Source organism: Bidens hawaiensis, unplaced genomic scaffold (assembly GCF_021521415.1).
Source record: "Bidens hawaiensis isolate Kalapana, Puna unplaced genomic scaffold, B.hawaiensis_p1.1 tig00000636_1, whole genome shotgun sequence".
In the NCBI taxonomy this organism is placed as follows: domain Eukaryota; kingdom Viridiplantae; phylum Streptophyta; class Magnoliopsida; order Asterales; family Asteraceae; genus Bidens; species Bidens hawaiensis.
In genome coordinates, this window is record NW_027491038.1 from 4,634,234 (window position 1) to 4,778,412 (window position 144,179).

At 36.6% G+C, this 144,179-nt stretch overlaps 7 protein-coding genes and 1 pseudogene across 8 annotated transcripts; 4 read left to right on the top strand and 4 right to left on the bottom strand.

Annotated features, from left to right (window-relative positions):
* The first annotated feature begins 5,537 nt into the window (after positions 1–5,537).
* LOC143530137 (putative serine/threonine-protein kinase PBL19) lies at positions 5,538–40,894 on the top strand. The gene is made up of 5 exons (XM_077025759.1): positions 5,538–6,084; positions 6,877–7,137; positions 7,230–7,352; positions 7,939–8,355; positions 40,816–40,894. The coding sequence occupies exons 1-4, from the start codon at positions 5,731–5,733 to the stop codon at positions 8,347–8,349; spliced, it is 1,149 nt and encodes a 382-aa protein (XP_076881874.1). The 5' UTR covers positions 5,538–5,730; the 3' UTR covers positions 8,350–8,355; positions 40,816–40,894.
* A 3,108-nt stretch (positions 40,895–44,002) lies between these two features.
* Positions 44,003–45,767, top strand: LOC143529408 (uncharacterized). The gene is made up of 3 exons (XM_077025217.1): positions 44,003–44,122; positions 44,201–44,307; positions 45,494–45,767. Exons 1-2 carry the CDS (start codon positions 44,055–44,057, stop codon positions 44,301–44,303), a joined length of 171 nt encoding a protein of 56 aa, XP_076881332.1. The 5' UTR covers positions 44,003–44,054; the 3' UTR covers positions 44,304–44,307; positions 45,494–45,767.
* A 1,628-nt stretch (positions 45,768–47,395) lies between these two features.
* Positions 47,396–49,776, top strand: LOC143529412 (subtilisin-like protease). The gene is made up of 2 exons (XM_077025220.1): positions 47,396–48,588; positions 48,621–49,776. Exons 1-2 carry the CDS (start codon positions 47,414–47,416, stop codon positions 49,660–49,662), a joined length of 2,217 nt encoding a protein of 738 aa, XP_076881335.1. The 5' UTR covers positions 47,396–47,413; the 3' UTR covers positions 49,663–49,776.
* Positions 49,777–50,065: 289 nt separating this feature from the next.
* LOC143529684 (lipoamide acyltransferase component of branched-chain alpha-keto acid dehydrogenase complex, mitochondrial-like) lies at positions 50,066–52,004 on the bottom strand. Its single transcript, XM_077025423.1, has 6 exons — positions 51,787–52,004; positions 51,373–51,704; positions 51,049–51,296; positions 50,784–50,872; positions 50,440–50,667; positions 50,066–50,179 (listed from the first exon to the last, which is right to left on the bottom strand). Exons 1-6 carry the CDS (start codon positions 51,982–51,984, stop codon positions 50,066–50,068), a joined length of 1,209 nt encoding a protein of 402 aa, XP_076881538.1. The 5' UTR covers positions 51,985–52,004.
* Positions 52,005–60,481: 8,477 nt separating this feature from the next.
* LOC143530148 (protein DETOXIFICATION 55-like) lies at positions 60,482–63,094 on the top strand (annotated as a pseudogene). The gene is made up of 2 exons (XR_013134802.1): positions 60,482–61,432; positions 61,506–63,094. The product of XR_013134802.1 is annotated as a protein DETOXIFICATION 55-like (transcript).
* A 3,120-nt stretch (positions 63,095–66,214) lies between these two features.
* LOC143529423 (dynein 8 kDa light chain, flagellar outer arm-like) lies at positions 66,215–67,781 on the bottom strand. The gene is made up of 3 exons (XM_077025228.1): positions 67,569–67,781; positions 67,376–67,481; positions 66,215–66,396 (listed from the first exon to the last, which is right to left on the bottom strand). Exons 1-3 carry the CDS (start codon positions 67,743–67,745, stop codon positions 66,314–66,316), a joined length of 366 nt encoding a protein of 121 aa, XP_076881343.1. The 5' UTR covers positions 67,746–67,781; the 3' UTR covers positions 66,215–66,313.
* Positions 67,782–71,952: 4,171 nt separating this feature from the next.
* LOC143529689 (uncharacterized) lies at positions 71,953–81,600 on the bottom strand. Its single transcript, XM_077025427.1, has 7 exons — positions 81,441–81,600; positions 81,156–81,314; positions 73,678–74,148; positions 72,773–73,099; positions 72,523–72,593; positions 72,293–72,384; positions 71,953–72,175 (listed from the first exon to the last, which is right to left on the bottom strand). The coding sequence occupies exons 1-7, from the start codon at positions 81,598–81,600 to the stop codon at positions 71,953–71,955; spliced, it is 1,503 nt and encodes a 500-aa protein (XP_076881542.1).
* A 53,627-nt stretch (positions 81,601–135,227) lies between these two features.
* On the bottom strand, positions 135,228–136,037 carry LOC143529708 (uncharacterized). Its single transcript, XM_077025444.1, has one exon. It carries the CDS (start codon positions 136,035–136,037, stop codon positions 135,228–135,230), a length of 810 nt encoding a protein of 269 aa, XP_076881559.1.
* Positions 136,038–144,179: the final 8,142 nt, after the last annotated feature.

Genomic DNA, 144,179 nt, shown 5'->3' on the forward strand with positions numbered 1-144,179 from the left:
TACAATACGTTTACGGTTGTGTTGGTCAACATACCTAGTTTATCAATAATCAAAATTAGTCAACGCCTGCCTGTAAATCTTGACAAAGCGATATAGATGTCCGTGTGAAAACACGGGTTTTTTCAAGTACAAGCCAACCATATATAATAAACAAGATTATGTATTAAATCTTAATTTTAAATATACATAAACGAAATCTTCTTAAATTCTCTCAAACCACCAGATTGCTTTATTTGTAAATGAAGGTTTATTATGCATGTAACTGAATTCACGGGTACGGGTCTCACCAAACCCAGATAGTCTTTTAAACGGGTTATAACATTTCATTATATTAAAAATTAATCTAATCAAATATTTTATATGAAAATCCTATAAAATGGGGATATACTAAAAATTAGTATCCGTTTTTTTAAATATACTATTTATAATTAAGTGACAATTTTTTAGTAAAAAAAACGGGTCATAGATCTCACCAAACCCATAAGTCTTTTTTAAACCGGAGAGACGGGGGAGATGATAGAGGGAAAGAGAGAGGGAGGGAGAGAGAGAGAGTATCATATATATCTATATTATATTTATATAACATATTAAGTTTTTTAAATTGTTTATTAAAATTAAAAAAAAGTAAAAAGACCAATATGCCCTCATGTGACATGAGTTATTGAGAAATACTAACTGAGTTAGGGCCAAAGGACAAACGGTATAAAATTTGAAAACGTAAAGTACAAATTATGTTACTTTTAAAGATAAATGGTAACGACTGAAATTTAGTGCAAACATAAACGACAATTTATGTACTTCTGTCTATGATTAATCTATCTTTCTATGTGTTTTGATTAACTAAACAGTTGTTTATCCGGGATTAAGGTTTACCATTAATCGATTGATTGTGTTCATCAACATTTAGAATTAAGTTCTTATCGTCATTGAACTGTTACATTTGATCATTGATTTGCTTGACATCTTATATTAACGAACTGGTAATAAGGTATACCACGTTCAATTGTGCTAATTAATCGGATTGGGTTATGAGAATCAACATAATCAAACTACTGTGTCTATTAATTATTTATTAATCTTAATTAACGAATCATGTCTACGTGATTATCCAATTGGTAAGAGATATATATAGTTGTTTAGTTGATTGCATAGACCAAATATGAAGTGTAGTCACCTTTATCATAATTGTTTACAAACAGAAGTTAACTGCTTTTCAAAGTATTTCACAATCAAATCAATCTTTAAACGGCTTAACATCGATTGTCCAACTTTAATTAATGAGTTTGACTTGCATTTTTCATTGATTTCATGTGAATACGACCTTACTTACTCGCACTAGTTATAAGTATTTATGATTCATAAATACTTGTTTTCGATTATAGCATGATATCTACATCAGTCGTTTACATTGACACTTCGAATTATCATATATATATATAGGGTGCAGTTACTGTACGCTAATGTCTTAACGTACGGTAGGTACGCGAGACGCTCAAAGGCAAAAAAACAAAGGCGAAGACCTAAACGCTCAATAGACACTCACAAAAACTTAAACGCTCAGCCAAAAACCTAAAACGCTCATTAAACGTTAAAAACAGTCTCCGTGAAAAATGGATCGATTAACCATCTAAAACTGTTTTTTTCGGTGAACCAATGATTTATTGGATGTGTATTGACGATTCCGAGATGTTTGGATGTAATTTCATGGATCGATTTTTGAAAAAATGGATCCGCGTACGTATTGTACGTTAAGGCATTATTGTATTGGATCTTTTCAGTATATATATATATATATATATATAAACGAAAACATAAAAATCCTACGTGTCGCAATGTGGTCGCTCCCCATATTTTTGGATTCATCAGATTTGCTTGATTTTTAAATGGGGGATTCTCATGCATTTGACCCGAATTCACGAGTATGGGTCTTACCAAACTCAGATATTCCTTAAACGGGTTATAACATCACATTAAATTAAAAGTTATTCTCACTAAATTATTGGTGTGAAAATCCTATAAAATAGGATGTACTAAAAATTATTATATGATTTAAAAAAAATATTATTTATAATTAAGAAACAATTTTATAGTAAAAAAAATAAGCGGATCTGGGTCTTACCAAACCCAGATAACTTTTAAACCGGGTTATAACATCTTAGTTATTTGTGAAACCTTATAATTATCAAACTCTAAGTATATTATAAATTACATTACAATAAATAAAATTAAACCCAAAAATTTATATAAATATTAAAAACAAGTAATGTAAAACAGCCCCCGTAATACGAGGGATAAAAACTAGTATATATATATATATATATATATATATATATCCTTTTCATTTTCTTTATAATTTAAAAATAGTAGTTAACATAAAACATATATCAACATTAGAGGAGATAGAAAAAAAAGAATATGATAAGAAAGCATAAATGAAAAAAGTAGTAAGAAGCAAGGATTATAAACACGTAGGAAGAAAGACAAAAACACAAAATGTAGTACATGAAAATACACAAACGCTAAGCTAAGGCTAATTACATTATTTACATGTCCCCTGAAAATCACTAACATTTATCCAACCTTTTAAAGAACTTTTAAAATCATGTTATCAAAGAGATTTAAGTCTAGATCTGAGTTAGTATGCATATATATGCTAGTTTAAGTATCATAAGTAATAACGTAAATCTCAACTATCTTTTTTAAAATTGATAACATGAAAATGTGTTTGTATAAGTTTATCTTAAGTAATTCAAATAAGAGAGAAAATGCATTTTAGTACGTAAACAAAAATAAATGCTAATTTCTCGAAGAGGTGACGGTAACAATGACGTTGGTGGCAGCGGTGTGCCCAAAGGTGACTACAATGATGGATGCTAATATAGATTATCATTAAAAATGAGAAGTTGATGATCATGCTACAATTTCTTTAACCCATTTAATATTTTTTTCTCTTGATACTTTAATATACCGTTGTGGTCATTTGTATTCAAAAAATACCCACTTGCAAATGGTAATAATATATTTTAATAATGAACAACAATAAAAAATAATTAAGAAAATGACATATCATCTTCCTAACTTAATATTTTATGTTCCCCAACGTTTATTTTACCCGATAATATAAGGACCGCACCTCATACAAGTAAATAAACTATTACACTTTTAACACAAACATAACGTATATTGATATTACATGTAATATACTATTTCTTTAAACTACAACACATTGTCAAACAAAGTTAATATTAACAAAAGCCAAGTCGGTTGACAAAGGCCATATGTGTTATTTATAAGTACATGGCTACGTTAATAAATAGAAATAGAGAACGTACTCTATGAACTATTTATGGAATTAAATGTGACACAATAGTACAATACCTCACTAAAGTGTTAGAAATGGTTTTTGATACAGTAGTATCAATGTGTTAGATAAAGTTTGGTTTTTTTAAATGATAAGGGTTCGAATCATAATGAACACAAAAAAACAATGTTTTCAAAACCGGGCTGGACAACGAACCGGACGGCCTACCGGTCGGATCGACCAAACAAATTTGGTCAAAAAACGATGGGTCGAGTTGGAAAGATGATTTTTCAAAAAAAAAAATTAATAAAAAAACCTGTTCAACCGGTCCGGTTTTCTAGTCCGACCGGCTGAACCGGTTTGGACCGGCCGATCCCTGAAAGCTGAGTGAACTATATAGAACCGGACCGGTCGATGGACCGATTTCTAGTTGGACCGCTTCGACCGGCTGGTTCGGTCTCAACAACACTGCAAAAAAGTGCAATTTAGTAATGTAATTAGAGAGTGTGAGTTGTTTTATAAAGAATACGTATTTAAATATATGTGTAATGTTCGTATGAGCATGAAAAAAAGTAACACCATATATACGGGTAGGTGTGTATGCCCAACTTTCTTATAAGCGGTAATTTTGATTACTGACGGTCGTTGGCCTACCCAATCATCTCCAGTCCGCGAGTACAAATCTAGGGCTCTAGGTTGGCATGCCCATGATGGGAAGCTCCTACATTAGTCCCGAGCCCTCAAGAAAAAAATCCACCTTATATAGGGCTGTAAGCGAACCGGACGTCCGGCGGACGTCCGGGCGTCCGTTCGACAAGAAGTTAGTTTATATTCGTCCGTTTAATAAACGAACCGGACATGGACACAAAAATTTCGTTTGGTAAGCTTAACGGACGAACACGGACAAGGGCCAAGTCCGTTCGATAGTGTTCGTGAACGTCCGGTAACGTTCGTCCGATTACGTCCGGTAATGTCCGTCAGGTATCGTTAGTGTTTATATCTATCCAGTATTGTAATTTAACTGCAGAATTCTAGTGTTATTAATAACACTTTTATATTACTACACATGTTTGATGTCTCTTATATTATAGTGATCCACTTTATGTTAATATATTAAGTGTTAAGTATATTTGGATGTTATATGGTGTAATTCCTAATTTGTATATGAAATTGTTTAGATATATGCTTGGTGTCAATATGCAACCGTTTATATTTGTCCATTAGTGTTCGTTGTCCATTAATGTTCACATGTTTGTTTGTCCATTAATGTCCATTAGTGTCCGTTTGCCCATTATTGTCCGTTAACGTCCGTTTAAAATATTAACGGACGGACATGGACGGACACAGACAAACTCAATTTCTTAATGGACGGACACGGACATGAATTTTCGTTCGGTAGAGTGTTCGTGAACCGTCCGTTTGTCCGTCAAAAACTTAACGGACGGACACGGAAACGGACATGCTCTCGTCCGGTTAGGTCCGGTCTGTGTACACCCCTAACCTTATATAAGAAAATCGCATTTCCTAATTTGAAACCCCTATAATGCCAATGGTGCGACTAAATCCAACTACCAGTTGCAAAAGATATAAAACAAATAATCCCTTTTTAATTTATATCTTTTAATACCTACCAAAATTTTATCTTCAAATTTCTTCTAACTATTTTTCACGCAATTACATGCAATTTCATACAACGTACTTCAATTTTTTATCTCAATATTTCTAAACATTCTAAACATTTTGCTCCAATCTTCATACAATAAATCCATTCTACTTTAGTCTTGCTTATCGCCTATGGTTTAAAACCGACCCAAACGAACCAATATCAATCCACTCGTGTAATATTTTTAGGGATTTGTTTTGATGCATTTATTATGTTTGTCATTTATTAAATGAGTATATGTCTTTTCTTTTCACACTTTATTAAATTATTATTGTTAGTATTTAATTATCAAATAAAATATTAAACAAATATAATGACAATAGTTAACTAACCACTTAGTTAATTAGATGTGAAATATTAAACAACCCACTACATATATTATGTGACATCAATATCTTTTTTTTCTCTTCACATCTTACACTACCAGAAACAGATATCTTAACATATAACCTAACTCATAAACTTTTTATTTTCTCCTTTTCGCTATATTTAATCAGCTACTGATTCTCGCGGTTATAATGATATTCCTATATAAAAAATGTCATAGTATTCAACTTCGTAATATATATCACATGTGAACACCACTTGGGGTGGTTTGAAACTCGGAATACATTAAACTCACCTAGTAAAAGTTCGGTTGTTTTTGGTTTTCTAGTCAAACAATAATCTCACTGCTGTTTCTGTCATCACCTATCCATTTATAGCACAACAACTCTCCTTATTTATCCCAAACTCTGATCCTAGTTTTCTCACAAAGGTTTCAATTATGGGATGTTTTAATATTTTCAATCACAAAACCAAGCGAAGAGCGAAATCGAAGTCTTCACCTGAGCTAGGAGAACATAACCAATCATCAAAAACATGTACACGATCAGTAAAGTCAGCAGGATCATATTCTTCACCAAGGAGCATAAGTGAATTGTACAAAGAAAAAGGACATAATAATTTGATCAAGTTTTCGTTTTTGGAGCTCCGAAACGCGACGAATAATTTCAATCAGTCGTTAAAGATCGGAGAAGGCGGGTTTGGGAGTGTTTATAAAGGAGAGTTTAGACCCCGTGGTGGTCATGGTGATCCTGTTGTTGTTGCCATCAAGAAGCTTAGGAGAAATGGCACCCAGGTGTGTATATCCCTTAGCAATTATTTTGATTTCATATTTTATGTTTTTTTTTTGTTTTAATTTTCGTGATCTTTGAACGTTTTGATTTTTGTTGTTAGGAAATATATGTTTTGACTTTTGTTAGGAAATAATATCTAGGGCCCTACACATATGAAATCTCATAAAGTCATGTTACAATTTATATCTTCTTGATATTCGTATTTGGAGTAAATGTTCGGTTTGGTCAAAATTCATTCAACGGTAGATAGGTGGCAGCCGTGACGGAAATGGTGACGTCATTGACTGTGTTGGTGACGTGGAGACCGGTTGGCGGTGGTGGCATGAACGGTGCTGGCGGTAGGGCCGTAGGGGTAACATGGCGCTAGTGAACATGTTAGTAGGTGGTATCTGACAGTGGTGTGGGGCGACAATGGTAGGCAATAAGTAGTGGTGATGCGGTGATGGTAACTACGTAAACAAAGATCAATAAGTGGTAGCGACGGTAATGTGTGGCGGAGGTGGCGGATAATGGCAGTGGGTGGTGCTGGTTTATTTGTACTTGTCCTAAGTTAGAAAGTTCTATTAAAACGATAGTTATATGATTTTTTTAAGTAAACTCACATCATCACATTTAACAAAGAAAGTTGACATGTATTAACACAGTGTTTTTGTTTTAATAGATCATGATTACCTAGGTAAACTACTATGTTAAGTGTGTTGACTTAATCATATGATTCTGGAAAACATGATATGGTACAAGTTCTAAAACACAATTCTTGTCTTGTACTTATTGTTTTATTGCACGATATTTAGGGGCATAAAGAATGGTTAGCAGAAGTTCAATTTCTTGGTGTTGTGAATCACCCTAAGCTGGTTAAGCTTTTGGGATACTGCTCGGCGGAAGGTGAACGGGGGATACAAAGATTATTAGTTTACGAGTACATGCCAAACAAAAGTGTAGAAGATCATCTTTTTAGCCGAGCAATGCCACCAATTCCTTGGATAACACGATTAAAGATCCTCCTCAGTGCTGCTGAGGGTCTCACTTATCTTCACGAGGGTTTGGAAATTCAGGTACATCTTATCGAGCCATTGTTTGTTACAATTATAAATTACTCACATGGTTGTGTGTCAACACTTCATTTGACATTTGTATTTTTGGAAAGGTGATATTTCGTGACTTCAAATCTTCGAATGTGTTGTTGGATGAGAACTTTAACGCGAAACTTTCAGATTTTGGTCTTGCTAGAGAAGGACCACAAGGTGACCGGTCACATGTGTCTACAACGGTGAGCATTTTATATTATTTTTATACCATGTGTCATGTATTTAGCTTACGACATGTACACATGTTTCAATGTGTTGGTCATGATCAACTTGTGCCATATGAAAATTAACTTTCATCAAACCAATCATGTTGTCATGTTAAGTTTGTTATAATTAGAGTCGTAAATGGCACGGACATTCGACTAATTGTTCGATGGGATGTTTGTTTATTTATTAAACAAACGAATATAAGTAAGTATTTATGTTAATTTAGTTAATGGGTGAAAACAAAGAATATTTTTGTTTGTTTATTTACATTCGTGAACATTCATTTTACTATTCATACATATACGTTCGTTTAGTATATAATATTATGCACAAACTAACATAAAATCTTGTTCATGCACATTTTAAAAACTTCTAATAGTATACTTATACCTAAACGTGAACAAACATATAAGAAAATAAATATTATCAGTATTTTAGCTGTTTGTAGGCTATTTTTTCATATATTTTGTATTTCACATGTATGCTCATTTATACGCGATTGTATTTTTTCTTCAAATCTCAACTTTTTATGCTAATTTGATATCATTTTCGTTGTTCCAGCCTATTGGGACATACGGATATGTTGCCCCAGAATACGTTGAAACCGGTCATCTAAAATCAAACAGTGATTTATGGAGCTTTGGAGTTGTACTGTATGAGATCCTAACGGGTAGAAAGGCGGTCGACAATAACCTACCACAATCTGAACAAAAATTAATCGAATGGGTGAAACAATTCCCGTCGGATAGCAAGAGGTTTAGGATGATTATGGACCCTCGCTTAAACAATCAATATTCACGTGGAGCTGCCCAAAAAGTTGCAAAATTGGCTGAGAGTTGCCTACGAAAGAACCCAGAGGAACGACCTCCGATGAGTAGGATTGTTGATATCTTACGACAGACGATTAGAGAGTCAGAATTAACCAGTAATATTTCTGAGATCGGGAGCCCGTTGCCGGAGCCGTCTACATGAAGAATGGTTTGTGTTGCTTAGGTAAGACTTAGTAATTTGATTAGTATAGTTCTAATTTACAATTCAATTTGATTAGAAAGTGTGATTATCCTTTTTTTTGAGTGACATGTCAGTATTTGATGATTATTTTTTCAACAAAATATTTTGATGAATTTGAAAATAACAAGTTTGGTGTATTTGGTTAATAATGTGTGTTTTCTTTTTCTGGCTGTGCTTTTTTATTTAAAATTTAGATAAGGATAGCTTTTAGGTAAGTTTTGAGCTTTTATTTGGTTAGCAGTGTAATTAGTTACTCATTTAGTCATTTCATTTTGATAGGTGATATGTAGTTAGGGTAAAGAAAAAGAGACCAATTGTTCAATCCCTAGAAAGTGTTACATTTAATTAAAAAATAAAAAGAACTTATTCTACTTGCTCCAAACGGTAGTATCTGAACTTTGTGGGCCACTCATTCCCTGCCATCTCGCTTAACTAGACGAGTAGACGTTTATGATAAGGAGACCCAAAAATATGTCAATTCTGCATATGAATTCACTCATTATGCAAAAACACAGAAAACAATAAAAAAAAAGGTTATCACATAACTACTACATTTTACATTAATTGTTAATAGACCGTGTAGGTTCCCAGCCGGATCTACACGGAATATCTCGTTCTACGTAGGTGCGGAATCCCTACGTAAGACGATACGAGCGTAGAAGACGATATACGTTAAACACGATCAAACACACACGTTACAATCAACAAAGAGCACGTTGTATTGCAACTGATAACACGTGATATCAAATCACCGATTACACGAAAACTGAACAACTCTAAAACCAATCACTAAACAAGCCGTAACCTAATCGTTTATATCAACGACAACTTCGCCTAACATGTTTAGGCGAAGTTGTCACTAACTTCGTTTGTTCCACAAGTTCGCCTATATAAGCGAACTTGTGAGACAACTTCGCTTAATCCAAAATACAAAACAGACTAACTCGATTACAGACACTCTATACTGAACTACTGACATCATGTACCAACAGACTCCCCCTTGGCAGTAGCTTCATATCTCTATCTTCAAACACGTGTCTCGTAATCCAAAAATCTTGTATCTTCCATCTTCAAGCATGAACACCTTCTCGTACACAAACCGAAACTACTCTTTGATATTTCTTTGCTTCTTCTTTCCAAGCAAGAATGTAAAATATCTTTTTTCTCGTTCAGCACCTGCAGATCAGCTTGAGACAGATTCACTAAATGAATAGGATCATATACTCTCATCAGCTCTTGTTCATCCTCATCTTCCATTACTGCTTCAGCAGTTTCACAATCAACGTACCACCATTTCAGATCTTTGAGCACATCCTTGGAAATTTGTTTCATCGGCACTTCTTTTAAACACCGGATCGGCTTATACTTCATGATCATCCAAGGCTTGCCATCTGCTCTCATTCCTCTGTCTTTGTCTTCAACGAGTTTTCCTTTCTGTGGTTTCAACAGCTCGAACTTTTTCTCCTTTATACTTTCCTTCCAGACTATCTTCCCAATGATCCTAGCCATGTTATCATCACTCCTGTTTATCAACCCCAACCTGGCTAAGTCCTTCACTTCACATTCAGGCAACGTATTCAACGACCTCAACAACCTCTTGAAATACTGAACCCCATCATACTGTTTAGTCACAAAAAGCCTCAACTGCTCATCATATAACCAGCATATAATCCCCTTTTTCGATTCAGCATAACCCCTGATGTTGTAACTTTTCTTGAACATAGTAGGGACCCCCGGTTTCTTAGTCTTTACGAACCACTGAGCGTAGCCTTCTTTCCATCTTGGCTGCTCCTCCCATTCTGTCTCATCACATCCCATATCTTGACCCATATCTGACTTATCAACTTCCGGTATCTCGTGCTCAACGTTTTCCTCCACAATCTCAGCCTCTTCAATCTCACTATCAATGACAATCTCAGCCCCAATCTTCTCTATCTCCTCCAACGGTAACACATCCTCATCACACATAACGTCATCATCTAACACCTCCTCAGCATCCACAACCACCACATCATCACCCCATAAACCGCCAGCTGCACTCGTTGACTCCCCTGAGATGTGGAAGTCCCAAGAGCTTGTTCAGTTCTTGGTAACTCTCCACCTGCATCTTTCGATGCATTGGGATCATCGTCTCGATCATTACGCTCCTTCGTCCTCAGCTCGTCACCCTTACAGCTCGTCTCCCCCTGAGATGCCAAGAACTGTTTCAAGGCATCAATTATAAATTGAACATTATGCCATTAACTTTTAAAACTTCCTTCAAAGAGTTAACTGATCCGATCAAGAAGCAAGTAACCAGGTATAAAATCATAAAACGACATAAGTAGAATAAATGTTTAGAAATAAAGTACACGGGATCAAATTTCAGTCTCGACAGGGACTACCACGTTTTAGAAAAGATCAGAACAGGAATCATACTAATTAAGTGACTGTCACATAGATCCATGTTCAGCTGTATTATGACAAAAAGAAACAGGTTGTAAGCAGGTAAATAACTTAAAATGGTTTTCATCGCTTCTGTGATACGGGTTAGGTTCAATTAAGCTCAAAACTTAAATGGGCAACACATCAGAGATTGTGATGCCTCCTATCTATTCTCAAAGCTTATTTGGCTTTCCCCAAGTCACCCCGAGTTGACCTCGACCCGTAGTGTCTAATTAAATTGTAAGTACACGTCGATCTGTAGAGTCTTCTTCCCGTTCTCTTTCTTGCATCTTGATTGAGAAGTATTAACATTATAAGCTCTAGAATGTCTTAGTAACACATAATAATTTTTTTTTTTTTTAATATTAAGATTTACACAGCTTCAAGTAAACTACTGCAAGTCCCGAATTTGGATCACTGCAGTTTCTTGACACACCATCTTCTCGGGAATCAGAACACTCACGGGCTCGTGTATGACTGGGTAATCGCTTTTCTGCCTATCATTCGGAAAGATATATATGGAGACATGCACAACTCTTAAGGAGTTTCCACGTAAAATTGAGGAGATTTAGTTAGTATCACTTCTACTTTTACGCACCATAAAAAGCTACCATGACATACAATGACTGTTCTAAAGTCTTTTAGGCCTAATAACTTCACTAGTTAAGCGCACAGAATCAATTTGTCTATCACTTTCCAAGGTTGGATCAATTTTCTTTTAAACATAGTATAGATACTTCTTACGAAGCAGTAGACTTGAAAAATTATCTCATCTCCCAAAAAAAAATTTCAACTTCTATCGCCCCGATCAAGTCGAAGTCTTCAGGTAAACGGCTATCCTGAAGATCCAATGGATTAGCTGGACCGACCACATACGAGTATGTGTCCTTCTAACTAAGTATGAACGACTAATTTTCAGCGAAAGAATAAAAAACACATCATAAACCGCCCCGGTCACTTTCAGTCATCTGGTTAATGGCTATCCTCATACTCTACAGGTAGAAATGAGGACCAAACATATCCGAAGATATGTCCTTCAAACTGAAGCAACCGACATAATTCTAAGCGATAGTGACGTTTTTTTTTTTTTTACACAAAAGTAAAAACGAAAAACATGGTTACTCGGGATTGATCATCCCTTTTAGCTCAACTTGATGCCATAACTCGGACTCCGATTCAGTTGCTTTTGACAGAAGACATGATTCTTCTGTTGCCATCTCAGTCGACCTCATGTCCATAACATATGAATTCTTTTCCCTTGGAGCCTTCATTACCATCCATTCCTCTGGTATCTTGAAACCTAGATACAGTACGATCGCTTCATTTTTGGTAAAGTGCACAGTGTAATCTTTGTCACAAATCTGAGATACACTCAGCAGATTATGCTTCAGCTCTTCAACGAAATTTACCTTTTCTAACTTCATTTTACCATTAGTCACCGTCCCAATTCCAGTAATTTTACCACCACTCTCTCCAGCAAAACTTACTCTACCTCCCTGAACAGGTTTCCATTCGTGTAACAAATTCTTGTTACTGTCATGTGCCGGGAACAGCCGCTATCCACAACCTATAGATTGTTTGCAGCCCTGTTCAACTGTTCCTGCACGATTAAAGCAAAGGATTAAAATCTGGGGACCCAAGACCTATTGGTCTTGGGTCGATTAAATCTGTTAAAAGGCATCCCGTACTTTGGCTGTCCAAAGTTAGTGTTAGAATGATTTATGTAAGTCCTAAAAGGATACCTTCTAGTAGATTGACTATGAGGCCATCCAAACCTTCGTGAATTAAATGAATTATTACTAATGATTTGGTTGTTAACAGGGAAAAACTGAGATCGATTTCTTTGAAAACCTGGATTAGTCCATTGTCTGAACTTTGATGAGTTTTCATTCTTACCATTATAGTAATTACTGTTAGTTCTATTCTCAGTTTTCGAAGGCCTCATACCTGATTCAGAGGGCAATCAGCAATCAGGTGTCCTGTTCGATTGCATCTGAAACAGCTCCTGTGTTTAACTTTCGTCTCAACAGTTGTTTTAGATGTTGAGGTTGCATTACTGCCCGTTTGTCTAACATATGGTGGGACATACGGGTTTAGTGGAGAATTCTTTTCAGTTGGTTTATGTTCCTCTCCACGTTTTAGTAACGCTGCCTCTTCTTTTGTCTCACTAGACTCGGATGTCTTGTCCGAATTTGATGAGACAGAACTAGGAACATAAATCTTAACACTCGAAACAGGCTTACTCGTTTCGCTTTTACTAACTTCTGGATCTTTAATCGTAACCTTAACAGGAACTGTCTGACCAATTTCAACATCAACAGATTTCTGATTACTAGGATCATAAGTATAGTTATGATTATAAGGTGGTGGGACTTCAGAATATCCAATTCCTCCCCTTTTAACTGGGGAACGTTGATCACTTACGAGGTGATCAACGAGGAATTTCTAAATTGCTCAAGCTTTCTGTTTAGTTCCACCACTTTCACCTGGTAATCAGCTATCTGTTTATCCCTTTCAGCAATTAGTTTGGTTTTCTCTTCTAACACTTCATAGCTAAGATCAATTACTTGTATTTTTTCAGCTAGACTGGCTTTAAGACTTCTGATATCTTTCTCACTAGCTTTTATTTTTACCTTGTAACTGTTTTCTCTTGTTTTAGTGTAATGACGATCTTCTTTTATTGTTCTAAATTGAGCATCCAAACTAACAAACTGATCAGTTATTGTTTTCAACTGTTCAGACAGATTTTCACATTTCGTACAAGGGAGTTTAGGACTTACCTCAGAAAGCTGATCGTTCACTTCTGCCATGTAAGCTTGATTTTCTCCAGTCACTTTCTCACTTCCTGCAGTTTCGATGTTCACCAAATTGGCCTGTTCGAACACTTCCTCAACTTGCAGATTCCAATTGTATTCCCCGTTCTGTCTGGATATCATAGCCCTATTCTCGTTACTTCCCCCATTCGGTTGTGTTGGCCTGTTCTGACTACGTTCTACTCGTTCATTTGTGCATTCTTTAGCAAAGTGGCCATTCTGTTGACAGTTATAACACCGAACCTTTGACTTATCAAACCCTGGTCTTTCACTAACGAATTTTCTACCAGTCTTCTTCATAAACCTTTTAACTCTTCTTACTATCATCGCCATCCGCCACTGCAGATCCATTTCCTCCAGATCATCAGCATCGATCTGATCATAGTCTTCGTCTAAAGTTGCAGGGTCAACAATTTTACCTTTAATGTAATTTTCGTACGAAGCAATGAAAGATGCATAGAGAGCAAACTGCTGTTCAGCAGATTTAACACTCATGGGCATCTGAGAGTAGTTGTTATTCGGAACACTTGAAGAAAAACTACCCTTTGTTGTTTGAGGTTTAGCAGTGTTTGTTCCACCAGCTATGAAACACACATCACCGTCCATGTTGAGAGTTACATGTCCATCATGGGTTGAGTTAGAGCTCGAGTCTCCCTTTGAGTAGTAAGCAGATGATTCTGACTTCGAACTTGAACTTGAATTAACTTTTGCACCATACATTCCCGGATCCTGAACCTGATCAGTTGGTGTCTCTTTTCGAACCATGTTAAGTTCAAAAGTTCGTAGTTTGTTGACTGTTGTTTCCAAGTCAATGTTGGCAAACTCTTTATCTTCTCTCATCAAGACAGTGTACATCTCCCATTTCGGTGGGAGAGCATCAAGGAGTTTTTCTACGATCTCCTCTTCTTTGTAAACAATGGAATAATTGCTGAGTTCGGTCATCAGGTGATAATATCTCGTGATGACATCATCAAGTGATTCATTCTTCAAATACTTGAACACCGAGAATTGGGTTTTGAGTAGCTTAATCTTGGATGCACGTATCCCCACATTACCTTCAAATCGGTTTTCATGTGCTTCCCACAGCTCTCTAGCGGTTTTATATTTCCTGAAGGTGTGAAGAATCTCTTGTGGAAGAGCCATTGTTATCGCAGCATGAGCTTTGCTTTCAGCCTCATACATCTTCTTTTCTTCCTCTTCCATCTTATTGTATTTCTTAATTTGTTCACGACCCTCATACAAAGCCGTTGGTGGAATGTATCCATCTTGAATGCACACCCACATCTTAGCATCTTGATATTTAACATACTGCTCAAACCGATCTTTCCAAGCCACGAAATCGGTTCCCTTAAGCATTTTCGGTGCCTTAGTAGCTGAACCTGCTTCCACCTCCATTTTCACCAGTTCCGTAATATTTATAGAAGTCATCTTTGGAAGAAATACAAACGAGCACTCAAAGAAACCAAAAATAAAAATTTTATTCTGAACAGTACTGTAGGCGAAGTTAAACTTAACTTCGCTTAAGTCTTAACTTCGCTTGAATTCTTAACTTCGCTCCTTTTTAAATTCGCCTGATTATGCGAAGTTGTAGATAACTTCGCTTAAGTTAACAGACTTGTGAGGTAGGCGAAGTTGTTAATAACTTCGCTTAACCTTATATCTTTGCCTAAACCCTACAAACAGTGACGGCAACTTCGCCTGATGAACAATTGTTTTTGCAGGTTAGATTTTGACGTTTTGCGAGGTATGCCAAGGTGTAATGGGTTGTATTTGATGGTATATTAACGTAAACTCGGTATATTAACGTAAACTCGTCCCGCGAATAGTCGAACGGAACGATTTCTACACCCGTGTGATAATCCCGAACCACACAATCACGAGCAAATGCTCTGATACCAATTCCCAGCCGGATCTACACGGAATATCTCGTTCTACGTAGGTGCGGAATCCCTACGTAAGACGATACGAGCGTAGAAGGCGATATACGTTAAACACGATCAAACACACACGTTACAATCAACAAAGAGCACGTTGTATTGCAACTGATAACACGTGATATCAAATCACCGATTACACGAAAACTGAACAACTCTAAAACCAATCACTAAACAAGCCGTAACCTAATCGTTTATATCAGACGACAACTTCGCCTGACATGTTTAGGCGAAGTTGTCACTAACTTCGCTTGTTCCACAAGTTCGCCTATATAAGCGAACTTGTGAGACAACTTCGCTTAATCCAAAATACAAAACAGACTAACTCGATTACAGACACTCTATACTGAACTACTGACATCATGTACCAACATACCGTTTTATATTTTAATAACATATATACTTTGAAAAACATACAGTTGGTACATACGAATATGTTGCCCCAGAATACGTGGAAACCTGCCACTTAAATCAAACAACGATTTAAGGAGGATTGGAGTTTTATTGTATCAGATCATAATTCCTAAGGGGCAAAAAGACAGTTGGCATAAACCTACCACAATCTGAAAAAAAACTAACATAATATGTGAATTGTTCCTAACCAACAACAAGAAGTTTAGGATGATTATCGACCCTCCATTAAACAACCAATATTCATATGGTGTCATTGAGAAAGTTGCAAAAGTGGTTGATAGTTGTCTGTGAAAGAACCTAGAAGATTGAAAACCCCCCAACCCCCAAGAGTAGAAGAATTAATATATTAATGTAAGAATAAATATATTTTATATATTTATTTATATGGTCATCATTATTATTTATATAATAATAGATCAAAATAATTAATTATATCTTATTATATATTAGCTTAGTAATTGTTGATGTGCCATATTACTCTTAATAGCTAATAAAGGGTTTCCCCTTTGATGTATATATAGAGAGAATAAATTAACATCATAACCTAATCTCACACACATAAGTAAATCATGTGCCTCCTCTCTCTTTTAAACCGGGTTCCTCTCAAGAACCCTACCATCCTTAACTATACATCCTAAAGGGAACTCAATCAAGATGACAAGCATGTCGACTACATCATACTCTGCTGCGGTTACTACTCTTCATGCTGTAACAGGTTCATAGGTTTAATATTTATCATGTTTTATATTACTTACATGAAGAAGTGATCAACATGTGGTATCAGAGCGATGTTGATTAATCAGTTCTTCGTGTTTTCCCTAAATCTGGAATTGAATCAGAAGGCATGGACTAATACTTGATAAACCCTAATTTTTTCGGTTTCTTTTTCACGTTCTATTACGAAAACAATATATGATACTGTTTAATAAACCCTAATATTTTCTAAATCTATTAAAATCATGTTTAAAGATTTCGATTCTAGTTTTTGTATATGTTTAATAATTAAAATTTTCAACGATGTTCTTCGTGTTCATCATAATTTTTTGAAAATTATAATATATTTTGGTTCAAATCTGGATTAAAATCTGTTAAAATTAATTTAGGGATATAAATTTTCAAATCTTGAATTAATTAAAAGTTTTGGTATTTTCTAAAAAGATTTGAATCCCATTAAAATAGGAAATAGATATAATTGTTAATCCTTAAAAGATTTGAACCAAATCTTATTATTATCATTTTAGATTTCGAAATCAGTTTAGGCAACTAGTTTATGTAATTAATTGTATGGGTTTTATTAATGTTTTTTGTGTTTTCAGTTTAATTAGGATAATATTAATTTTTGGATTTTAGAGTTCTCAAATTTTAAACTTTATGGCCTTATACGGGATTTTTTTTTTGGAATAGTTTTCCAATCTTTTTCCCGCAAGCACACTAATTTTCCAAAAACTCATTACTTTACCCGAAAACCCATAATACTCGAAAACCTATTAACCAAAAACACATATCATCCGAAAACTATAATTTACCCGGAAACGTTATTTCTCGAAATCCTTAATTTTACCCAGAAAGTTTTTGCTATTAACTCATTAAAATGTTTTGTAAATACTTAACATTATAAAATTTTACAAAACATAAAGGCTTAACTTGAATGAACTTTTGATGTATCACTTCTGCCCAAAGGTGATGAGTTACATTTACCATATCATTCAAGTCTAATTGAAAGCTTTTGTTAGTTTTTGCATAACATGATACAAATGTCTCACTTCTGCCCAAAGGTGATGCGTTACATTTATATCTAGCAAAACTAACCCGTGCATAATTAAAATAATTGTATCACTTCTGCCCAAAGGTGATGGGATACAATTGTTTTGCACACATACTTAAATAAATTTTACTTCTGCCCAAAGGTGATTTATTTTTTTGTTTAAGTAGAACTTTTAATTACAGTCTATTAGTTTGATGTTAATAATATACATATCACATCTTCAATAAAATATAATGATCCTCACATTAATGATCCTTCATTAATCTAATGATCATAAGTTTTAATATGTATTATCTTAATATCCCATGACATTACTCACTATAAGTTTATTCTATAAATAACGATCTCATCCAAATCATTCACTCTAATCTCAAAACACAACTGAATTTTATCTCACAAAGAGTTTCAATAATATTTAGCTCTTCTCAGTTTTAGTTATCCCTTAAGACATGATATGACTATCTTACTGCTCTTTATAATAACAATCATTCCATTGAAAACCGGAGCATAACAAATAGAATGAGTCAATCATAATGTCTCTTACGATAATGATAATCAAGAACTTATATAAATAAATGCTATCAATAGAGTTATTTTAGATTTAGTTTTTCCTAAGACTAATCAAAATAACTCCTAAGATTCATGCACTCCTTAAAAGTTCTAACTATAAGGTTAAATGACGTTACCGAATACATCATAATGTATAATACCATGACCCATAAAGTTAAGGGCTCACACATGGAAATAAGTACACTTTTCTAATGCATTACATACTAAAAGTTTCTATTATTACAATTTGTTGCCTTAAGTATCAACTATAACACTCATAAGTACAAAAGGAAAATGATTATGTTGATTAGCAACACATGTAAAAGAAAACAATATGACAGTGGAACATAAGATGTTATTCAACTCACCACCATTTAAACCTTAAAGAGGATAATTCTAAGGTTCATAGATAAAATACAAGTATTACTTCCAGCTTTAAGTTCTCTAAGGAGAAGTCTCATTGTAAAAATATGTCATTATATTAGGCATAAGTAACAAGACTATCCATAATTCAAAGAATATCTGGCTAAAACAATAGTCGTATATTAATGATATTTAAGTATGCTAATCCTAATATTCCAAGTAACATGATAGGCTGAGTCTAGTTCTATAAGTTTCTTTACTGATATCAACAAATAACTAACATGAGTGTTAGTGACAAAATTTAAATGTTAAAGCTATTATAACCATAAAAAAAACTGTCTTCTAATTATGCTTTATGATACCTTAAATATTCTAGAGATTAATCAGAATTTAGAATCATACTTAAGCTACAATATGACAGTTATGAGGTTCGCATAGCCAACATAAAGTCACTCTTACCTTAAACTATCAGATTATTTGTTATCAATATCTGGATTGAAACAATTTTAAAATAAAACTAGATGATATCATATACTTTTACAACTTTTGTTATCATGCAAATAAAAATTTAACAAAAGACAAATGAGACCTATAAAATTCATCCATTAAAACCAAATTTCATGAGAAATTATGACATGGTTTATGAGGGTGATTTTTCATCTAATTTCATTCTTAGTGATTTTAATCATGTGTAAGATGCCCTAAACATTACTTGGCTTAAAGAATAAGTATGGGTCCACCATAAGTTATATTTCACCGACATTCGTGGAACTTATCCATACAGAATATTCAGACATAATTCTTTTATCATTTAAAAAGCTATTTACTTGTATCTAATATAACTTCTATGATCCATGGTTTTAAAGAGATCCATTTATATATAACTAATACGATTTCTTCTAAATATGTCCCTAAGTTTATTATGACATTTGGACGTTAATGAAATCAAATCAAATCTAGCACATATATATAACAGATTCCCATGACACGTACATCATTGAAACTTCTCTTGTATATTTCCTAGAGATATTAAAGATCAGTGGGAGCCTTAAGTGTCTCAATCATAACACTATTCCATTAAAACTTATCTCTTTAGAATTTGCTACTACTCTTACAAAAGTTTCATTGTTGCTTAAACGTGGACAAATTCAGATTTCTTACTAAATTAATCCTCACCAAGAGAAACTGCAACAACTTATATTATTAACTTGTTTCTCTGTTAGAATCTATTGGTCTTTAAATACTGACCCTAAGTATGCTAATTTCCTAAGGGTTTCTAAGGTCAGTGGGAGCAGTAAAAGTCTTTATAATGATTTGACAAAAGTACAAGAGACGGGGGGAAGAGAGTCATTAAATTTTACTCCGAATTTAACTCCGATTACACCTCTTGTACACCATAATGTACCAACTCTTACACACTTAGAATCCAGAAAATGATAGCAACCTAACCAAGAGCTAATTCATAAAACTGAAACTTCAAATAAACCCAATAATCAACTCAGGAGGTCATCTAGGTTTTAAAACCTACTAACTTTGATGATTGTGTAACCTCCCTAACTAAAGTTGAACTGGATGTTGGAAAGTTTAATGATCATACCCCTTCTAATTAAACCATTAAATCAATCAATATTCTAAATGGAATAAAGCTATTATTAGCAAATTAAACTAAACTTCATAAGTCAGAATAACGCTTAAGATTTTGCTGAAACACCTAAGGGTGTTCATAACTAAATTAAATCCTAACACAAACGTTAAGAAACAAAGAAGCATGATTGATTGTTAAAGGTTATATTCAAGGAGAAATCAACTATCAAAGAAACTTCTTACCTATATTACAAAAGATTTCTTTAAGTATCATTATTGTTCTAGTAGCTTATAATAGTTAAGAGCTACATTAGATGAACATTAAAACAACTTTCCCTAACAATTGACTTACATATTTATGTGTTCATAACACAACCTAAAAGTTATAAACTGAAGGTTAAAGAACATTTAGTCTATAAGTCAATAAAATCCATATATGGGTTAAATCAAACATCAAAATGTGATGAAATTTTTATACAATTATTTTCATCAAAAACCTAGCGGATTAATGTACCTACCTCAAGATGAGTGGGAGCAACTAAAAACAAACTTGTCCTTATATAGATGACATTCTTCTGACAAGTATATGTTACATAAGTCAAAGCATTTTTCCTACATACTTTTATGTGATAGATCTCAGAGATATCCCTTACATAATAGATTTCATAACATTCTGAGATAGACCCAAGGGGACGTTAGTTTTATGCTATAATTTTTATCTTAAATGGGTCCTTATACATGTAACAAATAATATTGCTCTATTTAGAGGATAATAGGATCATTGAGATTATTACTTTATGCTTCATTAAGTAGAAGCCTTATGTAGGTTCAAGTCTATACTCGTTCAGATATTACTCAAAATTGCAACACACTAGATATGTCTAGATTAATGTGAAACATCTAAAAAGAGTATTAAAATATCTTTAAAAGAAACGAAAGACTATAATTTAAAAGAAGAAGTGAGAATTCAAACCGGTAGATTACTCTAAACTTTGTCCTATTCAGAGATAAGATAAATATTCTTATGTCAGAAGATAAATATATCTCATGGAGGATTCATAATGAACTGATAACAACAACCTAAGTCATAACGCCATAATATGTTGATTAATTACAATGTTGTTGAATATTTATTAGTGAACTCAGAAGTTTTATTAAACTCCAGATAAATTATATATTGAAGACTAATTGTGATAAAGTCAGCTACCATGTTTTCTCAAACAGTAACAGTTTGAGAGGTGTTGCATTAAATTTCGATATGAAACCAATTATTCGTTTATGAACGAATTGAGGAATCTAAATTTTCGTATCGAATACATTCATGATATGCTTAAGGATCCTATAACTAAATGTCTACCCGTAAGTATTATGAAAGCGCTTATAATCATGAGGGGTTTATTAATGACCATGTACAACGGCATATCGTACTATGAATGATTAACTATTAATATTTCCTCACTAGTTTTGATTTTGTATGTCTCTTAATATGTAACATCCCGAAATTTCTAAGAATAAAAAAGTAATATATTATAAATTTAAGATGGAAAAGTTTACTTAAGTTAGTAGAGAAATAAAATAATAAAGATGGAAGGATAAGTAGGCTAATTAGATGGAATTAATTATGGACCAAAAAGGAAAGATGGGCATAAGGTCCATGGGCATAAGAGAGTATAAATACCCCTTAAAACCCTAATCCTTTCCATTTTCATACATCTTCACACCATAGCCTACACCATCAAAACACACACTTAACCCAATTCCCGTTTTTGAGAAAAACACCCACAAAGACACAAAGATTCCTGGAGATCTAGCCGTCGGATCGGTCTCAGATATTAACCGAGTATTCATGATATATAAATAAAGTTTTCCACCAGAAAGATCTCCGATCAGAGGTCGGGAAGTCCAGTTTTTATCAGTAAAACCACAGCAGCTCAAAAGTGAAGATTCCGCTGACTGTTCAGCTGTTCCGGCGACTGTAGCAGCGGTTTCCGGCGAAGGTGATCTGATGGGTTTGTAGATCGGGACGAGACGGTTCCATGGCCCTTGAATCACTCAAATCGGAGTTCGTTTGATATGGTTTTGAGCATCTCGAGTGATTTAATACAAAAACCTCAAAGGTACGTTTTTGTTAAAAATGCTTACTTTTCATGAACGGATTTACATGAAAATTGGTAGAATGATAGATCGGGTCATGATTATTGAAAAAGTAATGAACTTAATAATAAACGGGTTAGTTGGTTCGTTTCGGGTAAAACGAGTAGTGTTCGGTTTGTGAAAAGGACGGGTAAACGAAGTCGGTTTTGCATGAAACTTAGTAGGATAGTAAATCGAGTATAGCTATACCATAAAAATGCAAGACGAAATGGACTCATGGGTATAAACGGTTCTTAAAGGAAACCCTAGATCTAGCCTAGAACGTTTTAAATCTATAAAGGTCTAAGCTTTATGCCTAAAACGGGTTAGATCTAGATGATGATATAGTGACGGGTGTAAAACGGATTGAATGATGATGAAAGGGGTTAAAAGCTCATGATTTAAACCATAGAACAGTTAACTGAGCAAGGTAGAAACATAAAGATAGAAAGATGAGCTGAACTGGGAGTTCCTAGCCAGGACTGAGGGTTCTCGGCCAACCCATGCTTTCGGCTAGATATGGGATCTCGGTCAATACGGGTTCTCGGTCAATGCGAGAACTCGGTCAACATGAGTTTTCGGTCCATTGGAGTTCTCGGTGACCAAAGGTTCTCGGTCAAACCTGATACTTTGGTCAAACCGGAGTTCTCGGTCAGACTGGAGTTCTCGGCCAGAACGGGTTTTCGGCCGACAAAGCTCCCTGTTGACTTTGGGTCTGGTCAGTTGGGCTCAAAGGCTACATTAGACAGTGGACCTGATCTACTTGATGGACCCATATGTGAGAGCTAAACAAACAAGCCCAACTTAGGAAGCATGTTGGTAAACTAAAATACCAACTTAAGTAATTATACGGTTAATTAACAAATATATATTTAACAGTTAGCCGAGCTCAATTAAAGAAGGGGATAACGATTAACGGCTAACGCAACAGGATCAAGGTGAGTTTCTAGCCCCACTTCCTTGTTATGTTTTCGGGGCTGTGTGTATACTCGATGTAATAGTTAATGCACTTACCTTAAGTGGTAAGTGTATGCCTTGTATAAATTATGTATGATGATTGCTTGATGGTGCATGAACGATCTTCGGATATTGCATGGACCGTCAGGTGGTAGTTAATGACATGATTGATATATATATATGATGTATGAATGTTGTATGTATGAATATATATGATGTATAAATGAGGTATGAATGAATAAGTATGATGCAAGTATGATATGTTGCTGGTACGTGAACGCTCTTCGGAGATTGCACGTATTGTCAAGGAAAGTATGTAAAAGACAGGTAGGTTATAGTAGTACGAATGTAGGGAACCGAGCCTAATAATGTCGGCGAATGTGGGGAACCGACCCTAATAATGTCGGCGAATGTAGGGAACCGACCCTAATAATGTCGGCGAATGTAGGGAACCGACCCTAATAATGTCGGCTAATGTAGGGAACCGAACCTAATAATGTCGGCGAATGTAGGGAACCGAACCTAATAATATCGGCGAATGTAGGGAACCGACCCTAATAATATCGGCGAAGGTTTTAGGGCGAAAAGCTCTTTAAAACGTATATGTATGAGTGGAAGTATGTATGTAAGTATATATGTAAGTATGTAAGGAAAGATGAAAATACGTGTCTTCGGATACGTATGTATGAATGTGAATGTAATGTATGTTGCCTGATTAAATTAGAACTCACTCAGCGTAGCTGACTTTTAGTATGCACGCAGGTGAGTAGGATGAAACAGCTCGCTTGAGGGGAACACGTGGCATTGAATAAGAGGCTGGCATCGGAAGACTCAAGACGTTCATGTTTAATGTTTTGTTTTTTTATGAAAGACAAGATGATGTTTTAAAACAAGTTATGGATGGTTGTGAAATGTTTTATGGAAGTTTTTATATTCCGCGTATGTTTTTATTAACTCTGATTATTAGAACTATGTTGATGAGTAAATCCAACGTCTAAATGTGAGGCACTGGTAACGGGGTCTTACAAGTTGGTATCAGAGCAAAGTTCGAGAGATTTATGTAACACCCCGACCAAAGGCGGATTATACATCGGGGCGCCACATATTGCTTCATTACTCGCGACACTATTGGTGTCAATATTTATTAATACACATTTTATCGCGCACGCGCAGCGGGGAAAATAAAGAACATAAATCAAACATAAATCAATATATTATAAATTATAACATTCAAACAACATTAACTTGTCTTGATACATTTTAATTCTAGGTCCAAAAGTAAAAACGTCCTACGTGCCCACAAGCTCCAAAACAGCTACTGCAAACCTGAACATGTGTTAAAATAAACGTCAAACACTTGCGTGTTGGTGAGAAATCAAGTTTAATAGATAACCATAGATAATCATAGATAATCATAGATAATAACAGCAAATCTGCGCACAACACGTGTATGTCTAGAGTTTAACAAGGGTGTAATCAGATTGTGATCAAGCCTAAGATAGTTCATAGATCATAGTTCAATCCATGCTCCCAATTGAGCATAAAAACGAGAAAACATCTGTGCAAGTGTAAACAAAGAAAACCGTAAACGATAGGTCTCCCGTGTTCAACTAATGGTACCAACGGAACTGCGGAATAGGCCGAACAAAGCGGTTAATGATACACACATACAAATAAACAGCCAAGTAAACATCCTCAACACATGGGATACTGCGCGACTAAAATTTCATAAACAGTTTAAGACTCGGTTTTGTATGAACACATGAACATCCCAAAGCATTTAAAAATAAAAAGGGATTAGGTACGAGATAACTCACTTGGTAAAGATGCGATGTAAGATAATGCAAGAACCAACTCTTAAACAAGCAAAGTTAACCTATAATTAAAGATTATGTTTCAACGATCGGTTTTAGGTCTAGGTAATAAGTTAGCATAATTAATAAGTAAATTATTATATATAATATATTACCGGAAAAGCAGGAAGAACAAGGAGAAAGACGGAGGCAAGAGAGGAGGCGGCAGGAGGACAACGGCAGAGAGCAAGAGGGAGGAAGAGATAATAAGTGTAGTGTGTGAAGTGTTAAGAAAATAGTATTATATTTATAGGCAAACCCTAGGGGACATAAACCCTAGAAAAGATCTCCAAAAGTAAAAGAAAAGATAGCAAAAAGATTCCAAAAGCAAGATCTCAAAAGATAACAAAAGATATCAAAAGCAAAAAGTAAAAGATCTCAAAAGATATGGCAGCAGGAAAAGAGGAAAAGCAAAAGGGAAAGCTGTCAGGGAACAGTAAAAAGCATGGGCGGAGACAGAAAAAGGTACAGGTTAAGCATGGCAAAAGCAGATCCTCAAAAGATAATGTCAGTCACTTTATCTGTCAACCAATGGGGTTGGTGCGCATGCTGCGCCGAAAGTAACTTTTCAGACAAAGCAGATTAGGTCAACAGCTCAAAAGATAAGACAACACAAAACATACAGGCTGGAATAAACAGAAGATACAAGGGTTAAGCGCGAGAAGGCTGACACAGAAGGTCAAGAGAGCGCGAGCGCGAAGGCAGACAGAACTAACCTTAACGCGTCGCGGAAAGAACTACATTTCTAAGCGCGCCGCGGGAAGAATCACATTTCTTAGCGCGCCGCGGGAGGAACTAAAATTCCTAGCGCGCCGCGGGAAGAACTATAATTCTTCGCGCGTCGAGGGATGAACTACGATCCTTAGCGCGCTGCGAGAAGAACTACAAATCCTTAGCGCGTCGCGGGAAGAACTACCGTCCTTCGCGCGCTGCGAGAAGAATTACAATTCTTAGCGCGCTGCGAGAAGAGTTCGTCTCGCGTATCGCTGAAACAGGTGGTCTTCACGCAGGATTCCTTGTAAGGGAGTCTGGCGCGTGGAGCTGCGCAGACAACCTTAGGCGGGAAGGAACAAATAAAATAAATATATTTAATTTACTCAGTTAAATTTACAAAGATTAATAATAAACTTTAAATCATAAAAAGAAACGGATCAGAGAAACGGGTACCTGGGTCGGGTCGGATTCGGGCAGTTGTCACAGTCTCCCCTACTTTAAGAAATTTCGTCCCGAAATTTAACTCGTAGTAGGTGGCGCAGGGAAAAGGTACGGGTACTTGATCTTCATCTGATCTTCCCTTTCCCACGTGAACTCGGCTCCGCGCTTGGACTGCCAACGAACTTTAACAATAGGGATGCGACTGCGCTTGGTTTTCTTCACCTCGCGATCCATAATCTCCACGGGCTTCTCAACAAAATGCATAGATTCATCAACTTGAACTTCATCAAGAGGAATGTGAAGGTTCTCGTCAGCTAAACACTTCTTGAGATTGGATACATGGAAAGTTGGATGCACATTGCTGAGCGCGGGCGGCAGGTCAAGTTTGTAGGCAACTTTTCCTATACGCGCGAGAATCTTGAATGGTCCAACATAACGAGGCGCAAGTTTACCTTTCTTCCCAAAGCGGACAACACCCTTCCAGGGCGACACTTTGAGGAGAACAAGATCACCAACTAGAAATTCGAGAGGCTTTCGCCTGCGATCAGCATAACTCTTCTGTCGGCTTCTGGCAGTCAGCAGATGATCACGGATCTTGGCGATTTTATCGGTTGTCTCTTGAACTAGTTCGGGTCCTGTGATTTGAGTTTCACCCACTTCGTTCCAACAGATCGGGGAGCGGCACTTACGACCGTAAAGTGCTTCAAATGGGGCCATACCAATACTAGAATGATAGCTGTTATTATAAGAAAACTCGATCAAAGGTAGGTGTGAATCCCAATTACCTCCAAAATCAAGAACACAAGATCGGAGCATATCCTCAAGAGTTTGAATAGTTCGCTCAGACTGACCGTCAGTCTGAGGATGATATGCCGTACTCATGTCCAAGCGAGTTCCTAGCGCAGATTGGAGAGATTTCCAAAAGCGAGATATAAAACGGCCATCGCGATCGGATATGATGCTCAAAGGAGTACCATGGCGGCAGACAATTTCCTTGACATAAAGCTGCGCGAGATGCTCAACACGGTAGTTTTCACGAATGGGCAGAAAGTGAGCAGATTTAGTCAATCGATCCACTATTACCCAGATGCTATCATGTTTGCTTGCTGTCAAAGGTAACTTGGTAATAAAGTCCATCGCTATACCTTCCCATTTCCACGTAGGAATTTCTGGTTGTTCGAGCAAACCAGATGGGCGCTGGTGTTCAGCTTTAACTTTAGAACAAGTCAGGCACTTAGCTACGAACACAGCAATATCCTTTTTCATGCCAGGCCACCAATAAGTAATGCGCAAATCCTTGTACATCTTATCAGCGCCAGGATGAATAGAATATCGAGATTTATGCGCTTCACTCAGGATATCAGCGCGAAGATTCTCATCACAAGGGATCCAGATGCGATTGAGATAGCAGAGAATTCCACTCAGATTAGGGACAAAGAGTGCTTCCGCGCCACACGCTAACTCGGCGCGAAGGTTACCATTACTGATGGATGCGCGCTGCGCGTCACGAATACGCGATTCAAGGTTGCTTTGAATCGGCGCGAAGTGAAGCTGGGTGCGCGGCAAGATACAGTTAAGTTGGCAGGGTTTTCGGCTGAGCGCATCGGCTACCACATTAGCCTTACCAGGATGATACCGGATCTCACAATCGTAATCGCTGATGAGTTCGTTCCATCGGCGTTGCCTCATGTTAAGTTCCTTTTGATCAAAGATATGCTGAAGGCTTTTATGGTCAGTGTAGAGGATACACTTAGTACCATAAAGGTAGTGTCTCCAGATCTTCAAGGCAAAAACAACTGCACCAAGCTCGAGGTCGTGAGTTGTATAATTCTTTTCATGAACCTTAAGTTGCCTTGATGCGTAAGCGATAACCTTGCCTCGTTGCATAAGAACACAACCGAGACCTTGGTTAGAGGCATCACAATACACAACAAAATCATCACTTCCCTCAGGTAGCGCTAGAACAGGAGCTTTACACAACAATCGCTTGAGCGTTAGAAAGGCTTCTTCTTGCTTCGAGCCCCAAATATACGGTTTACCTTTGTGCGTCAGAGCTGTTAAAGGCAAAGCGATCTTTGAGAAGTTCGAAATGAAACGCCGGTAATAACCAGCTAAGCCCAAGAAGGAACGGATTTCGGTAGGAGTGGACGGTGTAATCCAGTTCTTGATTGCTTCAATTTTGGATGGGTCGACATGAATACCCATCTTGTTCACAATATGGCCAAGAAACTGTACTTCATCCGACCAGAAATCACACTTAGAAAGCTTAGCATAGAGTTGCTCAGCTCTAAGCTTTTGCAATACCAATCGGAGATGTTGCTCATGCTCGGCCTTGGTCTTAGAATACACCAGAACATCATCGATAAACACGATCACGAATTTATCCAAGAAAGGCCTACACACCCGATTCATTAGATCCATGAAAACGGCGGGTGCGTTGGTTAAACCGAAGGGCATGACCAAGAATTCAAAATGGCCATAACGAGTACGAAAAGCAGTCTTGGGAACATCTTCATCACGAACACGCAACTGGTGATAGCCAGAACGGAGATCGATCTTGGAGAAACAAGAGGCACCTTGGAGTTGATCAAAGAGATCGTCAATACGCGGTAAGGGATACCGGTTCTTAATGGTGAGTTTGTTCAACTCGCGGTAATCAATACACATGCGAAACGATCCATCTTTCTTTTTAACGAACAACACCGGAGCACCCCAGGGAGAAGAGCTAGGGCGAATGAATCCTTTAGCGGTCAACTCCTGAAGTTGGCTTGCTAATTCTTGCATTTCAGCGGGTGCAAGACGATAAGGGGATTTGGCTACGGGGGAAGCACCAGGGACAAGATCAATACGGAACTCGACTTCACGAGCGGGAGGGATACCAGGAAGATCATCAGGAAAAACTTCAGGAAAATCACGCACAACAGGGATATCGCGAAGCTTCTTTTCTTCAGCAGGTTTAACCACATGAGCTAAGAATGCAATACACCTTTTTCGCATGAGTCTTCGGGCTTCGGCGCAAGACATAAGCTTAAGACCACTGGAGGGTTTTTCGCCGTAGATATGAAGATCACCATTTTCACGAGGAATGCGAATCATCTTCTTAGCGCAAATAACTTCGGCGCGATTATGCGAGAGCCAATCCATACCAATGATAACATCAAAACTTCCAAGAGGCATAGGAATGAGGTCAATTAGAAAATCGTTTTCGTTAAGGTTCAGCGTGCAATCTTTAATCACAGCGTTTATTAAAATAGTTTCACCATTAGCCAATTCAACTGAAAAATCTTCTTTTAAATCGCTGCGCGGTCGCGCAAGCTTCCGCTCGAAGGCGCGAGAAATAAAACTTCTATCGGCGCCAGTATCAAAAAGTACAGATGCATAGTGACCGTTAAGTAAAAATGTACCATTAACTACGTCATTATTCGCTTGCGCTTGGTGCGCTGTTATGTTAAAGGCTCGGCCTCGCGCCACTTGGTTCGAAATTTGGTTCACCGGATTCGCTTGAGTAATCTGGACTTGTAGTCTCGGGCACGCGTTCCGGAAATGACTGGGATCACCGCAGTTATAGCACGACCTGGGTCGTGGATTCTGGTAAGTTGGTTGTGGGTTATGCGGGTAGGCTGGTGGTGTTTGCACAATTGGGTTTGCTGAAGGGATTCTACAGTACTCAGTAGTGTGACCAGTGCGGCCACATTTGATACATTGTCGACACGGGGTTTGAGGTGGGTGATGAAGTCTACAGGTTGGGCAGAAGGGTTGGTTTCCTGTGTAAGGTTTCTTAGTTGGCGGGGCAGGAAGTGCTGGAGTGGTTAAGGCATAGTTGTGGACTGCAGGAGGTGCTGGGTAGGTTGACAGTGGGTTAGGCGCGTAAACTGGGGATTGATAAATGGGTTGCTGGACAATGGGAGGGTTGGTAAGCGCATAGGCTCTGCGCTTGCGTTTGGGGTTATTATGGTGTGAGGGTTCTGGTTTGGTTTCTGATGGTTCAGGGACAGTCTTGGTGGGTTTGGTCTTCTCAGCTCCCCGCAGGAACAGGGTTCCTGCTCTGACATGGTTGTCGCTGAGCACAGCGGCCAACTCGATGGCGTCAGAGAGGGTTGCTGGGTTTCTGGCCCATACGGAGTCTTGAATTTCCATGGGGAGGCCCCCAAGGAACTTCTCGATGGCTCGGCGGGTAGGGGTAACAAGGTGAGGGACCAGTAAGCTTAGCTCGTGGAAGCGCGTCGCGTACTCGCGCGCTTCGCCGCTGTACTGTTTCAAGTTCCAGAATTCTTCTTCCAGGCGCTTGACTTCGTTGGGAGGGCAGAATTCTCGCATTAGGAGATCCTTAAATTCTTCCCAAGGTACGCTAGAAGCAGCTTCTGCGCCACGCGCATGAGCTACTCCATTCCACCATGTAAGCGCCCTAGATTCCAGGACACTTGAGGCATAGAGGGTTCGTCTGTCTGAAGGGCATTGGGTATGGAGGAATGTGTTTTCAATTTTCTCCAGCCACTGGAGCATCACGGTGGCTCCCTCGAGACCTGTGAACTTGGGTGGTTTACCCGCATGAAAGGATTTAATGTTGTATCCGGAGGTGTTGGCATTGTTTTGGTTTAAGGCTTGGGCTATTGCGGCGGCCATTTCCTGGGAACGTTGCTGTTTACGCCTGCGCGATGCTTCTCTCTGGCGATAGCGAGCTGATAGTGGAGGCATTCTATAAAAGTTTTAGTTTTAGTTAATAACTTGGTTTCAGCGCAAAGTATAACCTTATAAAACTTGTTTCGCGAAGTTACATGCTATCAAATGCTGAGGTAAAACATGAATTTAAATGCAAACTTAATACAGATAACGAATTCGAATTTGGGAATCGACAATTCATGTATCACCATGACTTTCCGAATTCTCAATTTAAAATATACGAGTAAATATGTATTGGAGATTGACGATTCATGTATCACCATGACTTTTCAATCTTCAATATAAAACATACAAGAAATAAGCATTGGAGATTGACAATTCATGTATCACCATGACTTTTCAATCTTCAATTCAAAAACATAAAGTAAATGGGAATTGAAAGTCAACTATTCATGTATCACCATGACTTTTCGGATTTTCAATTCCAACAAACGAATAAAAATCGAAAAATCGCGAAATAAAACATAAAACCATACGCTGCGTAGGTGCCAGCATATCAAATAAATAACGAGTAATTAACAATAAGCGCGCGGACATGAGATTTCTCTCAGGCACGAGAGGGGACTCTTAGGTTTTCTAGGTCGTTACGTCTAACCACCTATCCTAAAGTCAACGAGCTCTGATACCAATCTGTAACACCCCGACCAAAGGCGGATTATACATCGGGGCGCCACATATTGCTTCATTACTCGCGACACTATTGGTGTCAATATTTATTAATACACATTTTATCGCGCACGCGCAGCGGGGAAAATAAAGAACATAAATCAAACATAAATCAATATATTATAAATTATAACATTCAAACAACATTAACTTGTCTTGATACATTTTAATTCTAGGTCCAAAAGTAAAAACGTCCTACGTGCCCACAAGCTCCAAAACAGCTACTGCAAACCTGAACATGTGTTAAAATAAACGTCAAACACTTGCGTGTTGGTGAGAAATCAAGTTTAATAGATAACCATAGATAATCATAGATAATCATAGATAATAACAGCAAATCTGCGCACAACACGTGTATGTCTAGAGTTTAACAAGGGTGTAATCAGATTGTGATCAAGCCTAAGATAGTTCATAGATCATAGTTCAATCCATGCTCCCAATTGAGCATAAAAACGAGAAAACATCTGTGCAAGTGTAAACAAAGAAAACCGTAAACGATAGGTCTCCCGTGTTCAACTAATGGTACCAACGGAACTGCGGAATAGGCCGAACAAAGCGGTTAATGATACACACATACAAATAAACAGCCAAGTAAACATCCTCAACACATGGGATACTGCGCGACTAAAATTTCATAAACAGTTTAAGACTCGGTTTTGTATGAACACATGAACATCCCAAAGCATTTAAAAATAAAAAGGGATTAGGTATGAGATAACTCACTTGGTAAAGATGCGATGTAAGATAATGCAAGAACCAACTCTTAAACAAGCAAAGTTAACCTATAATTAAAGATTATGTTTCAACGATCGGTTTTAGGTCTAGGTAATAAGTTAGCATAATTAATAAGTAAATTATTATATATAATATATTACCGGAAAAGCAGGAAGAACAAGGAGAAAGACGGAGGCAAGAGAGGAGGCGGCAGGAGGACAACGGCAGAGAGCAAGAGGGAGGAAGAGATAATAAGTGTAGTGTGTGAAGTGTTAAGAAAATAGTATTATATTTATAGGCAAACCCTAGGGGACATAAACCCTAGAAAAGATCTCCAAAAGTAAAAGAAAAGATAGCAAAAAGATTCCAAAAGCAAGATCTCAAAAGATAACAAAAGATATCAAAAGCAAAAAGTAAAAGATCTCAAAAGATATGGCAGCAGGAAAAGAGGAAAAGCAAAAGGGAAAGCTGTCAGGGAACAGTAAAAAGCATGGGCGGAGACAGAAAAAGGTACAGGTTAAGCATGGCAAAAGCAGATCCTCAAAAGATAATGTCAGTCACTTTATCTGTCAACCAATGGGGTTGGTGCGCATGCTGCGCCGAAAGTAACTTTTCAGACAAAGCAGATTAGGTCAACAGCTCAAAAGATAAGACAACACAAAACATACAGGCTGGAATAAACAGAAGATACAAGGGTTAAGCGCGAGAAGGCTGACACAGAAGGTCAAGAGAGCGCGAGCGCGAAGGCAGACAGAACTAACCTTAACGCGTCGCGGAAAGAACTACATTTCTAAGCGCGCCGCGGGAAGAATCACATTTCTTAGCGCGCCGCGGGAGGAACTAAAATTCCTAGCGCGCCGCGGGAAGAACTATAATTCTTCGCGCGTCGAGGGATGAACTACGATCCTTAGCGCGCTGCGAGAAGAACTACAAATCCTTAGCGCGTCGCGGGAAGAACTACCGTCCTTCGCGCGCTGCGAGAAGAATTACAATTCTTAGCGCGCTGCGAGAAGAGTTCGTCTCGCGTATCGCTGAAACAGGTGGTCTTCACGCAGGATTCCTTGTAAGGGAGTCTGGCGCGTGGAGCTGCGCAGACAACCTTAGGCGGGAAGGAACAAATAAAATAAATATATTTAATTTACTCAGTTAAATTTACAAAGATTAATAATAAACTTTAAATCATAAAAAGAAACGGATCAGAGAAACGGGTACCTGGGTCGGGTCGGATTCGGGCAGTTGTCACAATTTAAGCATCCTACATGCTTAGATTCGAACAGAGAATGAGATTTAAGTAAGAAATGAAAGAAGATGCCAGTTCAAGATAGCCATGTGTCACTCAAGTAAGCTCGGTAAAGGTAAAGTATATGATTAATTTCATGTATAATGTAAGAATGTGTAAGGAAGTTGGCTTAGTTGCAATAGAAAGAATATTTGAATGTTAGCTTAACTGCTAAAGAAAGAATATGTGTATGCTAGCTTAAATGCGAGGGATAAGGATGTAGGTTATATGTATGTTATGATTGTGTGAGAAATAGAAACTAGCACAAGTGAAATCACAAAGGGAAGTATGTAGAACCTGAGGAGTAATGCAAATAGTTAATTACACTTGGCCACTGTCATTAACTACTTACCTTACGAATCATGTGCTAAATAATTCCTAGAGTGATAACGTTTGTGTTTTCTTAGAGATAAGATAGATGACTGATACAAAGGGACGAGCGTGAGGAGGTCGTACTGGACGCTGTGGTAAGACACGTGCCAACCAGACACCTGTTGAAGAAGATGTGACAAAGAGATATACGGAAGAAATAGGACTTAGACTTTAGGAAGTAATGAAGAAGGACCACCCTGGGAGCTTCTAGTCAAATATTAATGGAGTTGCTAAATTGTTTCGCATTACAATGCCAACAGAGTTCGCTGAAGCATCAAATGCAGCCTGAATTGGGAAGTCCAAGTGGAAGCAACATGAGAGATGCATAAATAAGCCGACTAGAGTGAGTCAAGACATGTACTATGCCTGCAATAGTTAACTCCATAAGGGAAATTGATGGGATCGTGAGTAACGAAGCGAATGATGATAAAACAGAGATGATCGAGAAGGACGGGTGAATGTCAAGGCATCCTAATTGAAAAGCAATGAAAGGACAAGGCTACATAGTGTAGAGAATATGAAAGAAGACGCTAAGAAGAATGTAGTTGTGTACCTGAGACTTTATGGAAGAGACCACTAGCGATACTTTCATTAAAGTATGAGAATGGTTAAGAGTTGTAAGGTAGAACTAGAGGAACGTAAGTTCCTTGCTACTCTTTATGATTGACCTTAAGAGAGTTCGATCTCGTTTGCGAATGGATTTGACTTTTGAGTTTAAAGCTCGTATAGAACGTAAGAGTAAGTTGATAATGTTTGAGTCTTTGGATGGCGGTACAGTGACGGTTTATGGTATTAAGGAAAGTTCAAGGCTTAACGTCATTCCGATGATAAGAGCTAAATGTTTGTTAAGGTGAGGGTGCAGTGCCTACCTAGCGTATGTTGTCAAAGCTACGGCAGACACGAAAGAAATGAAAGATGTTCATGTAGTGTGTGACTAACCAGAAGTGTTCCCAAAGGACCTTTCGGGGTTACCGCTGGAACGAAAGGTAGAATTCGAGATAGAGTTACTGTCAGGAGCACAGCCCTTCGCGAAAGCACCTTACAGCCCGGCGTCGTCCAAGATGAAAGAGTTAATGTTCCAATTACAAGAACTCCTCGACAAAGGTTTCATAAGACCATGTGTTTCCCCATGGGGCGCTCCGGTGTTGTTCGTGAAGAAGAAGGATGGAAGTATGAGAATGTGCATAGACTATCACGAGTTGAACAAGCTGACGGTGAAGAGTAGATATCCTTTGCCAAGGATTGATGATCTGTTTGAACAACTGCATGGTTCAAGTTGGTTCTCATGAATAGACCTCATATCATGCTATCATCAGTTGAAAATGAAAGAGGCGGACATCCCTAAGACAGCGTTTCGGACGCGGTATGGACACTACGAGTTTCTCGTGATGTCATTCGGTCTAACAAATGCTCCTGCAGCATTTATGGACATGATGAATAGGATATGTCGGCCGATGTTAGACAAGTCAGTTATCATTTTCATAGATGATATATTGATTTATTCTAAGAGTGAGTCTGATCATGCTGAGCATCTAAGAGAAGTGTTGGAGAAATTGAAGGAAGAGAAGCTGTATGCTAAGTTTTCAAAATGCGCGTTCTGGTTACGAGAAGTGCAATTCCTAGGTCACGTGATAAATTCTGAAGGGATTACCGTGGACCCAGCTAAGATTGAGGCGATAACGAATTGGAAGACTCCGCAGAACCCGACTGACATACGAAGCTTCTTAGGGGTGGCTGGCTACTATAGGAGATTCATCGAAGGTTTCTCCAAGATAGTCGCACCGTTGACCGGTATGACCCGAAAGTCGGCAGTATTCAGTTGGGGTAAGTTTCAAGAAGAAGCTTTCGAGGAATTAAAGAAAAGGCTCACACAAGCACCAATCCTTGCCTTGCCCAATGGTGACGAGGATTTAGTTGTTTGTGCTGATGCCTCACATCAAGGGCTAGGTTGCGTTTTGATACAACGAGGAAAAATGATAGCTTACGCATCTAGACAGTTGAAAGTCCATGAGAGTACCTATCCGACGCATGAATTAAAACTAGCAGCAGTAGTTCATGCTCTCAAGATATGGAGACATCATCTGTATGGTACTAAGTGTACTATTTACACGGATCATAAAAGTTTAAAGTACTTCTTCGAGCAGAAAGAATTGAATACGAGGCAAGAAGATGGGCAAGGCTGATAAAGGATTATGATCGTGAACACAAGTATTATCCCGGAGAGGCTAACGAGGTCACTGATGCGCTAAGTCGTAAAGTTGAAGAGGCTATCACGACATCTAAGTAGTATAAATTAGTTAGTACTTCTGATTGCACGAGCGAGATCCATGAGACACCGTTAAAAGTTACAAAGGATGAGAGCAAGATGAAAAAGAAATGAATTCTCTAGTTACACATAGAGTTGAAAGATAATACTTATAAGGTGAAAATCGGATTTGGTTGGCTGAGGATTTCACGTCATGATATCTTCGAGGCCAAATCCTAGATGAAGGTCATAAGTCTAGATGTCGGTTATAATGAAGGCATATACTAATAGAAGTGAAACGCTTTAGTAGAAGTCAAATGAAGATAAGTCCATGGTATGTGACAGTTATGGATAGACATGATACTTTGCCAACACAGATAAGAACAACCACAAGTGTTACGGATGTGGAGCCGAAAGTCACACTGCAAGAGAATGCTAGAAACCAAGGACAAAAGGTGGAAAGACATGCGAGGAAAGCGTAGATATGGTTTAGACTTATGTCTACCTGAATTGAGTCTTGACACAAATGGTTAGTGAGTAATTGATAATCATGTAATCATGGAAGGGAAGTCATCTGGAATGGAAGGGATAGAATGGTATTATAAAAGAAGGTCAAGACATACCGGAAAGGAAGTCGGTTAAGGTAATTGGTTAAGATAGATCTGACAGCCCGATATGCAACGACAAACAACAATGGATTCATAGGACAACGTAAGGCTTGATTAGTCAAGAAAGAGGGAGATGTATCATCATGGACTTCATGATCAAGCTACCTTGGACGGCTATAACTCATGAACCTTACATGTTGATGCAGAGCTGAGAATGAAAGAAGGTATAAGTGGTGACTTAAGGAGTCCTCCAAGAAGTTATGAAATGGATGCGCTCAAGAATTGCAAGAAGTGTTCTCTCTCAAGGAATAGACAAGGGGATTTCAAGAAATAATCATTAAGGAGGAACTGGGAGTGCTTCCTTACGTTTTGAATGAATCGCAAACAGTATATTTGCTCAAGGTTGCAAATGGACAGAATGGTCATTCAGTGCTCAGTGTAATGATAGTAAGTGAAATGTTTCTATTTAAAGGACAAGAAAGAAGAGTACGCTTGTGGAAGTGATATGAACTAGCAAAGCCTAGATAAGGAAATGTATCATCAAGGACTTCATGGACAAGCTACCTAAGAAAGCTAGAACTAATTAACATCACTCGTTGATTATAAAACAAATGATGAACCGATAAGTCAGGAAGCTAAAGAAAGGATGTGAATACAGGAAGTATTCCTTTTTACAAGGACTAAGCAGATTTTGAGGACGAAACCTCTTATAAAGAGGGTAGACTTGTAACATCCCAAAATTTTTAAGAATAAATAATTAATATATTATAAATTTAAGATGGAAAAGTTTACTTAAGTTAGTAGAAAATAAAATAATAAAGATGGAAGGATAAGTAGGCTAATTAGATGGAATTAATTATGGACCAAAAAGGAAAGATGGGCATAAGGTCCATGGGCTTAAAGGAGTATAAATACCCCTTAAAACCCTAATCCTTTCCATTTTCATACATCTTCACACCATAGCCTAGACCATCAAAACACACACTTAACCCAATTCCCGTTTTTGAGAAAAACACCCACAAAGACACAAAGATTCCCGGAGATCTAGCCGTCGGATCGGTCTCAAATTTTAACCGAGTATTCATGACATAAAAATGAAGTTTTTCACCGAAAATTTCTCCTATCAGAGGTCGGGAAGTCTAGTTTTTATCAGTAAAACCACAACAGCTCAAAAGTGAAGATTCCGGTGACTTTTCAGCTGTTCCGGCGACTGTAGCGACGGTTTCCGGCGAAGGTGAGCTGATGCGTTTGTAGATCGGGACGAGACGGTTTCATGGCTGCTTGAATCACTCAAATCGGAGTTCGTTTGATATGGTTTTGAGCATCTCGAGTGATTTAATACAAAAACCTCAAAGGTACGTTTTTGTTTAAAATGCTTACTTTTCATAAACGGATTTACATGAAAATTGGTAGGACGATAGATCGGGTCATGATTATTGAAAAAGTAATGAGCTTGATAATAAACGGGTTAGTTGGTTCGTTTCGGGTAAAACGAGTAGTGTTCGGTTTGTGAAAAGGACGGGTAAACGAAGTCGGTTTTGCATGAAACTTAGTAGGATAGTAAATCGAGTATAGCTATACCATAAAAATGCAAACTTGATGATTAAAATGGACGAAATGGACTCATGGGTATAAACGGTTCTTAAAGGAAACCCTAGATCTAGCCTAGAACGTTTTAAATCTATAAAGGTCTAAGCTTTATGCCTAAAACGGGTTAGATCTAGATGATGATATAGTGACGGGTGTAAAACGGATTGAATGATGATGAAAGGGGTTAAAAGCTCATGATTTGAACCATAGAACAGTTAACTGAGCAAGGTAGAAACATAAAGATAGAAAGATGAGCTGAACTGGGAGTTCTCAGCCAGGACTGAGGTTTCTCGGCCAACCCATGCTTTCGGCTAGATATGGGATCTCGGTCAATGCGAGAACTCGGTCAACATGATTTTTCGGTCCATTGGAGTTCTCGGTGACCAAAGGTTCTCGGTCAAACCTGATACTTTGGTCAAACCGGAGTTCTCGGTCAGACTGGAGTTCTCGGCCAGAACGGGTTTTCGGCCGACAAAGCTCCCTGTTGACTTTGGGTCTGGTCAGTTGGGCTCAAAGGCTACATTAGACAGTGGACCTGATCTACTTGATGGACCCATATGTGAGAGCTAAACAAACAAGCCCAACTTAGGAAGCACGTTGGTAAACTAAAATACCAACTTAAGTAATTATACGGTTAATTAACAAATATATATTTAACAGTTAGCGTAGCTCAATTAAAGAAAGGGATAACGATTAACGGCAAACGCAACAGGATCAAGGTGAGTTTCTAGCCCCACTTCCTTGTTATGTTTTCGGGACTGTGTGCATACTCGATGTGATAGTTAATACACTTACCTTAAGTGGTAAGTGTATGCGTTGTATAAATTATGTATGATGATTGCTTGACTGTGCATGAACGATCTTCGGATATTGCATGGACCGTCAGGTGGTAGTTAATGACATGATTGATATATATGATGTATGAATGTTGTATGTATGAATATATATGATGTATAACTGAGGTATGAATGAATAAATATAATGTAAGTATGATATGTTGCTGGTACGTGAACGCTCTTCGGAGATTGCACGTATTGTCAAGGAAAGTATGTAAAAGACAGGTAGGTTATAGTAGTACGAATGTAGGGAACCGACCCTAATAATGTCGGCGAATGTAGGGAACCGACCCTAATAATATCGGCGAAGGTTATAGGGCGAAAAGCTCTTTAAAACGTATATGTATGAGTGGAAGTATGTATGTAAGTATATATGTAAGTATGTAAAGAAAGATGAAAATACGTGTCTTCAGATACGTATGTATGAATGTGAATGTAATGTATGTTGCCTGATTAATTAAAACTCACTCAGCGTAGCTGACTTTTAGTATGCACGCAGGTGAGTAGGATGAAACAGCTCGCTTGAGGGGAACACGTGGCATTGAATTAGAGGCTGGCATCGGAAGACTCGACGTTCATGTTTAATGTTTTGTTTTTTTTTTATGAAAGATAAGATGATGTTTTAAAACAAGTTATGGATGGTTATGAAATGTTTTATGGAAGTTTTTATATTCCGCGTATGTTTTTAACTCTGATTATTAGAACTATGTTGATGAGTAAATCCAACGTCCAAATGTGAGGCACCGGTAACGGGGTCTTACATAATATGTTCTGCATGCATAATGACATATAGACAAATTATTATACAAATAAAACGTTCTGAAGGACTTACTTGAAAATTTTGATCATAACTACTTAGGTTTTAAATAAGGACTGCAGTATGATTAATGGAGTTCTTGAGCTGATGTTCAATTCAATGACTATATTTCTTTGCTCCAGTTTAAGTTTAAAGCTAAAATGAGTGTTAACTCCTGATCAGGCTTATCTAATACTTATAATAAATGATTACTCGGCCAAATGGGAGAATGTAAGAATAAATATATTTTATATATTTATTTATATGGCCATCATTATCATTTATATAATAATAGATCAAAATAATTAATTATACCTTATTATATATTAGCTTAGTAATTGTTGATGGGTCATATTACTCTTAATAGCTAATAAAGGGTTTCCCCTTGGGTATATATATAAAGAGAATAAATTAACATCATAACCTAATCTCAAACACATAAGTAAATCATGTGTCTCCTCTCTCTTCTAAACCGGGTTCCTCTCAAGAACCCTAACCATCCTTAACTATACATCCTAAAGGGGAACTCGATCAAGATGACAAGCATGTCGACTACATCATACCCTGCTGCGGTTACTACTCTTCATGCTGTAACAGGTTCATAGATTTAATATTTATCATGTTTTATATTACTTACATGAAGAACTAATCAACAACTAAAACTGTCGGTTAGAGAGTAGCAATTATATGATGAAAGGTTGGTGTTGCTTAGGTGAGACTTGACAAATTGATTAGTATAGTTCTAATTCACAATTCAATATAAGGTCTTGATAAATATACAAGTTGTGATAGACACGACACGCTAATATAAGTGTGATCTTGTTTTCTTCTTCTTTTTTGAGTGACGTGCCTTATAAGTAGGGGTGTGCGTGGGTCGGTTTGGGACGGTTTTTGGCCAAACCCATAACCATAACCGATATAGCGGTTAATAGATAACCATAACCATAACCGATCCGTCATGGCGGTTTCGGTTAGTTGGTTTTAACGGTTATAACGAGTCTGTTATGGGTCGGTTAACCGTGATTAAAATAAACAATCCTTCTTTTTGATTGTGAACACTGAATAGTCGCTAATTGTATTGTGGAATTCAAATATATTTTCTTTTCTATTTTTACTACAATTTACGGAATACACATATCTAATTGACATATTAAATAATAGAAATGACAATTTGGATAGAAATTTAGAACGACAATTATGGAACATTAGAATGAATATGGTAACCAATATCACCAATATTATTATTATTTGCCTAAATCCTAGTAGGTGTGGAGAACTTTTTTCTGTAACGGCAATAAGTGTAAAAGTGTAAAAATATTCTGCTCATGCACTAATTCTAATTTCCAAACCCATATTTTTCGATTAATAGTTACATAAATGGGGCGGTTCGGTTATGGCGGGTTTGGAATTAATATTAACCAAAACCGACTCACATTTGGCGGTTTTCAAAAATTTATTAAACCAACCCATCGGTTATATTGGTTAAAACCGGTTCGGTTATATTGGTTATGGTTCAGTTTGCAGTTATGACGGTTAATTTGCTCACCCCTACTTATAAGTATACATGCATATTGGTACATGTCATTATCTAAAAAAGTAATTTTTTGATGACGAATTTCTGTCATTCGGGATATTTGAACTCAATGCCTTTCAGTCTTGATGATTATCCTGACAACAAATTTTTTTGATGAATCTGAAATAAAGGTTTGATGCTTTTCGCTAATAATGTGTTTTTCTACCTGAATTTGAATAATGATGCATTAAAAAGGAGTTTTGAACTTTTCTTTAGTTAGCATGTTAGAAACTCATTTTGCTTAGCTTCATGTGCCATCATTTGATCTATAAGGACCACTCACTCCGTCTCGTCCGATCTAGTCTCTTCCTGTTTAGACTGGCATAGTAAGGAAATTTGAAAACACGTCTAATTATCTGATATATTAGATAACCAACTATCCTGTAAAAACACTAAACTATTCACTCAATAAGAAGACATAAAAACACCTAAAAAAATTGTTACATAATTACAACATTTTACATTGGTTTTTCAATTAACTTTTATTTTAACAAAATATTTATTTTTTAAAGCATAATAAAAAAATAAAATGTTATAATAGTGCAAACTATAAAAATATTATTTCTTAATTATCTAAAGTTACATAATTAAAGATATAATAAATTTATAAACCTTACGTTTATAATATTTAAAATCCGTACACAAAAAAATGCTTAAAAATGACTTATTGGGATGGCCATATGATCATACATAACTGGTTTTGTTGTGACACAAATTCAGCGGGAGAGTATACACGAAGTCTGAATAGTGAGACGGTTAGTACAATATTGCAAACACTGATAGTAACCACACATTTTAAAGAACTTTTGAGAATATATAAGCTCTCTAAACATTCAACGCACCACATTCTTTCACTATCAAACATGTATTTCCTCGTACATCATTACTTATCCACTGTAACATGATTTGATCCCTGTGTATAATGATCATTTAGGCCTGGATTGTTCTCTAGTGTCCATGACTCTTTAAATAACCCATTCAACTCAACACCCAACCATGATCCTTACATTTGGGATGGTCCTTTTATCCGTTTTGTGGATCATTGGTTCAACTAATAATTATTAGAAACCTATAGTTGAAATACGATATTCTTATAGTTGCTATCTATGTGTTTTTGTTTTTGGAAACCTAGGAAAATATCATCAATATAACAAATATACTCATCACTCAAATTCTTATCAGTCACACGCCCACACCAAGTCCATTATGCAAATAAGACTTCATGTACTTCATCGTTGAATAAGATCTTTTAGAACTTATTGTCCCAACCAATATTATGCCCATATTACTTCGAGAACTGAAAACACTTATGTACAAATTCACACTGTTATGCAAATTTAGTGAGAGAGTAAGTTAATGAGATAAGTAGTTAGAAAAATCAACTTAGTACTGAAAAATAAAATAATACTTTCAAAAATTATAAAATTAACAATAAAAACAAAAATAACAAAGATATTAATAAAATTATTACCGGTCTTTGGATCCTCATATATGTCGACCCAAACTCCGAGCCAATGCAACTACTTCTTCCGCATCAATATTGCATTTATATTAACAGTTCTTCCGGGTAGAACTTCTTTCTTTCTTAACTCTTCCTTTTTGTGATTTCAGTTGTGTTTCTATAGCCACTTTGGGTTCGAGTTGTGAATCGGGAGGAACTTGTTGGTTCAAACTGGAGAAGCCGAGATTTGAAAAGTCAAATTGTGGGTGGTAAACATTGGAATCGCTTGGATTACACCAACTGTTTGGGTTCATGGTGATGGTTCTAGATTGAAATTCTACAATTGTTTGGATTATACCAATTGTTTGGGTTCTAGGCACAGTGTTACCATGATCGTTGATCTAATGCGGCAAGACCATGCCCTCACCCAGGGTTGTAAATGAGCTGTGCTGAGTTCAAACTCAACTCGTTTTGAATTACTAGAGCTTGAGTTCAAGCTCAACTCGTGAGTCGTTATTCAAACCTGTCTGGACTCATATTATTTATTAATTATTTTATAGATGTTTTAATTTATTTTTATATATCTTGACATTAAATGAGCCCGAGCTTGGCTCAAGCTTTGCAGTGTGTGATTAATACATAGAACTCTAAAATATGTCAAATTTAAAATACACATAAGGCTTGCCGAGCCTAAAGAGCTTCACATACAAGACTTGAGCCCATGCTTGATAAGTAAACGAGCTTACTGGAGACTCTGGCTCGGCTCACTTCAATCTTTTTATGGATCAAATGTCGAATAGTTAGCTTGACATAAAGACGTAAAGAGAGAAAAAGAAAAGGGAAAAGAAAAGAAAATCCTCAACATTAAATAGAGTCTTTGCTTGGGCGGATCAAAATAAAAAAGCGCGTGTATGGTTGAAGAATGGCGAAGAGCTTCACACTCATCCAAACAGTCGCAACAGCCGGACTCTTCTCTGCCGTTTCATTCTGGTATATTATTATTATTATTATTATTACTATTACAAACCCTAACTTCTTCTTTGATTCCATAAAATAATCGTCTGTCAGGTATGGATTCATGTTCGGTAGAGAAACTTCACGGAAGGAATTAGGCGAATTAATCGCAGATCTTCGCCGCCAAAATCCTGATTCCAATCCTCCACATAATTGATTCGGTATTTTATTTTTATTTTAAGCCGATTGCTGTATGAAATTAGGTGCAATTGTAATATTAATATACATTGAAGTTGATTAGTATTCTACTTCCTAATTGCTATATATACATTAATGATGCTTGCCAATGTTGTAACCTTCTGTAGACTATGATGATCTAGAAAGACCTATACTTTAAATTGATGGTTGCAATTTGTTTATATTCTTCTAACCACACTGAATTTGAAGCTAAGCAGTTAATGCCGAAAAATATCTGAGATAGCGGTTATTTGGTGGGATATCGGAAATTTTAATAAATAGCAATTTAATACTAATAATTCAGTATACTCTCCTATCATTAACAAATTAACCTTTTGCAACTGCCAAAACACTAACAATCGTAGCAATTCGGAACTGACTAATATTTAAACACTAATATTGAACACTAAAAATTGTTAATCAAGACTTAAAACACTGATATCCGGAATTCGGTCAATATCGCCAATATTATTGGTATCGACTATCGATATTCTGACAGTGCCCGATATTTACCAAGGGACCGATGACGATGTCGACTGCATAGATTTGAAGACTAGTTGTTATCAACTTAATGACAATGCAATTATAGCTCTAGAATTCTATAATATTAGATATGTTTACTAGTATGCTATCATGTCAAGTTGAGATGTGAAACAGTTTACAAGATTTGTCTTTGTGGACACTGGAAAAAACCACACGCGAAATGACTGGTTTACATATTGGCGTTGAACAATCAGAATTTCAATTGAATCAACATCGAAGAACTGACTTGATGAATAAAAGATGAATATGAACGGATCAATAACAAAAAACCTCACATGATTAGGTTTTATCCAATTACGATGAAACGAAACTATTGAATCTATTACAGAGGAAAATGATTACAAAACAAGAGAGAATTTTAAGGATTTATCTAAACTAGCCTTTGATGTTATAACGACCTGCTTCAAGCCCTAACAAACAAAAGCTGAAGTTGTCACGTATAACTGAACTTCCTTTATTCACTGTTGACCAGTATATCCCTAGACATGTAAACTGTAATAGCAAACTGTTAGACCAGCTTTGACTCAGACATGACATCTAACAATTGGAATTGTTCAACTACTTCTAGATTGTATGTGGACAGTGGTTTTAGTTCATGACATGCCTATATGCTGAATTCACATGCAGGTGTGCTTTGAGTTAGGGATTGTAGCTTCAAGTAGGCTGCTTTGAGAAATGGGAAATCAACTAGTTTAAAAAGTAGATATAACTTGTATTTGAGATTTTGAGGGAGCTTTTATTTATTTAGTTTATTTGGGATTAGCCCGGTTGATTCTGCAGGCTTCATAGTTGTATCAGTATGTTATATTCAAAGGCATTTATAAATTTAAAATTTTACTGAAATTGGAAGTGATTCTTGTCAATTTTTCTTTCCAACCGTATCTCATAGTGTTGTTCTACATTTAGCTGTTCTATGTATTTCGGTTTGTGTCTCTTTTTTCCTGCATTCATAAATATGGGAGGTGGTCTGTACTCTGCATCTATTTTATGTTAAAGAGTAAGTTACAGTAATTGCCTTTGTGGTATATATAAACTTATGGATTTGCTCTTTTTAAGTATAAGTAATTACATGATTAGGCTTATTTCAACAACTCTACTCCCCACCACAACACCATGTTGGCCCACACTCGCTCCGTGATAGATCTAGCATTATTGGTGCCTAATTTTTGGAAAAGATTCGATAGACTTCTGTAGTCATCATTGGTGCTGGTGTTCCGAACACACCTACACGAGTTTCAATTGCTCTTCTACTGAGCAAAGCTGTGAGCTGCCTACCCTTGTTGATCCTACAAAGCTTGTGCCCGTTGAGTCTAAAATCTACATTAAGCAAAACAAGATTTGATCTTTCACTCTTTGTGGAGCACATCTCATCACACGCGGTGAATGAATGAATTGAGTAGAGATCTTCCTTCCCGCTTGCTATTTAGCACGCAGTTTGTTTTTTGTTATATGAAAAATAAATAAATATTAGAAACTAGAAGTTGGATCACGATACAAATAAAAAACTACTAATAAGAAAGCATCGTCAATTAAGAGCATATAAGGGACTAACGAACCATGGATTATGGGTGATAGCAAACAATCAAAGTAAGACAAGATTTATGAATAGTTTCGATAAAGGACTGTATATATAATTTAACCAAACAAGAATCAGTTATATAGTTAGGGCGCGTTCGCTTCACGGACTTTTTTTAAAGGATTTGGAATTGAAATAGGAATTGGAATTTGAATTGGAATGGAATGTTTGAGAATCCCTATCATGTGTTTGGTTGGTTAATATGTATTGGAATTGGAATCTTCTTCATTTTTTTAAGAACGAGGGCAAAGACGGAAACGTTTTAGGTTTTTTTACATTTTTCGTTTTTGATTTATATTTTGAGTTATGATTTTTTATTAATTTTTTTGAACTTTTTTTGGAGGGGTTTTTATTGTTAATAAGAAAATCCTTAACAATCCTTTCAAATAGGTGGGATTTTAAAATCCCATGAAATGTGGGATTTGATGGGATTTAGTTTCCATTCCCATTCTTTCATTTTAGTGAAACGAACATATCAATTCATGGGATTTAAAATCCCGTTCCTTAGAATTCCTTACAAATCCTTGAAACGAACAGGCCCTTATAGTAATAAAAGTAATAGCTATAAAGGTTTATAAAATCAATTAAGTTTACCAAATGAAGAAATAAAGGGTAAATTGTAATTTGGTCATTATTCTAGGACAATTGGCTATAGTAAAAAACTAAAAAATAAAAAGTGTTGACAGAACTATGTGAAAAAATGTTGAAAATAGATTCAAAAGATTAATACAATGCCTGCAATGCTTATATCCCTTGGTTATATCAAAATTATTAACTGTAGTTCAAACAATGCTACTTAGAAATAATCGCTTGTTACAATGTAAGAAAATGAAATCATCTCAGCCCATTCCCAAAATCCAAAAACAAAGATAAAATATTATGAATTTACACAATCAATTCCATCCCACTAGTTCTATATATAGTTTCTTCAACCATCTCATGTAATATATTGCTCAAACTCTCCAATAAACATGGAGAGTAAGAGCTATAATCTTATGTTGGTTCTCACTTTCACCATCATCTTTACCATCGCTTCCGCAAATCCCGACCAAGCAGAAACCTACATTGTCCACTTAAATGCTCCTGATGGCGTAACGTTTAATAAACACGCCCGTCAAAGCTGGTACAACTCGTTTTTGACCTCAACCAATGCCGACTCAGATGTGAAACCAAGTTTGATCCATGCATATCACCATGTGTTCACCGGGTTTGCAGCTAAACTGTCTCCAAGCCAAGTAAAAGCAATGGAGAATAAGAACGGGTTCGTGTCAGCAAGACGTGAACGCGTGTACAACCTGCACACAACGCATACTCCAAACTTCTTGGGGTTGCATCAGAATCTAGGATTATGGAGTGGATCGAACTACGGGAAGGGAATCATTATCGGGGTTTTAGATACCGGAATCACCCCGGGTCATCCGTCTTTTGATGACAAAGATGTCCCTCCACCTCCTGCAAAATGGAAAGGCAAATGTGAAGTTGCTGGGTGCAATAATAAACTCATCGGCGCAAGAGATTTCACTAACGGCGGTTCTGGTTCGGGCTCACCGCTTGATGACGAGGGACACGAGACCCACACGTCCAGTACAGCTGGCGGGAACTTCGTGGACGGTGCAAATGTTTTTGGAAATGCAAATGGGACCGCAGCGGGAATGGCCCCACTTGCCCACGTGGCAATGTATAAAGTTTGTGATAGTTTCGGGTGTCTCGACAGTGCTATATTAGCGGGTATGGATGCGGCTATTGAAGAGGGTGTAGACGTGCTTTCGCTCTCTCTCGGTGGAGGCTCGATCCCGTTTTATGAGGACGGTATTGCTGTCGGTGCGTTTAGTGCGATTCAAAAAGGAATCTTTGTGAGTTGTTCAGCTGGTAATGAGGGTCCAGTGAACTCAACATTGTCAAATGAAGCTCCATGGATTCTTACAGTGGGTGCTAGCACTGTTGATAGAAACATTAGAGCAACCGTTTCTCTTGGAAACCAAGACTTGCTTGATGGAGAATCTTTGTACCAACCGAAAGACTTTCCTCAAACCCTGTTGCCACTCGTGTACCCCGGTTTGACCGGTGGTCAAAATGTTGCGTGGTGCGCTCTGGGATCATTAGACGGCATCGACGTTAAAGGAAAAGTCGTGTTGTGTGACCTTGGCGATCCGCTGTCGAACTTATTCCAAGAGAGCTCGGTGACATAGCAAGAGTTGCCAAAGGGCAGACTGTTAAAGATGCGGGTGGGGCTGCGATGATTCTTGCAAACGAGGAGATTGACGGGGATACTACCGAAGCAGATGCACACGTTCTTCCTGCATCGCATGTTGCTTATAAACTCGGTGTGGCAATTAAGACGTACATCAACTCAACCTCGTCCCCACTCGCTACAATAATATTTAAGGGAACGATAATTGGTGTAAATTCAGCTCCCGCGGTGGCTTCTTTCTCGTCCCGTGGCCCGAGCTTGTCAAGCCCGGGAATCGTGAAGCCCGACGTCATCGGTCCTGGAGTTACCATCCTTGCAGCCTGGCCCGTGTCGCTTGACAACTCGACAACAAAAGCGACATTTAATATGATATCCGGCACTTCAATGTCATGCCCACATCTTTCAGGCATATCCGCATTGTTAAAAAGTGCACATCCTGATTGGTCTCCGGCCGCCATCAAGTCTGCAATCATGACTACAACCGATAGGCTAAACCTTAACGGTCAACTCATCCAGGACGAACGGGATCTCACTGCAAGCATCTTTGCAATCGGTGCGGGCCACGTCAACCCATCGAAAGCTAACGACCCGGGACTCATTTTCGACATCCAACCCGACGATTACATACCTTATTTGTGCGGGCTCGGGTATACAAGCAAGCAAGTTGGAGTCATCGTGCAGAAACGAGTCACGTGCACGACAGTTATACCCGAAGCACAACTGAACTATCCTTTGTTTGCGGTTACTTTAGGACCCGGTGATGCAAAAACATACAGTAGGACAGTGACTAATGTTGGTGCTGCAAATTCAACTTACACCATAACAGATCTTTCTTTACCGGTTGGTCTAGATTTATTTATCTTTAATACGACTTTGGCGTTCAGTGAGGTGAATCAAAAGTTGGCGTATGGAGTGAGGTTCATACGTGACAAGGAAGCGAAACCGAAAGCTCCATATGCGGAAGGATATATGACTTGGACTTCTGATAAGTACACGGTGAGGACCCCGTATTCGGTCAACTTCGTGTGAGGAGGACAACCAGAGCCTTGAGCCAACATTTTTCTAGATTTGTTTTGAGTTATGGTCTGAATCTTGTTTGTTTCAGTTTCAGTTTGTTGACAATTATTAATAACACTTGTTTTACTTCACACCAAACACATTTATAAAACGTATTTGTTTGTGGTATCTTTCTAAAACCTTTTTAATACTTATTTTGTAATTAATGGGTTTTATTTTTTCCCAATATAAAGAATATTATAAGACACAAATTGCTGAACTTAAGTTTTCAACTCATTTATGTAGCAAATTAATGAAGTTGGTGGTTTTGCACTTCAACTCATTTAATCTAAACTCTGATCAACCTTAAACACGAACCGCATCCAGAAGCTTGATTCACCGCCCAGTCAACCACTCGCCAGTGTTGATAATTTGATCACCTCGTATGGAGCAAGAGCAACTCGGGTTTTTCAATAAGTTTCTTCCATTCATTGCAAAACTGTGATACAGTTGCTCCATCAAGAATCCTATGGTCCGCCGCGATGTTTGCCTGATCAAAACAAAACATTAGGTACTATGATCACATACAAACAGTATACGGGTAACTAACTTTATACAGTTAGTCGGGTCGTGATTAAATAGCTGAACCATAACTATCTTCATGTGTTTGGTGATTAAAAAACAACCAAGTTTCGGTTAGTTTAGTAGTTACACAATTATGATTTATGACACTTGGTTGTTAAACAGCTAACTTTCTTAGTAACTACAAAAATGGATGTATAACTAAGTATGCAAACGAAAAGGAGTCACCGTCATGAGTGAGACAGGGTACACGTGTCCATTATCACCAAAGCAGGCGACCTTTTGGATGCGACCAAGGGCTATGATTGCAACTTCAGGAACATTAATGAGCGGTGAACCAGACTTCCCACCAATCGCTCCAATATTGCTCAAAGTTATGGTTCCGTCACATATATCTTCATGATTAAGCTTATTTTCTTTAGCCAACATTTGTAGCCGTGCTAGTTCCTTGGTTATCTATAAAAAAGTTTCAATATCATACTTATAAACATGCTCATTGTGTGTAATATGTTAAAGAATGGTTTAGTTTTAAACTTTAAAGCTTCTTAATGAAAGGTATATTTATTGCTAACCTCCAAGATTGAAAGAGATTGAACATTCTTTATGTTTGGTACCACTAAACCGACTGGTGTAGCCATCGCGACTCCAATGTTATGAGAGCCTAACGATAACGATAACAAATACGAAAACCATGATTAGCATTTGAGGAACACCAAAACATAGGAACAGATACGGTTACCTTAAAACTAAAACAAACTAAATGCAGGTTACTCTCAATCTATAGAAAATCTACAAGATTATTATATTGAACATGAAGATATAATAAAGTTATTAAACCTTTTAGATTGACTTCATATTTTTCGAGATTTAAGGTACTATTTAGCAACGGATGTGTAGTCATCGCCATCGAGAGAGACTTGATCAGCATGGGGAGAAATGTGAACTTGATATCAGGGTTGGAATTCTGTGTTTGGAAAGCAACTTTAAGCTTCCCCAGCTCATCACAATTAATCTCCTCGATATAATGGAAATGAGGTATGGTTGCAGCAGCGGTCATAGACTTCACCATTGCTCGTTGATAACCCCTGAACCGAAAACCAACACGGTTAATTCTTGAAAGACATATATAACCCTATTCCAACACAAGATATGACTAGATACCTTATGGGCACTGTCTTGTCTTGATAAAGAGATTCATCTGTCATCTTTAGGACTATTTGCTCTGCTTCCAATGTTTGTTTGACATAATTGAGGATATCTTCTTTTTGTACCCTTCCAAGTTTCCCGGTTCCTGGGACATCATTTACATCAATACCATGTTGTTTTGCAAGGTTGCGAACAGCAGGAGTCGATAATGCTTCGCCTTTTGGAGCTTTTATTAGCTCCAGTATTTCATTACTAGGTTCGATAGGATGAGAGTTTAGCGGCGTCTCACCAACATCGGATGGGACTTGAGAGCCATCAACACTTATGCTCAAAAGAGTTTCGCCAACCTTATAATACAGTGGCCATAAAAACATTAACAAAAAACTACTAGTATAATTGAGAACAAAAATAAAACTAAAGTTCGGTTACCTTTACAATGTCACCAGGAACATGAAGAACATTAACAACTTTTCCCTGGTATTGGCTTGTTATTTCTATTGTGGCCTTGTCACTTTGAACTTCACAAAGTTGTTGATATTCCTCGACTTCATCTCCCTGCCAATGTAAACATTGATATTCTTGTGTGCAATTATATCTCGGGTCAAATAAAATATTTATATGTTTCATGATATGTTTATCACTTGTATACATAATTCCTAAGTTTTAACAAAGAGAAGAAGGCTTTAGTAATAAGTTCAGTGACCAACCTCCTTGACAAACCATTTGAGAAGTTCACATTCTGCGATACCTTCACCTGTTTGCGCCAAGGGTATATCGATTATGTTGTTCTTTGGTTCAACAGCCAACACGCTCGTTGACAGGTAATGCATCTTGTTATTGTTAAACTGCAAATCAAACATTTGACGAACAAAAGTTATCAACAAAGTTGTAGCAAAAGCTATTAAGAGTCAAGACCAATAGTCAAGGGGTGACGCGATGGTAAACAATTTAGTGCGTCTCAAGTGACAAATCTATCTTCCACTGAGCAAACTGTGTTTGCATTAACGGGTTTTCACGGTTAAAGAAAACTATCAGGATCCATGTATACCATATGCCTTTAAGTATTAAACTAGGACCGTAAATGGATAGAATCTTGACTTTGATTTGAATCATAAATCATAAATGACGCAAGGATTTTGTAATATGCAATTCCCCCTAAAAAGAATGACATGACTGATCATCCAATAAACCGGCCCATGTGGGTTAGGCCGTGCGGGTCAATAGGTGGCGGCGATTGACCAGCGAGATGGATGGGTTGAGTAATAGATATTTGGGAGAGAGAAAAATATTTACTAATACTTTACTTCTTTACACCAATAAATATAAACTACTCTATTACTCATGTTTGAAACTAGTACCTCCCATCTAAGAGACACGTGTCTCTACCAAGTTAGCTAGTTTAAATATCAAGGCTGAGCCACTAACTGTAAGTTTTTACAAACAGTAAAACAAACGGCCCGATTTAGACAATTTAAGGTTAAGTTTGGAGGTTTTAATTTAGCCTTTTGTATTACTTTTAAAAATGATATGGTTCATGGATTTAATAAATAAAAATGATATGATTTATGAATGTAATATATAATAGACATTACAATATTCATTGATTCATTAAAAATATGATATGGTTCACGAATGCATGTAATAATACACATAAGATATGATATGGTTTAAAATAAAATATTGTTAGATGGCATGCAGGTTATTAAAATAGAAAAATGTTATATAGCCGGTTCAACATCGTTGGTTCCAACTTCCAAAGTTTTAAACCGTAAAATGTTAAAACCGAACCTCCACATTTAACACCAGCTAAACCGGCCTCGGTTCCATTTATACTGTTTAGTTTGCTAAAAAAACCACCCAAAGAAGCTTCATCAAATCATCAAAACAAAAGAAGTAAAACACACACACACACACATAAGAAAATGAATGCATGTACAAATTAAGTTGCATAATTAATACAGAATTATAAACCTTATGAAAGCGATCAAACGTTGGGTTGATAAGAATTGGTGCACCACTAGAGTAACGGGCCACTACAGACGACTTCAACTCGGTAGCAACCACCAGCGACTGTCGGCAAAAGAAGGCATTACAAGACCTCCAGCAACATCTTTTCTGGAAAATATTGTTGCGTGCCAACATTATGAGCATAAAAAATTAGGAACTAATGAGCCGAAATTATGTGTTTTAACTTTTAAGGTATTTCAGTATTTGTACTTGTAGTTGGACAGACGTAATAAATTCATTAATTTTGTTTTGTTACTACCGGCTGCCCTATAAGTACCCACCACGTGTAGTTTCTGAATATACGCATGTAAGGGTGATACAAACAATAATAAATGGTGACATTTGACGTAAATAAAACTAACTGATTGCTTTGTTTTTGTTAATTAAAAGAAGTGAAAACTAATATTTTTGCTCTTATCCAAATAGGTTCGATACATCTTTAACACGGGAGAGTAATGGAACCGGTACACGGAAATGAAATTGGTTTTAAAATATTGCTTTTTATCGAAACATGACAGTTTATGTTGTTAGGCTATGCGTAGTGGGCGACAATTTTGAAGCGATAAGGGCAACGAGGGGCGACAATACCGCCCCCGGGTGCGATAAAAAAAGACATGTATATCCATGTATTTGTCACCATTTCTTATTTCAATTATTATTATTTTAATCTCATATGTGTAGCATATATATGTATGTATATATATATATATGTTTAAGTTCAGGAGAGAAATCGATTTATTGCGAGAAATGCGAGAAGTGGATCCAGTCCAGTGTTTTAAAAACCGGTTCAAACCGACCGGTTGAACCGGTTCAACATGATTTCGCACAGTAGGCCGGTATTTTGAGTCCGGCATTTTTGGCCGGTTTGCTAGAACATCGTACCGCCGGTTTTTGTCTAAAATACCGGTTTTGTGTCCGAGAAATTTTTATATTCGCGGCCCATATTTTTTCAAAATAACTTTTAACCCAACAATTAACATTCAATCGTGTAAACTTTAGAACCATTTTTTAAAAAACCGAGTGCTTTAGCATTATTTTTTTAATATAGATTAACTTTTGGATTATTTTTTGTTACGGAATCATTTACTTTTGGTTATTTGTGGATAAGTTACATTTATATAAAATTATAAGGTAAATTATTCAACCGGTTGAACCTTCTGGTATAACCCGGTTCAACCGGTTGTACCATTTTTAGCCCAATCCGATACAAGTAAAATACCGGTTTTTAAAACATTGATCCAGTCAATAAGAAATTTCCTATTCTTTTTTCTTTTTATTTAAATGGAGGGGTAGGATGGTAAAATCCAATAAGTTTTTTATATGGAAAGTTTTTTATTTGTTGCTGAAAATTTATATTTGTTTATTTAAATAATTTATATTCTATTATTATATGAAATTTAAATAACAGATCCTGTTATCCCTACATTAAGGTGAAATCATAGTATCATAATATCGTTGTTTTGCAATTCAATCCACAACGCTGAATATTCTATTATTATATGAAATCATAGTATCATAATACTATAGCTGTATATGAAGAAATGGAAGTTGTGTGAGAATAAATTACAATATGTAGGAAAAATGTAAAGATGTGTAGAAAGAATTTGAAGAAGTGTAAGAAAAACTTGAAGTCGTGTAGGAAGTAATTGCAGAGATATAGGAAGAACTTGATGTCTTGTAGGAAGAATTTATGGATCTGTATTAAAAATTAAAAAGTTGTTAGAAGAACTTATAAACTTTAGAGTGATATAATTTGAGTTAATTTAGGCATGAATCATCAATCATGGAAAACGTATGTATGTATACATAAAGCTTTTACTTTATTTGATATATACACTCATGTTTCTTAATTTAACACAACTAAATTACAAGACTAACCTTTTTAATTAAAACTCATTAAAACTAGTTACCAATATTTACAAATCTGCCATAACTAATGTAGCCCATTGATCAATTTAATCAATGGTCATAATTCATTTCTCACACTTGTCGGAATAAATTGACTTCTCTCATGAACCATTTTCTATATAGGGTAGGGTTAATGTAAAAAACAATATTTTTGTAAGAAGAATAAAAATATATCTAGGCCCTTGGATCTATGATCTAGTGGTTGAGATTGGTAGTTTCTAAATAATTGTATTGTTTCATATTTACATTGTATAGTGTCATATTTAGGTGGTTTTTTTTTATTTTAAAGCTCTTCTCACACTTCTCACAAAACACTTGTTTTTTATTTGAACTCTTTTCTATATATATATATGTGTGTGTGTGTGTGTGTGTGTGTGTGTGTGCGCGCGTGGAAAAGATCCAATACAATAATGCCTTCACGTACAATACGTATGCGAATCCATTTTTTTCACGAATCAATCCATGAAATCACATCCAAACATCTCGGAATCGTCAATACATATCCAATCAATCATTGGTTCATCGAAAATAACAGTTTTGGATGATTAATCGATCAAACTTTCACTTTTTTCGATCGTTTTTGAGCGTTTAATGAGCGTTTAAGTTTTTGTGAGCATTTTAGGGTTTTGCCTTTGAGCGTCTTGCGTACCTACCGTACGTTAAGGCATTAGGGTACAATAACTGCACACACACACACTACACCCCAAAAACAAAAATCCACTATTTACTGACTGGACGCCACATGACAAAAATCACCCACAATTTATAGCCCCCACTACACATAGCCATAGTCACTACCTATGGTACTATCGTGTACCTGACAGTTATGAAACTCCCAAACCCGTCCCATTGCTTGCTATCTTCAACGCCTCTTCTTTCTTTAAACTTCATAATTCTCTCATTTTCCGCTCATCATCCCGATATTCCATCTAAACCCTTTCAGCTACGTTTTTCATTTTAATAAAATGACATTTTTATCTACGTTAGAAGGGTGTCATTCATTATAATAGAGGTTAAAGTTCGGTATAATTGTAAAGGGATATTGGTTTTTAATACTCACAACTTTCTCTCATTGGTATATAGCACTCTCAACTTTCACTTTGTCTCTCACCACTCCCAACTATCAACCTATTTGTTTTTATCACACCCTCGTTAACTTATGGCTAACGCCGTTAGTGAAGCCCCAAACGTGGCTTTCTTTATAATATTTTCTTAGTTAGTCAGCTAACACATCATAAATTGTTTTTTTTTAATCAAGTATCAATTAAACACTTATTACACAAATTATTATTGATTTTCCTCTAAATACTTTGAGATAACCCTAGATCTGCTAACAGAAATTGACATACCTCATCATTCATGTTCAACGAATCTATATCATGACCTAACAAATAAACCTACTCGATTACTAACAAATAAAATCACAAATCCATCAGATTTAAAGCATAAATCGTCATAGATTCAGCAAAATCAAACGAATTAAACGTGCCGATCTAAACGAGACGATAGCAAATCACAACGATTCTAGATCCGTGGCATGTATATGATGTACAGGATCATAATAATATATACAAAAACATCAGATCTAAATCGAAAATGAAAAGAGAACTTGTTTGTGGCCAGCGGCTTTCACGACGGTGTGACATTGAGCGCACTTGGTCTTGAATATCTTCTCGCCGGCGACGGCATTTCGAGCCGGAGCCTCCGCGAAAGACGCCATTTGCAGATCGATTCCCGATTGAAGTGTTTGAAGTGAGATGATTTGCTTATGTATTGTTTTAATGTTTGATATAATATAATAAGTGTTAAATTGATGTTTGATTAAAAAAAAAACAATTTCCATGTAGGCATGAGTCATGACACATCAGCTGACGTGTCAGCTGAGTAAACCAAGAAAATATAATAAATTATCACTTTTTTAACCAATATTTCAATCGTTAAATCATAATATATTATCACTTTTTTAACATGTAATATATATTTTATTATATAACCCTATATAATGCATGTGAAACAATAAACAATCAATGAAACATTGCTCGGACATTCAGATCTCCTAATAATGAATATTGAGATTACATATTACTATAACACTAAGATTGTGTGTAGTTGATGAAGCCTCTACGAGACTTTTTTAACATGTGACGTCATAACACTATATAGGCTTTTTTGACAAAAAAAAAAGATGTAGTGAATGGAGGCCCTTCCGATCATTACCTTATTATTATTAATTTTTTTATTAAAAATAAAACAATAACCCAATCCACAATTCATTTGTCATCTTCTTCCCCTCACCCGCACTTTGTAGAAAACAACTCCTGCCCAAAAACAACCCAAAACGCCCCCCAGGGTAGTGTGCCCGGAGACTATTGGGCTTTTTGGGTGGGTATAGCGCCTACTACGCATGGTCTAATCCACATACGAAAAGAAAGTCATCCCCTATGAACCTAGCCTTTAGACCTTTGTTTGTTAAATCTTATATTCTTATATTAGTGAAAGATTAGATATTTCATTAGTATTTTTGCGGTTGTTTAATAATGTTATTAACAAATACTTTTTCCTAAAATAAACAAATGTTTTAACTTAAAGCAAAATCTACCGTGTTTGAAAATAACAAAAAGAAAAAAGATTTCTCAAGTAGTCAAGTTTTACAAATAATAAAAACATACAAAATGCCTTTTGTGAAAATTGCTAAAGAATATAATTTTATAAGGGATTAACGGACTGGCCCAACTAGACTTGGGCATAAATCCTGGTTCCGTACCTGAACTGCAGGATACGAACCATGTTTCAGTTCATCAGAAAAACCGTACCTAGACCCGGAACCGAACCGGTTCCACCTCTACCCGGTCAAAATCCGGACCCGACCCAGCCAAGATTTGATAACCCGGCAAAACCGGTCAAAAATCCGACCATACTCGGAACCGGTTCCTACCCAACCATGTTCTTGGCTTTGTTGACCAAACGCAGAACTGCTTCCGGTTGGAAACATATAACCGATTTGTACACCTTTTAGCCCCAGCCCTCATGTACAATTGCCAGCTTAGATACAGGTATGTAAGGCCCATGTAATGCCTTATTGGCCACTAGGCCATAGTAGATTATGAACACAAACATTACAAGCCCATCATCTATCAGCCCGAAAATTTTTTCCTATACTCAAAAACAATATGACGCAATCAGCAAGTAAAAGTATAAAATATAGCTTAAATGGGCCTTGTTGCAGGTATCTTGACTACTGCAACTAGCAACAATACTTTGTCCTACACAGTTCTCCTTTGCAAGAACCCCGGATTATTCTTTTGAAGCTTATCCTCTAGATAATATCATAAATGAAATGACTGAATACATCAATTAGCGTATCAAAATGTCAAAATCAAAGTCAAACGTCTAATGTTAAAACAATACATGTGGTCTATTAGACCCACTAGATAATGTAAAGATTTGATGGAGTTCCGAGCAGTTAGGAGGAATATCAGAACTGTGATGTGATAAGCCACATGGTATGTAATGGTCTAAAAATGTTTGTGAATCTCATGCTTCGTATTCTCTGTCAAACACTCATTATCCACACGTTTTCAAAAGTACTTACATTTCACCGACTTCAGTAACATATGAATTGACATTTCGATCTTTTCAAAATCGGATTCCACGACAGTAGCAATTAAACACCTATATAAATAAAGATCAGAAAAAGTAAAAGAATCATGATGTGAGGTGATTTATACACTACCACAAGTTACAACCACACGCCCAATGTGGTGTGTGAAGCGTTTGTGGCAGTGTACACAGATCACCTCAACTGATGGGGTTCAGTGTAACTACGTCAAATAAAAAAGGCTTGAAGATTAGGCTTATATAAATACAATTTATACATATATCTAATATGATGCCCCTCAAATGAGTCGAGTCTTTTCCAGCCTACATGCAGCTGGATGTACAAATAATGATGACATGAATGCATGATAGTAAATTGCAAAATTAGGAATAAGTGAAAAGTACATGTGCCGATGCAACAAGAACATTCATATACTCAAAGTACGCTTTTAAAAGTATAACAGCGCGAATAATGGACCACTCACACACAGAGTGATTGAAACATCAGCAAATAGGGCAAATGAATAGCATATACATATACCATCGATAAAGATACAGAAAAAAGCAACGAGTAATTCATATACGGATCGATGAAACTCAGCAGTCAGTCAGTCAATCAGATTATCCTATTTTGATAACCATGAATTTTTTCTAGAGTACATGAAATGCTAGTTTTAGATTCAATCCCTTTTCTCTATCCCCCACACCCCATCAAATAATGTTGCATTCTTGTCCCTACATGCATGTGTGTAACTTGGAGAGCAAAGATGAAAGGGGGTCACAATTTACATACCTAACTAGCCTTTTTAAAAATATCCCATTTCTTTTTAACATAATATTAACTCTTTTTTTTAATGTGGGACTACCTACAGTTATTCATTAACTACTTGACTTTAGATCATACTTCCTGTGGCGGTAACAAACCGCAAGAACATCACATGGAGACTCATCATTAACTATATGCTTTTTGCATGTGTTAATTCATTTGTTCCATCAAATATAAAATCTTTAAAACATATACAGATAAGAAATTAGGAACATTTGACTCGATACTCAGTTTTAAAACAGAGTTTGACTACTTACAAAAGTCAAGTAAGCTAATCTTGTGGACAAAATCAATGACACCAATAACAAGAAAAACAAAAGTATATGTGAGTTAAGAACTTTCCAAAAACAGAAACGTTTCAATCTTCGTAGGACATCCTAAAAGGTTGGTGTATCATGACAAGAAAAAAAACCGAAAGTAAAATGAAAAGTTTAGTATAAAAAATATCTACACTAACAACGGTTATTCTAGTGAACTCACAAGTTACAAGCATAACTTAAATTTTTTAATCATGGTAGCCCATAAATACACTCACGATCATCATTTGATCAAATGATATTGTACCCGAAATAGTTTTTGCTAATACAAAAAATAATATGAATAGACAAGCATGTAGTGGGGTAGTGTATGCAAGTTGTGTGACTTAAGTGAGTGAAAGATTTCTAAATCTCAATTAGTGGTTGGTAAAAGAAAGGATTTCCATTTCAAGACATGAAGGGTATCAACTTTCCATTTAATCATTTTAATGGAGTATTAATCAAGATTCAAATTCTTGAAATGCCTAAAACCTTTTAAGACCAAAAAGCCACAAAAAGAGTTGGATTATGAAAGATGGTTGTGTTTTGTGTAACCAACTATATTATGAGAGTTGTTAAGGTGGGATATAACTGGATGGTATGATATCTCTTCCATCTGCTTTCCTTAAAGTAAATAAAAAATCCATCATTAGATGAAGTAAACAATAATCATTTTTCTACATGATAGTCATTGAAAGTGGGATAAGTTTGATTGATGACAATTGATTTATCATGGGTTGTAACCAAATCCACATGCATGGTTTTTCATATACATTTGATTTGAGATTTTACCATATGGGTGATTGTCAACTATTCATGTGCACACTCACACACATATAGAGATAAAGATGAGAATAAACTGGTCAAATTTCATAACATGTTATGATTATGATACACTTTCTTAACATTTGATGCTAACAAGAAAATGTGACATCTTTTGAATACATAGCAACTTCTAAAGTGGTCCTTGAAATAAACAACACGGTCTTAGTTTATAAATACAACTCTAAGCTTCACATTGTTCATGCTGTCGAATTAAAGACTGTCACATGTGGCATATGGTAAGACACCAACATAACACGTTCGTAAAAGATGATGTATAAAATAAGTACATATATCATGTGTCATGTGTTGATGTAAATATAATTAACTTATACTATGGCCTAAATACATTCTTTGCTTCTAAAAGTATGTTTCCTTTTTTTTGACATCTGCATGTATCCCCACCACCTTTCACTACTATAAAACCATGCCAAATCCTTTCTAAACACCGACAACTAAGCATCTGTCCTCTTATCAGTTCTCTCTCATATTCTAGATCATTATATTTTGTATGCATGAAGAACTGAAGACATCAATGCCTTGTATCAAATCCTATATTTCAATGTTGTACAAGATAACCATGCCTGATTACACTCAAATCAATCTCATAGTTCCGATGGTTAGCAACTGTGATCATTATTGTTTTAAATGTAACTTTATAAATATGTTATGTTTTATGCTATGACTTGTAGGTCATTGAAGAAATGAAGATAATAACAACCATAGGTTTTCCACTCTTCACCATGGGGTTGGTGAGTTATGTTAAAAATATGATTTCAGTTGCATGCATGGGAAAGCTAGGTAGACTTGAGCTAGCTGGTGGTGCACTAGCCATAGGGTTCACAAACATAACCGGCTACTCAGTTCTGTCAGGGTTAGCCATGGGGATGGAGCCACTTTGCAGCCAAGCTTTCGGTTCAAGAAACTTACACATGGCTAACTTATCCCTACAGAGAACCGTTTTTATGTTATTAATTGCGGCATTACCAATTGGGATTCTATGGCTTAACCTTGAACCAATCATGCTGAAGTTACACCAAGACCCTGATATCACACATATTGCTAGTTTATATTGTAAATATGCAGCCCCTGATCTTATTGTCTATTGCATTCTAAACCCTTTATCTATATTTTTAAGAACCAATGGGAAAACATGGCCATTAATGTGGTGTAGTTTACTATCAACACTTTTACATTTTCCAATAACCAACATTTTAGCCTTTAACCTTAACCTTGGTCTTCAAGGGGTTGCACTTTCAACAATAATAACCAATGTGAGTACATCGGTTTTCATTCTCGGTTACATGTTTTTCACCAATACACACAAGTCTGAACCAATGACTGAACCCGAGTCGTCACTAGGTGAGGGGTGGGGTGTGCTGTTTCGGCTCGCTGCTTCTAGCTGTTTAGCGGTTTGTTCAGAATGGTGGTGGTATGAACTAATGACACTTTTAGCTGGTTATCTTCATAAACCGTACATTGCTTTAGCTACATCTGCTATAGTAATCCAAACGACTTCGTTAATGTACACATTACCATCAGCACTTAGCATGTCGTATCGATTCGGGTCGGGAACGAGTTAGGGGCAGGAGAACCAGGCCGGGCCCGTTTGGCAACACTGGTGGCAATCGGGCTGGCGATTTTAACATCATTTTTTGGTCTTTTGGGGATTTTGTTTGGAAGAGAAGCATGGGGAAAAGTGTTTACTAATGACAGCGAAGTTTTGAAGTTAACGATGACTGCTTTACCTATAATTGGAATATGTGAGCTGGCGAATTGCCCACAAACCACATGTTCTGGGGTCCTACGTGGCAGTGCAAGACCGTCTATTGGTGCAAGAATTAACCTATGTGCGTTTTACTTGGTGGGTACACCAGTAGCCATATATTCAGCTTTTGTGTGGAAATTAGGTTTTTTGGGATTGTGTTACGGGCTTTTGGCTGCACAGGTGGCGTGCCTACTATCAATCTTGACTGTGATTTACAGGACAGATTGGGAAAAAGAAGCATCGGATGCAAGACAGTTGGTAGGAAGAAGCAGTGAGTGCACATATGAAGATCAAATGATGGAATGTGAGCAAGCAATTGAGTTTATTTAGTCATACACATGTGCTATGTGCTTTTAGCAGCACATGTGGCATGTCTATTATCAATCTTGACTGTGATATACAGGACAGATTGGAAGAAAGATCCGGAGGACACATGAAGATCAAACTATGAAATGTGAGCTAGAATTGGGTTTATTTAGTTAATAGTTAATACACATGTATGTACAGAAATTGAAGTCTGTTATAATATTTCTCAAATCATACAACGTATGGTATGTACTAATATTTCCTATCTATATATCTACTTTTAGTCTTTAACATCATCATCATCATCATCATCATCATCGTACTCAGTATATCCCACCAATAGCAAAGCTATGGTAGGGTCTGAGGAGGGTAAGATGTAGACAGCCTTACCTCTACCCCATGGGGATAGAGAGGCTGCTTCCGGTGAGACCCCCGGCTCGATAGTAGTTTTGCATCAAGCCTTGGACATATTACATAAGGCACATAGCACTCAATCATCGGGACGCCGGCTGATTGGTGCATGTACCCTTGTCTTTCGGCTATCAACGCCACCACATGATGCCTGATTAACCTTCCATCACTTTTAACGTTATTTTCACAAAATTAGTAAAATAACGTCAAAATTAGTGCAATTTTACTTTTGCCCACCCGAGGGTTCACACATATATACATTATATGCGCGCACCGCAAGCAGGGCACTACTTTTAGTCTTTAACATTAACTGCAAATAAACATAACACTATGTGTTGACTACTGTTGACTGCCTAGCTAGTGACATGGACTTCCAAGCCAAGTAGTTATTTGGTTAAAGATAGTTATATAAGTTGTTAATCTTATTTGCTTGTCTATAAGACTAGGGTTCTGTAATTAGCGATCTTCAAGTAAACTTCAATAATTTCGTTTCTTCTGCCCACGCCCATTTATGTGCTTCAAGTTCCTAGGCCCTTACTTCTTGAAGCTGGCAACACCTCTATTGGTATCGATGATAAATCAAGAACAATGATCATTTGAACCTTTACTATTTATTATTTTTTGAACTATTGGTTTCATGTTTTAAACTTTTGGTACTTTACTAACATTTTGTTATTCAAGTTTTGGAATTATATTTTAATCTTGACTCTTTTAGAACTTTTGGTATTAATTAGGCGATATTACACGTTAAATAATAGCTTTTGTTTGTTTTATATGAAGAATATTATTATTTGTCTAATACATAGTATGTTTTATCATTTTTTTATTTAAGTGCGCTTTTTTTTCTTAGGCCCTCACTTTTTTGCGCCTAGGCCCTGGGCGAGGCCTATGCGTCTAGCACCTTTAATAACAATGCTTACAATATGAGGTTTGGTGCAACAGTAAAGGGATGAAAACATTTCATATTAACTATTACTGAAGGCGTAAGAGAAAATGAAACTGAAAAAACATTAAATTGTGTGAGTTGCAATCAAAAGAACAGAGGCCACATGTAACCCAATGCATAGATAGAATAGAACCAAGTGATGTATAATAAGCTTGTTTGAACAAGCAGATAACTGAATTTGGAATCAAAGGAAGATATAATAATACTGTTACTTTCAGTCATCCTTGAATTACATGAATTGTTAGGGTTTATGACATGTAAATCGGTGAGAAATAATAATAATAATAATTTTTAACCTAATGATTATCTATTGAAACAATGGAAATTGAGAGGTGATGATAAGTAATAAGTTAATAAAACAGCTTGTAGGTTGAATCGATTGGGCAAACGTAACGTACCTGAACTTGTAAAAATATGCAAAATCATCATCCGGATACAAGGCGTTTGTTTAATGCAACCTCCACACTCCACAGTGGAGCTCTGTTATTTTAATGGCGGGATCAGATAGATAGAAGAAGTTAATTGGTACCAAGTGAAGGTAAAATATGAAAACCCCTTTTTGGTGAGGTGGGAGGTGAAAATGTGAGCTATCTGGCCGTTAACCCATTTGCATGTATCTGACGACGTGCTCGTTGTTTTTCTCCCTAAATAAACCCTACTTCTAATTCTTAAGCCCCATCACATGAGAGGTTGGGGTGTATTTGGGAAAAAAAGAAAGAATAAAACTGTCTCTCATGTGTAGAGCACACTGATGAGTTTAATGAACAAACTTAAAGGTGAAAACCCCTTTCTAGGTAATGACTGAATTCGATTGGGTTCAATAGAATAGAATGATAATAACGAAAACTTTTAGGTGTAAGCTAAGAGCTAGTTATCTCGTCATGTTAATGTCATGTAGACGTCTAGGTAATAACTTGTTAGTATGTCACCCGTCAATTTTAGCATTGTAGGTTAACTTGGTTAACTAATATTTAAAATTTAAAAAAAGGTAATAAAAAGTAAATAAATGTGTGTGTGTACGAGTTTAAAGTGAACCCCATTTACCAAGAAGGGATGGCGCCGCCATAGGAATGGGGCCGGAAGGTTAAAAATGGATGGCTATGGCAATAGCTAGGTGGTGGTGTGGCTTGGCGTCTTTTTTGGTTACTGACTTGGCCTATGACGATTGATAAAATGCTTCATAACGGGCATCCTTGTAAATGATGCTACTACCTTTATTTTTTTGGTGACAAAGATAATTTTAGAAAAAGTAACTTTGAGTGTCCTAATGAACAATTAACTGATTTTCATCTCAGTCATGATGTTTTGAAACGTCTTAAATGAAAGTTAAGAGAAGACAGAGTTGCTTTTAGTTAGAGTGGTATTGTCATTGACAACAATAGTGAAAGTCTAGAGTATCGTTTAGGACATAAGAAAGAACGCTAGCAACTGTTATTAATCCATTGCAAATGATGCTACTATCTTTATTCTTTTGGTGACAAAGACAGTCTTAGAAAATTGGGATTATTAAAATTCAATTTTTCAGCTGTTATTGATCCATTGCAAAGTGTAATTTACGTAACTTGGGTTACTTTAAATGATCCACTACGAGCAAGTAGATTTGGCGTTATTAATTTTATATATTAGTTGAATATTCTCTGTCTAAGCTAATTTTAAGATTTAATATCATATTTACACTAAAAACTTCCAAGATATCACGTTGCCAATTTAAAAGAGTAACCTTTAATACATTCATTCAAAATATTTAAAATATGAACATTGCATTCTTCTATTTCTTGTTACACTCATACTGTCATATAGCAAGTTCTGATATTATATCAAGTACTAAAGAAGTATATGATGAATTTTTTTCTTTTAATTTGGATCACTAGTTGGCTTGACAAATCTTGCATCATGAGATAATAGTTGAGCTTAAGAGATTCATGTGTGAAAGAAGTAGGCTTAATTAATGTAAATCATTCAATCACGATTATGGATTTATAGCGGAGACTAATACAATATCACAAGCATATTCAGCTACAATTGGTAACTTGAATACAGTAATAGGTACATATATAATGGAAGCATGCTTAACCGGATTTGAACAGCAACACCGCCTTTGATTCCAAATAGAAATACACAAAGTGGTTTGTCTCATGAGTCACGTAAGACCCTGCAAAACCGAACCCATCCGAAAATTATGTGCAATTTGTGTTACATCCATTAATCTCTTCAAATCTTATAATACCATCACCAAGCTTTTATGTTATATGAACAACTTAACCTGATAGATTGGTACTCTGGTCATCTATTTTTAATACATATAAATAAAATCAACAGTAACTCTTCTTCACCTTTGGTCTTGTTTAGGCTCACAACATAACTTTAAGATTAGAAAACTTATAATACATTTGACTTTCTTGGTCTTTGACCGTTTTAAACTCTGTGTATAACTCACTAGAGACTAAAAACAAAGAGAAGAATTGTACAAGCAAAATATGCAGCAACAACAAGGAGGTTGAGTAAAAAGGATCCAAAAGAACTTGTAGCTAATGTAAAGCAAAATTACACCTGATTTGACAAGTAATTACCATCTCAATAGCAGGTTAACACTAAATTAGAACTGAATCACATACATCTAAGGGGTGTAAACGATCCAAGCCAAGCCCGAGCTCGCTTGGCTCATTTACATATGTATTTTTAAATCTCAAGCTCAGCACATGAGTTGTTTGTCAAGCTCTAGCTTGGTTTGTTTATTATTTATTATTTATTTTTATATTTTTTATAATTATAATAATGCATAATATTATTTATTTTTGTTTATATATAATAATAGTTATTATACAAAAATATTAAATAAGAATTATATAAATAAAAACCTCGTTTATGTTTGCGAGCCAGCTTAAGCTTGACATGTGAAGCTCACTTGTTAAACAAGCCTTATTAAAAGCCCGAGCTTGTCTAAGCTCAGCTCATTCGAGTTTTAACGAGTCAATCTAGAGTAGCTCAACAGCGCGTTTACACCCCTATACGTCATACCCTAAATTTGCACCACATTTATACAGTCTACAGTTCACTAGGATCCCAACACACTGATTTAAACCTAGATCAGTAGATCTACACATTGCTAATTCAAAAAAAATAGAAATTACCGAAGTTCTTGCCGACGATACAGTGCCACGTAGGACCGTGATTCTTATCAAATTGCTTCTTAATCTGCTCCGCTACATCCTTCTCCACACTGCAATTCTCAAACGCCTAAACACACGATTAATATTATTATTATTATTATAAAACATAACTTCATAACAAACACAATCAATTAAATAGAAGAATAATAATTACAGCAACAGCAATATTAACAGCTTCGGTTTGCATTTCTTCCTTCATATCGGCACTCTTGATTACGACTTTCCTGCTGCCGGAAGTAGAGGTTGACAACGCCGATACGGCGGTGGGTTTCCGATCATTCGCCGGAAATGCGACACCGGAGGGAGACTTCTTCATCTCTTCTTCAGTCATGTTGTAAGTGAAATTGAGGGTGCGGTGTATGGAGCTTTATGTGTGAACAGTGAATAATGCTACCAAAGTTTCAATAATTAATTAGCGAATCTCTTTTTTTGTATATGAAAAGGTTTTGTTTTATTAAAAGTGAATTCACAGAAATGGCAACAACGTAACAAGTTATCATAAAATTGTCGGCGGGTAAAGTTGTTGAAAAAATTGACATTCATATTCTACCTTTTTTTTATCATTTTAAAAGAAAGTAAATAATATTCTAGTATTATCAACGTTTTCATTACAAAAGTAGTATATCTTTGGATAATATAGTTAATCATACTCGATAGATAATAATCAAAGTAGATGTGAGAAAATGTAACCGTTTTATATATCACATTCAAAGCATTTTGTACTTATATATTATGTGATACTTAATATAAAATGGTGCATAATATATGTATAAATGGTATTTAATAGATATAATGAGTTAGAAGAACAAGAACAGTGAGATGAATTATTGTGATTTACAATTGTCTATGTATCACGACTCAATACAACATTATCATGATTCACAAAATATGTATGCTGACATCATCGTCTCGAATAATAGCATTCACCTTGCGTTGGGACTTGGGACTTTTTACACACATCCAAATCCAATAGATAAACATCTTAAATAGTCCCCTTAGTTAAACATAAGACAATTTAAATCTTTACACTAAATTTCTTTTATGTTTTTCTTTTATCGGTAGATAAGTCACTCAGTCATATCATGATGAGAAACTTTGTCATGAAAATTCTTCAACGGTTTCAGCCTCCGAGACAAATGTCTCATTTCTCTTTCATAAGGGGGAGGGCGACTTTTCTTTTAACCCCCCTATAAGCCTAAACTTCTTCGTGATTCTTCCCTTAATTAGGAAGTTACAAGCCATTTGATTAATGTAATTATCTTTTATAGATGTTGCAAGGGTCTACCACGTACATAAAATGACTAGCCACATTTTCGAATAGGGCTATGACCGGCTCATGATGAACATGACCAAAACACATTTAGGATAACATGAGTACATGATACTCTAGGCGGCATGAGTAGAGCCCTTCTAGCAGGCTGCTCCAAATCGGGTAATTAGGGCGGGCTTGACACGCGGGTTAAATTAGTTGAGTTCACCTCATGGCATTTAGGGGTGTACACGGACCGGACCGAACCGAACCGGACGAGAGCATGTCCGTGTCCGTGTCCGTCCGTTAAGCTTTTGACGGACAAACGGACGGTTCACGAACACTCTACCTAACGAAAATTCATGTCCGTGTCCGTCCATTAAGAAATTGAGTTTGTCCGTGTCCGTCCGTTAATATTTTAAACGGGCGTTAACGGACAATAATGGGCAAACGGACACTAATGGACATTAATGGACAAACAAACATGTGAACATTAATGGACAACGAACACTAATGAACAAATATAAACGGTTACATATTAACACCAAGCATATATCTTAACAACTTCACATACAAATTAGGAATTACACCATATAACATCCAAATATACTTAACACTTAATATATTAACATAAAGTGGATCACTATAATATAAGAGACATTAAACATGTGTAGTAATATAAAAGTGTTATTAATAACACTAGAAATTCCGCAGTTAAATTACAATACTGGATAAATATAAACACTAACGAAACCTGACGGACATTACCGGACGTAATCGGACGAACGTTACCGGATGTTCGCGAACACTATCGAACGGACTTGGCCCTTGTCCGTGTTCGTCCATAAGCTTACCGAACGAAATTTTTGTGTCCATGTCCGGTTCGTTTATTAAACGGACAAACATAAACGAACTTCTTGCCGAACGGACACCCAGACGTCTGCAGACGTCCGGTTCGCTTACAGCCCTAATGGCGTTTGAATAAAAAGTTGAGGTTACCTCCCACTCTAAAGTTGATGATTAAGACACTTCTAATATTTGTAGCATTTAATATTTATGTGTTTGACGATTTCTATCAAACTTATCTCCAGACTCCAAGTCTCGCGACATTAATGGTTGTAGACTTTTTCTTCAAATGACTTATAAAAACTTGTGAGTTTAAAAAGACTAGCATGATGCCCGCGCAATGCAGAGGGTGTACGCGCAACTCAATAGTGAACGCACAGTCCGTGTCGGTACATACGTCACCTGATGACAGTGAGCACGTAGCCTAAAATTGGTCGTGTAACTCGTGCAAAGCCAGTTGCGTGTAATCGAAGATTGAACACGCGTAACCGGACGGGAATGCACGTTACCGACATTGAAACTTGCCTAACCAATATGCAATAATTTAAAATAAATCATTATACAAACCAACCCGTTTTGGCCCCAAACCCGTTCCGACTCGACAACGTTCTGACCTGACCCATTTCTACTCGAACCCGAACCATAACTATTTTTTACTATCGACTTATTCCGACCCTATTGTACTTTTACAAATGACCTGAACTCGCCCGACTCGACTTGTTTCCAGGTTCTAAATGGTAAGCGCGTAACATGCTAACTTTTTAAAACTAAAAACTATAGCAATATTATAACCAAATTAAAGAGAATAAAATGCTCGTTTTTATGACGTAATGTTTTTGAAAAAATATTAACGTGTGAAAAAGTTATGACCGTTAAAAAGTCGTGGGGTAGTTGGTTTTGAATTAGGGGGCATATGTGTAACTATTATTAAACTTTACAAAAAATGTAGTGAAGTTAAGGGACCAAAGTTGTAAGTATATTGAAAGAATGAAAGTTACTTAAGATTTATGTATAAAGACTTAATTACCTCTAATTTTTTAAATTTTGATGTATTATGTGTTGTATATAAAACAATGAGTTTGATACCTCTTAAAATTTAAGAGGTCCCTAACTCATTTTATATATAGTATAGATAAGGATCCACGTTGCCAAAGCTATCTTGGCATCGTTGCGTTTGCAATTTTGCATGAATCTTTTTGGGGCCACTCGACGACCAAAGCTCTCTATATCTTTCTTAGATACTACCATTCAAAACCTAAAAAAGGACAAGATTAATTCCTACTATAAAATCAACCCTTTATTTCTCCCCAACATCAAACAATTCTCCCAACATAAGAACAAAAGGAAAAAAAATGTTTCTTAAGTTATTCACCAACAATACCATGATTTCGTACCAATATACCTGCCACATCCTTAATCGGGTGACAAGAGCAATACAAGTTGCTCTAGGGGCACCTCTCCGATACCCATGGGATCACTATTATCAGCGAGCAGTATTTGTGGAAGAACATATCGTCATGCCCCATTCTTCACTGAACTTTATCATCAATGTTCTTCTTGCTTTAATAGAAATCAAGTCACAGAGCCAACCTGGTTTCCCTTTCAAAACTCACCCTCACCCCGTCAGGGTCTCGGTTACTAGTGTCCTTATGTATGGCTTCGCTTGTGCAATGGAAATTGGTGTTCCCGTCGTAGGTCTTGACCGCAATTCGGTTTATGCCATTATTGCTCGATTGGGAAAAATAGGTTTCTTGTGAATCTTGGTTGCATCTTTGTCATTTTTAATATATTATTGATTATAGTGATACTACCATAGGTGTAACAAGAAGAAACATGTAATATGCAAGTCGTTATCACCATGAATGTGATAGTAATATGATCTTGGTATCGAGTCACCAGTTACTATATATTCAGTGTACCTTAAGTTGCCTAGGTCTATCTATCTTTCTTGGGCATATAAGAATTAAGATTACATTTGATTTGTTGGGACTATCCACTATCTTATGGCTTTCTTGTTGGATAACTGGACGGTGGCTAACTAGGGTGTATTATATAATGGTGATCGGGATTTTCGTGTAAAAATTAACACTTAAAAAAATCTTAATAGAGGGCAGCCACTCTAGTCCCATCCTATACAGCCACTGACCTAGTGACCTTAATCATCCTAGATGATCATTTCAGATATATATATCGTTTAGAAACCACCAATTTGTGGAATTCTTGAGTTGGGCTTATAAACCCGCCATAATTTGATGTTGAGCAAATATATGTTTTTTAAGGCAATGTGGTCAGTGGCGGAACTTGAACAATTACATTGGAGGGTCAAAAATTTTAGATTAATCATAAGTTCATACATATAAAACAACCAAATTTTTATCACAAAAAAAAGACCATATCCAAAAAAATAACATTTTCTTACACATAAATGACAAAAAAAGAAAAATTACAACTGAGCCTCACGACCTTTAAGGTCTTTAAATTCATCGATTACTGATTTCGAATCAATCTTTTCAGCAATTTCTCTTTCGATGTAAACCACCAAGTTATTCGCAAGAAATTCATCAGGCATCCTATTACGAAGACGATTCATTACTATTTTCATTGCTGAAAATCCCCTCACTGTTGTTCCGGTAGAAACCAGAAGAGTCAAGATCAGTCGAACCACTCTATCAGCAAATAATATGTCTCACGTTTTTGAATTTTCACAAGACTTTGGCATAGTTGATACATCACTTAGATTGGGATTCTTTATCATTTCAATATTAAAAAGCTCCAATTGATACCGTCGTTGAATTCCCTCTTGCTCCGTAAAATCAGCGGGATAATAATTCTCAACAAGAAGACAAATGCCATCAACATTATTAATCCCTTTAGGCTGTTTTTTATAAACTAAAGCAGAACTAAGACTTAACAACTCAATAGCTTGATCATTGAATATGCTATTCAACTCATGTAATTGTTTGTCCAAGGCAGATGTAAACAGATCTACTCGATAAAAATGTTCAAAAGTTACCTGATTAACCTTTTTACGAGGCCGATACCGATACCGAGTAGAAGTATACAAAGCATCCATCTTCAGCATATCTATTTTATGTTTTTTCAAAAAAAAAAAAAAAACAATTTACTTGTGTAAATAAAGAATCCCATCCATTGTTTCTGTAATCATTTAGATTCTCTTTTGTTGCCGAAACTAACTCCATGGTATTAAGAATATCTTGGGATTTATTTTGTAGGGCTTGAGAAAGAATGTCGATCTGTTTTACCCATTACTTTCTTTACCAAGTGAAGAATAAACACAAACTCGAATGATTTAGTGTGAGAGTAAACTGCATCAGCATCACTACGATGAGAAGAACTAGCATACGTGTCATTAATTATTTCCTTGAGAACAACATGGGTACTATGAAACATGTTAAGCAAACTGCAAACATAACGATAATGGGAACCCCAACGTGTATCACCGGCTCTTCTTAATGTGGTTGCTTGATTTTCACCTTTACCCAGTTTGATTTCACCAAGTTCCAGTAATTCTTTAATCTCCACTCCCTTTGCATTTTGTAACTCATCATGACGCTTACTAGCAGAACAAACTACATTGATTATAGACACTCAGTTATTAAAAAAACTAATTTATAGGAATAATTTCCTCTGAAGCAACAACCAAGGCAAGATGTAATCTGTGAGCAAAGCAATGAATATAATACGCATAAGGACAATCCTTAATAACAAGTGTCCGTTATCCTTTCCATTCCCCTCTCATATTGCTAGCACCATCATATCATTGGCCATGAATTTTGAAAACATCAAACTCATACCGCAAAAGTTGTCTCCACAAATTACTTTTTAGAGTTAATGAAAATGTATCCGTAACATGAACCAAATCCAAGAACCTCTCTCGTATAATCCCTTCTACATCAACAAATATTAAAAACTATGGCCATTTGCTCTCTTTTAGACTCGTCCCGTGACTCATCAACCATAACACAAAAGTATGAATCCCCAACTTCACTACGAATGTGCTTTCGAACGTTATTAGCAATAATTCCAAGTATTTATTTTTGAATTTTTCCAGAAGTATACTTTGAATTGTAAGGAGCATTTACTAAAATAACTTTTTCAACTTCATCATTACAAGAGGCTAGAAGTTTTAAGAGTTCAAGAAAATTACCTTGATTTTTGGAATTAAAAGTTTCATCATGTCCTCGAAAACCACAAGCTTGGAATGTCAACCAACGAACAGTATCAATTGAAGCTTTTAATCGTATATGGTTCTTCAATAATTCCTCTTCACTTTGTTTATCTATGGTATTATCAATGTGTGTAGTTTGGTTCAACAAGTTTTCACTGAATTCCACAGCTCTTCTATGTTGTGAACAATCAATATGCTTCAAGAATGCACACTTTTTCTCATCATTAACTTTTTTCCAATTGTCAAATCCTTTAACAGTAAATGCATCATGACCATTGCCCACATTTGGTGTATCATTAAATATATAACAAAGAAAGCAATAAGCAGAATGTGTTGTTGGAGAATACTCTAACCAATTAGGGAAAACAGCGAACCAAGAATATTGGAATCTACGAGGATGCTTATTTGAACCTTTGGCACGATACTCATTGAGATGTCTCTGGAAAGGTCCTAAAGACAAATAAGCTCGTCATATTTGCTCCCTTAAATTAACCGGATAATTCCACATTGTTATTCATTTTGCGGGATCTCTTTCTAGAAGTTTAATTTCCACTTCATTGATATTTGCTTGTGGTTTTGGAGCTTCAAAATTATCACGTTGTTGTTGATTTTCATTCTTTTCGGGTTCACTCGTTGAAGCTTTGTGACGTTTACTCTCTTCATTTGCTTTATCAATATCGTTTTTAACCTTTCTTTTGAAAAAAAGAATCAATTGTTTTCATCTTTCCCATATTTTTTTATATCTACAAGATGAAAAAATTAAACATTCAAATCAATAAACCCTAATTTAATTTTTCAATTGGTTTAGTAATCAAACATAAAAATATATAATTATATAAATCATTTAAACTAAAAATTTCATAACATTAAACATAAACCAATGGAAATAATAGATGAATGGTTTGGTACAAACCTTTTACTAAAGAAAAGATAAATGACTAGCGATGATGAATTGATATTCTCTATTTAACTTGGCAATCACCGGCTCCTGCTGTTCTATAATTATATTCGACCATTGGTTTCTAGTTTCAAAATTTCAGTAAGAAATCAAATGGCACTATGGCAGCTTCCCTAGTCCTCCACCCATGTTATTGTTTTCATTAGTTTATTAGGCTTTCAAATATTGTTTCATTAGTTTATTTGGCTTTCAAATAGGGGGGGGGGGGTGTTCAAATGGATACAATCATGGACATACTTATATATATGTATGGGTTATATAATATATTTCTAGTCCCAAAATCAGGGGGGCCACAACCCCTCACTGCCCACCATATGGTCGCCCATAAATGTGGTATAATATAATCACTCTTAACTTCACATAAGATCATATACACAAAAGGAAGAAGATGATTGGCTGCTTTATTTTCTTTTTCTTTTTAATATAAAAAATAATAATAAAATATTAATGAGAAAATGATTTGAATGAGCTCCATCCACTACACCTATTTTAACCAAAAAGCCCATATAGTGGTGTGGCGCCACATGGAGCAAAACGCCCCCATATGGGCTCCATCCACTACACACGGTCTAAGCACCACGTCACTCATTTTTCTCTATTTCACTCAATCTCACCCAATTTAAATGGTTTAATCCATTTAACTCCATTTAACTTCTATAATTGTTAATTTAATATATTGTTCTTTGTCTTTTAACCCCTGAAAAACATAATTCATGATCTTTTTTAACAAATTTAACACAACTGGGATCAGAGTGGTTTAATCTATCTTTTAAGTGTCATGTCATCTTAATTTATGTTGGGCGTTAGAGTATACCATATGACCTAAGTTGATTCCAAATGATACTAATCACGTGGAAAGATTAAAGAAGTGATTTAAAATGTATTAGCAACTTTAATTGGCCAGGGATTTTCTCCTCCTTATAGGTTTGGCTAGGAGTATGAATTTTAAGTTGGGTTTAACAAAATAAATGTATCCAACTACTTTTAAAAGAAATAAAGAATCAAACTTTACTCGTAAAGTAATTGGTCTAGACTATGGCGTTGATTTTGAACATGGTGTTGGTGGTGGCAGAGCTCGATGGCCTGGCAGCTGTGGAGGAGATCGGTGTAGCTTGCACTGAGGTGGAGTTCGATTAGATTCGATTATTTATTTTAAAGGTGGTTTGGTTTGTTTACTAAAAAAAAGTAGTTCGGATTGTTTATTGGAAAAATTCCCAAAATATTCCATACTAGAGAGAGATTCCAACTTTATCATCTTCAAATTCTTTTTTCCAGCCTTGTCTCTCTTCTATCGCATCGCCGTCGATGTGTTAGTTGTCCCACCGATGAGTTAGCAAACCAATCACGACAAGACGCGTGGCCGGAAACACATCATCACCGACGTGTTAAACACCCTATCTCCTCATCCACGATGTGTTATGGCCTTTAGTATCTCCTCAACGACGATGTGTTACGGAAAATAATGCATCACCGACAATTGCATTCATTTGCTAACGCAAGGTCTCCGACATGTTAACGTAATGCGCCTCCGGCAACGTGTTAGTGTAAAACACATCGTTAAGTACATGTGTTTACATCCAATAAGTCGTGGCAGTCATGATTTGCTAGAAACCCCATCATCCCAACACTAGATTAGATTATATGCTTATTTAGTTAGGTTATAAGCTTTCTTATTGATAACTAGGTTAGAGTCTGTGCTCCACACGGTGTAGAAAATATAATAATAATAATAAAGATATTATATGTAATACGTAAATTCAATTATTTCAGAAAATAATGTGTTAACGAATGGTTCACGAATACTTACCGAACGAGACTTTATGTTCGTGTTCGTTCATTAAGGAAATTAATATGTTCCATGAACACTTACCGAACAAGATTTTCTGTTCATATTCGTTCATTAAGGAAATTAATGTGTTCACGAACACAAATAAAATTGGCAGAGCTTAGAGATTAAGACCGATGTATTCATTAATATGAATAATGAAAGCATGTAAACGAATTGAACGAACACGAACAATGACATGTTCGTGTTCGTTCATTTAACTTTAAACGAACACGAACACTTAATCTAACAAATATTTATGTCCATGTTCATTTATTTAAAAAATGAACATTTTGTGTTTGTTTATGTTCGTTTTTTTTTTGGTAAATCTAAACGTATATAACTGAACAAAGATAAATGAACATATATGAACACAAACAAACATAAACGAACATAAATGAAAACACTTAAATAAACACAAATATAAAACTTTAAGTAGATAACTCATCCAAATAAAATTTAATTATTTTTTGTTAACACATAAACAAACATAATTAAACATACATAAACGAACATAAACGAACGTTCATGAACATAAATGAACGAACAGCACATGTGTTCATGTTCGTTCATTTAATTAAACGGACACAAACTTTTTGTTCATGTTCGTTCGTTTATTAAATAATTAAACTTTGGCCAAACAATTCACTGAACGTTCATTTCGTTTACAAGTCTTTGTGTAATCCTATTGGGTTGAACCTCTGCCCCCCCCCCCCCCTCAAACCCTTCTCCCAGAAACGATGATTCATTCCCGCGTCCGCCGGAAAAATTAATATTCTGGTTGCCAACTTACATGCCACACTTCCTGTATTCTTCACCTACTCTTATTTGATTTTGTTCCATACTTCAAATTCCTTCTATCTCAAACTGTAAGCTGTAATACAACACCATGTCCGGGAACAATAATAAAGTGGATCTTGCATCACAAATCGGGATAGCGGCAGGATTGGTTGCCATTAAATCAAACAAATCAGAAGGAGATGGGCTATGGTTTCTGTCAAAGGGAAAATCGAGTTCTAATACTTCATCATCCAGAATTAATAAGAAAAAATTGAAGTGCAACCATAGCGGGATGTCAAAACATACCAGAGAGCAGTGTTTCAAACTCGTTGGCTTCCCCGAATGGTGGAAAAACGGGCACAAGAAAACGAATAACGAAGGTGCAAAGGTGGCTTCCGCCGTCGGCAACCTAGCTCGTAAGACACTAATTAAAGTGACAATAATTATTTAATTCATTAATATCAAAACAAGTACACAAATTCAATAAACAGAACAACAATTACATCATGTTTTGTATTTTGAATAATATCCTAAGGTAAAACTAAATTCTTCGATCTTGAACAATGTAAACTACTTGTACCTGTAGCATGTATAAAAATAGAGTTTGTCAACACGAATGTTGGTGAGAATACATAAGTTTTAGTTGAGATACATATATAGATAAAAACCACAATTCATATGTAAATGATGAGTATTACTATTTCTATGAAAATGTAAACAACTAAATAGATGTGGACATGTTCTTATTGATACGAAATCAATTTACTTGGGTAAATGTATGATCATACTAGATGAGGATAGATGAGGATGAGATTCCAACCACCAAATATAAAATAAACAATTAAGCACATAGAGCATTATCATAGAGCTTGCAATAATCACACATAAGCATATAATGAATTATGTTTTGAATAGATGCGGAAATAAAAATGAGTAATTTAAATAGGGTATACATGCCACCCCCAAAATTATAAAAGATGAATAAAAGGGGGGATATGTAAACTCACCTTAGAGAATAAGCAACCGAATAATATACGTTAAGATTGATAGGAGAATAGGCGTCGCGCTCAAGAGGTAGCAAAGTCAAATCCTAACAAGTGTAATAACGGAAATACTACAAATTAACAAAGGGACCAAGAGAGAAACGAGAGATGAACTGGTATCGAGAGTACAACATATTTTATTTAAAATTTATAATTAATAAAGATTACTTATAAATTAATATTCCATAAAATATAATTGTTTATAAAATATCCGTACTTCTATTATTAAAGTGGTAACAATATATATTTATATAAAAAACATTTGTTTATAATTACTTAGCCAATTATTATTTTTTTATGTAAAATAATATTATATACCTTAATTTATGTATTCTAAATAAACAAAATCTTCTTAAATATTAATTATAAAAACCCTTATAAACTTTTGATAATTATTATATATATTTATATAATATCTAGTTTTAACCGAGATTCGGAAGACAACAAGTTAATATGGTGGTTTTGATAACATATAACTTATTTATCATTTATTAAGGTTTTAAATTGTTGGAAATGATTTGTTTAACAAAATACCAAAAAAAATGAAGGCAAACGGGGTGGCAGAGGGTCGAACCCGCGACCTCTGCCACCAAACGTTCATGTGTTACCAGCAGGCCATCAAGGCGACGTGCATCATATGACCAGTTTGATTGTTTATAACATATACAGGTTCTGACCCAAATGGCCAAGAACCCTAGAAATGAAATTGATCTATCCGATTACAATTAATCAAAACCAGTTTTGGGATTTTGATCTATAGGTAAATGCGATCAAAACCAAGCTTTTAATTACCTCAAGTGAAGATCAGAAGGGGGAGAACGAGATCAAAACAGGGTCGGCTGAGATGAGGTGAAGAACGAGTAATTAACGAGTAAAATGATTCAATTAAATAAGGGGTATTGTCGGCGTCTATACAAGGAACGTATCCATACATTTAATTGAAATAAAATCAACGATATCGTGTCCATCAAGAATTAGGGTTGTCGGTTTTAGGTTTAAAAAGGAAAAACGAGTCAAAATGGTGTAATTAACATAATTAAATCGTCGGTAAGGCCGCGATTACTATACGAAAATGATTTCCTAAATCATGAGTTGATTACAAACGAATCTTAACAGCTAATTGATTGATTGATTGAGTCGGGTACAAGAAAACATGAATATGGGTCGGGTTTGTTAACAGATATCCACTTTATAATATGGATTATAAAAAAATATTTACAGCTAGAACCCTAACGTTTGAGGATGGACACGGAAGGGTTAGAACTTTATATTTTGGGTTAAAAGTGTCAAAGCAAAGTAGTTGTAGTTGTAAATAAATAATTAAATATTAATAAAATAATAACTATAACTCGATAAATGCAGGAATTTATTTAGTAACGAACGTTCGAATAATAAATGAGGCAAAAGAAAAATAAACGGGTCTGGTTTTCGGGTTTTAAATTTGACGAATGTTACATAAGATATGGTTTTTATTATTAAAACAAGGTTTTTATTATTATTATTATTATTTGTATGTTCCAGCCGGATCTACACAGGAGTATCTCGTAACACGAGGGTGCGAAACCCCCTGCGTATACGATATGAGTGATTACACGAGAGATACGCAAATAACACAAAACACGTAAGAACAAATGATTACTCGTTATATCGACGTAAAGAGACTAAACACCAAACAAGTATCTCTACTACTTACACACCAAATCTGCCAAAAGTTCTACAAAGTAAACGACGGAAGTTAGGTTAAACACTATGACAACTTCGCCTAACACCCTAGGTGAAGTTGTCCCTAACTTCGCCGAGCCAAAAGTTCGCTAAACTCAATAATAAAACCAACACGTTCATCAAAGCATAAGAACAATGTAACGATTACAGACACAATAGACACGAGATTAATGAATTACAGGCATCATGCACCGACAGACTCCCCCTTGGCAGTAGCTTCATTTCACTTACACCTTCGCCGTGTATTGTAATCCAAAAAGCCCGTATCTTTCGTCTTCAAGCATGAACACCCTGTCTCACACAAACTGAGACCACCCTTTGGTATTTCTTCGCTTCGTCTTTCCAAGCATGGATATAAAAGAGCTTCTTATCATTGAGTACCTGCAAATCAGCTTGAGACAAGTTAACCAAGTGCATAGGATCATAGACTCTCAAGATCTCCTGTTCATCTTGATCTTCCATCACAACTTCAGCAGTCTGGCAATCAACATACCACCATTTAAGATCCTTCGACACATCTTGAGGCATGATCTTCAATGGAACATCTTTCAAACATCGAATCGATTTGTACTTCATCACCATCCAAGGCTTGCCATCAGCTCGCATTCCCCGCTCTATATCTTCAATCAACTTCCCCTTTTGAGGCTTCAACAACTCAAACTTTTTCTCTTTAACAACTTCTTTCCACACTATTTTACCAACCCAACTAGCAAAATTATCCCCAGTTCTATTAATCAACCTTAAACGAGCTAAATCCTTCACCTCACACTCAGGCAACGTATTGAACAATCTCAACCTCTTAGCAAAGTACTGAATCCCATCATACCTCTTGATCACAAACAACTTGAGTAGATCATCATAAATCCAACAAATAGTTCCCTTCTTTGATTCAGCATAACCTTTGATATTATAACTCTTCTTGAACATCATAGGTACCACTGGCTTCTTTGTCTTGATAAACCACTGAGCACATCCTTCTTTCCACCTTGGTTGTTCCTCCCACTCAGAATCACCCGACACATTTCATCTTGACTCAAACTTTCTTGACCAACACTAGGAATGTCATGTTCAACACTATCATCAGGTATCTCACCTTCCTTTAAGCCACTGTCAATCTCAATCTGTTCACCAAGCTTTTCAATTTTACTAAAAGATAACACATCTTCACCCATATCATCCTCATCGTCTACCACAACAGTCTCACCGCCTGCACTACCCGATGGAGCAGTAGACTCCCCCTGAGATGTTGAAACCCCAAGAGTTTGTACGGTTCTTGGCAGCTCACCACCTGCATTTTTTGATGCATTGGGATCATCGTCTCTGTCCTGTCTCTTCTTAGTTCTCAACTCGTCACCTTTGCAACTAGACTCCCCCTGAGATGCTAAGAACTGTTTCAAGACATCAAAAAGCTTACCATGCTCAACAAGAAGTGCGGTCTGAAGTTGATTCTCAGCCACCACACATAGGATAGCCTGAGTTTGAACAACATTTACCCTTGATTGCTCAGCAACAACCCTTTCAAGAGCTACAATCCTCTCAGAATCCGACAAGGTAGTGTCAAAATCAAAAGACATGTGAGAAGCATCCTAGGCATATGGCGGCGGAATACCCAAGCTTGCTGGAATATCAGATGTAGATGGTGTAGTAACTGTAGGTGAAACAGAGACAGATAACCCAGTAGTAGCCACCAGTGTGGACTCAACAAACATAGCAACCACCTCCGATGGAGTAACTGAAGGAGGTGGTAAAGAAACGATCTTTGGTGTAGACATCTGTACCGTAGAGGGTGTAATAGATGGTGCTAACAAAGCCACCGACGGAGCACTATATGGCACTAGTAATAGATCAGATGAAGATGGAGGCAGTGTAGACAAACCAGACAACTATGGAGGGGCAAAATGAACAACACTCGAGCTTTCACCAGCTCTAGCCTTCTTTGATATACGGACTAAGGCATACATCTCCTCCTCATAATCTGACTCACTATCATCCGAATCTTTATTTCATTTTCCTTGGATCATTTCTTGTGCAGCCAGAACTCTTTGAGCTTCAACAACTTCATCAGTGGAAGAATCAGATAACGTTTCCTCAAAATCCTCCACTAAGGCCATAGATGGACCCGCAGATGTATCAACCAGAAAAGCATGCACACCAGAAACATCAACTACTGAGACTTGAACTTCAGCAGGATCAACCGTATCCATATCAAAGAAACCTTTCCCTCCAAAGGCAACCTCAAGATCAACCTGTTCGGCGGGAGCCACGACTGGGTCAACCATAGGAACTTCATGAACCACCTGTGGTGGTTGAATCACAGGAGATGGTTGAGGAATATAGACTTGTAGAGGAGCTGGATCATTAAAACCATCATCGGGTGGAGCAACATAAGCAGGATTGACAAGATACGCAAACAAAGCAGTGTGCCTCGGACAAAGTTCAACCTTGCTTTGTGCACTAGATTTCCTACACTGTGCAAAAATCCTCTTGTTTATACTTCCCACATAAGAGATAGGGCGACGTTGTGGCAGATTGGGGGCGACATGATTAAGAATCATCTGTAAAAATCTGGGATACATTAAGAAACGTTCCCGTGCCACAGCTCGTATCTGACGATCAATCTCATAGAACAACATTTGACTGAAGCTATACGGTTTATTATAAGTCAATGATGTCATCGCAGATGGCATCGTCGCACCCATGCCATCGGATCCAGCCTTGCGACCAGACATGCACACAATCAACACGTGTATTAAGAAACGCGACTGGTCTAAAAGAAATCCCTTTCTACGTTGTGAGTCATCCAAAGGAACCGAGTACCCCATACGAAGAAAAGCCCCGTTTCTGAAAGTAGCTGGAAACTCAGTTGGATCCTGAGTGGTTTCAACCCCGAACTGTAGAGCTTCCCTAATCTGATTAGCTGAGAACTGTACCACTTGCCGATTGACTGTAGCACGCATAACTGGAGGTTCAACACGGCAATCATATTCAACTGTTCTCCAAAAGTCTTCAATATTTGGTAAAGATATCAGAAGAGTTGTAGTGATAGAGTGAAAAATTCTTGAGCGAATGAGGAACGTGATAATCTCCGAGTAATCGTCTGTTCCACGAGCATCTAGATCTAACGTCACATACATGTTATGTCCCGGGAAAAATTGTCTCTTATCCCCGTCTCCTCCATCATCATCTGTACCACCCGCACTTGCTACAGCAGCCATATCTGCAAGGCAAACGAGTTAAGTTAGACATATGTTTATTCAGTTTGTAACTTCGCTTAGCATGAAGGTAGCGAATTTTTTTGTTTCGGCGAAGTTGTGACCAAAAGATGTCACGCATCGAAGTTAGAGATAACTTTGCTGTAAGGCAACTTCGACTGCTAATAACTTCGCCTACTAACAACTTCGCTGCATAAACAGAGCCAAACACCGGAACCTTGTTAGTTGTAAACACGAACAATCAGAGACTGAAAACAGGTATAAGGATGTTCGATTAAGGCTACGGAGGTCCAGATATCACCAAAACATTCGAAAATCGATGAATATTAATGTCTTTTAGGGTAATTAAAGAAAACTGATCAAAACCTTACATTAAGGAACCGATTAACAAACGAAACTAGTAAATTATGAATCGACAGATGTTAACGAACCTTATTATCAAACAAAGATTATTTGAGAGTTTATTCAGAGGAATAAGTTCTCCGAGGGTTTAGAGTGTGAGTTTGACCAAAATTGAACCTAGTCTTCCTTTTATACTTTCTGAAAAACCCAGGGGCGAAGTTAAGTTAATACAACTTCGCCTGTTAGATAACTTCGCCACAACGAAGTTAGATTTTGAACAAACTTGAAAGAAAAGAAAATCAGAACGAGTAACCCAAGATTTTATTTTAAACACAATCAAAACAAGCAAATAAAGTGATACAAAACAAAAGTAATATAAAAAAGACGGTATCAAATTTCAGTCTTTCAGAATACCCTGCATGTTTAAGAAAAGATCCGAACAGGAATCATACTGATTAAGAGGCTGTCACTAGGATTCATGTTCAACATTATTGTGACATAGAGAAACAGGTTTAAGGAAGGTATAGAACTTAGCATGGTTTTCATTGCTTTTGTGATGTGATACGGATTAGGTTCAATTAGGCTCAAAATTTTGATGGAAATCACTTAAGGAATTGTGATGCCTCCTAACTATTCTCAAGGCGTATTTGGCTTTCCCAGATCACCCCGATTTGACTTCGACCCGTAGTGTCTGAACAAACAATGTACATTTGAGTCGGCTTTACAATCCTTCCACTTAGCTTTCACAAGACCAGTTGGTGCCTCGTCCATGTTGTTTTTGACTTGACGGATTTCAAAGGCAATAAGACATAATAACCCTTTTTTTTAGAACCATAACGAACACCTGCAAGTCCTGAATCTGGATCACTGCATAAAGATAACACAATATTCGCGGGGATCAAGACACTCACGGACTCGTGTATGACTGGGTAATTACTTTTCTGTCTATCATTCAGAGAGATATATGTGGAGACATGCACATTTCAAAATGGCTCTCCACAGTAAATCGAGAAAGTTTAATTTGTATCACTTCTACTTTTACACACAAAGGAAAGCTACCGTACCAAACAATGAATGTTCTAAAGTCTATTAAGCCTAATAACTTCACCCGTTAGGCACACAAAATCAATTCATCTATCATTTTCCAAAGGTTGGATCAATTTTCAATTTAACACCAATTTTGAAGCTTCATGAGAAGCTATAGACTGAAAAAGTATATCATTTCCCTAAAAAAATTTTACATTCCTACGCCCCGATCACTTCTAAGTCTTTGGGTAAATGGCTATCCTGAAAATCCAGTGGATTAGCAGGACCAAACACATACGAATATGTGTCCCTCCAACTGAGTGTAACCGACATAATTTTCAGCGAAGGAATAAAAGCTCATCACAACCGCCCCAGTTGCTTTCAGTTATTAGGTTAATGGCTATCCTTTGAATATACAAGTAGCTACAAGGACCAAACATATTCAAGAATATGTCTTTCAAACTTAAGCTACCGACATAATTCTCAGGGATAGTGATTTTTTAAGAACAAAAAGAACACGGTTACCCGGGATTGATCATCCCATTAAGCTCAATAAGGTTTTGAAAACGGGACCGGTCAAAAGCTTTTGTAAAAAGATCGGCAGAGTTATCCAGTGAATCAACCTTTTCAAGCAAGATTAATTTCTTCTCAGCACAATCCCGTATGAAATGATGATGAATGTCAATATGTTTTGTTTTACTATGATTAACGGGATTGTAGTTACTGAGATAGCAGCAGTGTTATCAATGCAAATAGGAGTTTGAGTGAAATTCAGACCATAATCACGCATCTGTTGTTGTATCCATAAAACCTGGGAGCAGCAGTTTGATGCTGCCATGTATTCTGCTTCACAAGTGGATATGGTCACAGAGGTCTGCTTCTTGCACTGCCAAGACACCAATCTTCCTCCGAGAAACTGACAGCCACCAGTTGTTGACTTCCTATTCTGATTGCATCCTCCATAGTCAGAGTCAGTGTATGCTACCATATCCAGTTCTCCTCCTTTTGAATACCAGAGACCCAACTTAGGCTTTCCTTTCAGATACCTCAAAATCCCCTTCACTCCCTTCATGTGCGATTCCTTTAGGTTAGCCTGAAAACGAGCACAAAGACAACAACAAACATAATGTCAGGTCTGGAATCAGTTAAGTACATCAAAGAACCTATTATAGCCCGATACTTAGTAGGATCCACATCTTCATCACTGTCGGAGTCAGCACCTAATTTATGGTTGACACAAATCATAGTGTCAAACGGGGTGCTTTCTTCCATCTTAAAACGTTTAAGCACATCGTGAACATATTTAGTTTGATGAATGAACATGCCATCCTTCTTTTGATCTACGTGCAAACCCAAAAAGAAAGATAATTCACCCATGGCGCTCATCTCAAACCTTTTCTTCATGACCACTTCAAACTCTTGACACATAGAAATCTTTGAGGCTCCGAAGATGATATCGTCCACGTAGACCTGAACTAGAAGAAAATCTTTCCCATTCCACTTCACAAACAATGTATTGTCGATCTTTCTTCTCACAAACCCATTTTACAGCAAATAACCAGATAAATTTGCGTACCAAGCTCAAGGAGCCTGATGTAGGCCATATAATGCTTTACTGAGCTTGTACACATGATCAGGAAAGTCTGGATCAGGAAATCCCGGAGGTTGCTCGACATAAACCACCTCATCGACCTTGCCATTTAGAAAGGCACTCTTGACATCAAGCTGAAACACTTTCATATATTTGTGTGCAGCAAAGGCCCAGAAAAGTCGAATTGCCTCCAGTCTTGCTACAGGAGCAAACACTTCATTGTAGTCGATCCCTTCTTGCTGGTTAAAATCTTTGACTACTAATCTTGCCTTGTTACGGACGATTACCCCTTTCTCATCTCTCTTGCATTTGAATACCCACTTCGTACCGATAGCATGCACATCTCGTGGCTTTTCAACTAACTGCCAAACTTCCATCTTGTTAAACTGAGCCAATTCTTCCTGCATGGCTTCGACCCAAGAGCTATCTTTCAAAGCCATCTGATAGTTCTTTGGTTTAATCTGACTGATAAAGCATGTATACAAGCATTCATTCATAATACCAGTGTCTTTAATGCTTGCATACACACACGTATTTTCTTCCAAGCTCCTTCTGGTTCTGACTCCATCGGAAGGATTACCGATCACATTTTCCAATGGATGATTCTTGTGGATTGGACAGGAACAACCTCTAAGTCTTCTCTAAGATTTGTAGAGACTTCACCCGAATCGTGTTGAGTATGAAACAGATTGAAAAAGTCATCATCACTTGAGACAGTAGGAGTTTCACCAGCACTTGACATGGTCGTTTGTTTTTCATTACACTGTGGACGATGCATAATGGCCTCTTCCTCATCGAGTAGCATCTGAGTGGCCATTCTTTCTTCTGTATCTGCAAACTCAAGATAAGGTAAATTAAAAGATTTAAATAATTTATCATAATCGAAAGCCTCTGCTGGTTCCATGCTAGGGTTTGGTGATTTGTAACTTGTAATGTTAGTGTTACAGACCACCTCAACCTTGTTGTTCGATAGATTAAAGACTCTTCTGTTGAAAGACCCAACTACGTGCCAACGAGAATACCTTCGTCAGCTTTCTCACCAAATTTTGAGTTAGTCTTTAAAATCGAACATGGGGACCCAAAAGGTTCAAGACCTTTTAGATTTGGCTTTCTACAATGCATTAGTTCATAACAAGTTTTATTTAATCTTTTAACTGTTAAAACACGATTAAGGATATAGCAGGCCGTGGCAACTGCCTCAGCCCAGAACACCACGGGAAGTTTAGCATCTGCCAGCATAGTCCTGGCGCCTTCGATTAGAGTTCTATTCTTCCTTTCAACTACTCCATTCTGTTGTGGAGTATATTGTGCGCTAAACTGATGTTCGATCCCTTTATGCAGACAAAACATCTCCATTTGATAGTTCTTGAACTCTGTGCCGTTATCGCTTCTGAAGAACTTGACCTTTCCCCCAAAAATATTTTCCACTTTGGTAATCAAGTTAATTACCAACTGCACTGTTTCATCTTTAATTTTCAGAAAGTAAACCCATGAGTAACGTGAGTAGTCATCAGTCACAACCAAGCAATAGGACGTTCCACCCAGGCTTTTAACATTAATGGGACCAAACAGATCCATGTGAAGCAAATCCAAAGGTGTGACAATTGAGTTAACCAGTTTGGAGTGATGTGATTTCTTGAACTGCTTTCCTTTCTTGCATGACAGACATTGATCTTCAAAGTTGAAATTCTTTAAAGGAACCCCAAGTACCAGCCCATTCTTGACTATGTGATTCATCTTTCGTAGATGGATATGACCCATCATTCGGTGCCACAATTCCGACTCAGACTCTGTTGCTTTTGACAAGAGACATGATTCTTCTGTCGCCATCTCGGTTGGCCTCATGTCCATCACATATGTATTCTTCTCTCTTGGAGCTTTCATCACAACCCAAGTTTCGGGAATCTTGAAACCAGGATAAAGCACGAGTGCCTCATCCTTTGTAAAGTGCATAGTGTATTCTTTGTCACATATCTGCGAGACACTCAGAAGATTCTGCTTTAACTCTTCCATGAAATTAACCTTTTCCAACTTGATTCTCCCATTAGTAACAGTACCAATTCCAGTAATTTTTCCTCCACTTTCTTCTGCAAAACTAACCCTTCCTCCTTGAACAGCTTTCCAATCACGTAACAATTTCTTGTTACCTGTCATGTGCCGGGAACAGCCACTGTCGACAACCCACATGTGTTCACAGCCCTGTTCGACTGTTCCAGCACAGTTAAAGAAACGAATTAAAAGCGTGGGACCTAAGACCTTATGGTCTTGGGTTGTTCAAACCTATTAAACGGCATCCAACTCCTTGGTTTCCTAAAGTTCCTTTGAGGGAAGTTTCCATTTGAACTGAATGGAAGATTTCTAGAAAACTGATTATGAGGCCATTCAAACACTCTTGAGTTTCTAGCATTAATGGATTCGAAATTACCCGTTCTGTGATTAACTGGAAAAAAACGAGGCAGGTTTCTTTGAAATCTTGAATTTGTCCAACGATTAAAGTTGGATGCGTTAGAATTCTTACCAACACCAGTTTAAAGTTCGTTTTATTCTCAGTTTTAGTTGGCCTCATATTTTTAGATTTCTTCCTTTTTAGCGGACAGTTATTAATAAAGTGTCATATCTTGTTACATCTAAAACAACTCTTGTTCGAACTATTAGTGTCCATTTGAACGTCCGTTTCGAGAGTTGCTGCAGATATGAGGCTGTGTTACTGACAGTTTTTCTCACATAGGGGGGAACATATGGGTTTAAGGAAGATTTATTTTCACCAAACGTATAATTCTCCCCCCGTTTGAGTAACACAACTTCATCATCTATCTTAACAGAGTCAACGGACTTTTCAGAATTTGAACCTTGACTTGTGACAGGAGAATTTGTCTGAACCGATTCGTTTATATTAACGTCGGTATTGCTTTTCTAGACTTTAACGGGTACCGTGTTGACTTTCATGTTACCCATTACAGTCTGATCAGTTTCAACATTATCTGATGGCTGATTACAGGGATTATTAGTGTAATTATTATTGAAAGGTGGTGGAACTTCATTGTATCCAATTCCTCATTTGTTGATAGGGGAATGTTGAACACTTAGGGCATGATCAAGCATCATGGAAGAATTCCTAAATTTTTCAAGTTTCCTATTTAATTCCACCACTTTTACTTGGTAATCAGCTACCTGTTTATCTTTTTCAGCTATAAGTTTAGTCTTTTCTTCCACAACTTCATAGCTTAGATCAATGACTTGTATTTTCTCAGCTAGAGTGGCCTTAAGGCTTCTTATGTCTTTTTCACTAGCTTTTATTTTACTGAGTAACTATTTTCCTTATATTTAGAATAGTGATGTTCCTCTTTTAACGTTTTTAATTCTTTATCCAAACTAACATACTGATCAGTTAAAGGATTCAATTGTTCAGACAATTTCTCACATTGTTCACATTGAGATTCCGAACATACCTCTGAGAGTTGTTCATTCACTTCTGCCATGTATGCTTGATCCTCCACTGGTTCCTTGTCATATCTTCCCGTCACAATATTCACCAGATTCGCTTGTTCAATCACCTCTTCAACTTTCATCCAATTATACCCACCATTCGGTTGAGACACCATTGCTTTTGCTTCAGTACCACTTCCATTCCCATTCTGTTGAGTAGCCCTGTTCTGACTTCGTTCAACTCTTTCATTTGTACACTCTCTTGCAAAGTGTCCATTTTTTGACAGTTCTAGCAACGAACCTTTGACTTGTCAAATCCCGGTCTCTCTCCCATGAACTTTCTTCCAGTCTTCTTCATAAATCGTTTTTCCCTTCTTACTATCATCGCCATTTGCCACTGCAGATCCATTTCTTCCAGGTCATTAGCATCTATCTGATCATAGTCCTCATCCAAGGTTGCAAGGTCAACTATCTTTCCTTTGATGTAATTCTCATAAGACGCAATGAAAGGGGCATAAAAGGGTAAATTGTTGTTCAGCAGATTTTACACTCATATGCATGTTTGAGTAATTTACACTTGAAGAACTAGTGGAAGTGTTACCGACTAAGGATTGGGGTTTTGAAGAACTACTTCCACCAGCTACAAAGCATATATCTCCATCCATATTCATCATCACATGACCATCTTGAGTAGAGTTTGATTCACCACCGGAGTAATAAGTAGCCGATTCTGGTTTAGAGCTTGAGTTTGGAGAGCCTTTTGCACCATACATTCCCGGATCTTGAACCTGATCAGTAGGTGTAAGGCCCCGTTACCGGTGTCTCACATTTGGACGTTGGATTTACTCATAAACGCAGTTCATTATATCAGAGTTAATTTAAACATTCGCGGAATATTAAAACTTTCATAAAACATTACATATTAATTTATAACTTGTCTTAATTGAACATTCTTGTCTTTCAAAATAAACGTCAATTAACATTAGAACATCTTGAGTCTTCAGATGCCAGTCTCTTATTCTCCCACCATGTGCCCGCTCAAGTTAGTTGTCTCAATCTACTCACCTGCGTGCATACTAAAAGTCAGCTACGCTGAGTGAGTTATAGTTAATCAGGAGACATACAATATATATACATATCATACATACATACATATCCGAAGATAAATATCCATACTTAAGCAGTTACCTTTCCAACATACATTCATGCATACATACTATTACCTACCTCAGCCTACCGAGAGTATGTTCATAGTCCGCCCTCTATACCTATACTCAAGGTCGTGAACACGTAAAAGGTCCGCAGTCCTTACCTATGTTCACCATTCATGGCACGTACAAGGTCCGCAGCCCTTCCCTATACCATCCTACATTCACAACACGTATAAGGTCCACAGTCCTTCCCTATGTTGCAACCTAGTTCATAGCACGTACGAGGTCCACAGTCCTCCCCTATGCTACCACAATACAATTACAGCACGTATAAGGTCCGCAGTCCTTGCCTATGTTGGCTCCTATCTGAAGTCCGTATAAAGTCCACGGTCCTTAACTACGCTCTCATCTATCATCTATAACACGTATAAGGCCCACGATCCTTAACTACGCCATTACATGCCAAGTCTATGTCCAACGAAAATTAGAGGGATTTGCCATCCTAACTTACTATGTCAGACATAGAACTCATTTACCATTCCTGTACCTGCATACACTTACTTTGCATATGCAATAATTACATCATAACATAAGAACACACTAGGCATTCTTCACATCATTCAATTAACAATCATACTCCTTATCGATACATGCAATATCCGAAGATCGTTCACGTACCGACAAGCATTCGTTCATAACGTTCACACATCATCTATATATTACCTATAACATTCAAATCTTTATTTATAACCTGACAGTAAGCACAATATCTGAAGATCGTTCGCGTACCGACAAGCAATCATTTTTACCTTTCACATATACCACGTATGGCATACACTTATCACTTAGGATAAGTGTATTAACTAATCACATCAAGTATGCACACAGACCCGAAAAACATAACAAGGAGTGGGGCTAGAAACTCACTTGGATCCTGTTGCGTTCGCCGTTAATCGTTATACCCTTCTTTAATTGTGCACGGCTAACTGTTAAATATGCATTCGTTAATTAACCGTATTATTATCTAAGTTGGCACTTTAATTAACCAACACATTTTCTAAGTTGGGCTTGTTTGTTTAGACAAGGGCTTAATAACTTGTGGACTTAATTAGACCAAGCCCAACTGTCCAGTAAAGCACCTGGACCCGGCTGGGTTCAGGCCCAAACCCAACAGAAATGGGATGGCCGAGAACTCCAGGTAGAGAACCCTCGTTGACCGAGAACGCCCAGGTTTGACCGAGAACGCCCAGGTTTGATGCTTTCAGCTTGATTTCCTATCTTAACACCCCTTAACCCAGCTTTAGGTACCCATTTCATTAATCTCTACAACCTTTTCTACCATTCATAATCATTTTGCACCCCGTATTAGTTCATCACCAAGATCTAGCCTATTTTTAGTATAAAGTTTAAACCTTTATCAATTTCGAACCTGTTTTAGCTAGGTCTTTAGGTAACAAGTTTTGAGTTCATCTTTAACATCAAGTTTGCATTTTTATGGTTTATTTATACCCGATCTACTCTATTCTTAAGTTTCAAGGCAAATAGTTCATAAAAACGTAACCTTTAAGGTTAAAGAACATACCTTTTTATGCTTCTAGATTACGGCTAGCTTAATACGTGATCTTGGACTTGTTATCTTGCTTGTATGATCGAAGATCTAACGTTACTATGATCGGTTTTAGGGTTTGGGTAGTGGCCGGCGGCTAAGGAGGTGTTGTTTGGCTTAAGTGTGTGTTTTAAGGTATGTAGGGAATATTATGGATAAGATGGATGAGAATGGAACGATTTAGGGATTAAGGGGGGTATTTATACTCCCTTAAGCCCATGGACCTAAGGCCCATCTTTTCTTTTTAGTCCATCATTAATCCCATCTAATTAGCCTACTACATTTCCATCTGTAGTATTTTATTATTTACTTATCAACTCAAGTAAACTTTCCCATCGTAATAAATAATATATTAAATGTTATTATTCGAAATTTTGGGATGTTACAGTAGGAGTCTCTTTTCTTATCATATTAAGCTCATAATTACGTAACTTGTTAACCACCGTTTCCAAATCAAAGGTTTCAAACTCTTTATCTTCTCTCATCAAAACTGTGTATATCTCCCATTTTGGTGGAAGAGCATCCAGAAGTTTTTCTACAATTTCAGCCTCCATGTATTTTATGGAGTAGTTGTTCAATTCTGTCATCAAGTGATAGTATCTTGTGATGATGTCATCAAGTGATTCATTCTTAAAGCACTTGAACACCGAGAATTGAGTTTTCAACAATTTTGACTTTGAGTTTGAATTCCAACGTGTCCTTCATAGCGGTTTTCTAACGCTTCCCATAATTCTCTAGCAGACTTGTACTTTCTAAACGTGTGTAGAATCTCTTGAGGTAGTGCCATGGTTATTGCTGCCAGTGCTTTACTTTCTACCTCATACATCTTCTTTTCATCATCTTCCATCTTATTATACTTCTTAAGTTGCTCTCGACCTTCGAACATAGTTGTTGGAGGGATATATCCATCCTGAATACATACCCACATCTTGGCATCTTGATATTTCACATACTGCTCAAATCTGTCTTTCCATGCAACAAAATCAGTGCCTTTATGTAACTTTGGAACTTTAGTAGCTGAGCCGGCTTCAACTTCCATCTTTACCAGTTCAGTGATGTTTATCAAAGTCATATTTAACCAAAACGATATCTAAAACAAAACCAAAATGTATTATGAGAACAGTATATAGCGAAGTTAAGATAACTTCGCCAACACAGTAACTTCGCTTATTGTGACATCTGCCCCGATCCGACCCGGCCCAGGTACCCGTTTCTCCGACCCGATCTCTTTCTTTTATGATTTAATATTTATACTTATATTTTACTTTTAATAATAATAATGTATTTTCCTTCCCGCCTCTTTCTCTCTCTTTCTTTCCGCCGTCCCTCTCCTTCTCTCTTTCCGCCTTCTTTTCCCTCTTGTCGCCGTCCCGCCCTTACGCCTTGTTTCCCTCTTTTTCTTCTAACTCTTTGCTTGTCCTTTGTTCCTTCCCGCCTAAGGTTGTCTGCGCAGCTCCACGCGCCAGACTCCCTTACAAGGAATCCTGCGTGAAGACCACCTGTTTCAGCGATTCGCGAGACGAACTCTTCTCGCAGCGCGCTTAGGATTTGTAATTCTTCTCGCAGCGCGCTAAGAACGGTAGTTCTTCCCGCGACGCGCTAAGGATTTTAGTTCTTCTCGCAGCGCGCTAAGAATCGTAGTTCATCCCTCGACGCGCGAAGAATTATAGTTCTTCCCGCGGCGCGCTAGGAATTTTAGTTCCTCCCGCGGCGCGCTAAGAAATGTGATTCTTCCCGCGGCGCGCTTAGAAATGTAGTTCTCTCCGCGACGCGTTAAGGTTGGTTCTGTCTGCCTTCGCGCTCGCGCTCTCTTGACCTTCTGTGTCTGCCTTCGCGCTCGAGCTTCTCGCGCTAAACCCTTTGAGTTTTCTTCTGTTTAATCTAGCCGTTTGCTTTTGTGTTGTCTTATCTTTTGAGCTGTTGACCTAATCTGCTTTATGTCTGAAAAGTTACTTTCGGCGCAGCATGCGCGCCAACCCCATTGGTTGGCAGATAAAGTGACTGACATAATCTTTTGAGATCTGCTTTTTCCATGCTTGACCAGTACCTTTTTCTGAACCGCCCATGCCTTTTTACTGTTCCCTGTCAGCTTTTTCTCTTTTTCCCTGCTGCCATATCTTTTGATATCTTTTGCTTTTGGAATCTTTTACTTTTTGAGATCTTTTCCCCTTTTTCTAGGGATTGTGTTCCCTAGGGTTTCTCTATAAATAATAGTATTATTTTTCTTAACACTACACACACAAACACTTAATCTCTCCTGTTCTCCTTGCTCTCTCTGCCGCCTCCCTCTCTGCCTCCGTCTTCCTCCCTGTTCTGCCCTGCCTTTCCGGTAATATATATATATTATATATAATAATTTACTTATTAATTATGCTAACTTATAATCAAGAATTAAAACAAATCATTAAAACAATAATCTTTAATTATAGGTTAACTTGTGCTTGTTTAAAGTTGGTTCTTGCTTTATCTTACACCGCACCGATTATCAAGTGAGTAATCTCGTACCTAATCCCTTTTTGCTTTTAATGTTTTGGGATGTTCATGTGTTCATACAAACTTAGAGTCTTAAACTTGTTTATGAACTTTAGTCGCGCAGTATCCCATGTGTTGAGGACGTTTACTTGGCTGTTTATTTGTATGTGTGTATCATTAACCGCTTTGTTCGGCCTATTCCGAAGTTTTCATGGATCCATTAGATGAACACGGGAGACCTATCGTTTACGGTTTTCTTTGTTTACACTTGCACAGATGTTTTCTCGTTTTTGTGCTCAATTGGGAGCACGGATTGAACTATGAACTATGAGCTATGATCTATCTAGGCTTGATCACAATCTGATTGCACCCTTGTTAAACACCAGACATACACGTGTTGCGCGCAGATTTATTGTTATCTATGTATTGTATTAAACTTGATTTCTCACCAACACGCAAGTGTTTGACGTTTATTTTAACACATGTTCAGGTTTGCAGTAGCTGTTTTGGAGCTTGTGGACACATAGGACGTTTTTACTTTTGGACCTAGATTAAAATGTATCAAGACAAGTTATTACTGTTCGAATATTTTGATTTATAATATATTGATTTATGTTGGTTTATTTATATCTTATGTATACGTTGCGCATGCGTGAATGAATATATTCATTAAATATTGACACCCAATAGTGTCACGAGTAATGAAACAATATGTGGCGCCCCGATGTATAATCCGCCTTTGGTCGGGGTGTTACAGATTGGTATCAGAGCTCGTTGACTTTAGGATAGGTGGTTAGACGTAACGGCCTAGAATACCTAAGAGTCCCTTCTCGCGCATGAGAGAAATCTCATGTTTGCGCGCTTATTGTTAATTACTCGTTGTTTATGAATATGCTCGCGCTTGCGCAGTATATGATTTTATGTTTTATTCCGCGATATTTCGATTTTTGATTGAATTTCGATTTTTATTGATTTTTCTTGCATATTCGTTTATTGGGATTTGAAAATCCGAAAAGTCATGGTGATACATGAATAGTTGATTTTCAATTTCCATTTATGATTATGTTCTGAGGTTGGAGACTTGAAAAGTCATGGTGATACATGAATTGTCAACTTCCAATACTCATTTTCTTGTGTATTTTATATTGAAGATTGAAAAGTCATGGTGATACATGAATCGTCAATCTCCAATACTCGTTTTCTCGTATATTTTAAAATTGGGAATTCGGAAAGTCATGGTGATACATGAATTGTCGATTCTTGATTCGAATTTGTTACCTTTATTAAGTCTGCATTTAGGGTCATTTATTTTACTTTAACTTTTGACAGTAACTGACTCCGCGAAACCAAGCTTTATAAGATTAAACTTTGTGCTAAAACCAAGATATTAACTAAAATTAAAACTTTTATAGAATGCCTCCGCTATCTCGCCGATTTCAGAGAAGAGAAGCCTCGCGCATGCGTAGACAGCAACGTTCCCAGGAAATGGCCGCCGCGATAGCCCAAGCCTTGAGCCAAAACAATACCTCCAGTTATAACATTAAGTCCTTTAACGCGGGTAACCCTCCAAAGTTCACAGGTCTTGAAGGAGCCACCGTGATGCTCCAATGGCTCGAGAAGATTGAAAACACTTTCCTCCACACCCAATGCCCCTCAGACAGACGAACCCTGTATGCTTCCAGTGTCCTGGAATCTAGAGCGCTTACATGGTGGAATGGAGTAGCTCATGCGCGTGGCGCAGAGGCTGCTTCTAGCATGACATGGGAGGAATTCAAGGAAATTCTTACGCGAGAATTCTGCCCTCCAAACGAAATTAAGCGCCTAGAGGAGGAATTTTGGAATCTTAAGCAATACAGTGGTGAAGCGCGCGAGTACGCGACGCGCTTCCATGAACTAAGCCTGCTTGTCCCTCACCTTGTTACCCCTTCACGCCGAGCAATCGAGAAATTCCTTGGGGGTCTCCCCATGGAAATTCAAGATTCTGTATGGGCCAGAAACCCAGCAACCCTCTCTGACGCCATCGAGTTGGCCGCTGTGCTCAGCGACAACCATGTTAGAGCAGGAACCCTGTTCCTGCGGGGAGCTGAGAAGACCAAACTCACCAAGACTGCCCCTGAACCAACTGAAACCAAACCAGAACCCTCAAACCGTAACAACCTCAAGCGCAGGCGCAAAGCCTATGCGCTTACCAACCCGCCCATTGCCCAGCAACCCATTTATCAACCTCCAGTTTACGCGCCTAACCCTCTGTCAGCCTACCCAACACCTCCTGTAGTCCATAACTATGCCTTAACCAATCCAGCACTCCCTGCCCCGCCACCTAAGAAACCTTACACAGGAAATCAACCCTTTTGCCCAACCTGTAGACTTCACCACCCAACCCAAACCCCGTGTCGACAATGTAACCGATGTGGCCGCGTTGGTCACTCTGCCGAATACTGTAGAGTCCCTCCCGCCAACCCAATTGCGCCAATACCACCAGCCTACCCGCAGAACCCACAACCAACCTACCAAAACCCACGACCCAGGTCGTGCTTTAACTGCGGTGATCCCAGTCATTTCCGGAACGCGTGCCCGAGACTACAAGTGCAAATCACACAAGCGAATCCGGTGAACCAGATTTCAAACCAAGTGACGCGTGGACGAGCTTTTAACATAACCGCGCACCAAGCGCAAGCGAATAATGACGTAGTGAATGGTACATTTTTGCTTAACGGATTTTATGCTTCTGTACTTTTTGATACTGGCGCCGATCGAAGTTTTATCTCTCGCGCATTTGAGCAGAAGCTTGCGCGACCGCGCAATAACTTAAAAGAGAATTTTTCAGTTGAATTGGCTAATGGCAAAACTGTTTTAATTAACTCTGTGATTAAAAATTGCACGCTTAACCTTAACGAAAACGATTTTATGATCGACCTCATCCCCATGCCTCTTGGAAGCTTTGATGTTATCATTGGTATGGACTGGCTCTCGAATAATCGCGCCGAAGTTATTTGCGCCAAGAAGTTGATTCGCATTCCTCGAGAAAATGGTGATCTTCATATTTACGGCGAAAAACCCTCCAGTGGTCTTAAGCTTATGTCTTGCGCCGAAGCCCAAAGACTCATGCGGAAGAAGTGTGTTGCATTTTTAGCCCATGTGGTCAACCCCGATGAAGGAAAGAAGAAGCTTCGCGATATCCCTGTTGTGCGTGATTTCCCTGAAGTTTTTCCTGATGATCTTCCTGGTATCCCTCCCGCTCGTGAAGTCGAGTTCCGTATTGATCTTGTCCCTGGTGCTTCCCCCGTAGCTAAATCTCCTTACCGTCTTGCGCCCGCTGAGATGCAAGAATTGGCAAGCCAACTTCAAGAGTTGACTGCTAAAAGATTCATTCGCCCTAGCTCTTCGCCCTGGGGTGCTCCGGTGTTGTTCGTTAAAAAGAAAGATGGATCGTTTCGCATGTGTATTGATTACCGCGAGTTGAACAAACTCACCATTAAAAACCGGTATCCCTTACCGCGTATTGACGACCTCTTTGATCAACTCCAAGGTGCCTCTTGTTTCTCGAAGATTGATCTCCGCTCTGGCTATCACCAGTTGCGCATCCGCGATGAAGATGTTCCGAAGACTGCTTTTCGAACTCGTTATGGCCATTTTGAATTCCTGGTCATGTCCTTCGGTTTAACCAACGCACCCGCCGTTTTCATGGATCTAATGAATCGGGTGTGTAGGCCTTTCTTGGATAAATTCGTGATCGTGTTTATCGATGATGTTCTGGTGTATTCTAAGACCAAGGCCGAGCATGAGCAACATCTCCGGTTGGTGTTGCAGAAGCTTCGAACCGAGCAGCTCTATGCTAAGCTTTCCAAGTGTGAATTCTGGTCTGATGAAGTACAGTTTCTTGGTCATGTGGTTAACAAGATGGGTATTCATGTCGACCCATCCAAAATTGAAGCAATCAAGAACTGGATTACGCCATCCTCTCCTTCTGAGATCCGTTCCTTTCTGGGCTTAGCTGGTTACTACCGGCGATTTATTTCGAACTTCTCAAAGATCGCTTTGCCTTTAACAGCTCTAACGCACAAAGGTAAACCGTACATTTGGGGCTCGAAGCAAGAAGAAGCCTTTCTATCGCTCAAGCGTTTGTTGTGTGAAGCTCCTGTTCTTGCGCTACCCGAGGGTAATGAAGATTTTGTCGTGTATTGCGATGCATCCAACCAAGGTCTCGGTTGTGTTCTTATGCAACGAGGCAAGGTTATCGCTTACGCATCAAGGCAACTTAAGGTTCATGAAAAGAATTATACAACTCACGACCTCGAACTTGGTGCAGTTGTTTTTGCCTTAAAAATCTGGAGACACTACCTTTATGGCACTAAGTGTATCCTTTACACTGACCATAAAAGCCTTCAGCATATCTTTGATCAAAAGGAACTTAACATGAGGCAACGCCGATGGAACGAACTCATCAGCGATTACGATTGTGAGATCCGGTATCATCCTTGTAAGGCTAATGTGGTAGCCGATGCGCTCAGCCGAAAACCCTGCCAGCTTAACTGTATTTTGCCGCGCACGCATCTTCACTTTGCGCCGATTCAAAGCAACCTTGAATCGCGTATTCGTGACGCGCAGCGCGCATCCATCAGTAATGGTAACCTTCGCGCCGAGTTAGCGTGTGGCGCGGAAGCACACTTTGTCCCTAATCTGAGTGGAATTCTCTGCTATCTTAATCGCATCTGGATTCCCTTTGATGAGAATCTTCGCGCCGATATCCTGAGTGAAGCGCATAAATCTCGGTATTCTATTCATCCCGGCGCTGATAAGATGTACAAGGATTTGCGCATTACTTATTGGTGGCCCGGTATGAAAAAGGATATTGCTATGTTCGTAGCTAAATGCCTGACTTGTTCTAAAGTAAAAGCTGAACACCAACGCCCATCTGGTTTGCTCGAACAACCAGAAATTCCTACGTGGAAATGGGAATGTGTAGCGATGGACTTTATTACCAAGTTACCTTTGACAGCAAGCAAACATGATAGCATTTGGGTAATAGTGGATCGATTGACTAAGTCTACTCACTTTCTGCCCATTCGTGAAAACTACCGTGTTGAGCAACTCGCGCAGCTTTATGTCAAGGAAATTGTCTGCCGCCATGGTACTCCTTTGAGCATCATATCCGATCGCGATGGCCGTTTTATATCTCGCTTTTGGAAATCTCTCCAATCTGCGCTAGGAACTCGCTTGGACATGAGTACGGCATATCATCCTCAGACTGACGGTCAGTCTGAGCGAACTATTCAAACTCTTGAGGATATGCTCCGATCTTGTGTTCTTGATTTTGGAGGTAATTGGGATTCGCACCTGCCTTTGATCGAGTTCTCTTATAATAACAGCTATCATTCCAGTATCGGTATGGCCCCATTTGAAGCACTTTACGGTCGTAAGTGCCGCTCCCCTATTTGTTGGAGCGAAGTGGGTGAAGCTCAAATCACAGGACCCGAACTTGTTCAAGAGACAACCGATAAAATCGCCAAGATCCGTGATCATCTGCTGACTGCCAGAAGCCGACAGAAGAGTTACGCAGATCGTAGGCGGAAGCCTCTCGAATTTCAAGTTGGTGATCTTGTTCTCCTCAAAGTGTCGCCCTGGAAGGGTGTTGTCCGCTTTGGGAAGAAAGGTAAGCTTGCTCCTCGATATGTTGGACCATTTAAGATTCTCGCGCGTGTAGGAAAAGTTGCCTACCGACTAGACCTGCCGCCCACGCTCAGTAATGTGCATCCAACGTTCCATGTATCCAATCTCAAGAAGTGTTTAGCTGATGAGAACCTTCACATTCCACTTGATGAAGTTCAAGTTGATGAAACTATGCATTTCGTTGAGAAGCCTGTTGAGATTATGGATCGCGAGGTAAAGCAAACCAAGCGCAGTCGCATCCCTATCGTGAAAGTTCGCTGGGAGTCCAAGCGCGGAGCCGAGTTTACATGGGAAAGGGAAGATCAAATGAAGATCAAGTACCCGCACCTGTTCTCTGCGCAACATACTTCGAGATAAATTTCGGGACGAAATTTCTTAAAGTAGGGGAGACTGTGACATCTGCCCCGATCCGACCCGGCCCAGGTACCCGTTTCTCCGACCCGATCTCTTTCTTTTATGATTTAATATTTATACTTATATTTTACTTTTAATAATAATAATGTATTTTCCTTCCCGCCTCTTTCTCTCTCTTTCTTTCCGCCGTCCCTCTCCTTCTCTCTTTCCGCCTTCTTTTCCCTCTTGTCGCCGTCCCGCCCTTACGCCTTGTTTCCCTCTTTTTCTTCTAACTCTTTGCTTGTCCTTTGTTCCTTCCCGCCTAAGGTTGTCTGCGCAGCTCCACGCGCCAGACTCCCTTACAAGGAATCCTGCGTGAAGACCACCTGTTTCAGCGATTCGCGAGACGAACTCTTCTCGCAGCGCGCTTAGGATTTGTAATTCTTCTCGCAGCGCGCTAAGAACGGTAGTTCTTCCCGCGACGCGCTAAGGATTTTAGTTCTTCTCGCAGCGCGCTAAGAATCGTAGTTCATCCCTCGACGCGCGAAGAATTATAGTTCTTCCCGCGGCGCGCTAGGAATTTTAGTTCCTCCCGCGGCGCGCTAAGAAATGTGATTCTTCCCGCGGCGCGCTTAGAAATGTAGTTCTCTCCGCGACGCGTTAAGGTTGGTTCTGTCTGCCTTCGCGCTCGCGCTCTCTTGACCTTCTGTGTCTGCCTTCGCGCTCGAGCTTCTCGCGCTAAACCCTTTGAGTTTTCTTCTGTTTAATCTAGCCGTTTGCTTTTGTGTTGTCTTATCTTTTGAGCTGTTGACCTAATCTGCTTTATGTCTGAAAAGTTACTTTCGGCGCAGCATGCGCGCCAACCCCATTGGTTGGCAGATAAAGTGACTGACATAATCTTTTGAGATCTGCTTTTTCCATGCTTGACCAGTACCTTTTTCTGAACCGCCCATGCCTTTTTACTGTTCCCTGTCAGCTTTTTCTCTTTTTCCCTGCTGCCATATCTTTTGATATCTTTTGCTTTTGGAATCTTTTACTTTTTGAGATCTTTTCCCCTTTTTCTAGGGATTGTGTTCCCTAGGGTTTCTCTATAAATAATAGTATTATTTTTCTTAACACTACACACACAAACACTTAATCTCTCCTGTTCTCCTTGCTCTCTCTGCCGCCTCCCTCTCTGCCTCCGTCTTCCTCCCTGTTCTGCCCTGCCTTTCCGGTAATATATATATATTATATATAATAATTTACTTATTAATTATGCTAACTTATAATCAAGACTTAAAACAAATCATTAAAACAATAATCTTTAATTATAGGTTAACTTGTGCTTGTTTAAAGTTGGTTCTTGCTTTATCTTACACCGCACCGATTATCAAGTGAGTAATCTCGTACCTAATCCCTTTTTGCTTTTAATGTTTTGGGATGTTCATGTGTTCATACAAACTTAGAGTCTTAAACTTGTTTATGAACTTTAGTCGCGCAGTATCCCATGTGTTGAGGACGTTTACTTGGCTGTTTATTTGTATGTGTGTATCATTAACCGCTTTGTTCGGCCTATTCCGAAGTTTTCATGGATCCATTAGATGAACACGGGAGACCTATCGTTTACGGTTTTCTTTGTTTACACTTGCACAGATGTTTTCTCGTTTTTGTGCTCAATTGGGAGCACGGATTGAACTATGAACTATGAGCTATGATCTATCTAGGCTTGATCACAATCTGATTGCACCCTTGTTAAACACCAGACATACACGTGTTGCGCGCAGATTTATTGTTATCTATGTATTGTATTAAACTTGATTTCTCACCAACACGCAAGTGTTTGACGTTTATTTTAACACATGTTCAGGTTTGCAGTAGCTGTTTTGGAGCTTGTGGACACATAGGACGTTTTTACTTTTGGACCTAGATTAAAATGTATCAAGACAAGTTATTACTGTTCGAATATTTTGATTTATAATATATTGATATGTTGGTTTATTTATATCTTATGTATACGTTGCGCATGCGTGAATGAATATATTCATTAAATATTGACACCCAATAGTGTCACGAGTAATGAAACAATATGTGGCGCCCCGATGTATAATCCGCCTTTGGTCGGGGTGTTACACTTATGGCGAAGTTATATGAATAAGCTAAGTTCTCCGGGTCTTAAGTTCACTAATTAACTTCGCTATAGAACAACTTCGCAGTCCCTTAACTTCGACTGATGTTATATCTTCACCAAAACCCTAGTTTCACCTGACGGCAACTTCGCTGGAGAATATGCTATGATTGTTAGGTTGAATATTTGATTTCGTTGGCTGTGAGGGTAATTGGGTGTGCGATTTGGAGGATATTGTTGAGATACGGACAAAAGAACGATGTTTTTACGTGAAACGAATCCGCGAAAAGTCTAGCGGAATAATTTTAACACTCGTGTGATAATCCCTAACTACACAATCATGAGCATATGCTCTGATACCAATTGTAGGTTCCCAGCCGGATCTACACAGTAGTATCTCGTAACACGAGGGTGTGGAATCCCCTACGTATACGATACGAGTGATTACACGAGAGACACACAAATAACACAAAACATGTAAGAAAAAATGATTACTCGTTATATCGATGTAAAGAGACTAAACACCAAACAAGTATCTCTACTGCTTACACACCAAATCTGCCAAAAGTTCTACAAAGTAAACGGCGGAAGTTAAGTTAAATACTACGACAACTTCGCCTAACACCCTAGGCGAAGTTGTCCCTAACTTCGTCGAGCCACAAGTTCGCTAAACCCAATAATAAAACCAACACGTTCATCAAAACATAAGAACAATGTAACGATTACAGACACAATAGACACGAGATAAATGAATTACTGGCATCATGCACCAACATTATTTCTCTTCCGGATATTCGGATATCCGAGGTTCGGATATCCGAAGTTTCGGATTCAGATTCAGATTCGGATTCGGATAGTGATTTTCACTATCCGAAAGGTTCGGATATCCGGTTTCGGATATCCGAAAGTTCGGATATTCGGTTTTGAACAGCCCTAAGCTCTGGTGGTGTAGCTTCTGCCGATGAAGGAGGCAACATGGAGAAACCAGATAACAACTATGAAGGAGGTAATGGGTTTGGGAGAATACCCTCAAACCCTTATATTTGCAATTTTTTCTATCGACCCCACAGTTCAAAAACTGCTCAATTTAGCCCCTAGAGAAAATAATAGTTTTGTAAAAAAATTCTCATGAATATCATTTTCTTAGTAACAAACCTCAAGAATCTGTTTTTTTGATTAACCCCTGGAAATATGGGAGAAGTTAATATGGCCGGAATTAATAAAAATTCAAATAAATCATGGATTTTTTATTGTGGGGTTACCGATATAATGACCTTCAATTTATCTGATATAATTTTAAATTCTAAATAAAAAATTAACTACATAAAAACCGCGAATGGGGGAGCGGATCCCGTAAAAGGAGGAGGGACCATTGAAATTTCACATACTTTAAAACTTTCAAACTGTCTTTATGTTCCGTCTTTGTCACATAAACTTTTGTCTATTAGTCATGTGACAAAAGAATTAAACTGCTCTGTTTTAATGCACCCGGCCTTCTGTATATTACAAGATATCAGGACGGGAGCAATTATTGGGCGTGGCAGTGAACGCCATGGTTTGTACTATATGGAAGAAGTGAATCAACACGGCATTGTGATGCTTGCGCATGGAACTATCAATAGAGAAGCTTGGCTATGACATAAGAGATTAGGACACCCATCTATTGGTTATTTACATATTTTATTTCCAAAGTTGTTTCCTTTAAATGAAAATTTAAGTTGCGAAACTTGTGTCATGGCGAAAAGCCATAGACATACTTTTAAATTTAATAATACGAGGGTTAAATCACCTTTTTCACTTGTCCATTCGGATGTCTGGGGACCGGCAAAAGTTCTTGGAGGTCAAAATTTTCGTTTTTTGTCTTGTTTGTTGATGATTGCACTCGTATAATATGGATCTATTTTCTAAAACATAAATATGAAGTTTTTGAAAAAATTACTATGTTTTATGCAATGATACAAACACAATTTAAAACCAATATCCAAATTGTCGATCCGATAATGGTGGGGAGTTTGTAAACGATTCAAGGAAACCCTTTTGTCAAATAAAAGGAATAATTCACCAAACATCGTGCTCTCACACCCTTAAACAAAATGGCATTGTCGAACAAAAAAACCGTATTATTTTATAAATGACTCGTTCCTTAGTTATTGAATCTCAAGTTCCTACGTCTTTTTGGCCTGAAGCCCTCGCTACCGCTGCGTATCTTCTTGATCGACTGCCTGCAAAAGCTCTCGATCTAGAAACCCCTATTCAGGCCCTTTCAGAATTTACCAACCTACCACTCACCCTTACACTACAACCACGAATATTTTGATGCTCTGTCTTTGTCCACATACCCAAAATCAATCTAACAAAACTCTATCCTTGTGTCGAGAAGTGTATATATATAGGCTATGGTGTCAAATCAAAAAGGGTATCGTTGCTACAACCCAAAACCCGCCATATGTACACCACCATGAATTGTGACTTCCTTGAAACCGAGTTTTTTTATCCCACCCAACTCGGTGGTGAGGGGGAGAAAGAACATGACACACTGAGTTGGCTACAATGGTTCCCATAACCCGATGAAGTCAATCACAATACCGAAGATGAGTTGCCAACCCGACACTAATCTGGTGGATCAACAATCAGTGCTACAATCCCGGTACCTCCCGACTTAACATCTGAGGTAAGTAATTCTCAAATATATGAAAATGTTGATATAACTAACAACCACGAGATATAAGTAGAACAAGCAGTGCATGTGGAACAAGAAGAACCTGTACAAGAAGAAACAAGACAAGAAGAAACAACCGAGAGATATGTCCTTCCACCAAGAGTCAACAGAGGAATTCCTGAAAAGAGATACTCACCAGAAAAACAATCCAAATCCTCCAAATATCCCATAGCCAACATAGCAGAAGCAAACCTATCTAAAGAAGCTAAGGCCTTTAACACTTCTCTATACACTGAACAAATTCCAAACTCTGTTGAACAAGCTTTAGGATCAAAGAAATGGTAGGATGCTATGGAAACAGAGATGAAAGCATTGATTAAAAACAGTACTTGGGAAATATCGTCCAAAAGGAAAGAAACACATGGGATGTCGATGGGTCTTCACGATTAAACATAAACCAGATGGAACCATTGAAAGATACAAAGCACGACTGGTAGCTAACAGCTATACTCTAACATATGGGATTGACTACCAAGAAATGTTCTCTCCGGTAGCCAAGATTGACACAGTTAGGGTCCTTTTCTCAATCGCCGCAAACGAAGAATGGCCTCTTCACCAATTTGATGTTAAGAATGCCTTTCTTCATGGAGTAAAAAAAGAATAAGTGTAGATGGAAGCTCCACCCGGGTTCACAGAAAATTTTAAAGCAAAGGAAGTTTGTCGCTTAAAAAAACCATTGATGGGCTTAAATAGATTCACCTTGGCAATGAAGGGTTATGGATTTCGACAAAGTAATTCCGATTATACGCTCTTCCTTAAAAACAGAGGTAACCTTGTAACTTGTTTAATCATATATGTTGATGATATATATGATCATTACAGGGAACGATGACGAAGAAATGAAGAAGTTAAAAGAAAACTTGCTTAAAAAAATTTGAAATGAAGGACCTAGGAAGACATAAGTACTTCAATTCTAAACTTTCTTGGAATTGAAGTACTAAGATCTAAAAGGGGTATTTTTATATGTCAAAAAAATATATTCTTGACCTTTTAGCTGAAACAGGAATGATTGAGTGCAAACCGGCCGATATGCTAATGGTGGTTAATCATAAACTTCATATGGAAGAAGGAGGGGAACTGGTAGACAAAGGAAGATACCAACGCTTGGTAGGAAAATTAATATATCTCTCGCATACTCGTCCAAACATCGCATATGCAGTTGGAGTAGTCAGCAAATTTATGCAACAACCTCAAGTCACTCACATGGAAGCAGTATGGAGAATTATTAGATATATAGAAGGGACAACAGGCCACGGGGTTCTCTTCCAACCAAATAAACACCTAAAAGTTCAATTGTATACTGATGTAGACTGGATAGGGGACAAAGATGATCGAAGAGCAACATCGGGTTACTTCACTCTAGTTGGTAGAAATTTAGTTACATGGAGAAGCAAAAAGCAGAAGGTTGTCGCATTATCTAGCTCCTAAGCGGAATTCCGAGGAATTGCATGGGGGCGTGACAGAGGTTATATGGATACGTAAACTTATGACAGAAATTGGTTTTCTCCAAACTGAAGCTAGTAGAATCATGTGTGATAACAAAGCCGCGATACAAATTTCAAAAAATCCTGTCCAACACGATTGTACCAAGCATGTGGAGGTTGATAGCAACATCATCAAAGAAAAAATCGAAGCCAAAATTATAGATTTACCATTTGTCCGATCAGAAGACCAATTAATAGATATATTAACAAAGGCTGTCAACGAAAGAATATTCAACAATTGTCTTAGCAAGTTGAGCATCAGAATCCCTACTACTCAACTTGAAGGGGAGGGGTGTTAGAAAATAAAAATAAATTCAAGGAGCAAGAGTTACCATCATTTACTTTCTTGGAAGAACTGCACAACTCATTGACAACAAATTCAAGACCGTTAACTACAAAAATCATGGGATTCACCTTTTATTTTATTATTCTTTTTCCATGTTTAAGAAGATATTGTATTCCTATTTATTTACCTTTTTCTTTTGTCTCTGCAATAGAACAATATACAAAAACAATAAACATCCTTTCAATTCTTTGAATTCCATTGTGATAACATTTTCGAGTGGATTAAATCTAGATCTTCTCTTAAGGATCTTGCTTGGCAGAATTGGATCACTGGCCCTTTATCTTGTATTATGGCTTGACTTGTTTCTTAGGCTAGGTTGTATTCTTGATGTTTTAAAAGCAGTTTATATAAACTTAACATAACCTAGACACTTTAATTTTAAATTTATAAACTTAGATTATTCTAATGCTAGACCACTAGAACATGCAAATATACCTATCGAAGTAGTAAAGCCTAATGAAGTCTGGATATCGAACTCAAAGGACACTAACTAAATGATTTTCTACTGATTTGACAATTAACTAATTAAAATAAAACTGACACGACAGACTAAGACACAATCCCTAGACGAACGCAAAGATAGGAGAAACACTACATAGGTTTAGAATCCTACTTGTGAATATTGGATCACTCTTGGCTATAGAAACTATTGTGGAACCGGGATCTTAAAATACGACACCTTTAGACAACCTAGTGGATCCCTAATCATTCTTCTAGTGTGACTCTAAAGGAAACCCTAAAGGGCGTGTAAACTCACCGGGTTGGTCGGATTATATGTCAGTCTCTTCAACGATGCTAAAGTACCCTAAAAGATAGATCACATGCCAGACTCACTATCTTAATACACCTAAAGTGCAAGGGGTAACCTAAGAACAATCGATAAGACACAAAATTACAATGAAGCTAGGGAAATATAGGGAAACCTCATGTCATAACATTCTAACCTAAACTCCTTAGAGCATTCCCAATATATCCCCTATCATCATCTCTATAATTATACTAAAAAACAATACATTTCTCTCTCATGTTCAATTAAATAATATTTTTTTATATATTTATCATTACCGTTTTCTCTCTATTCTACTCACAACCAATTCAACAAATATTAAAAAATAAATAGGGGCAAACAAAGTTTTCCCAAATTTACAAAACATCGTTACTTTTCTCTCTTCACCTTATAATTTACACTCACAATCACTCACAATCTCATCCTATAATTTGCAAACTCCCCTCACATAGTTTTAGCCTTTTAGAGGATAGGATGAGAATGCTCAAACCCCAATGACAATCTGACTATATATCACCTTTCAACTATCTAGATAGGTAGAATATAAAGCTCTAACAAATCATCAACCAATGTTCTTATGGATTACTACGTCTAGCAAAACCATAAAATAATCACAAATATATAGTAATTGACCTAAACATACATCTATAACTAAAATACATTCAACAAGACACATGCGGAACAAAGATCAATAATAAATCCAAATCAGATACGCAAACACATAAAAATCAATTGTAAAAAGATTATTTACTCTAGCATTAACCCCACAATAAAGACCAAAAACCAAGATAATATCCGTAAATCACAAGGTAATCATTAAAACCTAGGTCGGTGGGTTGTTTCAGCCAACAATTATACTCATAATTAAAACAAAATAGTTTAGTTCAAACCAAATAATAATGATATTTGATAAGTACGCGTTGAACCCGGACACAACACTATTGGTTGCTTCTTTCTCTTAGCTTCCCTTTTCTTGCCTTCACAAGTCTTCCTCGAACTCAAATTAATATTTCTTTTGTTCATAGGGTTTATTATTATTATTATTATTATTATTATTATTATTTTTGCATCTGCCTCTTAAAGAATATATTAATAGAAAATTCATAAAATAGCCATATTTGCCCTTTTTTTTCAAAAATGGCATAGGTTTACAAACAATCACAAAAATGGCCTATTTTTTCCGTCGGATCCAACGGAATTTTAACACCGTCCAACATAATTTTTAGACCTTTAAAATCGCGCCACGTGTCAACGTATTAATGGATTCGACAGAATTTTAGTGGGTCCGACAGAATTGTTTACCTTCTACCTCTCAAACCCTAAACCGCCATTAGGGATGTTCAATAATATCCGAATCCGAATCCGAGTTATCCGAAAATCCGAATCCGAATTATCCAAAATTTCGGATATCCGAATTTTCGGATTCGGGTTCAGATAGTAGTTTTGAAAATTTTCAGATAGTTCGGATATCCGATATATCCGAAATTTTAGATTAACTTATTTGTTACACATATATATTAAAAACCCTAAAATCCCTTCAGTTATCATTGATAAGCCGCTATCCCCGTTACTCAATCAGTCCTTCATGATTCCACGCCATTAAGGGGGTGTTTAGGGGAGCTTTTAAAATTGTTTTTCTTTTGCTTATTTGCTTTTTGAAAAGTAAAAGCAACTTTCGAAAAGCTCCATTTTAAAGCTTTTGGAGTTGTTTTATCAAACACCTTTTGCTTTTCAACAAACAGATGACAAATAAGAAAGTTTTAAAAGCTCACCCAAACACCCCTAAAACATCGACTCAGACAAAATAGTTCTACCACTCGCCGGAATTCAATCCTTCGCACACTGGTCACCGCTTTATCGACCTTATTACTTAACTATGACCGTGGTTACCGACCATCGCCGGTTATCAAACTTTTCACGGGTCAATCGATGTGCTATGTTTCTCAACCGGTTCCATTATGTTTGAAAAATAATAATTTGTTCTTATTTGGGTTTTAATTATTAGAAATGCAAGTAGCAAAATCAATATAGAGATAGTAATTGCAATAAAAGATGATATTGCATCCAAATGAAAACGATGATGACACTACGCATTTGAAGATATGGTGATTTTTTGTTTTTCTTTTTTTGGGTATTTAGAAATTCGGATATCCGTTTTACTATTTGAACGAATATTCAAAATTTCTGATATTCGAAGTTCAGATACTCGAAATTTCGGATTCGGATTCGGATAGTGAAATCCACTATCCGAAAGGTCCGGATATCCAAAGTTCGGATATCCAGAACCTCGGATATCCGGTTTTGGACACCCCTAACCGCCATAACCAACCTTCATCTTCATCTTTCTTATTTCTCCACAAAATCAAGCAAATCAATAGTGCAAATCGCTTAGTTTTTTGAGTAGAACACAACCATAGTGTTCAATTTCACTACAGCAATCAAAATCGAAAACCCCCGAATTGAAAAATCTAGGGTTCCTCGGACAAATTAAACAGTCATATCCGACGGAAGCATGAACTGAACCGTTATATCCGAATGTTTATTATTATTTCGGTTAGTTTCATTAATCCGTCGGACAAAACCGTAAACCGTCGGATCGGACAGAATAGTATGTTTTGTGGCGCGTCAGGATAGAGTAAACATTCCATCGGATCAGGAACGGTTCCATTGGATCCGACGGATTAGTTTGGCCATTGTAGAATTTATTTTGGTATATGTCGTTGACAACAGAGTCAATTATCATGCGATTTTCTCTATCATGCGTTTTAATGCAGCCCATGGAGCCCACCTTGGAGTATTAGAACTTCAAGTTATATTTGTCCATGACAAAAACAAACGTATATTATTAGTTTTCAAACTTGTTAATATGTAAACCAAATTTAAAGTTCATGTAAATGAGAATAATAATAAGATAAATTGGATGTGGCTCAATAGTAGAGCACTCACTTTACTAGTGAGAGATATGAGTTCAAATCTCACTATCACCAATTTATATGGGAGATATAAGGGATGTCAGGGTTCGAGTCCTAATCTCACCCGGTATTACCGGCTCCTCGCTGTCGTGTCATTTGGCGGGCATGGGGTCGGGTTTTATCCGGTGAATCCCTCAATAGTTGGACCGCTAGGGGCTCCGTCTGTCCAGACTAGTGGCCGGCTCGGGCTACCTTTAGCCAATGGGGGCCGCGTACGGAGTACCCGACGTTACTTAGTTGGCCGTTCAAAAAAAAGAATAACAATACGACAAAAGTGTTTTTAGTTTCATTAAGCACACATAACCAAATATATAACAATGGCATGAGTTTCTCATTTAACGTGTTATTATTTTAAACTTAATTTAATCGATTTAGCTCATTGTCTTAAACATAATATAAGTGCTTAATTTTATCTCGCTTAATTATGAAACCTTTAAAATTCAAATATGAGCTGAATATGAATGATATTAAATATTAAAATCCTAGCTCAAATAAATATTAAAATCCTAGCTCAAAAGTACATAAGTGTATGAAATATTTATAGATAATAATATGCATATTTTAGCTCATATCAATTCCTTTGTTTGTTTTTCTTGTTTTGTTATTTTGTGCTGTTCCCTCCGGCTTCTAGCAAGTGGTTCTTTGCTTTATTTATGTATTGCATGGCCTTTCCCAAAAATTGTAAATTTTACGCTTGTTCTCATTCTCGTATCTCTATAAATAGTTACAAAATGAAGCATGAAGACAATGAGCTTAACTCACTGATTTGGATTAAAGCCTCCAAGTTGAGCCATAAAACAGTTCGTATAGAATCCCTTGAAAAATTTGTTTTGTATTAGCAAATAATTCTTATTTCAAGCATATATATGTATACTTTACAGTGATACATAAACTTAAAATTTTATACATACGTTTCTTAAAAGTGGATCCAACAATTTTACGATATTCGTTTTAAGGATATAATAATAATAATAGTAATAATAATAATAGTAGTAGTTGTAGTAGTAGTACAATGAAAAAAAAGAGAGTGTTAGGACTTGTATTGGTTCTCAAAGACTTATTAATTGACGGTATTTTCCTTAGAATTGTGCCGTGTACACTCCGTGTAAACTTAGTATAAATATAAAATAAATGACTTATGAGAAAAAAATGGAGAAAAGAAGGCAAAACCATAAGCCGTAAACAAGATCGTTCGTTTGCGCTACATATTCATTCAAGATATTCTTGAATTGAAAAATGAAGTGAAGTACTTCACCTCAAAATTTCATATTTTCGTTTCTATTAAACCACAACCACCAAACTCCAAAATTCATAAATACTTCACCGACCCCTGTTTCATTATTGTCCTGTGGGTCTGCCACCATCTTACCATAGCAGCAAATGCTATGCATGATGGTCTACTTGACCTCTGGGTTAACCATTACCCGGGAGTAGCAAATATGCAAAGACGTGTCGTCATGCCGCAGTCTACCTTCAGCTTTATCATTACTATTATGGTTGCTTTTGCAGAAATCAAGTCGCAAGGCCATCCTGGGTTCCCTTTTAAAACTAATCTTCCCCTGGTCAGGTTCTCGATTGCCATGGTCCTGATGTACGGCTTCGCTTGCGCAGTCGAGCTTGTGGTTTCTGATACTTCCGTTTTCGCAGTCATTGCTGGACTGGGAAAAGTTGTTTGCTTGTGCATTTTGGTTGCATCTTTGGCTTGCCTATTATTCCTTTGAATTGAGTAGTTACCATATGGTTATTGTAAGTGTTAAGTATTTATTAGATTATTAGTATTAGGGTTTAATGGTAAGTCTCTAATAACACAATTCAGTTCATTACTTTTTTCTACTGTAATTTTAGTAAATTAGTTACAATTTGTATTTGTGCATTTTTATTTTTCATGATGATGAATCAGATTTTGTGTGTTATTGCAAGGAAAGTAATTTTATTTGCCTCCCATGCGTGCCATATTGATTTTGGATGTGAACCATAAGCTTTTTATATGGAGTTTAATTTTGTGCTTCACTTAGGGTTACGAGGTTATTACAGATGATGTCTTGTTTTTGTTAATGCAACTATGCTAATTACTACCCGACTGCCATGGTTTCAGTTGTTTGAACCTATCTACCGTTTTAGGGCATACGAGGTTATGTTTGATGTTGTTATTGATTGATTGATTGATTGATGGCTTGACTTGTTGGTTATTTGGATGAGTAATTTGAGCGATGTGGTTGTGCATGTGAACTATATAGTCTATACAAGTCTGGTGGTGTGCTAACTACCATTTATTTATTTCTTTGGGTGCTTATATGGAAGTGAAATCGTTATGCTATATCTTCCCTTTGATGAATGAAGATGATGTGTGTATATGCTTTAGAGTTGCTAAACCATGTTCCCAATTTTTTGATGTTCATCATCATCGTACTAAGTATATCCCACCAATAACAAAGCTATGGTAGGGTCTGAGGAGGATAGATGTAGACAGTCTTACCTCTACCCCGTAGGAATAAAGAAACTACTTCCGATGAGACCCCCGGCTCGATAGTAGCTTTGCATCAAGCCTTGGATATAAGGCACATAACACTTAACCATCGGGACACCGGCTGATTGGTGCATGCACCCTTGTCTTTCGGCTATCAACGCCACCACATAATGCCCTGATTAACCTTCCGCCAATTTTAACGTTATTTTCACAAGATTAGTATTGAAGTTATTTAGATATTTTCATGCCTCAGATGTTACACATACATTATTAGTATAGATGAGGTTACATGAGATTTTGTATATTGCCTTGAGGGTTGACTTGGGCTATATGTGATATCTGAGTTGTACATTGGTTGAGGATTTTGCTCATGGCCTCACCTAATTGCTAGTTTTCATATATGCAAGTTGACTTTTTTGTGTATGCTCTTCTGCCACTAAAGTGACTAAGCTCGTTCATTGCATGCTTTCCTTCTAAAATTTATATTTTTTGTTTCCTATATAACTGTTCTTTATTCTACTGTAGTTCAAAAGCACAGGGTGTTGAAAACTGAAACTGCAATCGTTACAAAGGCCATAACCACAGCCCACATGGGTTGTGTCCATCCTTGTGCAGAATCTTTGATTGATAAATGAGCACCATTTCAGGATGCTTAACCAGGTGCACATAGAGTATTTTTCTGTTTAGACGGTGGCATGTTTTAGAGAGTGTATACCTCATACCTGAATGTGCTGTATCTAGTTTATGCGTTGATGATATGGATCAGGGGTGTACAAATCGGGTTTTTCTAATACCCGGGTTCGGGTATGAAACGGTTCCGGGTATGATTGGGTATTGGAAAATCGGGTATTGAGAGAAATCGGGTAGGGTATCGAGGAGAAAAGCTCAACCCTATGTACCCGGGTAGGGTGTGATCGGGTTCGGGTATTGGAACCGGGTACGACCGGATATTAATACCCGGTTTTGAATTTGTAATTTTTTTATACATTTTTTAATTTGTTTAAAATTTAAATTTGCTTTGTAATTTATAGAAATAATTAAACTATATTACGAAAACCATAAATCCACTTAATTACAAATTATTTACTTAGTAATATGAATTTTACAAAAACTTAAACATAAAAGTTGTGAAGTAAACATAAAAATATACTATAAAACTCATGTATTATTTCGGGTATTAGAAAATTGGTATCGGGTATCGGGTATAACCGGGTATAGGGTTTGACCGGGTACGGATATAAATCGGGTACGGTTCCGAGTACGGGTATTGATCTCAAAATGCATACCCTATCCATACCCTACGGGTAGGATCGGTTCCGGTTTCGGGTATAGAATACCCGGGTATAATGAAAACCGGTTCCGGGTATTTTTTTCGAGTCCGGTTCCGGATACGAGTTTTTTGTGCACCTCTAATATGGATGTGTAGACTATAGAGAATTGATAACTAAAAATGCACTGTCCATAGTAAATAGAGTTGTTGCTTAATTGGTATAAATCATCCCGATTGGTTCTTTAAATGGTGAGTTGTAATAAGTCAAATAACACTTGTTTCATACAGCATGGAGCATGGACCTGTAGGCCTCAACAATCGTTATTAAATCGAAAGAGTTAAGATGCTATTTTAGTACATGTGGTTTGGTCAACTAAGCAACTTTAATACCTATTTTTTATTCTGTGTAAATGGCTACCTCAGTTTTAAAAAACTTGCATTTTTAGTACTTTTTTCTAACCCGGTCTATTTTTTCCGTTAAGTTAGGGATAATTTGATAACTTCGTTATTTTCTTTGTTTTTTTCATTTCTTTTTAACGCTTATATCTTGTAAACCCTAAATCCCCAAATTATAACATCAAAATCCAAATCCTAAATCCCCAAACTCATTCTCCATATCATCATAGGGTTTGAATTTTTACGATATTTGGGGATTTAGGATTTGGATTTTGATGTTATGATTTGGGGATCTAGGGTTCATAAGATATAAGCGTTAAAAAGAAAAGAAAAAAGCAAAGAAAATAAAGAAGTTATCAAATTATTCCTAACTTAACGGAAAAAATAGACGGGGTTAGAAAAAAAGTACTAAAAATGCAAGTTTTTAAACTGAGGTAGTCATTTATACAAAATAAAGAATATGTACTAAAGTTACGTAGTTGGCCAAACCACAAGTACTAAAATGACACTTAGCTCAAATAAAAAATAATTAGCAAACCCTATGCAAACAAGTATCACATTTGTCAACTAAACGTCCTGATTGAAATAATCCTAGACCGGAAAATTGAACCAACAATACTAAACATCAAGAAACATAGATTGTCATTCAACAATTAACTAGAATTCCATACATTCATGAATGAAACTGAAATCATGCAAATCCTACACCTGAGGATGACTCGAGGGGAACTAGTCGCTCATTGGCATGGTTGCGGCTTCTCCGATCCATGTGATCGGGCGTGTCTCATAGCAGCCAAAGGCGGTTGCCTTCGTGCGTGCCTCCATTCCCTCTGCTGTGCGTTCCCCTAATATCCGCCAATCCTATACCTTCTGTCGTGTTCTTCCTTTGAATTCCCTTCAAGCTCACGTGGGTTTTGAGACTTGAACTCGGTTTGTGGGCCTCACAAATAAATAAACCTAAAGTAATTTCTATTCAAAAGTCCACGTGATGTGGTTAAGGGTGTTCAACGAATCGAATTTCGAATATTCGAATGTATTCGAATCGAATTATTCGAATTTTGAAATTTTGAAGCTGGATTCGAATTCGAAATAGATTCGACAAATTCGATTCGAATTCAGAATAACTAATTCGATTCGATTCGAAAATGAAGTTCGAATCGGTTCGAATTCAGTTAAAAAATACATTTCAATTTCAAAACCACTATAAATGTGTGCTTTTTAACAACAAAAAATACAATTCAATAAAATAAATAAATCATTTAAAGTTATCAGTGTCCAATTACATTAATTATTAACCAAAATGATGACTTTCTACTTTTAATCTCTATAACTCAAAAGATTTATATAGTTTATCTTTTCATAAGTATGTATATATATAATAAAAATACAAATGTAATTTGATTTCGAATTTCAAATCGAATACGAATTTATAATCATAAATTCGTATTCGATTCGAAGTTCGATTACTTAAATTGAGTTCGAACAGAATCGGATTCGAATGACTGAAAATCGAATTCGAACCGTCAAATTCGAATACAGGCCGAATCAAATTTCGAATTATTCGAGTCCGATTCGAATACTGAACACCCGTAGATGTGGTCACATTTTTTAACCGCAAATTTCATATAACAAAAACCAAAACTTTCCTACCGACCATCAATTATTTAGTTAATTTAGTTATAGAAAATAAAATTGGTGAAAGATGCATTGAGGTAAAATACGATCATTTTCGTCATTGAAATATAGATTGGGATGAAATGATGTGACGCTAATACAAAGAAGAGAAGATGAATTAGGGTAGAATAAACACTTCCAACACCCTTATCTAAGTTAGGGCCTACACAGCTCCGACCACATCATCCGTATCATATATAAAGTAGTTTGAAAATTTTTTACAAATAGGAAATAGAAAAGGGGTGTAATGGTTTATAGGAGAGAATTTTTTTTGAGTTTCTAGGTGTTTCCCTATTTGAAATGGCAGAACCGACCATGGTTGCAGAACATGTCTGGATGTTATTTTGGTGTTCCGTCATTTCAAATGACGGAAGTGAAATATAAACCACATGTTCTGCCATTTGAAATGGCGGAACGCAATTTTCACCCCTTATAGGCTGCCCCTATTCATTTTTCTCACTTCCGCCATTTAAAATGGCATAAATGAATAGTATAATATCCTGACACATCTTACGACCAAAACTATTCATTTTCGCCATTTGAAATGATAGATGTGAACAGTACTGACATTTGAAACTATTCACTTCCGCCATTTTAAATGGCAAGAGTGAATTGTGGGGGTAAAAACAAAAAAAGTCTTGTCAAATGTAAGTTTAATGTGTGGTCAAAAAAGCATACAGAAAAAGTGTGTCATAAGCCACACCTCCTTCCTCCGGTAGTCTGGGTATCCGGCCGAACGATTGTATTTATATTATGTAACGATTTCAAAAGATGAATGGCTCGTAGGGAACAACTATAAGTATTTTTTTTAATTCGTAAAGACCATTATATTTATATTATGTGTTTTTAGTTTCGAATAACGGTGTCTTTTTTATTATTTTATCATATTTTTATTATGTAATGAACCGACCCGAACCATCGAACCGACCTGAAATATTTATATTTGATTCCATGAAACTGAAGCATCTAAAAGTAGTGCACCACATAAAAAAATCTTAGATCCACCACGGCTGACACTTGAGTATTTATACTTGTCCATCGCGAGATACATTGTCGGATCATGTCGCATGCATTTGCCTTGAAGTTGAATAGTTTTAGTAGACAATTGTTTTACATACTTTTGGTTTGATGATAGGTTGTGCATTTTTTGTGCACATGATTTATTGTTTTTGAACCGTTTACTTAATCGCTTCCGTAAAACTTTAACTACTTTTGTATTCTCATGTGTGGATGAGGTTTAAATAATGTTTTAAATTATTTTAGATGGTAGTTTGGTACGCGTCTCATTGTAAAACCTCGTTAGTCGAAATTTGAGGGCGTCACACACTCACACTTAATATCAGTTCACATAACCAAATAGCTAAATAAATTTTTAACGTACACGGTTGTCAGTTGATACAAAATCGGTGATTGAGATAATTCCAAAGGGTCTTGGCAATCCTCTCGCATGTGTTACTCCAAGGAACAAGGTTGGGGATGTTGGGTTAAACTTGAAAAAGAGGAAGGTGCAAATGAAGAACATTGGGCAAATAAAAAAGAACTGGCCTTGTATTTATTCTTTGGATATTTCAACCAGGAAGAAAGGTGTGTGGATTCGACATGTCGACTATCAAGCTTACATATATTGAGAACTCAGTAGGCAAGTGTTGGTTTGGATTTTCCCTCATGGATTCAATAGACATGATGAGCATGAAAGAGCAAATAGAGACTTGGAATGTTAACTACCAAGCTTACATGGGAAATTCGGCGGGAAAGTGCTAGCTTTGACCACCATAAACGAATATCATGTACAGTCTAGCTCAAGACCCTAAGACCATCCTCATTCACAAACCAACTCAAACCAATCTATTATTATAAAATTAATTTCCCTCACTTCCACCTACCCAATCCAATCAAACCAAACTTTTCACCCTCATTAGCAAACCAAACTTTATTACTTTTTATTAAATAAATGTAATTTATAATTTTTTTATTAATAATTGTTGTTTATTATTAAACGTGTTTAGAAATATAAAAACAATTACTTTCTTTAAAATAAACAATATATATATATATATAATATAAAAAAATTTAAAAAATATTTATATTCACCAAACACACTTAATAAGTAGATAACAAAATTACAATCGTAGCATTAAATATAAAGTGTCGGATAATATAAATCAGTAATGATTAATATTTATTTTATTATAAAAATATTTTTTTTTTGCAATCTAATGTTTTTTAATAAAATTTATACCAGTGTGTTCACAAAAAAAAAACTAATCAAGACTGTATTTTTCGATTTTTTTAAAAACTTATTAATTAAAAGTTATTAAAGAAAAACAATTTTAGTGTTATAATTCATTAGTATGAAAAGAAAAGGAAAAATAAATTAAAATGGAAACCAATAATATGATGACATGTGGCCTGCAAGTTGATGGGCAAACTAACTTGGTATAGGCATTTTTCCTTTTTTATTTTTATTTTTTGAATAGTGTTTCAAACTCCCACTAGTTTACTAATGGGAGTAGCAACGGTATTTGGGTGGCAACCCGAATTACTTTATGGTTGAGTTCACTAGAAATCCTCAAGAAATTTTTACTCGTCCACTCGGGTCTACCGATGGGTTTAAAAGGTTTTTCTGCATATGCCAAATGTAAACGTTATTTCTATAAAAGTGAGCTTAGGATATTATATTTTATCAATTTTTGTAACTTTTTTATTTATTTTAAAGTTAATCATTTTTAAGTGAATTCGACCTTAAAGGTTGGATAATGTAGAGACCCTGTAGGATGGAATAACGGAAGTATTGTTTATACATATAATTAAATTAATTAATTTTAAATGAATTCTAACTTAAAGGTTTGACCGGATCTGGTAGAGGGCATGCGGTATGTAATGTTTATGCCTTCGATTCTGAGTTGGGTGACGCCCATTAAACTTTCATTTTCTACCACGAAACATCTTTCAAATAATTATATAATTGAATAACATTCAATGAAAATGACATACGCCAAAAGCTTCCGTAATCTGTCACGAAAATCATTCAATCAAGAGGGAACTTCCGTTTTAATCCTATGGTTTTTTAAACTATCAATTTTGATCATATATAATGTCATGATCCAAAAATCAGTCAATGTAATTTTTAAAATATTGAGTTTTATAATTCAAAAAATGATAGCGGCGCAGCTTGTTGATCGTTTGTCTTATGTTTCAGTGTAATCCACTATTTTTTAATGTAATTTTGGTCCAATAGTGTATTTTAGGTTTTTGGGGTATAATACCTTTCATTTGACTATCAATTTTAGTCAAACTTGTTAAGATCATTTACCAACCGTTAGTTAATACAACTTTGAGGGTTTTTTTCAACATACTTTTGACAGATGGACATAGAGGACCCTAGGACCCTCACGAGCGAATGAACAGATACATCACTAACAAACATAAAAGATTGCATATTAATTCGATATATAAACATAAGTTCACATAAAAATATTAATAATAATGGTATACGATTGCATATTAGTTCGGAAGTATACGAGGGTAGAAAAACAAATAAATAAAAATATAAAAGTATTAATAGTGAGATATGAGCCTAAACGGATGGACATAAACGAATAACGAACCTGACTTGATGCACATAACCGGACGGACCTAAACTAACACATTGTCGAATAGTTCATGAACACCATTGAACGAACCCGGCCTTTGTTCGTGTTCATTCTTAAGCATATCGAACGGCATTTTTTTGTTCATGTTCATTCATTCTCTAAACGGACGATCATAAACACACTTCCCGTCGAACATTTCACCGGACGTTCGGTTCGTTTACAACCCTGCGATATTATGTCAAAGAAGTCATCACACACAGTCCAATCGACCATATTGTTTTCGCAAATATGGCAATATATAATTAAAAGTATGTGAAAAATAAATAAATAAATAAATCTTCAAAGTTGTATTAATAACGGTTGGTGGATGACGTTAACGAGTCGGACTACAATTGATAATCGCATAAAACCATTGCACCATACAAGCCTAAAATAAACACTATATGACCAAAATTAAGAAGTTTAACAAACTATGGGTACCAAAACCGAAGCTCACTCTTTAGTTAACGAGGGAGATCTGCGTGAGTGCCTGGTAGACTATGCTCATTCACAAACCAACACAAGTCAATCTTTTTTATAAAATTAATTTTTCTGTCTTCCACCTACCCAGCCCAACCAAACCCAAACTTTCCATACTTAGCAACCCAACATTTACTATTTTTATTAAATAAATATAATTTATGATTGTTGTTTTTTTATCGAAAGTAATTACAAATATAAAAAATAATAATTTACTTTAAAGATGAATTAAATATTAATTAAATCAAACTTTTATCTAAAAAAAATCTTACAAACCAATAGAATGAAAACACTAAAGCTAATATTTATTATATATTGAAAACTAATTTTTTTACGAACTCTATTTTTAATCAAATTTATACTGGTGTTCATAAAAAACACTAAACACGACTGTGTTTTCATTTTTTTTAAAAGAAACTTAGACTAGGCGTTATGAAAAAAATAAGACTAGAGCTAAAACTAAATATTGTAAAAGAAAAAGGGGGAAATAAATTTAAAGTGCATCCATTCAAACAGTGTTACAAACTAGTTTGATGGGTGTTTTGGTGTTTGGTTGGCTGGTTTCTTGCTAGTCTTTGATTTTCAATAAAATTGACTGTTAAAAAAAAAACTAGTTTTCTCTCACGATGGTTTGCTGCACAATAAAAGTGTGTTAAATTATTTTTTTTCAAACAGTTTTACAAACTTATATGAGAATACTCAGGGGGTGTTTGGCCGAGTTTTTTGAGATCTTTACATATTTCACTATAAATTACATATATCCCCAAGTTTAAAAAATAGTTACATATTTTCTCATTATATATCAAATTACTTAATTACCCCTTTAAGTTTATAATACCCTGGTAAGAGCAATGGAAATGGGTGGGGTGAAACAAGCTAGTGAAACCTTCTCTCTTTGCCACGTCTGCGCCACATCAGCTTTCAAATACCCATTTCATGTAAGGCCCCGTTCCCGGTAGCCCTACTTTAACGTCGGATTTACTCATAAACACAGTTCTACAAATCAGAGTTTATTAAAACCTTTCGCGGAATATAAAACACCAATCATTTATTACGAAACATTCAATCTTTCCTTTAAAACCATAACGTAAAACCACATATTTAAAACATCATTTCTTCCATCTTCAGATGTCAACCGCTCAATCCATGCCATGTGCCATCCTCATGCCCTCTCAATAAACATATATACCTGCGTGAATACTAAAAGTCAGCTACGCTGAGTGAGTGAGTTATATACATTACATACACATACCATACATACTTACGTATCCGAAGATACATACTCATAATTAACCAGTTACCCTTCTGTTCTACATACATACTTACTACTACCTGCCTCAATCCACCGAGAGTATGTTCATAGTCTGCCGTCTATACCTACACTCAAGGTCGTTAACACGAAAAAGGTCCGCAGTCCTTACCTATGTTCACCATTTATGGTACGAGCAAGGTCCGCAGTCCTTCCCTGTACCATCCTACATTTACAACACGTACAAGGTCCACAGTCCTTCCCTATGTTGCAACCTAATTCATAGCACGTACGAGCTCCACAGTCCTCCCCTGTGCTACCACATGTCACACCCCGACCAAAGGCGGCGGAACATGCCGTGGTGCAACCGATTACCCAAATACGCAAGACACTATTTAAAGTGACAATATTAAATCAACTCATTTATTTTATAAATCAATAATCAACACCTCTCGTTCACACAAACAAATTTAATACAAGTAACATTTATATTGTTCGTTTTACTAATACCCTAATAGTCTTGGTAACGTTTCTCATCAAGTCCTCGAGTCAACAAAAGTCAAACCTGTAACATGTCATAAAATAAAGTTTGTCAACACAAAGGTTGGTGAGCAATTCATAAGTTTGAGCATATAAGCATATAGTAATAAAAAGCCACAAAACTTGTATACGAAACGATAAATAAAAGCAACAATATGGATAATATGAGATCGCTAACACATTAGCGACACCTGCCATAAGAGAATACCAGATGGTTCAGGATTTTTATATGAGGTCGTTAATAAGAATACATTAACGGCACCGTCTATAAATAGATTCGGATTTCATAAGGTCGTTAATAAGAATACATTAACGGCACCGTGCTATAAGAGAATACCAAATAGTTCAGGGATTTATGAATCAACCTTCCAAAAGCGGTAAACACATAAGCATATAAGTATGTAAGCATAGAACACCAAATCGAGCACTTATTTAAGTAAAGTATACAATCACGTTTGTGGATTTAAGATCAAGTAAATAAAGCATTTAGTTTGATAAGTATGAAATGTCACCCCCAAAACGAAAGATGGAAAACGGGGTATGAAAGTACTCACCTCGACTGATGAACCGAGAAAACTAATAAGTGATCGACATAAGAAAGCTTGTAAACGAAACGAACGAATCCGACTTGAAAACTAATTGAAAACGAATAAATAAAATCCATTAATGAACTTGAACTTTAGTTGAAACTACATTTGAAATATTGAACGAGGAGGTTCGGTTGTAAATCGGATTACCGGTTAATTTGTTAATGATTAGGGACTCGTACTTAATTAATAATTTAAAATAAAATAATATTATTTTATTGGGCTTTTAAATAACTAAACCAATATTAAATAGTAACGAGACGGGTTTTAAATCAAGAGTTCGTTTTATAAGAATGAATTGATATTAAAGCTTATAATAATATTATTAATTATAAAGATAGAAATGATAATAATAATTTTAAAAAGATATGTTATATATATATGTATATATATACACACATATATAGATATATAAGATAATAACAATAACAATAACTATTTCTAATAATACTAATATAGTATAATAATTATAACAATAATTATTATTAATAATACTAATATTAATAGTTATAGAATAGAAAACTTGGTATTAATTATAATGTTGTTGATAAAAATAATAATGATAGTAAATAGTATTGATAGTAATAATGATATCATACTCGATGTTGGTTCGATTTCTAAACGAATTCACAAAATAAATATAATAATATTGTTGTAAATAAATAAATGATAAAAGTATGATTTTAATAAATAATAATATGATCCTTATTAACAATAATAGCAACTTTAATAATAATAATAATAATAATAATAATAATAATAATAAAAATAGTAATAATAATAAAAATCGTTAAAAAGAATGAGTTTTATATATTTTAAAAGTTTTATACTAAATATACGACTTTTAACAGTGGTATCACGAAATCGGTTTTAACGTGGGACTCGAACCCGGGTCTTGCCAGACGACTCATCAATCAAATTTCCGAAACAAAATCCAATTCTATATTTTATATAACAAATTATAACCAAACTTTTCCCCAATTCAAAACGACCAAAAACCCATCCAACTTGTTTCAAAGAATATAACCGAACAATAAAACCGATTTTTGACCATTTAAATCTAATAATTCGATATATGAAATTTAATAACACCAACACCCAAATTAATTTACCTATTATGTGTTCACGAGTCGTCGGAGATGTAGGCTGCCGGATTTGAAGAACAGCGGGTCGCCGGAAAACGTAACAGAGAGAGAGAAGAGAAAGAGAAAGTCGAGAAAAGAGAGAAAGACGGAGAGAGTGAGAGAGATATGAGAAAGAGAGAGATACGAGAAAGAGAGAGACGGTGAGATAGAGAGAGAGACAGACGACAAGAGATAAAGAGAGAGAGAGAGAGAGAGAGTCACGACGGCGATGGTGGTGCTCCGACGTCAGCGGTAGCGGCGGCGCACGGGTGATGGCGGCCGGAAAAACGAACACCGAGGGGAAGGGCTACGGTGTGCCGGAACATGGAGGGAAAGAGGGTGATGGTGTCGGGTTGAGGTTCAGAAGGGGAGGAAGGTTAGTGGTGGTGCGTAGGTGGTGCGTCGGAAGTCTGCCAGAAATCCGGGGTCGCCGGAAAACAGCAGGGGGGTGGGGTGGCGGCTGAATGTGTAAGGATAGGGTTAGGATTTTATACTTATATAGGTAGTTTATAAAATGTTACATTTTGGCCCCTCAAGTTCTAATCAATGTTTAATGTGAGTTTAAAAGTTTCCAAAGCTTATAATAACTTTGCCAAAACTCAATTTGAACCCTTTATGTTTTTCTTAACGACACTATAATGTGACAAACATCGTTTTATTTATGATCGAGTTCTAAAGTACTATTATATAATAATTAAATAAAGTTCTAAAAAAAATGTTGGATCAGTTTTACAAAATAAGGTTTACAAAAACTAATACAACTCGAGACTCGAATTTGACGGATGTCACAGTATCCCCAACTTTTTGAAAATTTCGTCCCGAAATTAAAATAAACTTAAAGAAAAGTAATTATTAACGAATATTGTCTTTAGTAAAATAATTTGCAAGAAAAACTTTTGACAAAAGAATAACGTCAAATCCTTGGATGACTCGAAAAACGCTACAAATGAGAAAAATGATAAAGGCACTTATATATAGGATGTACCAGCGGCGTATCCACCATGCCCTTATCATGATTTCGCATTTTTATTGTTTTTCTGCCATCATCCTCGGGTCTGAGTTATCGCACACAACCGTACTTATTATGACTTCCATACGGGGATTTCGATAATTAAGTGTGCACCCATAATTATTTCAATCGTCGTATGGTACATTTGGTTCGTTCCATTGCGTGGTTTAAGAGACATGTTTATTTTGAAATCTTTAACTATTAAATGTGTAAATAAATTTGTTGAATTTTACCAATATTGGTAAAACAGTACTAGCGGTAGAAATTTTTTCGGGATTGACCTTTAAATAAGTAGGAAGATGGGATGCATAAATGAAACAATTAAAATCTTAAAGTATAACCAAGGTGAAAATAACTATTTTGGTTTAAATAAGTAAAGACGATCAAATAAATAAAATCCATGGTAGACAATTACGAGACGAGGATTGAAGTCATATGTCATCAATGTGAAAAGAATAAACAAATCCTTAAACTCCATGATTGTACGTCGGGACACTAGAATTTAGTATAAAATTCGATGAGTGAAGAATGAGAAAAATCCATTAAGTGAGTACAGGAGGTCGGGGTAAACTACGTTACAATTTCAATAATGGCGCACGATGAGTTTCATACGTGAACAAACTGAGGTTATAAGAGTATTTGAGGATATGATTACATGAAATGTGTTAACACGAGAATGAGGTGAGTTTCTTTGGGGTGACGCATAAGTGTATCAATATAAATAAAATAGCATTTGATTAACAACCAAAACAATCGATGAAATATGATAAAACGTGAATCCGGCCACTATTTTGAAACTATTTATATAATCGTCATTATAATAACGGTTTCTAATAGTGCCAAAACTTGTAGACAACCACACGTAGGCCGTTAATAGATTAGATGAAACGATATATAATAATGTATAGAATCGCGTCTTGCTTGAAAAGCAAAAATGCTCAAATATGAATAACATAGTTATGAAAGTATCATCCAAAAGATAAACAGAAGTATTACACAAATTGTTATTGAATAGTTGAATTCTGTCATAATCAAAACACCAAAATGAAATCTCATGTGCATGATATTGTAAATGAAACATCTCATCAAATGAAAAGAAATCGTAAAAATCTGCGAGGCTCGAATTTAATGTCGAAATACGTAAATCGCGTAGCGTATAATAGACTAAATTTGAAAATGAGGTCTTAAGTAAGGCCATTTTATTATTTCTAAAAAATGTACAAAATAACAAAGCATCGCGGTAACGCATTGCTAGGGAAAATATTTAAATCATTATTGAATGTAACTCTTGTAACCCAAATTGTTAAAGGAGTTTGTATACATAAAGTTAGTGTGATGAAAATAAGAGGTAATAGTCGCGTAATTCGTTATTGAGAAGGAATTTGTGTAACAATATAAAATATTTATAAGCGCGTCCCAAAAGATTTGCAAAGTCTTGGTCATTGAGTTTATACAATATGGTGAAAGTTGTAATTTATTACTAAATAAATCCCGCATTCAACATTCAAAATGAAACCTCGTATTTATAAAGTCTTTATGAGATTTATCACTTTAGGTGACAATATTTATAATTTTTGAAATCACCCATATAATTGTTTAATAATCTTTGAAAGCAAATCCTCATAATCAAATTTTGTTGTCATGACAATACCACACACACACACACATATATATATATATATATTTTAAAAATGCTTCATAAAATACGAGCATAATACGTAAGCCATTATTATTATTTTTGTTATCATTATTATTATTGAGCTTATAAATTTAAAAGTGATTATTCGAACACGTGAGATTGTTATACGTACACTAGTTGTATGTATATATACACACAAAAAAATTAGGGAAAAATGAAGCTCGTGTGTGTATGGGAGTTTTAGGCTTTGAGTAGTGAATGGTTTGGAAATTTGGTGAGGAGTGAGTGTGTTTCGGTTGACTTGCATAATTGGGTTTTCTTGAGTTGGATTTTATGAGGTTTGTTGAGTTTAGGTCGTTTGAGTGGTTTAGGCTTAGGTGATTTTTGTGAGTAATGGTTGGGCTAATAGGTGAGGTTTGGCTTATTTGAGCTCGGGCTAAGTTAATAAGTTGGATAATTTGATCTTGACTAGTTTGGGTTGAGATTCGGTTTATACATGTATTTGGTAAGGAGTGTTTGGATTGCTATTTTGATATTAAACTCTATGATTGGATGGGAATGGTGTGGCGATATGGTTTGTACCTTGATATAGTATGGCTCGAAGGATTTTAAGTCATAGTTGGGTAAGCTTTGGTTTGTATATGTTCAAGGCATTTGTGAGTGTGTTTTTCGGTGTCTTTGAAGTATTAGGATAGTGAGTTTGATAGGTTTTCGTTCATATTGAGGAAATATTTGAGTGCTCAGGAAACTTTTGAAATGGAAGGGTAGTTTGATTTAAGGTGGTAGTTTGAGATAGGATACGGGTGTTTGGAACTTGTGGTTGCGTTTAGGGAGATTTTGACTAATAATAGCTATTAAATTGAAAATATCATAATTTATATATAATGTTTGAAACATCCATGAAAATTTTGATAATAATAAAAATTACAAGTTAATATATATATATATATATATATGAATATATATATATTATATAAATAAAAATTTTGATATCCGAGCGTATGAATCACAAAATTTTTTTTGTAAAGATTAAAATAATTTATTTTTTTATTTTTTTTTGCTTATGAGGAAATTTAAAATACGTAAATTGAATGTTAAAATTTGTTATGAGGTCTCAATATTAAATGATGAATGTCGTTTTTTGGGAATACAAAGTTGCGAAAATGAAATTTTTTTTACCAAGTTCATTATTTAATATCGTGTAACGAAAATATCAAGATAAGTTAGAATGACCGGCATTGTAAACCGAGAAATCACGAGTAAACAATTTTTGGTCTTTACAGTAAAATTTCTATGAAGTTTTGCGTGAGGATTTCAAGAAAGTTACAAACTATAAGTTTGCGAATTTTTCTTGAAAAAATCAAAGCGAAACTACCATAAGAAATTTAAAACGAGTTGTATCATAAGATGCAAGTTTTATTGGTGAAAATTTATAATAAAGCAAAAATGCATAATGAAAGTTTTTGTAAAATAGATTTTAGGTAATAAGAATTCTACCATGGATATTATGTAATATAATTAAAACGTCGTGAAAAGTTTAAATAACTAATATTGTGAAAAGATTGTCCAAAATAAACGGAATAGTTATAAAAATAAAATTTTTATAAAATTTTTGTACAAGGACTTTAAAAACAATTTAAAGTTTATTCAATAGGAAATTTACTTGAAAAGTTGAGGTGAAATTTATCATAAAACCTTCTTAATATGATGAAATTTATATAATAAGATTTTGTTTGTAAATCGTCTTTATGAAAATAAATGGCATGTTAAAAATTATTATTAATAGATCAAACTCTATATATACATATATTTATTTTTTTTATTTTCCTTTTTATAACGAAGAGATTTTAATAAACGAAATTTGTAATAAAAATCATCGTGAAATCAAATGAGAAAATTGGTGTAAACTTTACCATATAAAATCGAGATATATATAAAAAAAAATATATAACAGTTATAAATGAAGACTTGGGATAAGAATTTATAACAAAATAAAGAAAAAAAATGGTTAAAATTCTTGTAACGTAATAATAATGTTTTAAGATTTAAAGGCGGAGAAATCGTGCATGAACCACCATGACTTGATATTCCGACACTAAAAACCTTTAATACAAAAATACCATGTTGGAGTCTAAACATGTGCACGTACCACCGCGTCTTTTTCATGTCTTCGACTCAAATAACGATTGTAACAAAAACAATAAATCAGAATACAACGTTATGTCAAAACACTGATCAACGAAATCACCGTAGTTCTATTGTTTTGACACCGAAAATTAGGATGGCGGGCGGAACGCTCGCATTCGACAACTTAAAGTGGTCATCTCATATGAGACGATCTTTAAGGAGATTTGATACAACGGGATCCAAGTTAAGCTCGTGATCCATAAAACACAATAAAAACTAATGTTTTTGCGTCTTAAGGTAAGGATACCTTGGAGTACTATGAAAATGTGTGTATGTGTATATTTATGATTTGATAAAATAAATAAGTATATAAATAAACAAGTGTATTGAACAATCAAATAGGGTAAACACGTATAGGCAACACGTGTAAGGACCCTAAAGTAAAGACTATACTAGGTCGTCACGTCTAACCACCTATCCTATAGTCTTGTGGCTCTGATACCAATCTGTCACACCCCGACCAAAGGCGGCGGAACATGCCGGGGTGCAACCGATTGCCCAAATACACAAGATACTATTTAAAGTGAAAATATTAAGTCAACTCATTTATTTTGTAAATCAATAATCAATACCTCTCGTTTACACAAACAAATTTAATACAAGTAACATTTATATTGTTCGTTTTACTAATACCCTAATAGTCTTGGTAACGTTTCTCATCAAGTCCTCGAGTCAACAAAAGTCAAACCTGTAACATTTCATAAATTAAAGTTTGTCAACACAAAGGTTGTTGAGCAATTCATAAGTTTGAGCATATAAGCATATAGTAATAAAAAGCAACAAAAATTGTATACGAAACGATAAATAAAAGCAACAATATGGATAATATGAGACCACAAACACATTAGCGACACCTGCCATAAGAGAATACCAGATGGTTAAAGATTTTTATATGAGGTCGTTAATAAGAATACATTAACGGCACCGTCTATAAATAGATTCGGATTTCATGAGGTCATTAATAAGAATACATTAACGGCACCGTGCTATAAGAGAATACCAGATAGTTCACGGGTTTATGAATCAACCTTCCAAAATCGGTAAACGCATAAGCATATAAGCATGTAAGCATAGAACACCAAATCGAGCAATTATTTAAGTAAAGTATACAATCACGTTTGTGGATTTAAGATTCAAGTAAATAAAGCATTTAGTTTGATAAGTATGAAATGTCACCCCAAAACGAAAGATGGAAAACGGGGTATGAAAGTACTTACCTCGACTGATGAACCGAGAAAACTAATAAGTGATCGACATAAGAAAGCTTGTAAACGAAACGAACGAATTCGACTTGAAAGCTAATTGAAAACGAATAAATAAAATACATTAATGAACTTGAACTTTAGTTCAAACTACATTTGAAATATTGAACGAGGAGGTTCGGTTGTAAATCGGATTACCGGTTAATTTGTTATGATTAGGGACTCGTACTTAATTAATAATTTAAAATAAAATAATATTATTTTATTGGGCTTTTAAATAACTAAACCAATATTAAATAGTAACGAGACGGGTTTTAAATCAAGAGTTCGTTTTATAAGAATGAATTGATATTAAAGCTTATAATAATATTATTATTTATAAAGATAGAAATGATAATAATGATTCTAAAAAGATATGTTATATATATATAAGTATATAAATACACACATATATTGATATATTAGATAATAATAATAATAATAATAACAATAACTATTTCTAATAATACTAATATAGTATAATAATTATAACAATAATTATTATTAATAATACTAATATTAATAGTTATAGAATAGAAAACTTGGTATTAATTATAATGTTGTTGATAAAAAAAATAATGATAGTAAATAGTATTGATAGTAATAATGATATCATACTCGATGTTGGTTCGATTTCTAAACGAATTCACAAAATAAATATAATAATATTGTTGTAAATAAATAAATGATAAAATTATGATTTTAATAAATAATAATATGATCCTTATTAACAATAATAGCAACTTTAATAATAATAATAATAATAGTAATAATAATAAAAAAAGAATGAGTTTTATATATTTTAGAAGTTTTATACTAAATATACGACTTTTAACAGTGGTAACACGAAATCGGTTTTAACGTGGGACTCGAACCCGGGTCTTGACGAGACGACTCATCAATCAAATTTCCGAAACAAAATCCAATTCTATATTTTATATAACAAATTATAACCAAACTTTTCCCCAATTCAAAACGACCAAAAACCCATCCAACTTGTTTCAAAGAATATAACCGAACAATAAAACCGATTTTTGACCATTTAAATCTAATAATTCGATATATGAAATTTAATAACACCAACACCCAAATTAATTTACCTATTATGTGTTCACGAGTCGTCGGAGATGTAGGCTGCCGGATATGAAGAACAGCGGGTCGCCGGAGTTGATTCCGGCCGCCGGAAAACGTAACAGAGAGAGAGAAGAGAGAGAGAGAGTCTGGAAGAGAGAGAAAGACGGAGAGAGTGAGAGAGATACGAGAAAGAGAGAGACATACGAGAAAGAGAGAGACGGTGAGATAGAGAGAGAGACAGACGACGAGAGATAAAGAGAAAGAGAGAGAGAGAGTCACGGCGGCGATGGTGGTGCTCCGACGTTAGCGGCAGCGGCGGCGCACGGGTGATGGCGGCCGGAAAAACGAACACCGAGGGGAAGGGTTACGAGCTGCCGGAACAGGGAGGGAAAAAGGGTGATGGTGTCGGGTTGAGGTCCAGAAGGTGAGTAAGGTTAGTGGTGGTGCGTCGGTGGTGCGTCGGAAGTCTGCCGGAAATCCGGGGTCGCCGGAAAACGGCAGGGGGGTGGGGTGGCGGCTGAATGTGTAAGGATAGGGTTAGGGTTTTATACTTATATAGGTAGTTTATAAAATGTTACATTTTGGCCCCTCAAGTTCTAATCAATGTTTAATGTGAGTTTAAAATTTTCCAAAGCTTATAATAACTTTGCCAAAACTCAATTTGAACGCTTTATGTTTTTCTTAACGACACTATAATGTGACAAACATCGTTTTATTTATGATCGAGTTCTAAAGTACTATTATATAATAATTAAATAAAGTTCTAAAAAAATGTTGGATCAGTTTTACAAAATAAGGTTTACAAAAACTAATACAACTCGAGACTCGAATTTGACGGATGTCACACCACAATGCAATTATAGCACGTATAAGGTCCGCAGTCCTTTCCTATGCTGGCTCTTATCTAAAGTACGTATAAGGTCCACAGTCCTTAACTACGTTCTCATCTATCATCTATAACACGTATAAGGCCCACAGTTCTTAACTACGCCATCACATGCCATGTCTATGTCCAACGAAAGTTAGAGGGATTTGTCATCCTAACTTACTATGTCGAACGTAGAACTTACATACCATTCCTGTACCTGCATGCACTTACTTCACATAACAATAATCACGTCGTAGCATAAGAACACTCTAGGCGTTCTTTACATCATTCACTTAACAATCTTACTCCTTATCGGTACGTGCAATATCCGAAGATTGTTCACACGCCGACAAGCATCCATTCATAACGATTATACATCATCCATATATAATATTCATACCTTTACTTACAACCTGACAGTACACGCAATATCCGAAGATCGTTCGCGTACCGACAAGCAATCATTCATATCTATCACATATATCATATATGGCATACACTTACCACTTAAGGTAAGTGTATTAACTAATCACATCAAGTATGCACACAGCCCCGAAAACATAACAAGGAATGGGGCTAGAAACTCACCTGAATGCGGTTACGTTCGCCGTTTATGGTTATCCCTTTCTTTAGCTGTGCACGACTAATTGTATAACAATTACGCGTATCAATATAACCATCACTACCCATATCATGTTTCTAATTTAATTATTGCCCTCAACGAACGGGGGTCCGGGGGCAGCGCCCCTGGCAGCGGGGTTCTAGGGGCGGCAGCCCCTAGCGGGGTCTAAGGGGCAGAGCCCCTGGCTGGGGTCGAGCTGGGCTTAGCATTTTTCATTAGAGTTTTAAATTATTATTTTATTCTCTAAGTTGGGCTTAGCATCTTATGGGCTTAATTAAGTCAGTCCAACTGTTCTTCTGGGCCCAACTGGGTCTAGGCCCAAACCAAACAGAACCTAGGTGGTCGAGAACTCTGGGCAGAGAACCCCTAGTTCTCACCGAGAACCCATGCTTGACCAAGAACTCGGGTTTGACCGAGAACCCATTTTGGCCGAAAACCCATTGCAATCGAAAACTCGGGTTGGCCGAGAATCCGACCGAAAACCCTCAAGTCCTGACCAATAACTCTCAGGGAACTCGTGACCGAGAACTCTGGTCACCGAGAACCCCATACCTGATGCTTTCAGCTCATTTTTCTATTTTATCATTTCAATCCTAGCTCAGGTAACTGTTTCCCAGCCCATATCACAGTTTTAACCATCATTGCTACTTTCCTTAACCGTTTAATCGTCCAATATCATCCCATTATCAAGATTTAACCCGTGTCTAGCATAAAGCTTGAACCTTTATTACTTTCAAAACCCATTTTAGGTATAAAGCTTAAAGCTTTATTGATTTTAAACCCATTTTAGCTAGATCTTTAGGTAACAAGTTGATTAGGTTCATTTTTAACATCAAGTTTGCATTTTTATGAAACATCTAGACCCGGTCTACTCTAGGGTTAAGTTTCATGGCAAACCGTTCATAAAAACGTAACTTTTAAGGTTAAAGCACGTACCTTTAAGTGTTTTTAGGCTTCGGGTTAGCTTATTTATGAACTACAATCTTGTTTCTATCTTGTACATGAATATCTATCTATATTTGGCTTGATTTCGGTCTCGGATCCCTTCTTCTCTCTTGCGGCCGTAAATAGAAATATATGTGTGTGTATTTTAAGGTGTGGAGAGAATAAGATGGAAAATGTGGATGGAAATGGAAAGGATTAGGGCTTAAGGGGGTATTTATACTCCCTTAAGCCCATGAACTCCAAGCGCATCTTTCCTTTTTGGTCCATAATTAATCCCATCTAAATAGCGTACTTACTCTTTCATATTTTATTATTATCGTTCCACTAACTCACATATCTCACCCGACACATTTAATATATTAATTAATATTCTAGAAAGTTCGGGATGTTACATTTCACATCCACATTTTTCACTGGAAATACCCTGTGTGAAACAGGGTATGTGAAACCTCAATTATTTTATTATTATTTTTTTTAATAATTTTAAAACATTACAATAAAAGTTACAACAATTTTAAAATAAAAGCATAAATAAAAGTTACATAAATAAACTACTGACTGCTTGAACGAACGTGAATATATTCGATCAAGTCCGCCGTTAATGCGTCATGAATCTCTCGGCTTCGAATTTCTTGACGGTTTCTTCGTTTTTTGTCTTCGTTGATTTCTTCGTACATAGGCGCATCCTCATTTTGGTTATGTTGACAAATCGCTAACCCGTTGTCCTCTAAAATCATATTATGAAGAATAACACAAGCGTACATAATGTTCCTCATTTTCACTTGAGAAAAACACTTGGATGGACGATCCAAAATGTGCCACTTAGACTTCAACACCCCGAATGCTCGTTAAATATCCTTTCCTGCCGCGTCATGAGCTTTTTTGTACGTTTGTCGTTTAACGCCGATGGGTTGCGAAAGCGACTTGACAATTATCGAGTAATCCGGATATATTCAATCGGCAAGGTAATACCCACGCTTGTAAAGCGTCCCTCTAAGATCAAAAGAGGAGTCTGGTGCCGTCTCGTTGATCCGATCGTCAAATACGGGAGATTGATCAAGTACATTTATGTAGTTTTTTGAGCTGGCAACACCAAAAAATGTATGCCAAAACCATAAGTCTTGGGACGCCACCGCTTCTAGAATAATACTAGGATATGGATGATCACCTCGTGCAAACTGACCATGACACGCAGTAGGACAATTTTTCCAATCCCAATGCGTGCAATCGATGCTACCAAGCATGCCGACAAAACCGTGTTTTTCGGCATGCTTCGCCTGTAACTGTTCAACCTCACTAGCCATAGGCTTACGTAAATATCTACTACGATACAACAAAACAATAGCTTTAGAGAATTTGTAGACACATGACCTGATGTGTCGACCCGACATCTTCAAATATTCGTCGAACATATCACTAGCGGTTTCGTACGCCATATAACGAATCGCGGCGGTACACTTTTGCAAGGTGGAGAAACCGACTCGACCTCTAGCATCAACCCGTTGGGTAAACCAAGGAACTTCTCGTTCGATGTCGTGTAGTATTCTTAAAAATAATTCACGACTCATTCGAAAACGGGTTTTAAACTCTGAGGCCGTGTAAACACACGGGGTGTTAAAATAGTCGTTTCGTAGTGCTTCGTGCGCAGCCGCTTGGTCACGGTTTAAACGTTCATGTCGGGTTTCGTGTCGTATTGACGAACCCGCCTCTTCTTGTTGTTGTTGCCACCACTCATAACACCCCGTTGCGAAAGCACGAAACATAAAAGCGTTTTTTTCTTCGCTCGAAGACGAAGAGGAAGAAGATGGTGATGACATTTTTAAAAAAATAATAGGAAATTTTTATAGATTATAGAGAGAAAAGAGTAGTTTTGTGTGTTTATTTTTATAAAATGAGAAGGTATTTATAGATAAAAAAAGGAAATGGAAAAAGTTTTTTTTATTTAATAGCCAACGACTATTTTTTTAAAATATTACCGTTTTAATTGCAAATGGGGCCCACGTGCATCTCTTCACCAACGTTAAACTTCTCGCGGTGGGTGGATCGCGCCCCCTTCATGGAGGAAGGGGGTGTTTCGCGCCCTTCACGGCGCCAAATGAGGTCTCACGGGGGGTATTTCACGCCCATTTCCATTGCTCTAAGATTGTGTTTTGTTTCTCTCTCTACCCTTCTTCACCATCATACCACTCTAACCTCCTTTCAATGTCTCCTTCGGATTCACCAACCCGAACCCCCCCCCCCCCCCCCCACCAGACATTTTCCTACAAACTTCATCATATTTGGTCTCTACTTTCTGAATTTTTACTCGCTCTGCTGGAGCCATGAAGAAACGTCAATGAGTTGTCTAATGTATGGATGGAATAAAATTTAAGAAAGTGACATAAAAAGTTATACTAAGGCTATAAGGTATGGGCGTCGAAATGCCTCTCCAGATGACATGGCTAGCGGTGCCAGCGGCAAACACAGCCCCGACACTACTGGTGCTGCCCAACGGCGAAAATGTTGTGGAAAGTTTACCGATCAAAACGCCGCTAGCATCCACCTTTTTCAATAAAAAATTCTCACTTTTTCAATATACTCTTCAATGTATTATTTCAGATAAGAAGAAAAAATTAAAAAAATAACAGAAGCCGTTCAAACAAAACCAGACGGAGAGGAAGATGATAGAATAAGATATTAATTTTAGGGTTTTGATTTTTTTAAGCCCAATTTTATATTTTGGGCCAATATTAAGCAATTTAACAGCCCCTTTTTAAGTCCAAATTTAGGATAATTAAGTCTAGTGAATGTAATTTTATTTTTATTTTATTTATATTAAATAAATTGGATGTGCCTCAATGATAAAACACTCACTTTACTAGTGAGAGGTAGGGGGTTCAAACATCACTATCACCAATTTATATGGGAGATATGAGGGATGACCTTAGCTTGCCAGGGTTCGAGTCCTGATCTCATCCGGTTTTACCGGCTCCTCGCTGTCGTGTCGTTTGGCGGGTGTGGGGGTCGGGTTTTATCCCGGGAATCCCTCAATAGGTGGATCGCTATGGGCTTCGTCCGTCCGGACTACTGGCCGGCTCAGGCTACCTTTAGAAAATGGGGGCCGCGTACGGAGTACCCGGCGTTACTTAGTTGGTCGTTTAAAAAAAATTATTTATATTAAATTAATTAGTTAGTGTTTTGTAAAAGAAACCAGTTAGATGCATTTGGTAATCAAACTCATCGTCGTGGTTAGTTTGATAAAATACTCGCGACTCTTAAGGTTTTATAATCTGTTCGTCACGACTAAAGAAATATCTTATTTACTCGTGTGGCGCTGGTTTAAACTTATTTAATATTTACGAGTAGATTATTAGTGAAACTGGTCGCTACGGTTAGTTTATAGACACGTGGAAAGTTTTAATCGGTTATACAAACTACTCGTGAATAATCATAAACTATTCGTCACGACTAGTTTATAATACCTATTTTAAGAATATGTTGAAAATGGTACCTAAAACCTGAAAAACATAATTATAAATACCTATTTTAGGAATTTTCCCTAATTAGTTTTAGTTGTATAAATAGTTTATTTTATTGGAAAAAGAAGGGAATTGATATAATGGCAATGACATCACACCCTTTAGTCTAATCGATAAATGTCATCCACACTCTTTGGTCAAATCAATAACAGTCAGATCTCTCTGGTATATAAGAATTGACTCAACGAACAACTTCATCAAATTCTCCTCCCCGTGAAATAGGATATAGGAAACAGGATGATTCCAACCACCACCAATCGGCCCGTGGAAACCGGACTTGGCACATTCTTCTAAAATTTTCGAATGCCTCGGCAGCGCAGCAACAGCAGTTGGTGATAGTGTAGTAACGCCTTTAGGCAACCTCTGGGCTCGCTACTACCCGCTAGTAGCACAGGTGGAAGGAGGTATAGTGATGCCACAATCTGAACTAAGCTTCATCATCACCGTTCTCCTTGCTTTCGCCGCAATCAGGTCGCAAGGCCAACCTGATTTTCCCTTTATAACTCACCCTCGCCACGTCAGGTTCTCAATTGCCAGTCTCCTGATGTTCGGCTTCGCTTGCGCACTTGAACTTATTCTTACTGCTGCAGGTGTACCCAACACCTCTGTTTTTGCCATTATTGCCAGATTGGGAAAAGTAGTTTTCTTATGCATTTTGGTCACATCCATTGCGTGTTTATACTAGAAATGCTTGCATGCAATGTGTTAGTTAGGCTCCTGTATTGTATTGTATTGTATTGTATTGTATTGTATTGTATTGTTTATATAATAAGATGTATTATTCTGTGTTGCTCCAGTTATACCATGACCTCATTACTGATTGATTTTCTAGAGCCCCTAATTGCTTCACTTTGGGTTATTGTGTCGATGATGTTTTGTTTTGCTTTTATTTTTGTCAGTAAGGAAATTACTTCTCACCATGGTTTCAGTTGTTTGGAATTGGACCGAACCCTTGTCTTAAAACTTGTCTCGTTTCTATTTAATATTGGTTTAGTTATTTAAAAGCCCAAATAAAATAATATTATTTTTATTTTAACTATCAAGTAAGTACGAGTCCTTAATCGTTAACAAACTAACCGGTAACGCGATTAACAACCGAATCTTCTCATTCAATGCTTCAAATGTAGTTTCAACTAAAGTTCAAGTTCATTAATATATTTTATTTATTCGTTTTCAATTAGCTTTCAAGTCGGATTCGTTCGTTTCGTTCACAAGCTTTCTATATGTCGATCATTTATTATTTCCCGATTCGTCAATCGAGGTGAGTACTTTCATACCCCGTTTTCCATCTTCCGTTTTGGGGTGACATTTCATACGTATCAACTAAATGCTTTATACTTGAATCTAAACCCACAAATGTTGTTGTATACTTTACTTAAACAAATGCTCGATTTGGTGTTCTATGTTTACGTGCTTATGTGCTTATCGCTTTTGGTTTGTTGATTCATAAATCCGTGAACTATCTGGTATTCTCTTATAGCACGGTGTCGTTAATGTATTCTTATTAACGACCTCATGAAATCCGAATCTATTTGGTATTCTCTTATAGATGGTGCCGTTAATGTATTCATATTAACGACCTCATATAAAAATCCTGAACCATCTGGTATTCTCTTATGGCAGGTGTCGCTAATGTGTTAGCAATCTCATTTATTATCCAAATTGTTGTTTTAAATATTGTTTCGTATACAAGATTTGTGGCTTTTTATTACTATATACTTATATGCTCAAACTTATGAATTGCTAACCAACCTTTGTGTTGACAAACTTTATTTTATAAAATGTTACAGGTTTGACTTTTGTTGACTCGAGGACTTGACGAAAAACGTTACCAAGGCCATTAGGATATTAGTAAAACGAAAAATATAAATGTTACTTGTATTCAATTTGGTTGTGTGAACGAGATGTGTTGATTATTAATTTATGAAATAAATGAGTTGGTTAAATAATGTCACTTTAAATAGTGTCTTGTGTATTTGTCCAATCACGTTGCACCCCGGCATGTTCCGCCGCCATTGGTCGGGGTGTGACACCATTATCCAATATTAACCGGCTCAATTGTTTCTTAAGGACTTAGTTGGTTTGTTGCCACTTAGTCTTACAAGTGATATATACATAATAAACAAAATTTATAGTGTTTGGAGTATATTATCTCCCCCTAATAAAACGTAAAAAGGGTAAGAGGGGCCGTAAAACTCACTGTTTGCGAAGTTACTGAAGTCCGAGAAAAAGCGTGCGTAAAGGAAATCCTCACTAGTGCTCTAAAACAAAAATGAGATTTCTAAGTGTTTTGAACCATGAGTGAGTCTCTAAACTCGACACATAAAAGTTATGCATGAGGTGTGTTCGTGTTACATTTAGTGCGACTCAACAACACGTTGGTGATAAGTTACGGGTGTGATCAAGTATGGCATTTAATGTTACTACGATATATTTTCAGAATATCATCAACTACAAGGGCATATATGTCACATCTAAGTTTCCGAGACAGAACTTAGTACGTCAAGAAGACTCTATTTCACTATTCATAACATGCAGATAAATCACCAAACTTTTACCACAGAAGAACACGTGAGTTAGGTTTTGGGAAATATTTCTATTTTATTTTTAGCATGTACGGGTTTATCACAAGAATTAAAACAACACAGTAGGTGTGTAGTAGTCATTATTAGGCGCAACAAAAAGTTCTTGACTAGTCCTATTGCATGGTTAATCCAATTAATGCAAGGCCAATTGGGTTAGATTGCACACTCAATTTATTAACTTCTAGAGGTGGAATCAACTCAATTGATCTTGTCATTTGTGAGATATGCTATTAACAAATCAGCCTATAAAAAGGCTTCCCAAATCAGAACTGCACAACTAATTTATAAATTCATAAAAAGTGACTTCCACGTGTCCAAAAATTACAAACTTGGATTTCCTAGAAACTAGACTCGACATACTACATCAGGGAATTAATAACCATTTCAAATTATGTCATTAACACCAACTTACAGTCAAATATATACGAATTTACAGTCCAATCAGCATGCTGTTTTCGTCTAAATTCAATACTAAACAAGTTTTTCTACCACAATCCATGCATAAACCTTACTAGACACATAATAAATCAACCATGCTCTCAATTTCACTTTTCATGCATATCTAGGATTTACACAAAAATTTAATTTCAAACAAACATGCAATTGACAGTCAATAACAACATAACTAGTAATCAATTCACTAGTGTTTATCAACAAGTGTACAAATAAACCCTAACTCATCATTATTCATCAATTTTAAGATTTAGGGTTTTGATTAACATGATTAAATGATGCAACTAAATCAATAGAAAGGCTAGAGAGGATGTTAATTACCTAACTAGCACCTTGGATCCTTCAATCTCACTTAAAAACAACTTGTGTGTGTGTGTGTGTGCGGCCGTGAATGGAGAAGGGAGGGGGTGGGCAGTCGTGGAAAGGGGTGGGGTGGGATTAGGGTTGGGAAAATAAGTTGTTTAAATATTAACATGTTACACTTTACACCCTAATCTTCTAGTTAGTTTAATTCTAGAACAATTTCGTTTATTTCATCCATGATATAATGCTAACTAGTCCCTCTAACACTAATTCATAAAGTACTTCTCCTTTTGTTAAATGGTATTAATCGTTAGTCGGAGTTGTACATAATCACCAATATAACATGTAACACACTTGTTACACATGCAAGAACGTAGTCACATATAAACATATATTATTGCATCATAATACGTATTTATGCCAAATACTTGTTCAGATTAATTATTGTTTGTTCACCAACGGTTTGAGTCGACTCGTGTGCGGTTAGGTAAAACTCCAAATGACTATTTGTGTAATAATAGACACATTTAATTTAAACCCTAATTAAATGCAATGAGGAACGCGTTAACTGAAATGACATAGTTCGTGTGAACTTGAGTTTGAATTAACAGAGTTCGGGTTAACAGAGTTAGCCTGAAATTGACGAGTGTCACAATTTCTTTATTTTACAAGTTTAACATTTAGTTTTACTTGTTTACTGTTCTAATACTACGTTTCTTCTTCTCGAAGAAACGTATACTTTATTTCTTTATCTATTATTTAATACACTTAAATAATAATAATATTGATAACAAAGATTTACTTTACATTATTATTTCTTATTTATATTTTCTTTATTTATTCTCGAGGTATTGAGTATACCCTCGACTAGGGTTTAAGCATTTTAATAATATATTAATATTTTATTCGGGCATTATCCCTACCTTGGTTGGCTTATATTCCCTAGACTCTTAAGCAGCACTTTGACGTTTTCACGTTTCTCGAGTAATCTTGATCAACACTTCTTTGCACGCGAATCGAGGAATGCCGCACGTCAATCTTTGTTAGCACGTACTTCGAGGTGGACGTCGACTCGTCTCCCGATAGAATGCACTCCGAGGAAATGTCACTGGTGTGTGGCACGAACTTCGAGAAAACTTCATTTTTGGCATGAATTACGAGGATGGTCGGGGCACGTTTATCGAGGTAGTGAGAGAAAGTTTTCTAGAGAGAGAGAATGGGTTATGAATTGAGTGTGTGAAGGAATGAGGGCTGATCAGTTGACCCGTCATGATACGCGATGGGTCTTGATAAGGATCCATCTCGTATAGCGATGGGCTAACGGATCCTTAATTATTATTTTAATGGGTCGCGATACGTGATGGGCATACCTGGAGGTCATCGCGTATCGCTACTAATATTGTCGCGTAACCTAGTAGACTTGCCACGTGTGTCACGTGGCTGGACACGTAGTGCCACGTGTGTCACGTGGCGGGACACGTGTCACAGTTGTTAGGCCTCGTCATCGTGGTACGCGATGACTAGTGGGCTTTGAGGTATCGCGTATCTCGCCACCGCCCATTCTTGGGTTTTGTAACATACCCTTCGCGATACGCGATGGGTTTTCTTCTGATCCATCGCGTATCGCGGTGGGTCAGGGGGAACAGATTTTTCTATTTAATCCTTGTACTTTGAAATTTGACATTTTTGATTCGATATTTTGATGATGTTACATCCTCCCCACCTTGGAATGAATCTCGTCAACTAGATTCACTTTTTAGAATAAATGGGGGTACTTTTTCTTCATTTCGGATTCTAATTCCCAAATGTATTCAGGGCCTCGTCGGGAGTCTCATTTAACTTTGACCAATTTCAAATTACGCCGTTTAAGTTTCTTTGTTTTAAAGTCTTTAATTTGCAAAGGTAGGTTTTCGTTTATTTCGACGTCTTTTAAAGGCATTGACAAGGATTCGTCAGCTAGACATTTGCGCAGATTGGAGACATAGAATACATCGTGTATCCCTTTCATTTCTTCGGGTAGTCACAGAAGATAACCGACAGTACCGATTCGCTCGAGTACTTCAAATGGTCCAACAAAACATGGACTTAATTTTCCTTTCTTGCCGAAGTGAACAACACCCTTCCATACTCTTTGGTCAAATCAATAACAGTCAGATCTCTCTGGTATATAAGAATTGACTCAACGAACAACTTCATCAAATTCTCCTCCCCGTGAAATAGGATATAGGAAACAGGATGATTCCAACCACCACCAATCGGCCCGTGGAAACCGGGCTTGGCACATTCTTCTAAAATTTTCGAATGCCTCGGCAGCGCAGCAACAGCAGTTCGTGATAGTGTAGTAACGCCTTTAGGCAACCTCTGGGCTCGCTACTACCCGCTAGTAGTACAGGTGGAAGGAGGTATAGTGATGCCACAATCTGAACTAAGCTTCATCATCACCGTTCTCCTTGCTTTCGCCGCAATCAGGTCGCAAGGCCAACCTGATTTTCCCTTTATAACTCACCCTCGCCACGTCAGGTTCTCAATTGCCAGTCTCCTGATGTTCGGCTTCGCTTGCGCACTTGAACTTATCCTTACTGCTGCAGGTGTACCCAACACCTCTGTTTTTGCCATTATTGCCAGATTGGGAAAAGTAGTTTTCTTATGCATTTTGGTCACATCCATTGCGTGTTTATACTAGAAATGCTTGCATGCAATGTGTTAGTTAGGCTCCTGTATTGTATTGTATTGTATTGTATTGTATTGTATTGTATTGTATATATAATAAGATGTATTATTCTGTGTTGCTCCAGTTATACCATGACCTCATTACTGATTGATTTTCTAGAGCCCCTAATTGCTTCACTTTTGGGTTATTGTGTCGATGATGTTTTGTTTTGCTTTTATTTTTGTCAGTTGGGAAATTACTTCTCACCATGGTTTCAGTTGTTTGGAATTGGACCGATCTATCTTTATTTTAGGACATACATGGTTACATTTGATTTTGTGGGTTGACTTGTTGCTTATTTGGAATTTGAGTGATGCGGCTGTGCGTTTGAAGTAA

What these genes read in the sequence shown, in the direction of transcription:
- LOC143530137 (XM_077025759.1), top strand. Translation starts at nt 5,731, where the DNA reads ATGGGATGTTTTAATATTTTCAATCACAAAACCAAGCGAAGAGCGAAA. An exon ending in TTAGGAGAAATGGCACCCAG is followed by an intron (nt 6,085 to 6,876) that starts GTGTGTATATCC and finishes CACGATATTTAG; the next exon opens with GGGCATAAAGAATGGTTAGC. An exon ending in ACGAGGGTTTGGAAATTCAG is followed by an intron (nt 7,138 to 7,229) that starts GTACATCTTATC and finishes ATTTTTGGAAAG; the next exon opens with GTGATATTTCGTGACTTCAA.
- LOC143529408 (XM_077025217.1), top strand. Translation starts at nt 44,055, where the DNA reads ATGGCGAAGAGCTTCACACTCATCCAAACAGTCGCAACAGCCGGACTC. An exon ending in TTCTCTGCCGTTTCATTCTG is followed by an intron (nt 44,123 to 44,200) that starts GTATATTATTAT and finishes ATCGTCTGTCAG; the next exon opens with GTATGGATTCATGTTCGGTA.
- LOC143529412 (XM_077025220.1), top strand. Translation starts at nt 47,414, where the DNA reads ATGGAGAGTAAGAGCTATAATCTTATGTTGGTTCTCACTTTCACCATC. An exon ending in GTCGTGTTGTGTGACCTTGG is followed by an intron (nt 48,589 to 48,620) that starts CGATCCGCTGTC and finishes TCCAAGAGAGCT; the next exon opens with CGGTGACATAGCAAGAGTTG.
- LOC143529684 (XM_077025423.1), bottom strand. Translation starts at nt 51,984, where the DNA reads ATGAAACATATAAATATTTTATTTGACCCGAGATATAATTGCACACAA. An exon ending in ATATGAAGTCAATCTAAAAG is followed by an intron (nt 50,873 to 51,048) that starts GTTTAATAACTT and finishes CGTTATCGTTAG; the next exon opens with GCTCTCATAACATTGGAGTC. An exon ending in AATCTCTTTCAATCTTGGAG is followed by an intron (nt 50,668 to 50,783) that starts GTTAGCAATAAA and finishes ACTTTTTTATAG; the next exon opens with ATAACCAAGGAACTAGCACG.
- LOC143529423 (XM_077025228.1), bottom strand. Translation starts at nt 67,745, where the DNA reads ATGACTGAAGAAGAGATGAAGAAGTCTCCCTCCGGTGTCGCATTTCCG. An exon ending in CTGTTAATATTGCTGTTGCT is followed by an intron (nt 67,482 to 67,568) that starts GTAATTATTATT and finishes TCGTGTGTTTAG; the next exon opens with GCGTTTGAGAATTGCAGTGT. An exon ending in TATCGTCGGCAAGAACTTCG is followed by an intron (nt 66,397 to 67,375) that starts GTAATTTCTATT and finishes TCGGTTTTGCAG; the next exon opens with GGTCTTACGTGACTCATGAG.
- LOC143529689 (XM_077025427.1), bottom strand. Translation starts at nt 81,600, where the DNA reads ATGTCTTTTGATTTTGACACTACCTTGTCGGATTCTGAGAGGATTGTA. An exon ending in CTTGGTAAAGAAAGTAATGG is followed by an intron (nt 72,594 to 72,772) that starts GTAAAACAGATC and finishes AACATAAAATAG; the next exon opens with ATATGCTGAAGATGGATGCT. An exon ending in CTCGTAAAAAGGTTAATCAG is followed by an intron (nt 72,385 to 72,522) that starts GTAACTTTTGAA and finishes TATAAAAAACAG; the next exon opens with CCTAAAGGGATTAATAATGT.
- LOC143529708 (XM_077025444.1), bottom strand. Translation starts at nt 136,037, where the DNA reads ATGTTTCGTGCTTTCGCAACGGGGTGTTATGAGTGGTGGCAACAACAA.